A 121,896-nucleotide genomic window follows, 5' to 3' on the forward strand; every position below is an offset into this window, starting at 1 on the left:
TCTGGTGTCCCACCTCGCAGAAGAACACTTTAAAATCACACATGTAAGTATCCACGCACAAAGGCAGGCATTCCATCTTTCTCTCTCTCTCTCCATCCCTCTCCATCTCTCTCTCAAAACATTCGGAGTTTAGCTCCTTGTATCTTTTGCAGAAGATCTTCTGTACCTTTTGTTCATTGAACAAACCTTTACTGAACTGTCTCGGAGGGCCAGCCTTGCCACTAGGTAAAGAAATACACAGAGAAGTTTGACTGGTGAAGCAAAGAAACCCCAAATGGTGAAAATTACTAAAAATAAGAAGGGTCTTGAAAAAATATTGGAGCAAAATTGAATGTGGAGAAGGAGAACACTTGCTCCCCTCCTGGCATCCACTCGACCCAGATGTATTTGTTAATTCCTACTGTGTGCTTGCTGTGTGCCAGGCACCCTGGAGAATATGACAAAAGCAGAACAGAGCTTTCTCTTCTCACCAACCTTGAACTCATATTTTTAAGTCTTATGATACTCTTCTTTCCAGGCCCTCTTGAACCCAGTCTTCGCTTGCAGTCACCAAATCACACAGCTGGATGCTAGCAGCCATGTCTGCCCATTTCCAGCTGGCTTGACTATGTAACACAATTACAGATATCCTACTAATAATTTGAATCAGTTGTTTACCAGTACAGTTATTTTAAGGCCGGCATGTGACTGCTCCTGGCAGGTTGGTGAACAGAGGAAAACGGGAAATGAATGAAATCATTTATTAACATTGAAAATAACAATTTGAAAGGTGCTGCATCCTGGGGCAAATAGTACTTGGCTGCTGCAAATGAGGGAACGGGAATTTTCCAAGGAAAGGACTTACCTGAAAGAATTTTCCCAAATTCGGTTTTGGTGTCATGGAAAAACACTAAATTCAAAACAGTGTTACTGATTGCCAGACATGTCGTCAAGAATCACATGCTCGCTAAGAACTATAACATGAACATTGTTGTTCAAAATAACTGCAACCTTCATGCCTTGAGTATATCCTGAAGATAGAAAGAAAGAATAAAACAGGATGTGGAATTTTTATTGTGCACCCATGCATACCGGCCTAGTAATAACGATGTTTCCACAAACACCATGTTGTCTACATGTCACAACACTGGGACACCTGGGAGTTAGAATTGCCAGTTTACAAACGGAAAAAAAATGGAGGCTTGGAAAGAGTTAAATAACTTGACTTAGGTGACACAGCTTGTAGATAGAGTGTGACTCAAATTAGGATTCATGTCTTTCTATCAAACTGCAAGTCTGCCCTGACTCCAAGTACTCTCTCCAATAAGGGGACTTATGTGAGGGAGTGGGAGCTTTGGGGGGAAATTCAGAAATTTTCTTACTGAATGATCAGTTTAAGTCATGTTAAACTCCTAAGTCACAAATCGTACTTTATTTATTTACTTACTTTTATTTATTTATCAAAACACAGGCTACTTCGTGGATTTGTGTGTCATCCTAGCCCAGTGGCCATGCTAATCTCTCTACCACTCAAATTTTTAGCATGTCTGCTGCCCGAGTGAGCACCAAATCATGTTTTAATTCAGTCTGGCAAATTATGTATTAATCATATTTTCCTTGAAATGTCTGTAAGTCTAGAGTATTATTAAAAATTGAAAAACATTTTGATTGGACATTTAGTTGTCTTGTCCTTACCTTTATCCTGGGACTCTGCATTACTTGGGGGATGGGCAGTGACCCAGGAAGTCAGTGGGTAGGGAGAAAGATAGGTCTGGAAGTTGTCACTAAAAGGACCAAAGGATTTTATCATACGGAAATAATCAAATAAGTGACAACTTTTGAGTAAGGATGTTCATTGCAGTGTGATGCACAGTGGCAAACTCAGCAGTGCCCAAATGTCCAACATAAGAATTTGGATAAATAAGAAGCTGTTTTGTACACTGGGGACGCTTTCAGTGGTTAACAATAGTGGTGTGTTGATTGATGGTGGATATCTGGGGGTTTGTTATCCTATCCTGTTTTGTGTGTGTTTGAAATTTCCCATGATAGGGGCGCCTGGGTGGCTCAGTCGGTTGAGTGTCTGACTTCAGCTCAGGTCATGATCTCACACTCCGTGAGTTCGAGCCCCGCACCGAGCTCTGTGCTGATAGCTCAGAGCCTGGAGCCTGCTTCAGATTCAGTGTCTCCCTCTCTCTCTGCCCCTCCCCCGCTCATGCTCTGTCTCTCTCTGTCTCAAAAATAAATAAAAACATTTAAAAAACATATTCAAAAAAATTAAAAAAAAAGAAATTTCCCATGATGAAAGATTTTTGAATATTGACCATCTCATAAATAATTTTGTGATATGTATGCGGGAAAAGTACATTATTAAATATAGTAGAAATTTCCATTGTTCATCTACATTTTCCTCCCCTTTCAAGTATGTGGGAGGATTATATTTCCCTGTCCCCTAGCAGTTGAGCAAAATCATATAACTGGCCAATAAATGTAGGTAGAAGTGACATGTGTCACTTTCAGGCTGGAGCAATTAATTGCTAGTGTGTGACTTTACAGCCCTCTTTATTCCCTATCTCTGTGAGCCTTTGTCCCTGGATGAGACCAACACCGAACAGGTTCCTGACAAAGCAGAGTGGACATGTAGTGTGAGCAAGAGATAAACCTTTGATTCGAGAGCCACAGAGATGTTTGCTGCTTGGCACTGCTTAACGTATCTTGATTGGTAAACAAACAATGTAACTTGACAAGAATACTCAGCTTGCTCCTTCTGTTCTGTAAAGTCTTTATGCAAATTGCATTCTCTGGATAGCTTCTCCACTTAAGTTCATATTAAAGAAGTCAGAGCCCATAGGATTTGGCAGGTCATGGAGTCCAGTTATAAACACTGAGGCCCAGAGAGGTCAAGTGATTGCCTAAGACACAAAGATTCAGGACCAGTTCCTAGCAAATATATTCATTTTATTGTTTGTCTCTCCCACAGGGATTTTTGCCTGCCTGTCCAGCTGTAATTAATCTGTAACTCAAAAGGATGAATGAGTGATAATAACAATGTATACATATACAATGCTATCAGTAATACATATTATCACATTTTATTCTTTTCTAACTTGGAGAAAGGTAAAACTATAATTATTTAAAAATTGAGGCCTAGAAGAAGTAAGTGATCTTCTCTAGATCAAGATCACACAGCTGAATCATAATAGTTTACAATTTGCTGTGGTCTTTTCCTGTACTAAGCATCTTCCGTGTTTTATTTTATTTGACTCTCCCAACAATCTTGCAGGATCAACTGGATTGTCATTCCCCTTTTATAGGTGAGGAAAGAGACAAAGAAAAGTCTATGGAATTTAATTAATTCATTCAGCTAACATTTGCTAAATACCTGTGAAGTCCAAGCAGTGCTGTATGCACTAAGAATAGAGTACTGGGCAGACAAAATCCCTTTCTCATAAAGTTTACATATCTGGTGGGAGGGTGCGGGGGAGAAAGTGATGTCTATCAGGAGCCTCTGATGCCCCCTCATAGCCCCTAAGCCATATCTCTGAGTTAAGCAGCTCCCTGAAGGCTCCCATCACTTGGCATTGATAGTGTGTTACCTCAAAAGTGCACCTAACATCTTTGTTTTCCCTCCCTGGAGGTATTTTGGCCTATAAGCAGCTCAGATGTGGGCAAGGAATTAGCACCTGTGGATGCAAACTTCAACCAACAGAGAATGGGAGCTGATGGATAACACTCCCAATTCCCAATGTAGACAGGCAAATAATAAGAAGTTTAATGAGCAATTATATTAAGTGCTATCACAAATGTAAAGTAGGGTGCAGGGGTAGAGAGGGATCTTGGGACAGGGATGGCAAGGCTCCGTTTGTAGGTTGGATATCCAAGAAGAACCTCTCTGGGGTGGTGGATGGTGAACTGATGATAAGGAGGCAGTTCTATAAAGATCTGGGGCTGGGGAGGAGTGTTTCAGGCAGGTGGAACAGTGGGTGCCAAGCCCCTAATGAGGAAACAAACGTGGGTAAGAATAGTATATGAAGTGGAAAAGGGAGTTAGGGGCCAGAACAAATTGATCTGGTTTAATTTGTTGGTTGGCAAGGAAAATCAGAAAGTATTTTCATTATGATGACAGCCTTAGGAGGGTTGCAAGCAGGGGTGTGATAGGACTGAATGGAGTCTTCCAAGTCCAAAGCCCAAGTTCCTTATCTTTGTATAAGGACATGGAGTCAGTTGCTATAACCAAGACCCCAACCGACAAGAGCAGAAAGTTATTTATGTGTCATAGAACCATCCAGGGTCTAATAGCTGATATAGCAGCCCCATGGTGCTGGGGCCCCAGAATTCTTATGACTTTCATTCCTTCAATAAATATTTATTTAGTGCTTATTATGTACCAGGGCACAGGAGGTACAGAGGTGATATATGTATATATATAGTTGCCCACCTTCACCTTATATTCTTGTAGGAGGCATAGACAATAGACAAAAATATAAATTGTAAGGTATATTAGAAAATGGTAAGTTCTTCTAAGAAGAACAAAGTAGGTAATGAGTAGGATGGGGGTGGAGGTGGGGGTGCAATTTTAAATAGAATTTTCAGGGTAGACCTAGTTAAGAAGTTAACATTTGAGCAAACAATTCAGGTGTGCAAGTTAACCATGTGGCTATCTGGAGGAAGACCATTTCAGGAAGAAGGAACAACCAGTGCAAAGGCCATGAGACCAGGTACACCAAGTGTATGAGGGACAGCAATGAGCTGCTAAACAGTTGGAGCAGAGAAGTGCGTATAAAGTAGTAGGCAAATTCGGAAAGGTAAAAAGCCCAGACCATGAAGGTCCTTATAGGTTATTGCTAAGGACTTCCCATCTCTGATTGAGGTGGAAAGCATTGGGAGGGTTTGGAAGGGAGTGAATTAATGTGACTTGGTAAGAGTTAAAAGAATCCCTCTGGCTTCTCTATGGAAACAGACTGATGGTGGGGAAAGGGGGGGGGAGTAGGATAAATGCTGTGAGGTCATGAACAGCTACTGTAGTAATCCAGGTAAAAGGTAATGATGGCTGGTACCAGTAGAGGTGGGGAAAAGTCAGTGAATTCTGGATATATTTGAAAATAGAGCCAATGGGATTTCCTAATGGACTTGATCTCTTTCTTTGATAGAATAAAGAATCAAGATAACACTAAGATTTTTAGGCTGGGCCAGATGTCTTACGAAAGGATGAGGCTGCAATATAGCAGGGTAGGGAAGATTGCAGATGGAGTAGGTGGAACCATCACAACCTAGGGGGTTGCCCTCATCTTCATGGTCAAATATACATTGCTACTTCGCTCTGACTCCACATTCCTACACGTGGAAATAGAGGAAGAGAGGAAGTGAAGAGCATTCATTTTAAAGGCAAACATCTGATGTTGCTCATATGTCTTCCACTCAACATTCCTTTGGCCAAAATTTTGATATCTGGTTTTAAAGACAACTAAGCAAAGTCATCTTCAGCTGGACAGTCATGAGCTCAGCTAAAACTTGAATGTTCTTTTTTATTTTTTTTTATTTTTTTAACGTTTATTTATTTTTGAGACAGAGAGAGACAGAGCATGAACGGGGGAGGGGCAGAGAGAGAGGGAGACACAGAATCGGAAGCAGGCTCCAGGCTCTGAGCCATCAGCCCAGAGCCCGACGCGGGGCTCGAACTCACAGACCGTGAGATCGTGACCTAAGCTGAAGTCAGACGCTTAACCGACTGAGCCACCCAGGCACCCCAAAACTTGCATGTTCTATTCATAAGAGAAAAGGGGAGAATGGAGAGTGGGGAACCACTTGAAGTACCCCTGGGTACATTGCCTTCCCAACCAGCATCCAAACACAAGTGTTCTGAATCTTGCTACTTAAGGCCCTTTCTCTTACCAAGACGTTCTTCCAAACAGTCCCCTCTTGCTTAAGCAGTGAAGCACTTACCACAAATCCTATCCTACCAATGCCAGGTGAAGTGCTAGTTTAAGTTAAGACATAAGTCCGCTCCCCATTCCTTTATCCAACAAACATCAACTGACCATCTACAGTGATCAGGACCATATAATAGAATCTTTGAGAAAAACAAAAATTAATAAGACTTGGTCCATGTCCTCAAAAATAAAGTGGCAGAGGAGGGAGTAACATTTATACAATGTATTCTAATCAAAGGCAGAATTAAATTAAAGTAATAATAAGATGTAAGCAATTGGTTATAGGGACAGGGGTGCTTGGTGGACTGCTGTTTGAGTGGGTCATTGAAGAGTAAGAAAGATTTTGCTAGACCAGAAAGGCAAGGGAGGGCATTGTAGCCTAAAACACAGATGTGGGGCGGGGTGGGGGGCGGGGAATGCACATATTGTTCAAGGGATGATGAGTCGTCCAGTGGGCTGTGGTATTTCCTAGAGTGCATGGAGGGATGAAACATGATATGAGGTTGGAATGATGGCTTGGGGTCAGACGGTGACAGCCTGAAATCCCTCATCAAGGTGTTTATACTTCATTCTGCAGGTGCTGGGGAGTCGTTTAGGGTTTGTGAATTTGGGAGTGACTATATCTGACTTTGGTTTTAGGGCAATTACTCTAGCAGTAAGGTGGAGTGGGTGGGAAGAGAGATCTTAGAGGAAAATTATCCCCCCAGCCCACCTTTGGGAATGCCCGCCCTTGAGCCTGTCAACTTCTCACTTTTCAAACCGATGGTTTCTCTGCTGAGCTTCTTAGAGTGTCCCGGACTTTCTGGAATTTGATGGTCTTCAGTGCTGTAGAAATGAGCCACCCCACATGTTTACATTGTGCCTGGAGAACCTGGAGGGAGAAAAGCATCCTACGTAATGCTTGGGGAATTATAGGACTGAAAGGTATTTGTCACAACCCTTGGGCAAAGATGTGGCCCTGGGAAGCTTCTCCACTTAAGTTCATGTAAAAAGTCAGTGCCCATAGTATTTTGCAGGTCATCTCGTCCAGTTATGTTTACCATGGCCAAAGGAGCTCTAGTGAGTGCCTAGGGCACAAAGATTCTGGGCTAGCACCTAATATCACAGGCTCCCTCACCCTGTGTTTTATCTCACAGCAATAACCACAAACAATCCTTGTCACTCAGTAGAGTCTCATATTTATACTAGCTAATTTGGGCCCAGCATTTGAGCTGGCATGGACTGAGAAAAAAATGGGCAAGTGTTTTTTCTAGTAGCTACCCCAAAATTTAATTAAAGCACTTTTTAGGACTAATGATATTTGATACACATTAGCACATTTCCAGTCAACTTACAGAATCATAATCTCATAAAGACTTTGAAGTTCATCTGGTGCAATTATACAATCTTCAGAATTCTAATACTTGGTTTTGTGAAAGGCACAAGGGCTTAAACCAATTGTTGTCTTGTGTTACAGAATAATAAAATGTATTAGTTGTATCATTCATTCACTCAATGAAGGGAGTGACAAAACTGATTCAAGGTGCTTATAGCTCAGTCTTCAAGATGCTTACAGTCCAGTAAAATATTTGTATATGTTCTTCTTTTTATCCTCTACTGCCCTCAGTATCCTTGTTATTGATTTGGCCTGTTTAGCAATTTTAGCACTTTGTTCTTAGATTTATTCAACAACCTGAATTTGACTTTAGGGGAAAGTAAAAGAAACTCTATAAGTCATATAGAGACACCTCTCAACTCTCTTTCTTCTACCCCAGACTGCACATTGCCTAGTGCAAACATCTGCTGAAGCCTAAGTTCTTGCTCTGCTGTGTTTGCTGGAGAGATTTTCCCAGCCAAGACCAGTAATCATTGACAGGCAATATGGAGACCCTTGACGGGGCCTGGAAATAAATTGCCTTGGTGAAAAACATGCCAAACCTTAGCCATAAATTACCCTGACAGTAGCAGCTAGAGAAAATCTGGTTCAAATAAGGATCCATTTGCCCTGTGTTTGAATTTCACATCTTCCTGGGGTTAAACTCCTGGAACGAGCCCATCACCCTTGTCATAGGAAGACTTTTGCTCTTCAGGTACCTTTTTACTCTTGAAGCACATACTGGCAGGAACAGCGTGTATGCTCCAAAGATAGAGCCAGCAGTTGTAATCATAGTAATAAGCTTAAGCAAAACACTTTTCTGTTTACAAAGCCCTTTCTTACATGTATTTGTTCTCAGTGTGGAGAAAAGACAGATTGCAGTTGGGGACAGGATATGATTGAGATGCTTCTACCTTCTTTCTACCATATAAAACCAAATTCCAATTCCATGGTGAAAGTTCTACAGATCATTAGTACTTAATGCACCAAAGAGTTGAGTGCAGTGATAGTCAACAGGCATCTTGGGATCTGTAACTCTACAGTTGTGCTATCCAGTACAGTAGTTACCCGTGGTTATTGAGCTCTTGAAATAGACTAGTCTGAATTTAGACGCCCTAGAGGTGTAAAATACACACCAGATTCTGAAGACTTGCTATAAAAAAATGTCTTTAATATTTTTTATATTTTTGCATATTGAAATGATATTTTAGATATGAGTAATAAAATATATTATTATAATTAATTTCACCTGTTTCTTTTTACATTTTAAAATGTGGCTACTAGACTATTTAAAGTTACATGTGTGGTTTGCATTATATTTCTATTGGACTGTGTTGTTTTGAAGACCTGTCTGGGGATGAGCTAGTTTGAACCTCCTTAACCCCTCTTTAATTGTTAAGAAGACATGCCTCTCCCTAGCATGGCAGTGCTGGGAATCACTTCAATAGAATCTAGGAGACAGACTGGAGTTGTCCAGATAAACGCCTTATTGCTTCCTTTCTCCAGCCCCAGGACCAAAAAAAGGAGGCCACTAGGGGTGTCTCTGCCTTGAGAAAAAAGCCACAGAAGAGATTTGAGAGACTCCCATGTCTTGAAATAAAGTGAAAATATGGCAGCCACACATGACGACAGGACTAAGGCCTGGCTGGATACAAAAGACAACCAGCGCTTCAGTCACCAAGACACCCAGGAATTTCTCTGTCGTCGAACTGACCCACTGAAGAAAACATGCAACCAGGAAAATCAGGAAAGAGCCTTGCTCTCATCAGCTTCATGCTGTGACAATCTTCTCTGGTCAGCTGAGATGAGACTATCCACAAAGTGGTCCTTGGCACTTAAGCCTGTTTAAATCAATGGCTGGATGGGTCTTCTTTCATAAACTTGGCTTCCTACTTCTATCCTTGCCTCAGCCGGAGTATCTCTTTTAAAACCTAAGTTAGATCAAGTCAACTAACTACTCAGAACCTTCCTGTGGCTCCTGGTTAGCCTCAGAGTAAAAGCCAAAGCTCCTACAGTGGCTTGTGAGGCCCCATGTCACCTCCCTGACCTTATCTCCTACTCCTTTCCCCCAGCTCACTCAACTCCCAGCTCTGCCCTTTCCCTCTGAATGATGAGATCTTTCTCTCATATCGACATGGTTGATGGCCTCATCTCTTTAGGCTTTGCTCAGATTTCAATTTTGTAGCAAGGATTCCCTGATCATTCAGTTAAAATTGCTATATGCCCTCCTGTACCCTTCTTTATTTTTTTCTTTTTTCAAAGCACTTCCTGTCTTCTAAGAAAACACCATAAAACTTTTTTATTCATCTAATACTGTCTGTCTCTCTCCACTGGAATATAAATATAGTGAGGGTAGAACCTTTGTATGTGTGTGCATGTGTCTGTGTATGTGTGTTTTGTTTATTGATGCATCCCAAGAAACTAGAACTCAATATGCATTTTTTGGTAATAAATAAAGGGAGTTACATAATGTCGATCAACCTTTTTCTTCCTGCCATTACCTTTCCAGGGCAAACGTATATCATATGGTGCCAAGAAGGCCCCAGTAGCATCCCAAGTCCTCTATCTGGCATGCAGGTCTTTCCAGGTCCCATCCAACTGAGCCCCCTTCCATCCAATCCTTTTGCAAAGAAGACATCCAGATGGCTGACAGACCCATGAAAAAATGCTCAACATCATTAACCATCAAGGAAATAGAAATCAAAACTACAATGAGATATCACCTCATTGTCATGGCTAAAATTAACAACATAGGAAACAACAGATGTTAGTGAGGATGCAGAGAAAGAGAAACCCTCTTGCACTGTTGGTGGGAAATGCAAACTGGTGCAGCCACTGTGGAAAACAGTGTGGAGATTCTTCAAAAAGTTAAAAAATAGAACTACCCTATGATCCAGCAATTGCACTAGCAGGTATTTACCCAGAGGATACAAAAATACTGATTCAAAAGGATACATGCGCCCTGATGTTTACAGCAGCATTATCCACAAAAGCCAAATTATGGAAAGAGCCCAAATGTCCACTGACTGATGGATAGATAAGGAAGAGCTGGTATATATAATGGAATATTACTCAGCCAGCAAAAAGAATGACATCTTGCCATTTTCAAGGATGTGGATGGAGCTAGAGGGTATTATGTTAAGCGAAGTAAGTCAGAGAAAGACAAATATCATATGATTTCACTCATGTGTGGAATTCAAGAAACAAAACAAACATGCAAAGAGGGAAAAAAAGAAAGAGAGAGGCAAACAAAGAATCAGACTCTTAACTATAGAGAACACACTGATGGTTACCATAGTGGAGTTGGGTGGGGGAATGGGTTGAATAGGAAATGGGGATTAAGGAGTGCACTCATCGTGATGAGCACACGGTGATGTATGGAAGCGTTGAATCACTATATTGTACACCTGCAGCTAAAATTGCACTGTATGTTACTGAAATTAAAATTAAAAATTAAAAGCAAATCCACTAGATACTTGTGAATAGCCAAAGTCAGTAAAATACAAACGTTTGGCAAATGCTGGGGTATGGATAGTTAATGATGGACTCCTCTAGTAGGCCTCTGAGGCATAGCTCTTTTACTATAGAGTATTTAGTCTTAAACCTGTAGGCAATAGGGAATCATTGAAACGTTTTTAGTAAGAGAGGTGTGATAAAAGTGGTGCTTAACTATTCATTCTTTTCCATTTTTCAAGGCAATTTTCTCAGAATCAATTTAGATAGTCCTAAAACAAACTAGTGGGTTCACATAATCTCTGACCTTGCAGGAATAGCTTAATTGAGCTACAATTTGACTGTAGACATGAAATCCTTTTATAAAGAGCCATACGATCTGGACAGTCTCACTGTGTATTTTCCAAAGTTGAAAACTTTTTTGTTTAGTCACGAATAAGTTAATAAAAGACCTACATGATTGTTCTACATTAAAAGTGGTAACAGAAAATAATATTTTTTGCTTTTGCAAATCAATGATTTTTCTTTCATCTGAAAATGACAATAAAATCTAATATATATTATATATATTATATATACATATACATGTATTTTTTGCCTTAGTAGTCAGAAAAGCTTAATTCAGTGCCCTATCATGCTATTTACCTTACCACCTATATCTTGTAACTTTTGGGGAACAAGGAATTAAGCTCTACCACCTGAAGGAAGGAGTATCAAAAGAATTTGTGGACATAGTAATTTAATAAATATCTGGGAGGGGGTTTTTATGAAGCTACCAAGCATTATTTTAACTCTAAATCAAGTTCTTCTTCCTCCAAGTAGATTTTCTAAACAATAAGGATTCTCATCCTTGGAATGTCTCACACACAGTGTGTATATTAGCACATATCAATCTTTGTTCACTATGAGCTACCTGAAACACACATTCTCTTTTTTGCCATGGTCCAATGGCTGTGCTCAGACTTCTAGCTATAATACTATCGTTTTTCATTCCAATGGTCAAGACACACTGGATCTAGCCATTACCTCTCATTTCACAATCAATCATGCATGTCCTTGTGCATTTTTGTCTCTGTATGTACGTGTGTGTGTGTGTGTGTGTGTGTGTAGTTTTCAACTCTTGCATTCTTTTTAGGTATAAGAGTTTTCAAGGATGTTAGAGTCAGCTATACTTATGTTGGAATCTCAGGTCTGCCAAATATAACTATGAGATATTGGGTAAGTCATTTTATCTTTCCAAACCTTAGGTTTCTTTGGATCAAATAGAAATGCTTATACCTACATATCCAGATTGTTTTGATTAAATTAATTGATAGAGGCAAAGCCCCAGTAAGAGTGTCGAGCACAGAGGGGAGCATATTAACTGTGGTTTCCTCACCATGACCAACCATGGTCATAATCCCAAACCTTGACTGATCTATGCTTTTATACATCTTCTGGAGCTATTGGTTTTCACACTGTAGTTTGTGGAGTCCTTAGAGGCTACCTGGAAAAAACTTATCAATGGAACATTAAGCTTCTACTTCTGCGTCCTCCAGAACAGTCTGAATTGAAGTATTTTATACATTAATTTCAGCATAAGATTTTCGTTCAAGAAAAGTGAGTTCTAAAATTTATTACTAGTTTTTAATTTTTTTATGTTTACTTTTGAAAAAGAGAGAGCACGAACAGGGGAGGGGCAGAGACAGAGGGAGACACTGAATCTGAAGCAGGCTCCAGGCTTTGAGCTGTCAGCATAGAGCCCGACGCAGGGCTCTAACCCACGAACCACGAGATCATGACCTGAGCCAGACACTTAACCGACTGAGCCACCCAGGCACCCCTAAAATTTATTATTTTTTTAAAACCTACACTATAAGTTGCAGAGGGGAGAGGAAATCTAGTATACTTTTCTTTGGTCATAACTCAGTATAAACCATGAGATTGTACATGTCGTTGATGTTCAATAAATGTCCAACCAATAAAGGAACTAAAACTCATTTTGGCTCTTGGTCTTGTAGCAGAATGTGGAATATTTATCCACTGATTTTTAATATCCAAAACCACACATGACCTGCCTGAAGATGGTTATATGGTATCCTTAAAAAAGATCAACATAGGGCACCTGGGGTGGTTTAGTCAGTTAAACGTCCAACTTCAGCTCATGTCATGATCTCATGGCTAATGAGTTGGAGTCCTGCATTGAGCTCTGTGCTGAAAGCTGGGAGCCTGGAGCCTGCTTTGGATTCTGTATTTCCATCTCTCTCTGCCCTTCTCTCTCTTGTCTCTGTCTCTCTCTCTCTCAAAAATAAACAAACATTAAAAAAAAAAACTTAAAAAAAAAGATCAACACTATAAATTAATTTTCTCACAGACCCTATAAACATTGGGCTGTTGGCACTAAATTAAATATATTATTGGGGTGCTTGGGTGGCTCAGTAGGTTGAACATTCGACTCTTGATTTCATCTCAGGTCATGATCCCAGGGTTGTGGGATCAAGCCCTGTGTCGGTCTCCATGTTTAGCATGGATCCTGCTTAAGATTCTCTCTCTCTCTCTCTCTCTCTCTCTCTCTCTCTCTCTCTCTCATTCTGCCCTTCTCCCCTGCCCACACTCTCTCTGTCTCCCTCGAAAATAAAAAATAAATGTTTTATAAAAAATAAATAAGTAAATAAACAACCAAATAAGCAATTGATTGATTGATTTGCTGAGTAGTTTCTAACTGGAAAGAAGCTGTGCTCCTGAAACTTTCTGAGGGCTTATAAAAGTTTATAAAAATTCTTCTAGTCTCTGTAAATTCAGTTTGGAAGTTGTATTTCACACACTTACACTCGTGCAAGTGCACTGAGACATATCCCAAAGCAGATACCAAACTGTCAATAGTATTTATTACCAGTTTATAGATTATGCGTATTTCTTATTTTTCCTCTTTGCTTATCAGCCTTTTATAATTTTTCCATAAAACTTAATAAAATGTATTTTACCAAGATAGTATATGAGGAAAAGAAGAGAGGCAGAAACAAAGAGAGAAAATTGAAACATATTATTGAAATTGAAAGCACAATATTGAAATCTGCATTCACATTTCTTTCCCTAACAGATTTTCTCTGCAGTCCTCCTTGAAATGTTGTTCTCTGAAGCCCTCTGTGTCTCAGTTTACTGGTGGCAATGTCATTTGCAGCTTCTTTGCATCTCTGGTAGACAGGCATGGTAAGTCAATGCCCCTAGTGTGCCTCAAGAATTACAAAAGCCATCATCCAAAGGTAGTTATATACTTAACAAACAAGCCCCTGAAAAAGGGACAAACCTGATGATGCTTGAGGATTTTGCATATTATTTGGACATTGCAACTTTTTTTGAAAAGACAAGAGAGTCGCAGAACTCTACAGCAGATTCAGAAAAGAACATCTATTCCATCCTGAGACAACTGAAGTTCAGAAAAGGGGATGTGATTTTCCCAGGACGATTTATATCTTCCCACGAGAGCTTATTCTCCACCTTTTCTTGGCTGCTTTGCTCAATCATCACAGCTCTGTATGGTCAGTTTTCTCTTTAGTCGGTTTTTAGAAGCTGTACTTTTATTTCATTATCCAGGTAAATAAGACCAAAAGCAAAAATACCTTGGAAACAAAGCTGTACCTCATTTCTTCTGCCATGATTACTTTGCTTAATGACCTAAATGCACCATCACTTTGGTCAGGCTATTGATTTATCAAGTAAGAGGGTGTTATTGAAAAGGTGTGAGTCAGAACGTCCACACAGAGAAATGTTGCTCTCAACACACTATGAGCAAGATGTTGGGGGTGGGGAGAGGGAGAGTGGAGGTGGTACACAGGGAGTTAGGAAAAATAAAAGACTATGTTTAAGATATAGAAAAAAAAAATTACAGTCTCCAATCTGCTCAGTTCACCCAGATTATGGAACAAAGACCAAAGCCAAGTGATCCCTTGTCCTTTTGAAACAAATCCCAGCCACATTCTTTACCCGTCCAGGCCTGGGCTGCCAGACTTGCACTGCTTTTGATGAAGCCAAGTATCCTTGTTTGCTATGCTGTCATAACAAAGTATCACAAACTGTGTGCCTTAAAATAGCAGGAATGCATTCTTTCACTGTTTTGGAGGCTAGAAGTCCGAAATCAAGATATTGGTGGGGTTGGTTCCTTCTAGGGGTACGGAGGGAGAACCTGTTCCATGGCTTTCTCCTAGCCATTGGAGGCAACTCTTGGTATTCATTGGCGTGTAGATGCATCACTCCAGTCTCTGCCTCTCTCATCACATGGTATTCTCCCTGTGTCTCTTCTCCTTTTCTTATAAGAACCCCAGTCATGTTGGAGTAAGGGCCCATCCTACTCCAGGATGACTTCATATCAATGATTCCATTTGCAATTATCCTATTTCCAAATAAGGTCACATTCTAAAGTTCTGGAGCTAAAGACTTCCACATATCTTCCTGGAGAACACAATTCAACCCATAACAGGGTGCAATGGACTTTAACTGAGCAAAGAATGTGTTTCCTTCATTGCAAAAAGGTCAGTGTCCAGTTGGGATAATCAAATGTGGCAGCTTTGACATTGATGTGTGAGCCAGTGCTACATGAAGAATGAGGAGAGGGCAACAAGAAGGAACACTAGGGGGATTTATGAGAAGGTAAGAGTGAATCAAGAGTGGTTAAGGTGTGAGTTTGGGGCAAAGCAGATGAGGTGAACAGGGGAACCACCCCTGTCTCACAGGTACTTCAAGAAGTGTTGGAAGTCCTAGCAAGCCCATGGAATAGAAGAAGTTAAGTTCACCACTGGCAATTTTGAAACGTTGAGCACAACTGCTTCCATGCTTAATAATTCTAGTCTCTACCTCCCTGTTTGCCATTCTGTGTCCTATCCTTACAAATACATGTGACGGCCACCATACTACTCTTCCTCCATAATTCATTAGAGTGAGGGTTGCAAACAAAAAAAATTCTACAGGGGCCAGATGATAAGAGAAACAAGTGAAGTGGACTGGGTATAAAATACTGAGAGTCCATCGATTTTCAGTTGTTTAATTGGTACTGGGTCTCAAAGCTGGGGAGAATGAAGAGAATGTTAAAGAATGTGCCCCACCTTTAGAAGGAGCTGTGTGGCTACAGCTGCCAGATGGAAGTGTGCAAGAGGGTGCTGACAATGAGGGAGGTGGGGGAAATCCGACCTGGTCTTCTCTTACCGAGCTGTGAGCCCACCGGCCCCATCAGCCTGGGGCAGCCCCTTGTTCTAATTTATGCAAAGTACAGGAGTATAGACAGAGAGCTGGTTCCAGCTTGCTATTGCCAGACTACAAAGTGTACTCTGTTTCTAGGTCTTTGGATTTTTGAAGAGAAGCTGGAAATCTGCAACTATGTATGTAATCTCCTAATATTTCTACATTAAAAAAATTTTTATTTATTTTAGAAAGAGGGAGAGAGCACACATGCGAGGGTGGGGGAGAGGAGCGAAGGCGGTGGGAGGGGGAGAGAATCTTAAGCAGACTCCACGCTCAGGGCAGGGCCTGACATGGGGCTCGATCCCACAACTCTGGGATCATGAACTGAGATGAAATCAAGAGTCAGACACTCAACCAACTGAGCCACCCACATACCCCATAATCTAACTTTTACATGGTGTCTCCAATATTGTAAAAGCCTGCATAGGCCAGTGAATCCATGGCAGCAGGCTCTCTGCCCCAGTGTGTGAGTCTCCTCTGGTGGGCACAGAGGGGATGGCACCACACCAGTGTACTAGCGTGCTATCAGAGGGTCACAGGTGAGTATATGTATAACCCCTGCCTCCTAGAGGACTTCAGAATTAGCCACACCAGCCCAGTGTCTCAGTGGAGAGGTGCTGGCTCTCCTGGACCCTCCCATTAAGGTAACCCCTCCAGAAGGCCTCTGAGTGTGAATTATTGGTGAGTGGCTGCGAATTACCAGCTGTGTTACCTAAGGCAAGTCATTTAACTTGTCTGGGCATTTGTTTTTGCATCTGAGCCAGCTCTCTCACAGGTGCTTACAATGATTAAATGAGATAAAGTTTGTGAAGCCCCTGCATATGGCTGTCATTCAGTGCATGGCAGCAGCCATTACTTTCAAGACTTGACTGTGAGAACATGCTGATACCCTTTTCATCAGGAAGGGCTGCCGCTGCATTCTTATTCTTGTCACAATCAGACTACCCCTTTAAGTAACAATGCTTAATATCCTGCCCATAATTGTTACAGCATCCAACTGTGCAGATCAGAAACCTTCATCACCACCTATTATTTACAGGCATAACAAATTTAGTTATATTCAATCACGTGAAAGGAACATAGAAATGGTTTAAGATACTATTTCAGTTTCCTCATTTACCAGATGAGAAAACAAAGGCTGAGAGAGAGAGAGAGAGAGAGAGAGAGAGATATTCATCTGTGGCCACACAGTGAAATATTAACAGAACATGAAATGCACTTTATATCTGTGTTTTTTGTTTTAATATTGAGCTTGAAAGAATTTTATGTTTTAATTGAAATTTTGAACATTGTAGATGTTTCAAACACGAAGTAATAAATGTATTCTTGATGGATTTGGCAATGAAATACCAATTTTCTGATCTGAACTAAAATGTAAAAAATAAAAATACACTGTCCAAACCATACCCCCCATTATCCACTCCATCTTTGAAGGGAATGAATTGTATTAGAAACATCTTGCTTTCGGAGGCAATCGAAGCTGTATTTAGCTTTTTGAAGTGTAGGGTTGGCTTTGATCTCTTTTTGGGGGGAACCTGAGGAGCAATGTGCTGGTACCTTCCTTGTAGAGGTGTGAGGATTACACGATCAGTACTTGGAACCTTATTAGTCCTCAATAAATGGTAGCTTTGATCTCTTCCTTTTCATTCCCACATACTACACCCTATATACCCCTTTTCTGCCCAGAAAACACACATAGACTTCACACTTCTACACTGTACTAGAGGCATTTTGGGGCCACACCAGTGTCTTTTATTTTATATAGATCTGGAAATAGTACAAGACTGGCCACTGTGAACATACTCAGTAAAAGTTGGTTGAATTTAATTGACTTACTGTGCTGCATTCAATCATAAGAATTTAGATTATGCTCAGAGCACAAATTCATTCACACATTTGTTTGTGTGTTTATATCCCACCAAATGCTACAAAGGACTTAAGTCTACTTAATTGCTTTAGGTCAGATGTAAAATACTTGATCATATTTACCCCTGTGGCCACTTTTAAATGTCTCTGTTATGACACACATGTGCTTGATACTCTGTTTACATGTCAACCTCCTGAACTATACTGTGAGCTTCTAGAATCTAGAAGTCAAGACAATATCTTAGTGTTCTTTGCATCTGTCTCAGTTCCCGGCTTTGTGCCAGGCATATGTCAAGTATTTCATTAAAGTTTGTTAAACTAAAGAACCAGGTTATTTGAAAGAAGTTTGGAGAAGAGATAGAGGCAGTGTTTTGTTTTTTTTTTTTTAAGTTTTTAAATTTATTCGGTGGGGCGGGGAAGGCAGAGAGAGAGAGAGGAAGAGAGAGAGAATCCCAAGCAGGCTCTGTACTGTCAGTGCAGAGCCTGAACTCATGAACCATGAGATCATGACCTGAGCGGAAGTTGGACGCTTAACCAACTGAGCCACCCAGGCGTGAGGGGCAACTGTTAGAGGCAAGTGTTAGTATACCTGATAGAACAGGTTTCAAGAGTGGGCAGAAGGGGAGAGGACCAGAGCACAGGTGGAGGGATTAATCTTTGATAGGGAGAAGTCTAATAATAAGTGGGATTTGATTTCTCTCCAACATGACCATCATCATTTTCCTTTTAGGGCTATGCACACAGCCAGGCACTAAATATTTCCCAGTGATTATTACCAAAGCAAGGCCTGGGAAAAACATTTGTAACAGAAAGAAATATCACAGTGAACTATCCTCCAAGAGGGCTGGAACCAGTATCTGTGTTTATGTTATAGATTAAACTGAATATGACTTTTTAAAGAGAGAATTATAATTTTCTCACACAATATTAATCTTTACTACATAACATTTTGAGAATGGAACAGGTCCAACAGAGAAGAGAAATGAGTTGCTTAAGGTTCCAAGTCATATAAATGATAATAGTAATAAATATCTTGACACTATCGAGTAGCAGTTTTAGAAATATTTCATTTTTCTTCATCAAAAGTTCTGTGGGGGGTTAACAAAGCATGAGTTGTTACTTCCCTTCCAACATAGATTAGTCATGGATTAAGTCATTTGGAGTAGACCAAATTCAACAATACTATTGTTTATGCATTAAGCAGCAGCAGTAATGTTACAGGCACAGGGCTAGCTCTGGGGGACACATAGATAAATGAGGCATAAGCCCTATCCTTATAGAAATTACTTTTTAATTACCCCAAACCCAACTAATTGAAACTTGTCTGTAGTCAAGTTTGAGGAGAAAGTAGGCAAATAGGAGGATGAGCTCATCTTTGACGATTCTGCATTTTTTTTTACAGCAGCAGAGTATCTCCTAGGGCTATTCGGCCTTGAGACCAGTCTTCCACACAGCAGCTGATGTTTTCCATTTCTGTGATGACCCAGTGCTCCTGTATAATCCTCTCAGACTGCACTGATGGGCACACGCCCTCCTCTCCCCTTGGAGATCTGAAATGTGTGTATAAACAAGAAGCACAATAGAAACACCTGTGGAGCTCCCCTGGGGGTCAGGTGTGTGGAATAGCTCTGGAGTTAGCACCCTTGTTTCTGTGCACTGGAGAATCTGTTTCTGATTTGGACCCTGCACAGGAAGTGACTTGAATTGCCAGATGGAATTTATATGTTCTTTTTCAACTCCTCTCACAACTGCTCTCTTCCTTCTCTCTACCCTTTCAATTGCCAAGCCTCTTGCAGATAAGAATACAGATAAGAATGCAGATAAGAATTAGAGAGACAGGAAGCTGCAGCATGATGCATGGCCAGCATTTTGCAGAGCAGGATGGAAAGAAACAAGGCTTTCTAGGCTGTGCATCAGTGGATAAAGCCCTGGAACTTAGAGGTGTACTTCAAGCACAAACTTTTGGGCAAATGCACAACAAAGTTCAGGACTTAGTGGAAAGAACCTGAAAGAAACAGTGGACATCCCAGTATCAGGGCTGCCCATGTGGCTACAGTGTGGGATTCCTGAAGAAAGACACAGACTTCCCTAGGTAAAGGGTTGACTGTCATCAACTCCCTAATAATGAGACAATGCATTTATTCAATGTGAACTTCATGCCAGGTGCCATGTTAGTCTACAGACTCGATCCGTATTTACTGTAACCTGATCCCAGACAAGCTTTTTAGATCACTACTGTGATTATCTTAATTATATGAATAAACATAGACTCAGAGAAGTAAAGGAACCACCCAAAAGTTCATGGCCGGAACTCAAACACACATCTGTCCAACTGGCTTTGCTTGTAACCATTATTCTCTACCACCTTGTCAGAGAAGATCAGGAAACTGATAGCAGAATCCATCATTGATCCTTTACGATCTGTTCTGTCCATTTACAGTATACTGTATATAGTTGCAAGTCACACAATATACTTCTTTTTCTACAAAGTGTGTTCAGTCACTTATAAAAAGCCCTCTGTCCTTTCATAAAATGTAAGTGCAAAACAATACCTGAAAAACTCCTGGAGATAGAAGACAAAAATGACAGCAAGTAATTGTAAACTATAAAAATTGGGACAGCACTTATTTGTAACAGAATCAGCTAGAAATGCTCAAACTGAAAAATAATGAAAGGTTAGGGCCCAAAAGTTCAATTTGGCAGCAGTGAAAGGATGGAAAGTATGGGAGAGAGATACTTAAATGAATAGGTTTAGTATGCATTTAACTTGAGTCCTAGGAGAGGAGAGAGAGAAAATGCAGAGATGATCAATTATCAAATATTTCACTGTGATGCATTTTTCTAGTACATTTTATCTTTTCTGAGACCAGGATTTATCTGATAACTGATAGCCTCCTACTTTTACTGAAGCTAGACAACTGTTATCTATTATCATTGCCTGTGCATATGTGAATAGCAAAAGTGCAAACAAAAACTTGGAGGAAAATCCCTGAGACAGTAGTGGGACACTCTTTCCACTTGCTAGAAAACAAATGGTTATGGGAAGAGGATGAAGGAGATCACACAGGCATGTTTAATGACATTTTCCAAAGAGAAGTCACTGGTAGGCTAGTTCTATATAATTTCAAAACCAGATTAGGAGCCCATCACTAATGGCTTTTAGTTCCTTAATGGAATCTTTGAGGAAAAGCTATGGATGCAGAGTAGCCAAAAAGTGATTCAGAAGACTTAGATTCTTTATGGGAAAAAAATTTTAGGAATACCTGTGTAGGTAGTTTATTTTGCTTATGTTTTCCTTGTTGGGTATTGCAATGGTTAGTTTTGTGTGTCAACTTGGCTGGGCCACAGTGTCCAGATATCTGGTCAAACATTATTCTGGACGTTTCTCTGAGGGTGTTTTTTAGGTAAGATTTGAATAAAGGTTATACTTTGGAGTAAAGCAGATTGTCCTCCATAATGTTGGTGGGCCTCACACAAAACACTGAAAGTCTGAATAGAACAAAAGGCTGGCCTCCCCCACATAAGAAGGAATTCTCCAGGAGACTGCCTTAGGACTCGAACTATAACTCTTTTCAGATTCTTCAGTTTGCTAGCCTCTGTCATCAGATTTTAGACTCGCAAGCCTCCATAAACACATAGCCAATTCCCTAAAATAAATTTATCTGTCCATCTACTTATATATACACTCACCGATCCTATCCCTCCATTTCCCCACAAATGCATCCTACTTGTTCTGTTTCTCTGGAGAATCCTGATTAATACAGGTATGAGCAATGATATATAACACAATTCTGTCTATTAAAAGGAATTCTGTCTAATAAAAGAAGATACAAGAGGAATGAAAAGCAACAAAAATGGGAGCACCTGGGTGGCTCAGTCAATTGAGCATACAACTCTTGGTTTTGGCTCAGGTTATTATCTTATGGTTTGTGAGTCCAAGCCCTGTGTCAGGCACTGTATTGACAGTGCAGAGCTTGCTTGGGATTCCCTCTCTCTCTCTTTTTCTCTCTCTCTCTCTGTCCCTCCCCTTGTGTTTTCTCTCTCAAAATAATTAAATGAACTTTAAAAAAAGAGAGAAAAAAAACAACTAAAATGGAAAATGATGGGAATAAATCTAAATAAACATTGTATATTATAATAAGAATTTTGTCTGAGAGATAAGATACAGAACAAATTCACAAGGAAACGAAAACACATAAGTGAGAAGGGGGTAAAAGGAGCAAAAGTGTGTGATGATCTTTGTTTAGTCTGGGAAGAGGTAAAATACCAAGGACCATTAGACTTTGGTAAGTCAGTGATGCATGTTGTAATTTCTAGTGAAATCACTAATAGTAAAGGAATATATGCATCCAAACTGATGAAGAAAAATGTAATAAAAAATAATCCAAAGGAAGGAGACCAAAAGGGAAAGAGAAGCCTAATAGAACAAGCAGACAAACAGAAAGCAAATATTAGATTGAACCATATGAAATTATTGGTTTGTAGGAAAAATGGTCAAATATTGGCAATTTCATATAATTCAAACAATAGTGAGATATATTTACACAAATACATAAGGAATAATGATAATGTTGGTATCAGACATCACACTAGCAACACTGCATGAGTTCTGGGTGGAAAGGATACTGAATACAGAATTCTGAATACTCAGCCAAACCAGTAATCAGTAGTAAGAGCCAAATTGAGACATTTTGGGACTAGGAAGAAGTCTGAAAGTTTGCCTTCCACACACTCTTTACTTAAAAAAAAAAATTATTCAAGGAGGTACAATAGCAAAATAGAAACCACATCATGTAAATAAAAATACATGGATTATAGTAAATAGTTGGTTTACTAATAGTTGGTTTACTAGTGGTTGGATATAAACTAAGAAGTAAAGGAAGAGCTAGAAAAAAAATGAAGGGAAGCTGTTTGGAAGATTTTCTATCAAAGGGCAAGGTCTTCTTGCGGACTATTGTTTCTCAACAGGGGACAACTTTGCTCCCTAGGAAAATCTGGCAATGTCTGGGAACATTTTTGGTTTCCACAACTGGCGTGGGGATTGCTACTGGCATCTAGTGAGTAGAGGCCAGAAATGCTGCTCACCATCCTACAACGAACAGGACAGCCCTCTATATCAAAGAACAATCTGGCTCAAGGTGTCAAGTAATGCCCCAAATGGGAGTAGTGTCAACTCCAATGTAGAGTATTACATTTCCTTCACCTTGGATAAAGTCATACTACTTAGTTCTGTACACATGATTTCTATGTAACTATAGTAATAACATTGAGAGTCCTTAGTTGGTTTGTGTAAAAGAACATGTTATATAATATTATATAGTTTAATATAATAATAATAATAATGTAGTATAATCATATATATAATGAAGAAAAATTGATGGTGGAGGAAGAAAGGATGGAAAGAGTACATATTACAGATTGCCTGGGGATCTTATTAAAATACAGTTTTTGATTTAGGAGGGCTGGGGTGAGGCTTGAGATTTTCCATTTCTAACAAGTTCCCAGGTCTTTTTCCTCCCTGGTAATATTTATTTATTTATTTTCTTTATGTTTTGAGATTTCAACAGGAAAGTCTCCACAACAACAACGTATTGATCATTTATTTTACGTTTACTATTATTTGAAGACAAGTGTCATCAAATGTGTATCATGAGAGCCCCTTTTGTCAGACTGAAATTCCTAGCAAGCAAGAAATAGCATTTAAACAGGTTTCCCTTTAGTTTCTTCCTTCTGGTTGTTTTCTTTTCTCTTTCAGAGAGGAGTGAGAGCTTTTGGATTGCATTGTGTCTTGATTTTATATTTATCCCCCCTCTGGTCTGGATTCCTCTAAGGCCAGTGTTTTATACACATGATGATGCTGATGTAAGACATTCATTCATGTATTAATTTCATAACATTTAGTGATTGCTTTCTGGGTGCCACATTCTGTTAAGGGCTGGAAACAAAATGGTAAATAGACCATACAAGTCTGGTTGGAGTCTTTCTGGGAAAGCTTTTGTTGCTTTCTTGAGAAAAAGAGAGATGCATCTGGGGAAAACCTTGCACTTTCCTTTTCTTCGTGCCTTGAGCATAGGAAATGACAAGAAAGACCTAGAGGATTGCAGAGAGAACATTCCTGAGCATTGCTCAACTGCTGAACAAACATTAGCAATTAGTTATCTTTAGATTTCTAGCTAGGAGAGGAAGTACATCCTCATTCCTTAAGCTTTTGTACTTGGGTACTCTTCCTTGCAGCTGAAGGCATTTTTGACTGACACAGCATACACAAGTGATTAGGAACTGGATGTTTCACAGTGGTGTTATCAAGTACTTGCAATAATGGTTAATGATACTGCACAGCAGATTTTACATTATATATAAGTGGTAACATGGGAGGAAAGGGTATACCTTTATTGCTTCCAATAACAGGACTAGAACCAATGGACCAAAGTTTCAATGGGCCAAATTGAATTCAACATAAATTAGAACTTTCTAACAGGGGTACCTGGGTGGCTCAGTTGGTTGAGCATCCGACTTTGGATCAGCTCATGATCTTGAGGTCTGTGAGTTCCAGCCCCGTGTCAGGCTCTGTGCTGACAGCTCAGAGCCTGGAGCCTGCTTCCGATCCTGTGTCTCCCTTTCTCTCTGCCCCTCCCCCACTCATGCTCTGTCTCTCTCTCTCTCTCTGTCAAAAACAAATAAACATTAACAAAAAATTTAAAAAAAAAAGAACTTTCTAACAAAGTATTCCATTCATAGAGTATGCTCTCTTGCAAAGAGATTGATTTCTTAACCATTAAAATTTTCAGGAAGAGGCAGCAACACCATAGCTAAGGATTCTAGCATTGTGTGGAAGGTTAGAGGAGGAACTCCTAATATTCTTTCTTACTCTAAGGTTCTAATACCACTTTTCAACAATGAGTGTCAAAATCAAAAAAAAAGTTTTAAATCAGAAACTTCTTTTAAACCGTTAAATCTCAAATTCAAATAGCCAGAGCACCCCGGTTCCTTAATTCTGATTGGGATTTTGTCAGACAGAGATAATAGTAGTTTTATCCAATTCCTACTCAAAAATGAAACATTTCACTTACATATAAAATGTGATTTTTTTTTCTTTATGAGTCAGTAGGTAAAGAAAATGAAACTATAGTACAAAACCTAGATGTTCAAACATATTGAAGTGGTAAATTTACACAGGATTAATAAAAGCTGTGTACTAAATGTGTAGTATGAGTTCCAATACAGCAAAAGAAAATAATACTTTTAGCTAAAAATAGCCTGTAAACAATTACAGTTATAATTCCAGGCAATCACTTATCTTGGCATTATAGACGAGTCCAATATGTTAAAAGTAATTTTTAAAAATTTCAACAGAAGTTATTATTAAAAATTGCAGTATTTAGGGCTCAAATGAGAGCCTTGCCGAGAATGGCATAGCCATCTATCCCTCTGCCCACACAGAGGGAAAAATGGCATACACCTCTCAGGTTATATGACTCACTCACTACCTGAGAGATATAGAACATATGACCCAGGCCACTCCAGAGAAGTCAGAACATATTTTAAGAGATAATTGTAAGAAATAAATCACTTTTTAATTGCTGGTTAAAAAAAAAATTGTTGTGCCATTTGTACAGACAGTGTTGGAATTGTGTTCTCCTAAATTAAGCAGTTTGCATCCCTCTGGGAAATGCCAAACATGAACCATGATAGGGCCTCCCATTGGAGTTCTTGAGCACAGGAAAACACCAAACCAAGTACTGGGTTATGTACAAGGTGAACAAAAGTGACATGATCTTGAATTTCATACAGCTTCGAGTCTTATTGCTATGAGCATCACATAACTAAAGTGCAGTGGAATATGAAATACTGATTTATTCATTTTAAGTGAAATAATTTCTTTCTTGGTTTCCCTACTCTAAATAGAAACAGCTCATTACCAAGAAATGCAAGTTTACTCACAAATAAGTCACTGGGTTCTGCCCAATGTTTATGGCTATACAAACCTATTAGACTATGGCTCTGATTATAGTTAGGTGAAATAAACCTAAATGACATTTCTGAACCTTTTACAAATAAGTTAATTTTAAAATGGCAAATCTAAGGTTTCAAAGTTGGCCTCATGAATATTTACAGTGGATATTTTCTACTCAGCTTTTTGTTTTCATCTAAGGAACAGGTAGTTTCATGTTTGCATCAATGATTTCTTCTAATTGACATTTCAACCAGTTATGAATGCTTCTTAATGTACACCTGTGGATAGGCTAATTGGCCCCTTCACAAATAGACATGTTTGAATACAAAGGGCCCATTTTGCTACATGTGTGCTAATGTTACAACTGCCTTCATCAATATGATAGTCTGAAGAATTGGTTACTCAGGAACAGGTTTTCTCCCTTCCCCCAACCCCAGCATTTTTCTTTCTAATGATACTTCTAATTGAGAAATATTCTAAATCCAAGCCACTTGGATTGCTGAGTCATGCTAAGTTGTGCAATATTATGTTACATTCCATCTGGCATTAGATGATATGTTAGGATGTAGAATCTTGAATTTTAATTTAAAATACGTTTCAGATAGAGATAGATTTCAAGGTATCATGAAACTACCTATAGTTCAGGATTTATCTTGAATTCTATAGATAGCCTTTACAATGGCCACTATAAAAGGAAAACATTTTTACATTCATTGTACCAAATGTGCTTTCCATATCCAAATGTTAAAAATTATTGGCATTCATTTGAAGAACTTGTTAAGCATCTAAAATTTTGTACCAGCAAGTATCTGGAATATGCCTTGAAGCAACTTCTGTTTACAGACAAAGTCTGTAAGATATCCAAATACCACTGTGATGTGTTTACAGTTTATAAAAGAATTAAATATCAAGTCCTTTTGGGTGTGTATTTCTAAATGAGCATTAAATGAATTGGGGAAAAAAACTAGAAAATTTTCATGTCTGGTTCATGCCAAATGAACGATTGCACTCATCGCCCCTTTTCAGCTTACTTTTGGTTGATGAGGGACTCTCTAATGGTCATTAAGGTCATTGCTGGGAATTAGTTTACTTTTGTAAATGAGTTTCACCTGGAAATGTCATTTCAATGCAATCAACTGTATCATCTTGGGCCTATGAGCAATGATGCTGAACTACTGACAGATGGAGAATTTTGAAATGAGTTCCAACTAATTCTGACAGCCATCACTTCCCACCACTCTTAGTTAAAAATTAACTTCCAATAGTGGGAAAGAAAGATGATGAAATCTACCCAATACCTACAAAAGATGTTTCATATCACGAATTGTTACCCATCATTTCTTTTTTGGGAGGGAGCATGGGTTGATCTAGAGAGTCATGATGACTACCAAATACAACCAAAAGTTCATTACACTACACTGCCGACAAAATTAAACTTGTAGTCATAAGGAAGCAGTCTCTCAGGGAACATCACTGTTACAGGAATCAAAAAGTATTATGTTGGTGAAAAAGAAGCATTAAAATTCACCTGCATGGAGTTCATTTAGTTCAATTAGTTCTCAAAGCTTGCCCTGTATTTATTTTTTATTCTTTTTAGTGTTTATTCATTTTTGATAGAACACAAGCTGGAGAGGAGAAGAGAGAGTGGGTGACACAGAATCTGAAGCAGGCTCCAGGCTCTGAGCTGTCAGCACAGAGACTGACGCGGGGCTCGAACCCACAGATGAGATTGTGACCTGAGCTGAAGTCGGTCACCCAACTGACTGAGCCACCCAGACACCCCTCGAGGCTTGTCCTTTAAATCTTGCCAGGAAATGGAGAATAGTAACAGCACATTTCTTCAATTCAAGATCATTAAAATATTTAAGAGAGTCCCTGTGGCTGTCTGGGTACCACACAGAACTAAATTAGACTTGGTTACTTCTTAAAAATAGAAAACATTAAAAAAAAAAAAAAGAAAAAAACATAAGCAAGAGGGAATCCTCTTTCATTGGAGGCTTTGAAAGCAAGAACTAAGATCATGAACTTTGGGCTTTCAGTAGTGGAAGTGCCCAATTGCTTGAAAGATTTATACTCTGGTATACTCAGGGTAGCTTTATCGAACTAAGAACCAAATAGAGGACTTTGGTAGAAGCATCTGCTCAGAGTCAAATGCTAATTTTGAAAAAATTTGTGTGAAAGATGGCTTTTGTTACTCTAATAACCAATAGATGGTCTACCTTTTCCCATCATGCATATCTCTTTTTGATACCTTGTATCTCCTCTCAGCTTTGAGGCTCATGTGCCAGTGATGGTCAGGTACAGAAAGGCAAGCTTTGTTGCTATCAATCCTTGGCTTTAAAAAAGAAAAAAAAAGCATATGAGGACAAGATGGAAACATTGTAAATTTATTTCAGTAATGTAAAAAAATGTGAAGAGTGGCAGCCCTCATCACAACAATAAAGGTGAGTAAATGTGTTTGAACTGAGGATGAAAAGTTGAGAATAGGTACTCAAGAGATGGAGTCAAGTGGAGTTGAATAATACAGTTATGGGTCAGTTGTGCATAGGAGTGATTTAATTCAGGAATTGAGGACCATGTTTGAAGTGTGTGTGTGTATGTATATATATATACACACACACACATATATATGTTATATATGGGGGAGAGAAGGGGTAGAGTGAACATAAACAGATTAGAATTTAAGTGATCACCATGATGCAATAAAAAAATTTCAATTTAATTGTGGAAAGCACTTAAGTGTGGCAATATCTTTGAGAAGTCATATAATACTTCTTAAAATATATATAAGCATCTTATATTGGGAAATTTGGGAAAAACTAATCTCTCACATCTCTTCTCTAGGCTCAAAACCAATTAAGAGGTAGACATGAGATCTGGATGGGGCTACTAATAGAGTATAGAGCTTTCTATCACTTCCCCCCTAGTTTATATCTTGGAATTCTTTTTTTTTTTTTTTTTTTTTTAATTTTCAACGTTTATTTATTTTTGGGACAGAGAGAGACAGAGCATGAACGGGGGAGGGGCAGAGAGAGGGGGAGACACAGAATCAGAAACAGGCTCCAGGCTCTGAGCCATCAGCCCAGAGCCCGACGCGGGGCTCGAACTCACAGACCGCAAGATCGTGATCTGGCTGAAGTCGGACGCTTAACCGACTGTGCCACCCAGGCGCCCCTATCTTGGAATTCTTATACCCACCTAGCTCCTCAGGGACATAGGCTATGCAATGCTCCTGGAATGCGAATGAGCAAGAATAGAAATGCTGGAGGACAGCGAGGCTCCCGGCTTGTGTCCCAATCCTGGCTGTTTACTACATGGAAATAAAGTCTGGGAAAGCACAAGCCAAGAGAATGCAAGAAGAGATTCAAGAGAATATAGCAAGAGGCCAGGCTACACATGAAATAGAGTAATAACATTCTACAGTTTAACTCAACCCAGTAGAGCAATGTAGAACAATGGGCATTGGGATTTTACTATCCCAGGTTAGATAAATCTATTCTCTTTGAGAAAGTAAAAATAGGAAGGTGGAGGAAAGAAGCTTCTCTATTTCCATTCAGAGAGAAGAAAATGTTGGATAAAATTCCTAATTTATGGGCAATAAAGGAATATGTAAAGATGGAAAAAAATTTTCTTCCTATACTCTTCTGTCATTTTCTGCTTCTATTACTCAAAACTCTTTTAGATGCAAGTGATCGAAAATTAAAAGTGACTCAACACACAAAAACCTGTATGCAAATAGTTTATAGCAGTTCTAATTTTAACAGCCCCAAACTGGAACAACCAAAATATCCTTCAAGAAATGAATGGTTAAACACATTATGGTATATCCATATCCACATCATGGGATACTATTCAGCAATAAAAAAGAAATAAACTATTGATATATGCAACTTGAGTGACTCCGAAGGACATTAAAAGAGTGAAAAAAGCCAATCTGAAAAGATCACATACTGTTTGATTTTCATTTATATAATATTTTCAAAATGATCAAATTTTAGAGATGGAGAACAGATTAGTGATGGCCAAGGGTAAGGGATGAAGGGTGGGTTTGACTATAAAGGGGTAACATAAGGGAGGTCTTGGTGGTGATTGCAGTGGTGGTTAAATGAAAATACATGTGATAAAATGGCCTAGAACTATTCACACATACTGTACCAACATCTATTTCTTGGTTTTGATATTATGCTGTACTTAAACTGGATGAAGAGGACACAGGACGTCTCTGTACCATTTTTGCAACTTCATGTGAATCTAGATCTTAAAAAGTAAAAAAAAAAAAAAAAAAAAAAAAAAAAAAGAAAAAGTGGCTCAACTGACAAAGGGAATACACTGGTTTATGGAATAGGATAGTCCAGAAGTTGAATCTACTTTCAGGCAAACCTGGATTAAGGAGCTCAATCGGGGGGCCCAGGTGGCTCAGTTGGTTAAGGGCCGGACTTCCGTTCAGGTCATGATCTTGCGGTTTGTGAGTTGGAGCCTTGAGTCAGGCTCTGTGCTGACAGCTCAGAGCCTGGAGCTTGCTTTGGATTTTGTGTCTCCCTCTCTCTCTCTGCCCCTCCCCTGCTCATGCTCTCTCTCAAAATTAAATAAACATTAAAAAAAATAATCAAAAAAAATGGGAGCTCAAGCAATGTCACCAGGCGCTTGCTCTCTCTCTCTCTCTCCTTTTTTCAGTTCTGCTCACCTTTCTGTGTTGACTTCATTCTGCTGACAGCTTTCTCCATGAAGCTGGGGAAGATGTCAGAGATCTATGCTTACACGATCCAATAGTAACCCGGGAAGAAAACAAATTCTCCATTTTTAGGGAAGACTCCAAGATGTCTTCTTGGAACAGATCATTGTTGCCAAGAAGAGGGACTACATTGACTGGTCACGGTGGGCTGGGAGAGTGTGTGTGTGTGCTTGCGTGTGTGCACACACATGCACAGAAATAGCTACATTAGGACCTCACTGAGGAAGAGTGGTTTCCCAAAGAAAAACTGAGATGGTTTTATCAAACTCATGTTAGGCTGGGCCAGGCAAAATACAGATTTCTACTATCCTATTAAAATGTCACAGTGATAGCTCTGTGGATATATATAAATACTTGAAAATCTAATATTTGAATATTGATAAAGTATAATGAAGAGTGGCTACAGGTTTAAATTGCATGTATTTTTTTGGGGGTGGGGGAGAAGAGTTAAGGGTAAAAAGACTGAATAGAATTTAGTAACTAGCTAAAGATCTACCAGAAACATGATAAGATGTAGGGCAAAATGAATCTCAAATTGCAATGTAAGTGAAGTTAACAAAAAACTACAAATTCCCCATGGTCTCTAAATCATACAGAAAACTAAACTTTTATAGGTAAAATGATGGAATAGCTGAAATAGGTTAAATTGAAGTTTTGGGGAAAAAAAAAAGTAGAAGCCCTCTAACACTGATTCCAGGATTTAAAAATACCCACTTATGCTCTCAAACCTGGAAAATACCTTTTTTTATTGGCAAAACCCCACTGTGATTATCTATTAAGCTCAGTGGTAGCTGGAGACTTTTTTGAGTTGGGGCCATTTTAGGTAGTGCTCTGTAGCAAAAGACAGAAAGAGGGTTGCTGGTTGTCAGAGATGTACTCTGAGTGAGGAGATTCTCTTCAAACTGTGGGGGCAGAGCTAATCGGGGACTAACAACATAGTTCAGCTTGAAATTGAATGCGGAGGTAGAAAAAACTGGCAGACTTGTTTGGAGAAAGCAAAGGAATCAGGCAAAGAGGAAAACATAATGGCAGTCAGGTGGTGATCTTTCAGACTCAGCTTGAGTAGATTTGTTTTATTTGATATGAAGAATTCAGAGTGGCAATATACTTGGAAAAGGAACATTTTCAAATAGCATTTTGAACAGTGAGAATTAGGGTGGGGATTAAGAACCTACGTTATTAATTGCTACTGGGAAAAACAGGAGAGAGTAATATATATATATATATACATTTTAACATGTGATTCTGGAATAGTTGTATAAAGGGAGAATGGGAAAGGGATGTGTGCAGGGGATGGTAGAAAGGATTCCCAGCATTTCGTTTTTGAGAAGTGGTTTGCAGAAGGTAAGAACATTCTGCAGGGATGAGAAATGAGGCTGAGGACAAAGTCCTGATCATAGAACTGTTTTCCTCTCATGTCACTAATCTTCTTAATTATACCAAACAGACATCTTTCACCTTCCATCTGTTTGAAAGTATGAGAATAAATATTTTTTAAATTATAACTCCTGGCTTATTTTGTCTTATATCTGCTTTAGGTATACAGACACATACGTGATAGAAATATCTCAGAACTAACCTTTCCTGACAGCTCTTAACTTGACAGACTAATCCCTATAGTGTTATGCAGAATTTGCCATTTGCGGGGCTTGAGTGGTTTGTTAAATGATGTTCACTCTGAGAAGTATGGACTATCTGTCAACTACTGTCTTTTGAGGGAAGTTACAGGAGAGGGAGAACTTAGTACTCTACCTATACATTTAAAGAACTATTTTTCTGTGCTTATTCTTAAAACACATACTATATTTTGTATTAGTGTCCAAGTGGTGTCTTCAGACTTTGAATACAGAATCTTAACACAAAAAGATTCAGGATATAAACCAGTGATTTTGTAACATATCTTACCTTGAATAGTGGCCAAAACCTCAGGAGCAATTTGTGAATATGCAATTGACTGAATAATCAATCCATACGATTTGTGAATGTCTTCAGTGATACTATAGACTTTTGTTAATAATATTTTAATAATACTTTAAATTGTTTTTGTTTTCATGTAAACAATATGAGATAAATATAATTTACTTATAAATTATGATTTTATAATTATAAAATGCATTGAATAAACTTCCACCAAATCTGTAGTATAATCAATTTGCTGACCTTCATCCACAAATTAAATTACCTCATCACAGGTGACCATGGGAGTGGAACTGGTTTTCTGTAGTAGATACTTTTTGTACAGTTATCCATATGTAGAATATTAGCTCCACTGTAGATGAAGGTAATGTTTACTGTCTAGGGTTAACAGCAACCCTTTTATACCAATCTTAGTTCAAAATCCCAATTCTGCTACCATTTAGTTGTGGGATTTTTTTTTTGGCAAATTAATAAAATTTTCTAATTGTCTTCTCTCCTTTTTAAGCAGAAAAATAGATATACATCGTCTGAAATAGTTGGGGCTAGGAGTTCGGGAATTCAAAATTCTTTGTTTCGGAAAGGCAATATAGTACACATACTTGCTGATACAACACCCTCAATGGGATCTAGGACAACACTCCATAATCAGTAACATTCTGTAGTAAAACCTTTGAGTTTTTTAAAAATGTTTATTTTGAGAGAGAGAGAGCGCGCGCAGAGAGAGAAGGAGGGGGGAGGGGCAGAGAGAGAGGGAGAGAGAGAATCCCAAGCAGGCTCTGTGCTGTCCATGCGAGTTGGATGCAGGGCTCAATCTCAGGGATCGTGAGATCATGACCTGAGATGAAATCAAGAATTGGGCGCCTAAACTGACAGAGCCACCCATGCGCCCCTGAAAACTTTGAATGTTCACTCTAAGTGGGATAAATACTCTCATTAGTTTCACATTAGCGGAACTCAGGTTTTACTGCCCAAAATTACAGAAACAAAAAACTTCTAGTAATTTTCAAAACCTATGAAGTTTTAGAACTGTGTATGAGGGGCTGTGGATCTTATCATCTATTTTCTTTTACTATTATTATTTTTTAAATGTTTATTTTTGAGAGGGAGAGAGAGTGCGAGTGGGGGAAGGGCACAGAGAGAGGGAGGCACAGAATCTGAAGCAGGCTCCAGGCTCTGAGCTATCAGCATACAGCCGGATGTGGGGCTCAAACCCACAAACTGAGATTGTGACCTGAGCTGAAGTCCCATGCTTAACCGACTGAGCCACACAGGTGCCCCTGTTTCATCTATTTTAAGTTTGTTGTGAAGAATAAATGAAAATTGCATTTAAAGCACTTAGCACATGATAAGAGCCCCCCCCCCCCCCAATGTGACTATTATTAAAAGGTATTGATTGATGGCTCCTTCCCAAGGATGGGATACTTCAGAAGACTTGTGACTGGAATTCTCTCAAGTAAGGGTTAAAATGTCGATTCTAGAATCTGTATCTCTAACAACACCAAAGCTCTAATTGAGCAGTTATCTTAGATATTTCTAAGTTATTTAAATGTGAAAGAACCAAAGGATAATTTAAAATAAAATACATTTCTCATAAATACTAATTCTTCTGATTATTAATAATAAACTCAGTATTTATATGTATAGTTCTGCTTTAACTGTTTTGAAAACACATGAGTTTGCTCCAGCACCATTGAGAGATCAGGGGAAACAATTTGAGCATAATGTGCATTTCGTGTTTGTGTTATTTCATCCATATGAAACACTAGGTGAACACAAAACACTGCATCCGGCTGAACCAAGCCATGTAGGAGTACATAAAATGCACACACCTCACAAGAACGAGGAGCCATGGCTATCCACATCTGATCTTATAAATGTCCATCTAACTTTGGATCACCCTCCTTCCATTATTTTACATTAACTTGTACAAGCTACAACCCTTCGACACCCTCTTTTACAGGCAAACTTAACTTGTTTTTCAAAGCAAAGTGCCATATTTATTTATTCATTAATACATTTCTTAAACATTTAATGTGTGAAGCTGGGCTACTGTTGATATTAGCTTCCAGTCTTTGTTTTATTGTGTCAATGACAAAGCTTTTGAGTGTTGTGTCCCCTAACCCATTTTCCCTATAAGCTCTGTGGTTTTACTGCATAGTTCTGCACAGCAGTGGTGATTTTTAGGAATACATACCAGGTGTGTATTTAGCATGTACACAGTTAACACAATATCCAGGCACATAAGAACAAGTTCCCCAGCTAATTTTAAAAAGTAGGAAATCATAACATAAACTTACTTTTTAAAAAATGTTACTCTACAAAAACGAATGAATGAAAAAGATTGGTGGATTTAGCACTAACATGTCAAAAGAGGTTATTTGAAACTAGTAAATCCCTACCATAAAACTCTGTTTTCTAACCCTGTTAACTTTATAGAGATTTTTAATCTAAAACACTATTTTTTAAATATTTATTTTGAGAGAGAGAGAGCGAGCGAGCACACATGCAAGAATGGGAGAGGCAGAGTCAGAGAGGGAGAGAGAATCCCAAACAGGCTATGCTGTCAGCACAGAGCCCTACGCAAGGCTTGATCTCACAAACCATGAGATCATAACCTAAGCTGAAATCAAGAGTTGGGTGTTAAGGGGCGCCTGGGTGGCGCAGTCGGTTAAGCGTCTGACTTCAGCCAGGTCACGATCTCGCGGTCCGGGAGTTCGAGCCCCGCGTCAGGCTCTGGGCTGATGGCTCGGAGCCTGGAGCCTGTTTCCGATTCTGTGTCTCCCTCTCTCTGACCCTCCCCCGTTCATGCTCTGTCTCTCTCTGTCCCAAAAATAAATAAAAAACGTTGAAAAAAAAAAAATTAAAAAAAAAAAAAAAGAGTTGGGTGTTTAATGGATTGAGCCACCTAGATGCCCCTAGAACATTATTGTTTAAAGTACATTCTTAGAGATATTACTAGGAGTGCTTTAATAAAAAGATACATTTTTATATTTAAATAAAAAATGGCCATTTTTTTTTTAGAGATTCATGAACAGTATATAAAGGTGAAAGAAAATGTCTAGGGTGTACAAAGCGAAAAAAACCCCACAAAATCAAATGATAAAAGGGATACTACAGGCAAATGTGGAAAATTTTGATAAATGGATTCAGTGTTAGGATTATATAAGGGTTCACTGCCTTATCCTCACTTAAACATTTTTAATAAGTTTGAGGTTTGAAAGGAATTTAAGAATTACTGGATTAAATCAAATAAGATGCTGGATGGCAAGACTTCAGGGTTTACATTGTCAACGTGCATGATCAATGTCCCAAGAGACTCTGTTTCCCACTCTTCTTTTACACAACACCCTTCTCTTAGTAGAATATCCAAGGTGAGTCATGTGTGTGGACCATCCTTTGGACACTCATCTACAAATAATACTGAGTAATCCAACTTATTCTCAGAAACCATGTTCAGTGTTAGTCAAAAGAGACTGAGCATCATCGAGGTTCCTCTCTGATCTTTGATTTGTCACATATAAATTATTTGTTGTCAGCTGATACTAAGAGCAGTCTATTTGCGATAGCAGTACTTAAAAAATTCACACTTAAAAATTTGACATAGATGGCCATGCTGCTTTCAGATATGAATAAAAAAGCCAACTGCAAAACAATATACAGCATGATACAAGTTTTGTATAAAACCAAGCATACAGGTTTGGAAATGACCCGGTGGGGTACCTAAATTATTAGCAGTGGTTACAACTGGGATGATATTGGTAAGGGATGAGGAGGGAACACATTTTTACGGTCTATAGTTCATGTCACTTTTTCAAACAAGATATTATTTTTTAATAAAAATAAATTATTTTAGTTAAAATCTGTCTATAGTGTTAGAATAGTGGTTACCTTTATAGGAAGGTGGGATACAAGGGAGGCTTTTGGAGATATAGATAATTTTCACTTCCTTGATCTAAGTACTGGTTACATGGATGTGTTCATTTTGTGAAAATTCACTGAGCTATATACCAATGATTAGTCTCCTTTTTACATGAATAAAGTTCATTTAAAAATTGTTTTCCAGGGGCGCCTGGGTGGCGCAGTCGGTTAAGCGTCCGACTTCAGCCAGGTCACGATCTCGCGGTCTGTGAGTTCGAGCCCCGCGTCGGGCTCTGGGCTGATGGCTCGGAGCCTGGAGCCTGTTTCTGATTCTGTGTCTCCCTCTCTCTCTGCCCCTCCCCCATTCATGCTCTGTTTCTCTCTGTCCCAAAAATAAATAAAAAACGTTGAAAAAAAAATTAAAAAAAAAAAAATTGTTTTCCAGGCACGCCTGGGTGGCTTAGTCAGTTGAGCACCTGACTCTTGATTTCAGCTCAGGTCATGATCCCAGGGTCGTGGGCTCAGAGCCCTGTGTTGGGCTCCATGTGTGGACCCTGCTTAAGATTCTCTCTTTCTGCCCCTGCACTGCTTACTCTCTCTCTAAAATGATAATAAAAAAAATTATTTCACAGTGACTTACTGAATAGCATTCTTGTTCTAGTTTAAATGCATGTAGTTTCTCTGTATTCATATAGTCAACAGCTTTCTTTCCTCATAATCATTATGATTTCTTCCCACTACTTTCTCCTTAACATGGTTGTATCGCAAATACATTATTATTAATTTTTATAGAAGGCAAAACCTCTAGCTTATAAAAATGGCATATAAGAAAATAATTCACTCATATTCAGCCATACAAAAACGAGATCTTGTCATTTCAACATGGATGGACCTAGAGGGTATTGTGGTAAGTCACACAAAGAAACACGAATACCATATGATTTCGCTTATATGTGGAATCTATAAAAGAAAACAAACGAACAAACAAACAAAGCAGAAATAGACTCATAAATACAGAGAACAAACTAGTGGTTGCCAGAGTGGGGAGGAGGGGAGATGGGGGAAAAAATAATCACTCACATCTTATGGTATGAGGTGGACCATGAGGTGTGGTCACTGAATCCTGCTAGCTATTCATCATTACCTAGTAAAAGGATGTGTTTTTTTTTTTGAAACACATAATTTCCTAAGACAGATGGAAAGGAAAACAGGCGAAAGTGACTGGTAAATAGGCAACACAACTAAAGGCTTAATGTCAAAGGGACCCCAAAGAAATTGCATGGGTGGCTCTTGCTATGACAGATCCTGTGTGCACATTTATAAATATGGAATTGCAGACCCAGAGTTGGGAGGAACCTGAAAGATTATTATTCCATCTCATACTCTCCCACCAGATTTTAAGTTGAAAAACATGACTAAATTAAAGGTCCTAAGATGTTTCAACTGGTTGTTAAGTGGTTGTTTGTTCTGGTGGAACAGTTCCCAGGCCACATAAAATTAAAAATGTGCTTGATCAAATATTTGTTGCACTCAGAAGATGAACAGGTCAAACACGGCAAGTGAACAATATGATTAATTGCAGCTCCATATATTTCCTATAGGAGAAGGAATGATTAAAAACATTGTCTCACTATCATTAAGGAATCTATGGATTATTTTCAGACTTGCTGCTACTGCCATATACCTTGATCTAAATTGAAATACAAATCTACAAAATTCACATGTTACACAAAATGATAGTTTAAAGTGTGTAAGGGGTGGTAATAAGACAGAAAAGCCAACATTGTAAAATCTACATCTTTAATATACCGAGTAGCAAGGAACAATATTAGTATTTTATTCATGAAGACTACTTAAATAATCTTTACAACAACTTTATGGGCACACATATGTACATTTGTACATCAAAGTATTTCTGGAAAGTAAAGTCACATGTGATTAAAATAATGTAAGACCAAACATATCCTGTGCCATAATTTTATCACTTCTAAATTCTCATTTTAAAACAAACAGTAAGGATAATGTAACTCACTATTATTTTCTAAAATGTCCTAATCAACTTGTAGCATAGTAACACTGATCTGCCACCATGCTGACTTAGGGATCTCAAAGGGTAACAAATATGTTAGTAACTTTATTAAACCATAACTTTTTCTGTTGAAATTTCATATTTGCTTAGAATACAAAAGAATAAAACAGAAAGAACTTCATCTTCTGCTTGTTAAAGTAATTAGGGTAAACTGAGCTTTATTTAAGATGGTCTTCTTTCAAAGGTTTTAAATAAGTTCCTGAAAGGGCACTGGCAACAAATCTTTTTAAAAGGAGACGTGTCAATTTCGTTTTCCTTGATTTTGAAGTGACTTATCTTAGACTTCCTTTTGAAATACTTCTTCCAAATTTTCTAACCATGTTTGCCTTTACTTTATGGATGTTTCTTTTATAGTCTAGAAAGGAAAAAAAAAAAGACATATAAATATGGTAAAAGTATCATTCAAAAATAATTTTCACTTTTCATTCAACGTATAAAAATTTGTTAAAAATTATAACCAAATAAGAAAAATTTATTTTTAAAATTCATAGTTGTTAACTAACATGATTTAAAACATGACATGAAAGAAACATTAACAACATTCATTTAAAAATAGGAAATCAGTTGTCAACTGAGTTTGACAGGTATCAAGTAATATCACTGAATAAACCACTACATTTACTTTTGTTCTTTTTCAACTATTCTACAAGCATTGCTCTCTTTCTTTTTTGCATCATTTTTTCCCCTCGTTCTTTGGGATTACTTCCCTAAGACTTTTAAACTTTCATATTTTTCCTATTTAAGAGTATAATTTGCATCTAGTACTTCCCTAAGTGCTAATCCTGATCCCATAGCCCTTATTCCTTTTCCTGCCACCTCTCAAATGTCCATTCCTCTGGTTCTTCATAAGCCTTCACCATGACTGCTCAACCAAGCCGTTAAAAACAGTGCCACTGACTTCTTTACGGATCAGCCTAATCTCTTATCCATTTTCCTGGTCACATTAGGTTTTAGTTTCAGGGGCACGTAGTCTCTTGACACTCTTATTTCTCAGTAAATAGCAGTTACCTTCTTTCCCACTGATGTTCCTTTGTTTTTTTATTTGTACATTGTTAGTTGGAAAACTCAGATAAACATATTCTAGGAAAGGCAGCTCTAGTTCTCTCTTACTTTTCTAGTAATTTCTCATGTGTATTTGGGCATTTTCACTTGGCTATCCTAATACACATAAACTATTACTGCCCCTTAAACCAATACTTCTTTCTAAGTACTCCATTATCCTTAATAACACATAATCTTTTAACTTAGCTTTAGCTCCTCTTTGCTCTGGCAAGCACTGCAGTTTAGTATCAACTCCTACATTCTTCTCTGTAGAATTTTTTTTTTCTTTTCTTTTTTTTTTTTTAATATATGAAATTTATTGACAAATTGGTTTCCATACAACACCCAGTGCTCATCCCAAAAGGTGCCCTCCTCAATACCCATCACCCACCCTCTCCTCCCTCCCACCCCCCATCAACCCTCAGTTTGTTCTCAGTTTTTAAGAGTCTCTTATGCTTTGGCTCTCTCCCATTCTAACCTCTTTTTTTTTTTCCTTCCCCTCCCCCATGGGTTCCTGTTAAGTTTCTCAGGATCCACATAAGAGTGAAACCATATGGTATCTGTCTTTCTCTGTATGGCTTATTTCACTTAGCATCACACTCTCCAGTTCCATCCACGTTGCTACAAAAGGCCATATTTCATTTTTTCTCATTGCCACGTAGTACTCCATTGTGTATATAAACCACAATTTCTTTATCCATTCATCAGTTGATGGACATTTAGGCTCTTTCCATAATTTGGCTATTGTTGAGAGTGCTGCTATGAACATTGGGGTACAAGTGGCCCTATGCATCAGTGCTCCTGTATCCCTTGGATAAATTCCTAGCAGTGCTATTGCTGGGTCATAGGGTAGGTCTATTTTTAATTTTCTGAGGAACCTCCACACTGCTTTCCAGAGCGGCTGCACCAATTTGCATTCCCACCAACAGTGCAAGAGGGTTCCCGTTTCTCCACATCCTCTCCAGCATCTATAGTCTCCTGAGTTGTTCATTTTGGCCACTCTGACTGGCGTGAGGTGATACCTGAGTGTGGTTTTGATTTGTATTTCCCTGATAAGGAGCGACGCTGAACATCTTTTCATGTGCCTGTTGGCCATCCGGATGTCTTCTTTAGAGAAGTGTCTATTCATGTTTTCTGCCCATTTCTTCACTGGGTTATTTGTTTTTCGGGTGTGGAGTTTGGTGAGCTCTTTATAGATTTTGGATACTAGCCCTTTGTCCGATATGTCATTTGCGAATATCTTTTCCCATTCCGTTGGTTGCCTTTTAGTTTTGTTGGTTGTTTCCTTTGCTGTGCAGAAGCTTTTTATCTTCATAAGGTCCCAGTAATTCACTTTTGCTTTTAATTCCCTTGCCTTTGGGGATGTGTCGAGTAAGAGATTGCTACGGCTGAGGTCAGAGACGTCTTTTCCTGCTTTCTCCTCTAAGGTTTTGATGGTTTCCTGTCTCACATTTAGGTCCTTTATCCATTTTGAGTTTATTTTTGTGAATGGTGTGAGAAAGTGGTCTAGTTTCAACCTTCTGCATGTTGCTGTCCAGTTCTCCCAGCACCATTTGTTAAAGAGGCTGTCTTTTTTCCATTGAATGTTCTTTCCTGCTTTGTCAAAGATGAGTTGGCCATATGTTTGTGGGTCTAGTTCTGGGGTTTCTATTCTATTCCATTGGTCTATGTGTCTGTTTTTGTGCCATCTGTAGAATTTTTTAATTCACCTCTCTTTATACATGAGATATTTAATGCATTTTTATACCACTCTTAGGAAATAAGCATATTAGGAAAACCAAATCTCTATTTGAGAAATATCATAAATTATTTAGTTGTAAATTATGATTTCCTGGGGAAATTTTTCAGGAGACCAATGGGGCAATATATATCTATACTAATTGCACATACACATTTTTAAACATTATTAAGTTTGGCATGCTAACCAACTAATTGTAGTAAATTTTACATTTCAGGACTTTTTTGATTTTTAAAATTTTCATTAAAGACATTTCCACTGAACTTAAAGATGCCACTGGCTACCACAAAAAGTAAGGGTTTATCGATACAGTTCGGCAAAGCTATTGAGAGATTTTGTATTACTCTAATAAAGAGGATTGACAGGGGAAAAAAAAAAGTTTTCATGTTATTCTTAGAAACCCTCATTATCTCATGAAACCCCTTTAAATTCCAAGCACCATAATTACAAGTTACTTTAGGGAAGAAACCAAACTGGGTCTTAAAGATCTTGCTATCTGTCACAGAACCTAGCATATAGTCAGTGCATAGTAAAGAAATACTTCCTAAATGAAGTCTTATGAATTACAGTGTCAGAGAGACAAAGGTCTGGACACCAACGCCCAGATGCTGGTTTGTGCTACTACCTCTACTTTTACCAAAGATGTGGTTTTGTTATTACAGATTCATGTCACTGCCATATGCAATTGAGAAGATGTAGCTGTCTCCATCAGCATCTTTTGCAACTTGCTAATGTGGTTTACAATATGACTGTAACTAGATACAGATTGAAGCCTGGCAATAATTACACTAATGATTCAGAGGCCAAATTATTAAAAATAATAAGCTAATAAATTTCAAGTAAACTGTAAAATACAGTTAATCATTAACTTATTAAATAATACATTTAGCTAATTATTTCAATTATTACTTAAATTATTTATGAATTCTTCTGCAGTATGGGTGTAAAGAATACTGAGTTAGAAGTCTGGCTCCACCATGAAATATCTGTGTGATCTCAGGTAAGTGTTTTCTATTTTGTGTCTTAAATTTTCTTATCTGTAACATGGAAAGTCACACTTACCATGTAGTAAATGTAATGGGTAAGATAAAAGGAGATTCTTATGAGAACACTGTAAAAAAAAATGTACTATACATATGTTTGGCAATCATGTTATTAAATCTCAAATTAAGAGCTGAGACATACCTGCTGTTGGTCTGTTTTCTTGTAAGTGCTTATCACTTGCATTATCTTGTCGAACACGTTTGGCAAATCCAGAATTTACCTCCGCAGTTAATGAAGTATTTGATGCAGAACTTGAGGGAAAAAAAAATTTATTTTAGTAAAGCATTTTTTATATTTGAAGTTCTAATACATATTCTACATGCAATAAAGATTAAAGAGAAGGTGAAATAATAAAACAGTTAAATTGCAAAATTCCATAAAATTGGAGGTACTAAACACATTTTTGCCCATAGGGAAATGTAGTGATTTTAATGATGTTTACTCAAGTTGGAGATTATGTCTGTAGGTATATGTAACAAGTCTGTAACAAAATATTTTCAGAGTGCCCTGCTAGAATATAAGCAAACTCTATTATTCCAAGTGTATAGATAAAGAGCACCCTGCAAGAGGTTAAAAACCAAGTTCATATTATACATTTGGAGCATGAACCTTAATCTGGAGAATATAAACAAGTGAGATTTTTGGAAACCTTGTTTTTATATCGAAGTATGGTAATAGACTGAGAATCTCTCTCTGATTACTACAATTATAGAAACTGAAATGAAAAGAATGGCTTATTTTCATTTGTTTTATCTTAAAAAATTTTTAAAGGGTCAAATTTCTAACTCAATTTGAGGTGACATATTATGACTAAACACCTACTACTATGGCCTCATGTTACAGGATATACAAATAAGTTAGGCATTAATAACCCCTGTCCTGAAAACTTACATAATGAATTTATGGGGAGTGGGGGACAAATAAGACAAATACACAAAATAATACAAGGTAAAGCAAAAAACAGTGCTGTAGGTTTTTAAACTATAAGGAGCTGTAGGTTCCTGATTTTAAAAGTAGAAAAAACAAAACAACTGAAAGATTGTGGATAAGAGGAGTTTGATCTGGGTCCTGAAAAATAGCAATCCAATCCTTCTTAATCCAAAGAGGATCAAGTTTTAACAGGCAGGGTTGGGATCCAGTGAAGGATAAACATCCCCCCTTCATACTGATTCAAATAAGCTAATTTAGGGAGTTGCTGATTAAAAAAGATATCATATGCCATTTTACAAGTTGATACTAATTTGAATGTGGGTTGCATTAACACTTGGGGGCTTCCCTGTTATGGCAACAGCTTGCTCTAACCAAATAGTAAACTGATGTGGGTGTGTTTGTGGAATAGGGAGAAGATGGATCAGTTGTATGGTAACTGACAGTGGTCAGAAATGGCAACTTACCATGATAGGAAAGAAAAACAGGCATGAGCACACTGAGTGCTGGCAAAAATAAATCAACCCATGTACCTCAATTTTTCTAGAGCCTGTGAGAAAAGTAATTATGGTACTCCAAATGTAATTTTGCCTACTCTGTTCAAGAATATAAATTATATCTACTCAGAATGCTAACAAAAAAGTACTAGTATTATGAAAGCAAACAAATTTGGTTGTAGAAATTCTCCATTTCTAAATGGTGCTAAATAAACTAAGTTACTATAATTCTGTTTGGGGTACTAACTGCCCTTTTTGGATAATATATGTATCCGCTGTCTAAGGCAAAAATTCTTTTTTGGTCATTTGGTTATTTCAAGTATAGAGATCAATGTCATGGGTTACTTTTGATAAGAGTTAGTTTTCCTAACAATATCTTAAAATTACCTTTATTATTATGTGGTACAATTTTTCACTTTGGTTCTAGGACCTCTGTTTTTACTCATAAATTGTTTTTACTTGAAAATTAGGCTTTCGAATAAATCTATCTGAAAGAATCTTCATATTTCGAGGAATGAAATAAAAAATAAGTTATATATTTATATATAAGTAAAATACCTGCAAACAGTTTTTTAGGATTTAGATAAAACAGTCCACTAACAAAATGTTTAACATTCATGTTATAAATTTATTTTAGATTTATGTTGGATCACAAAATAAAAAGACTTAAAATTGGTATGAGTGAAAATTCAAATTATGTTAAAGACTATATTGAGAAGAAATTTAATAACTCTTCTGGTTATGTGTCAAATATACTGTTACAACTATTAATGAAAGTAAAGATTTAACCCCTGTCCCTTATAAAAGTAGTATGTTTCTGCATTATGTTAACATAATGCATCTCATATTCTTTCAGTTGAGATAGGTTCTAGTTGGATTCATTAGATGTCTTTCAGAATTTTATTATGGTTTATTTTTTTTTTTTTTGAGAAATAGAGAGCAGGGGAGGGAAAGAGAGAGAGAGTGAGAGAGGATTCCAAGCAGGCTTTGTGCTGTCCATGCAGAGTCTGATGCAGGCTCGAGCCCACAAACTGTGAGATCATGACCTGAGCCAAGATCTAGAGTTGGACGCTTAACCAACTGGGCCACCCAGGCACCCCTAGATGTCTTTCAAAACAAACCAAAAATGTATTATGAATGTGAGACTCATTTCTGGGTGCTAAGCTAGATTGTGAAACAAAGAAAAAACCAACTAACCAAATAAACACAAAGCAAACAAACCTCCAAAACTCTGATTAGTATAATTTATAAGTACAATTTTACATATGTATATATTACATTTGATAGGTTGATTTATAGTTAAATCAGTGTGCTACAGTGGTATTAAATAATCTGAAATGATTCAAAATTTCATATTCTCAATTTAAGCAGTAACTAAAAAGTTGAGTTTCATAAGTTTTTAGAATATCCAGTGCTTTTTGGACTGTAATTTTTTTTTTTTCAGAGAGAAAAACTGGTACAAAATAATTAAAATAACTATACATATGGAGCCTTCCCTTCTTCATTTTTAGAAACCACATTAGAATACACATACACACCTAAATATGTACATAAAATGGAAAATATGCTAAGTGGAAAATACCAGAGTTTATTACTCTCAAACTCATGTAGGCTTAATTGGGGAAAAGGAAGATTAAAAAAGAAAAAAAGTAATTATGTACATTTCTAGCATTAATCTCTTTTAACCTTAGTTAATGGCAGGATCTAATTATTGGTACCAGAGGGAATGTAATAGAGCAATTAATAGGCTATGAGAAATCTTACTTTCTTCATATGTCCTTTAATATTATTTCGCAATATTAGCTGCTCATGTGGAAGCTCTTTAATTCATCTAAAACCACTCTAAATATAATTTTCATACCTGGACATTTCTTGAAAACTCATTTGATTTTGATAATGATGCAAACATTTTGAAATGATAATTAGCTATAAACTTTTGCTACATCTTAGTTAACACAAAAGAGCATGCTATCAGTGAAGAACCACAAGAACCAAAAATTCCAACACTAAATAGCAGAAAGAATAACACAATTGACGCAATGAAAATTAGTGATAAGATGGATGAAACATGATGGTTAGCTAGGCTAACTCATTAAATGATTGATACTCATACAGGAGCCAGACAAATTGCATCATTCAAATTTGTGCCACAGCAAAATACAGAAATTTAAACGTTATGGATAAAGACATTCTAGAAAAATCAATCCATGAATCTTAAATCTATGTTCCAAGGTTCTGCTATACTTTGGAAGGGAAAGGACAGATCTTAAATATGCTAATGAGGTAATACTCTATGTGGCACAAACAGACTATTTGTAAATTTGTTTACACTAGCCCAGATGATAAGAGGTTCATGGTGGAAAACAGTAAACTTAAAAAGAGTTCTCCTATCTTAGGATCTTATACTCTTCCTCATAATCACATGTCAAAGAAAAAGAGATAAAGCAATTCAGTCATTTTATAATATAACCATTTACTACAATCTTGTCATTGCATTCAGTGTCGTGGGATATAAAGACTACAAAATGGACTTTGTGTCCTATAATTCAGTATATTTAAGATTTTTTCCTTGTCTTTGATTTTTAGTTGTTTTATTGCTATGTAACTAGATATGTTTCTTGTAGTATTAATGCTGTTTGTGGTTTGCAGTGCTTCTTGAATCTGTGATTAGTTATCTTTTGTCAGTTTGGGAGAATTATTAGCCAGTATCTCCTCAAACACTGTTTTCCCCATTCTTTTTCTCATTTCTTTCTGGGACTCAAAATACACACATGTTAGATCTAATTGTGTCCCATATGTCTTTTTCACTCTTTTCCATATTTTCTATCTTATCCTTTTGCACATTGGTTTAGATAGTTTTCTGTCAATCTGTCTTCCAGTTCACTAAACTCTCTTCTGCTGTGTCTAATCTATTAAAAAAAATTTTTTTATTACTTATTTATTCTTAAATTCAGTAGATTTTCATTCTTCAGTTCTAGAATATTCATTTGATTCATTTTAATACAATACAGTTCTTTTGGAAATTGTCACTGTTTTGTTGAACTTAATCACAGTTAAATTTTTAAAGTCCCTGATAATTTTAATATCTGTATCACTTATGGATCTTTAGTTTTCAGTCATTTGGTCCTGTCTCCTGGAATACTTGGTGATTTTTGCTTAAGTGCTAAACATGTAAAACAAACAAACCAAAAACCTGTATATGCTCTAGGTATACTTCTCCAGAAATTAATTTCTTCTGGCAAGCAGGCAGGACAGAATTAGATCACTCTGATCCAAAAAGAGACTGAGTTGTTGTAAGGTCTGTTTCAGGCTTTTAAGAACTGGTCTATCTCCAGTTTGCCCTACTCCTACAGCACAGGCCTTCAAGGGTCTCAAATAAAATCCTGAAGGTTTAACAGCACCTTTTCTTCTTGATGGATCCCGGTACAGTTTTTGTGTCCCAGCTGCATGAGAATGTCAAAACTCTACTCAATACTTCTGCTTCTTTCGGCTTTATTTCTTGGCCTCTTATGCCACAGAATTCAGAACTTGGCAAACATCTTGAGGGCAAAAGCTACATATAGAACTATTTTCTTTCCTTAGATCAGTGAGACTGCTGGTAGCTGGAGTCTTCCATTTTGTGCTTGGCCTCTACACTTGATGCTTGGCAAATGCTAAATGGAAAAAAGAGGCAGAGAAGGTTTGACTCTCTATAGCTTGTCTTCCTTTCCTCTGCATCTTAAACCTTCAAGTCTTGGCTACGTTGGTTGTTCTCCAGTGCCTTTAGAGCAGCCGTTGGTTGTGTTTTATCAGCTTTTATAACTTGTTGATGGCTGGGCTCGGTCTGATATAAGCTACATTGTCATAGCCAGAAATAGAAGTCTCTTTGCTCATTACATTTTAGTCATATATCAAAATACATATTTTAGGACTGAAGCAATTAATTAATGTATAAAAAGAAAAATACCAAATGAGTAAAAGTTGTCACCAGAAGAAAAGTTAAAATTAAATGACATTTTTGAAGGCCAGAAGACTTTTCAACTTATTTTTAATTATCTGAGATATAGAATACTTTATGTAAATAGCAAGTGAAATACTTGGGATTTATCAAGATCTGCTTTTGATAATATAAATCCAGTGCTGCATTCAGAGCAATTAATTATATATACGTTTAAATATGAATTCACGGGGGCGTTTGGGTGGCTCAGTTGGTTGAGCATCCAACTTTGGCTCAGGTTGGTCATGATCTCGGATTTGTGAGTTCAAGTCCCTCATATCAACTTTGTGTGGAAAATGTGGAGCCTGCTTCAGATTCTGTCTCCCTCTCTCTCTCTCTCTGACCCTCCCCTGCTCACACACATTCTCTTTCTCCAAAGTAAAGAAACATTAAATAAATATGTAATAATTCACAGTTTAATCACATGAAATAAAAAGCAGCTATAGGAAACAAAGTATAAAGATGATCTTATGTAAATACTGAGTCAGTTTATGTTTAATTGTACCTTGTTAACTTCCGTTTCCTTTTGGCAGCCGCAGTCATTGCCATGTAGGATGGTACTATGCTTGGTACAGGCAGAGAATGTTTAGTTGAAAATGAAGAAGAGGCAAGCCTGTATATTAAATAAAAAATAAAATGAGTAATTTTGATTTGTACTATGGAGAAAAATGAACATACACTTTCATAATTAGAATATTATTTTGTATGAATATACAAAGAAAAATATTATTGTAGACTATAAAGCCTCTCTTGCTTGCCCTAGGGTTTTCTTCTCTCTTTTTTATCTCATAGAAAGAGTTGCTCTCAAGAGATTTCTGCATCCCAACAGCATAGAAAGGTGAAGGTATCATTCTTCCCATATTTGGATTACTTGTGATTAAACAGATGAAGTGTACAGGACATGAACTGAGAAGAAGTGAGAAGGCTGTTTGCTTGGATGACATGTAGTCAGCCATACCTTAGATATATGATGATTCAGGGTAAGCTGAGGTTCGCTGAACGTGAATAAAAAATGTGAGATTTTCTTTAGTGAACATATTAATAAATAAAAGTAAACACAGTAATCCTCTGATGATGGCTTGTATCATCTAACTTTGGAGTAGGTAGGACAAACTAAATATACCTTAAGGTTTCTTCTAGTCTACTGAGGGTCAATCAACTAAGATATCAAATTAAAGACTTTAAAATATTGTGTTAGTGGATTAATATTTATAAAAACAAGATTTAATGAAGGTAAAACACTGACTTTTGTAATCAAGATAGCATACTTGACTCATGAAATAGACCTTAAATATAACTTAAGAAGAAAAAAAAGCTACGGTTTAAAGACTATGTAAACAAAACAAAATGAAATAAAAACACAAACAAAAGAAGAACTGGTAAATACTCTTTTTTGTACCTTTGTAAAATGTTATTGTTTGATAGTGATTCTTGTTCAGGTAATTTACTCTTTAAGCTCCTGGTGTCTTCACATATAGTAAATGTAGAGTCCAAATCTTCCTGCCCATATTCTTTCCTCCTGCTGACAGGAATACCTGCTTCACATAACATTTTCAGAGAATTATCACTGTTTACATTTGAGCTGATGGTCTGAAAACTTGTAGAATGTGATGATGGTTGTAGTAAGGTCACTATAGATGAATTTTGAGTTTTTCTACAGTCTTCCGGCGTATACACAATAGGTTGAAGTTCTTTGCTGAGAGAATCATTGAGCTGCAAACTTTCAGACAGTGTAGACTTTTGGGGATGTTTTGTGTTCAAGGGAGAAGGCATTAATTTTCTTCGGGTTCTTTTTTGTGGAAGGATTTTAAACAGATTAGATTCACTTGAAGATGTACCTATTCAATAAAATTAAAAAGAAGCTCAATAATGTCACCTAAATAGTTTTCCAATAACCATACCAGTTAAACAACATCACCACCAATAATAAAGTACATTTTCTGCCAACTGATTAAAATTTAAAAGAAAGTTGGAAAGAAAAAACATAGTTTATTGCTAATAACTTTAAATAATGTTAATGAACTCATTATAAAGAGATTCTGGAACAGAAAATTAATAAATGGCTAATACCAACCCTAATTCTTAGAGATAGCAGAATTTAGATTTTATGTTTGATTTATGTTTAAGATAACAAAAAAGTACTCAATAATCGTACACACAGAGATTAATAACTTAATAACTTAGAGATTATAAAATATCACCAGTTATTTTTTAATTGGGTGGCAGTCTAGTCTAAATTAACAAGAATGGCAATAACCGATAAAATCCCAAGTGAATGAAAGAATTAAATCTGTTACTATCTCAGATATGGTGGTTAATAAAGCGTTCTGATCATTTGTTTCCTATACCATACATCATTCATCAGTTTTTGAAAATTAGATTAGTACCTTAAGATAAATGAACATAATTTGAAGAGGTCAGAATACTCTTACATGCCCTTCCTTATCACTCTGTACAAGTAAGTCTCCTAAATGTCAAGAGGTCATCAAGTTTAATGAACTTTTCTTAGCTCTATCCTACAACTTCTGTAGCTTTTCAAAATGATTTCCCTCTCCAACATCTATCACCTTTTTTTACTTCATCCAGTAAACGTATATATTTCCCTAAAGATCTGTACTTGACCTCTAGTCTTATTCTACACTCTTGTAATTATCCTCTCGCCACTACTTTCTCAGTCACCTGGGTCCCAAATAACTAACTCTTACTGTTTCCTTGCATTTTCAAACCTCCACCAATCCTTTCTCTCTTACACTTAAACTTGAAACATAATGTTGATGTCATTCTTCTGACTAAAGGCTTTTAGTGATCTTTAAACAGAAACATGATATCCAGAGATTATTACTAAGGAAATTCCTGTTTCTTGTTCCAAAATTAAGAGACAAATTGTTTTGTTTGAACTTAAGTTTGAATTCCCACAATCTAGACAGGCTTAATATTTACCTCTCAAATACCTTTTTAAAATATATAGAATAATGAATTGATTGAATACATAACAATACACTTCATCAGCTCCAGTGTGCTAATCTTGTCTTTCTTAATTAACTTTCCGCTGCTTTGCCAGTTTCATTCACGGTGAACTTCAGGTGCCTGACATGAAGCAACTTTGCTGGAGGTATATTGTCAGGAAACTACAATGTGTATTTCTGCCCATGTTTTCAAATCATGCAGTAAGATTCCCAACTAATGCTACATTTGCTTTATGATATAATACTAACTTAAATAACACTGAAAGCTGCATAAGTGTTACATATTTCAATAAAGCAATTCAAGCTTTCAACCCAGTTAGAAAATACACTTATAATAATCACTTATAATAATCAGTACATGCATTATTCTTACTATGTTAGTTGACAATAGGCTCTGCTATGGCTAGGTTGACAATTACCCTCTAGGAAAGACAATTTAAAAACAGGAAGAAAAATATGATCCCTGTTCTACTAAGGAATTTTACTTTTCTGAGAACTAGATAAATGAGATCCAGATCTTAAAATAATTTTCCACTCCCTTTAACATGACATTTGTCAAATTTTCCATTACCAGATATTTTTATACTAATGCTGCAGTGTAAAGACAGTTACTTTTCTCCACTGTGCTGCTACCACCAATTTGGTGGCTATTAATAGCTGGAAGATTAACTTCTTTTCCCATGAGAGGCAGCAGGGGTATATAGAGGATAGAAAACTATATCGAGGATAGAGAGCTGAATTGGGAGTCAGGAGACTTGGATTCTATTTCTGGCTTCAGCAACAACTCACTGAGTGACCTTGGGCAACTCACTTAAGCAGTGTGGGCATTAATACCCCCTAAAAAAGGCCGGTAGTGGGGGAGAATACTACCTTCATGTACAGGGAGTTTTCTAGGATTAGGTAAGATCTATAAAATACTTAATGTTCAAAGAAAGGCTCTAGATATGTAAATATGATTCAACTGTTAGCACTACTACTTTTACAGAGAAAGTTATAATTTACTTTCCATTAATACCTTATACACAGTTATCACAAAAAGAACACATTTCAAACAATGTCTCATTTTTAGTTTATCAGATATCCAGTTTACCAAAGCTGATAGTAAACTGTAATATAAACCAAAAGTGTTGGTAAAGCATACACAACTAAGTGTTCTTTAAAAATGCAGGCTTCATAACAATATTGTAAAACTTAAAACACAATGGAACATGAAATCTCAAGAGATAAGGGTTATCCAGAGTCACTATTTTTCTTGTACATAGTATCTAGAAAGGGATAATCTCTGGAGTGGCACTGGGCAAATTCCCATGATGGTGGACCACTTTTACCCTACTGCTTGTAAAGAACATGAAAACAGGGGTCTTCCATAAGACACTGAAGAAATATCCACCTGTTCTCTGGGATAATTTAAACATACACCCAACATCAAATTTTGATACCATCAGACTAACAGTTTGTCAGTGAAATCAACAGCAATGTCATTATGACACATCTTTAGCCATAATTCTGCTCTCTTGGAAAGAAAGATATGATAACTTCAAGGAGAAACATGGAGATGTGGTAGTTAATGTAGATTCACATACCATGGTTTTCCTGTGCCTGGAAGAAGAGATGCTACAAACCTACAACATACATGCAAAACACAAATCCAGAGGGTTCTTTTATATTTATCCTTTCAATTATTAAATACATACAATAATAAAAAGGGAGCAGAAAATAGATGGTCATTTCAGGACTACTTAGGCTGACTAGTAGCTCAGAAAGGCACAGGAGATAACCAGACTAAAAACAAGATTTAGAGGCTTACATAGAAATTCAACAGTCAATCTACTGTTACTTGATAAAGAGATTATGTCTCCATTTAATCCATGAAAACTAAAAGAACACAGTAAACTGACATTTGACTTTGAATATGATTTCCAAAATATATAAATACAATTATATGATAAACAATTATTCTCCTTTAGGCGATAAAGTGAAGTATATTAAGTGGGCATGGCAAACTGGAGACTTGTTAGGTTAGGGACACTGTACATTTTAATAGGCTTTAAGAACCATTGGGTATGCTAGGTCTATGTCTATAAAAGAGATTTGCTGTACTTTTCCATTAGAGGATGTACAGTAACTTTCCAGAAGACAAGGCTTGGGGCAGTTGTAGTTTCCCCTGATTCAGACTGGGAAAATACTATCTAACAAGATTCTGTAATTCTTGGGCCTACAGAGTGGAAATGATAAAGAAGGAACCTGGAGGCAGATTATAATTCCTTTAAAAAAAGCTTCATAAAATGAGAAAAGGAATCATGCAGTTACAGACTTGCAGAACAAGGGACTCTAACAGATGATAATAGTCAATAAAATACCTCAGGAACATGGTGTCACACAGGAGAGGATAGCAAATTAAAAATGCATTGTTATAGGCTCTTAAAAAGTGGGATAAAAATGATTGGTAGCGCCTTGGAAGGACAGCATGTCTTCTCTCCTGGGCATTTCCATCCCCCAAACCAACTGGCATCATCATATATTTGAGTATAGGAGGCAGTAGGTAGCAATGTATCTTATGGTCTAGAAATAGCAGTTTTGGGACTCTAGCTCTTCAACACATTGTAAGTATACTGCATTTCTACTGCTCTGAAACAATTATGATCCATGGGATATAAATGAATATGTTGAAATTCATTTCCAGATAACAGTAACCATGTCAAGACACCTAAAAGAAGTCACTACTATTATTTCCAATCTAGTATCAATGTTTATTTTAATTACAAAAGGAAAAAAAAGTTTTCGTCAGCTTTGGTACAAGAGAAACAATTAAGAGGACTGTATCCGCATAAAGAGAAGTCACTATTTGTTCATCCACCCAGTATTAAGCACCCACCATGTTCCAGACCTTTTTTAGGTTTTGAGAATCTAGCAGTAAACAAGATATTTAATAACTTACGTTTCTGGGGAGAAAAGTAAATTATCTTAATTAAGATAATCATGACAAATTCATTTAAATTCAATAAAACATAGAAATGTAATAGAGAGCGATGGGAGATAGGAAGGGTGTTAATTAGATGGCCAGGGAAGGTGATTCTAAAGATGGGAGATGGGATGCGACGTGAACGGCTGTGAAGGAGCCAGCCCTACGAAGATCTGGGAAAGAAGCAGAGGAAATAGCAAGTGCAAAGACCCGATGGCAACAATAAATTTGTTGAGCTCAAGGAAAAGAAAGAAGACTAATGTGATTGAAGTGTAGTGAGTCAGAGGGAAAACAGAAATAAGAAGAGGCCAGAGAGTTCAAAAGGGGCGCCAGCCAATGTTAGGGCTTATGAATGAGATAAAATGAGATATTCTAAGTGCAAAGGGCTATCTGTGGAGGATTATTTTAAACATGGATATGAGGTGATATGATTTATGTTTTAAAAAAAGATTGCCTTGTTTAATGTGTAGGTAACAATATGAATGGGTGAGAGAGGAAACAGAGAAATCAGTAACATAGCTATTGCTACAGCTCAGGCAAAAAATGAGAGCCTGGACTAGACTGGTAGCAGTATGATTGGATGTGGGAAGGGTGTTGTAATCAAATGACCAGATTAAAATTATATAACGTAAATTCAGAACATTTTCAATGACATACATACATGTGACTAGCTGCCCAATAATCAGGACCAAAGATAAGGACTTCACACAAAGGAGCAGTATTTCATATAATTTAATCAACAAAATTGACAACTTTCAGTGAAACCATGAGCCATTTCTATGTGAGCAATTACAGAAAAGTTCAAAAGGTCCTAAATGTCATTCCTTCAAATTTGGCATCCTCATTGTTACTGACAGCTTCCTCCCCCCACTCCCACTTATCACATTTGAGGTCCTGTCCTCTACTGAGGAACTCTGATTCAAGTAAATGCAGGTGTCTGGGAATCTGCTTCCTTCCCTGTCTAGTTTGGATGCTCATGGACCTGAGGCAGCAGATACTTTTTGGGGTTTGAGGATATACCTTCTTATTCAGAGATGATGGCTGTTATTATCATGCTTGGGTAAGGAAAAGGAAAGAACAGGAGAGAGGAGAGAGGTTCAGTAGGAAATGGTTCTAGAAAAGGGTGGCAGAAAGACAATTACTGAAAATGGACTTTGGCTCCTAGGAATTTATACAAAGGGAGGGAAAGATTTAAGTGAACAGAATGATACAGAAAGAGTATCCTTTTTTAGGTCAGGCACTCTACTTTCTCTGCAAATTCATCTCTAGACACCCTCTAACAATTGAAACAGATTTATCTTCAGTTCTAGGCATAGACCTACTATGATTTCAGATACAAGGACTGACTGCTCTACCCTCAATACCTTGTTGATTGATTGTTGCATTCAATTCCTTGAAAAGGAGCCACTGCATTTTAATGCGTATTTAGTGAAGCTTCAAAATGCAAATGTGGTCCCATAATGAATGCATTTTGATCAAATAATATATGATATACATGATATCAGAACCTTTTGTTTTTGATAGGGAGGGAAGACAGAAAGGCATCAAATACTTGGAAGAATTTCTCGCTGGAAGAACCAGAACTTGGTTGGCTTCACCTTGTACGTGTTGTTTTAGAAGCATCCATGGTACAAGAAGGGACATGAAGGTTAACCTGGCAAAAGACAATCAATTTTAACCAAGATGGTAATCTGAGTAGAGGCATCTAGCTTTCCTTCCACATTTCCTTTAAAATGACCATATAATAAAAATAGGAGAAAACTTGTCTTAATGTTGGTGATAAGGGAAGAATGTTATCTGCACACTAGGACATTAGAGGACTTTAGGGATGATACTGTGTACCTAGAACTAGAATAAAGAAAGACATGGAGGAGAATATGATAAAATATTCCCCCACCTCATCCTTCAGTGCTATCCCTGGGAGTTGAGTAAAAGACACTGGCAGAATGTTACTGGAGTCCCTTACATTAGGAATAGGAATGAGGGAGTAGATGAAGTAGAAGTAGAAAGGATGAGACAAAGCTATGGGATACAGTAAAATGGTAATATATGAATACTAGCAGTAGCACTGAGAGGCCCTCAAACCCAGTCCTGGCCCAGCTGTCTCAATATTGAGAGGAGTATGGAACAGAAAGTACTCAAACCTGTGGGCCTTGCTCCTAGCATTGGTACCACACTACACATGGATCAGAAGATCTTGGGCAAATGGCAAAGTTTCTAGCTGATACTACCTAGAGCTCTGGTTCCTTTTCTATACTCCTGGGGCTGTTAGATCCATGAAAAGGAATGCATTTGTCCCCCATTTGTGGACCCTAATTTCTACTTGAGTATTAGCAAGTTATGGGCAAAGCATACTGATAACACGTATTGAGGGAACTCACTGGATCAGTAAAAAGATATGGCAGAACAAAGGAATGGCAGAACTGGCATACAAACTCAGGCCTGCTGATAATCAAGATGCATGTTCTTCACTCCCACACAAGATGGAGTCCCTACCACATGGAGAATGAAACCGATTAGAATAATGGCTAAATAAAACACGGGACATTCATAACTACAAAATTATTTGAAGCCATGTTTCATAGATTATCTGAAAATATGGAAAAATGAAGTAGTGTACAAATTGTACACACAGCATGATCTCAATTTTGAAAACAAAAAACATACACATACAAACTCTGCAAGCAAAAAAGGTGGGGGAAAGTTAAAGAAAACAGCAGAAGGAAATATGCATAATCTATTAAAATATTAGTGATTACGGATGGAAAAATTCTGAATGTTATTTTCTTCTTAAAGCATTTGACCACTTTTGTAATAAATGTATAATTGCTCCTCCAAAATTGTAAATAGCAAAAACAATTTTTAAAATAAGAGTAATGTAAGGAATGAGACAAAAACAAATAAAAACCTAGCTCTCTGAAGCCTCAGAAAATCTCAGGAATTGGAGGCATGAGGATGACTCTGAAGGCACAGGGTGGAGCTAAAAACAGAACTGATTGAAAGTCTGTATAAGGAAGTTGGACCCCCTAAATTCTTACCCCATCAATATCACCTGTCCTGCCAGGTGATTATTCCTTCATCACCCTGTTAAAAGACATGAGGTTTTATTCTCTGGACAGGTGGAGACTTGGGGCCATCATGCACAGCTTACATTAGGGTTTTTTTTAGTAATTTCTCAATAATGAATGCACAGATTTTTCTCCTACTGCTCTAATACACTGGTGCCAGACTTACACACCTCGTAAATGGGAAATCAGAATTCTTCATAGACAAACCATAACAATAAAGGCATAGGTACTCACATTTTCAGGCTCCCCAAAACTATTTTTTTGGAGATCACCATAAAGTAAAGCTGAAAGACCTAACTATATACACAGAATATAACTAGGGTCACCAGATGTTTGAGTATATATCTTTCAACACGATAATCAGGATAGAGAGCTACATGCAGGAAAAAAAAAAAAAAAGAGAGGAAATAGACAATGTAGAAATAGAAGACTGTATCAGAATAACCACAATTAATATCTTCAGAGGGATGAGAAATTACTACATTCATGAAATAGAAACAAAATGTTATGGAAAGAAACACTGAATTACTAAAAAGAGTTCTTAGAAATCTAAAATATGAGAGGGACGAAAAATCAAAATAAAGTCTGTAAGATCAAGTGGAGGACATCTCTTAGGAAGAACAAGCAAACCAAAAGAGTTAAATACAAGAGGCAAATAAAAGAATTAGAGGCTCAACCCAGGAAATCCAACACCAGATTAGTTAAGAGTCCAAAGACAGAGCAGGAAGTAGGAAAAAATATTATTATATGGAGGTACACGTATGTATATGTGCACACATACATATATGAACATTTCTCAGAGTGAAAAGATAAAGATTTTCAGAGAGAGAGAAGCCCAGACTATTTAGTTTAATGAAGTAAAAAAGACTAATACCCAGCGTACATCATTGTGACATTTCAGAAAACTAAGGATAAAGGGAAAATCCCAAAATCTTCCTTAGAGGAAAAAGTCACACACAAAGTATGGGGAATAAAAATGGCATGTCACTTAACAGCAACACTGGGATTTAGAAATCAGTGGAGCCAATATCTACATGGTTCTTAGAAAAATTATTTCCAACCTAGAATTCTATACCTAGTCAAATAACCAGATAATATAATGCCAAACATGCACTATCTGAAAAAATTTACTTCCTGCACACCCACTGGAAGACTCTATTGGAGGATGTATTTCTGTAAAATAAGGGAGAGTAACAAAAAAGAGGATGGGAAAAAAAGCAAGTACTACATACAGAAACAATAAAGCTATACAAGAAAGAAAACTTACATATTTTTTTGGCTCAAGAGGAAACAATATTTACTTGAACACACCCTAGAGATTTATTTTTACAAAGCTGAAAAACTTTTGGAAAGATGGAGTAGGGGAGAAAACATATATAGCATGCAAAGGTATTAAATACTTAGGGTCCAAAGTAAAAAAAATTAGTAGATGATATTTAAAATTGGAAAAATGTAAGCAAATAGGAATTAGCAGTATAAATTTGAAATTTGGAAATTAAAAGGAAAAACCAGAAGTTACCACTAAAAGGGGAATAAGAATTGGGAATGGGCAACAAAATGGCAGAGATATTTCCACAAATAAGAGTACCTGTTAACTTTCTAACCTATGCACTATGTACACTATGTACATATTAAAAAGTATGTATTATTTTATAAAAATGTAAGCTGGGTTTTAAAAGCAGATGAAGGTGGAGAGGGGAGAGAAAGCAGAGGGGGAGGCAGACAAACACACATACGCACCCACATGTAAGAGTTTTGATGAAAATAAAATAATCAGACTTTGGAGCTGTAAAGGGAAAAGCAGGCCAAAATATGTATCTTGCTTGTTCTGGGAAGGCTTTACTCAAAATCTGTGGACCCCAAGTGGGGTCAAGCTAGCCAAAGCTGTGAAGTTTTACATTCAAAAGTCTAACTGAAACATGTAAACAAATAATATGAAAGGAATGGGCAAAAAGAAGAGCATATGAATGTTCTAGGCCTAGGGAAGGTGGGAAAGATCTTTACTTAGCCCTACTCTCTAGAGGCTTACCACCAACCTCCCTCCCCACGTCATGTTTTCTCTGGCATATAACAAAAAGCAAGGGAGAACAACTTCCTACCTGGAAAAATTTAAAAAGGGCTAATAAAAATGTGACTCAATTATCAGAAATAAATCATTCAATATGGTGAGAAATGGATAAAATAGATTTAAAGTCATGAGTTCCAGAATGAAGGAAAATTCCTTTTCTTCAGGGAACTGCCTGTGTAATCTGAATGCCAGCAGATGTAATGTTGATATACCAAAAATATATAGAGAACAATAGCAGAAATAAAAATAACATTTAGGATAGCAAAATCTCTAAGAAAGAAGACATACTTTGTGTAAGAACAAGGATTTAATCAGTTTGTCTTCAGATATTCTAAGTGTCTTAAAGATCTCCAGCTTTAGTTATTGGATTTCTTATACCTATCTTTACCTTCACATTTAGATTCCATATGATGACATGACATACTTTAATTTCTTTATATGTTTGTTGAGAAATATTCAGATGATTAAACAGAGAGAGGTCACTTTAAGGATCTGCAAATTTTCTATTACTATTTTCTACTTAACCGGATTATATAAAATTGTAAAAACACTTTGGGAACTACTCAGAGAATTGTTCACTGAAAAATAACTTTGGTATTTCGTTAGTTATAAAGGCCTAATACAATTATTCTTAAGTTCAAGAGGATCTTTTTAGGCTTATTAACACTTCACATTGTTGAAGGCACATATTAACGAGGTAACAATATAATGCACCTGATTGCTATTTCTAGAATCATGAGGCTTTTCTTAAAAATAACAATTTAACAGGGGCGCCTGGGTGGCGCAGTCGGTTAAGCGTCCGGCTTCAGCCAGGTCACGATCTCGCGGACCGTGAGTTCGAGCCCCACGTCAGGCTCTGGGCTGATGGCTCGGAGCCTGGAGCCTGTTTCCGATTCTGTGTCTCCCTCTCTCTGCCCCTCCCCCATTCATGTTCTGTCTCTCTCTGTCCCAAAAATAAATAAAAAAACGTTGAAAAAAAAATAACAATTTAACAAAAATATATATGACATGCTAAAAACTTACTGATAAACTCCTAGTTTAGGAAAGAGGGTAGGCGGTGGAAGTTATACGATTAAATAATAGAACTTTTTGAAATAATTATGTGCTATAATTCAAAACAGGATTTTAAAAGTAATCAGAGATAGGACTACTGAAAGATATAGAAGAGCTCCTCTTCTAAACCCTATAATAAGTTGTGTTTAATGAATCCAATCCTAGTCTTTGTAATACTTATCCATTAATAGTTTACGAAACATCTTAAAATATTTATATGATGCTTTAAGGCATCTTATGTACAACTGAAAATGTGCATTTCAGGATAAAGTGGTTAGTGTTCTATTCATCTGTTCCTGCATTATGGCTAGAGATTTCCCGCTTTAAAAAGTTTGTTTACTGTAAGTCCATAGAGAGGCTTAAAAAGGAAGTCAGACAAAAACATTTTGTTGAGACTGCCAAGTTTTAGAAGCCTTTCAAAAGACTTTTAAGTATTAAAACCACTTTTAAAATGAACTGTAAATGCAAGCACTAAAGTTGTGGATTAGATGGAAAAAAAAAATACAATTTTCATCTGTGATTGTCCAGATTGTAACACAATATTACCTAGGTTACAACTTATGTACATTAACATTTGTGTAGTTTGTATAGTATTATACAGAATAAAATATGCTAATATAAGCCACAGCTTAAAATCAAAATAAAAACAGTGACAATCATAATGAAATTACAATAATTTGCTTCTCCATTAAATTACATTTGTTAGTGATGAAAAGAAATTATGAATAAATATTTGATCCCTGGGTAAGGAGTTAATGAAGAAGTAAATGAAATTGATATACTAATTAATCTGCCACTTGCCATCTCTTTCTCAAACTTCTGGAATCTTAAGCAATATGATCAATTATGGTAGTATAATAAAAACAGTAAGTTGTATATTTTGACTCTGTTAATGAAATATAGGACAGTCTCATGAAAAAGTATATGCAAAAGACCTGAAGAGAAACATCTAAAAATGTATTTATTGGCTGTATTGTTCTTTAAGCCATTTAAATCCACCTCCAAGCACAATCTAGTCTTCTTCATTATTTCTATCAATATTTCATTTCTCCAAGAACCCTATCCCACAGATTTGGTTGAGGAATCTGAAACATTTCTAGTAGAAAGCAGAAACAGATTGCTTTCATATCTACCTTTCTGAAAGTAGTTTTAAGGAATGTCTTAAAAAAAATCTTGCTAATATTTATTAACTTAAAAATTATGCCTAAAACTTAAAAAATGTTTTAATAATATTTATATTTTATTATAAAAATTTCCTTAAATAGGCCCTAGTATTGTTATATTATTAACATATGTGTAAGTATAATATTATATATAATATATGCCACTTATTACCTGATCCTGCTAATATGCCAGGATATTACAGATTTAAGTTAATTATGTATTATATAATATTATACATGTTTATAATGTTTTAATAATTATCACATAGTAATTATATAATAATATATAATAATAAACTATGTATATTGTATAATACCTGGCTACATTAGCAGATCAGGGAAGAAGAAATAGTGGTGGTATAAATGAACTAAATCTTCATCAATCAGAATCAGAAGATGATAAAAATCTAAACATAGATAAATCAATAAACAGCAGTGTAAGCATACTGTTTAGAAATACTAGATAAATTCTAGCAGTTTGTTATGTCATCCATCATGAGTTTCAAGTGAACAACAGAAGAAAAACTGATATGCTGATTTTCCTAAAGGTAGTTATAAGAATGTTGGTATATTTTTACTTTTAAATAATTCTTTGATTATTATTTTTTATTATAAGAAATGCCCTTAAATTAATAAATTATTAAGAAAGTCAGGTCTAAATAATTTTAAACCAAATGTCACTTGTGACCTATGTCACAGAAATCATGACATTTAGCTATCTATCTATATTTAAATGTTTATTTATTTGAAAGAGACAGCGTGAGCAGGGTAAGGGCAGAGAGAGGGGGAAAGAGAGAATCCTAAGCAGAAGGATTAGGATTAGGATCCTAAGTACACTCGGAGCAGAGCCTGACACGGGGCTTGATCTCATGAGTGCAAAATCATGACCTGAGCCGAAATCAAGACACTTAACCGACTGAGCCACTCAGGTGGCTAGCAATCTATATTTTTTAAATGAATTTCCACTTAGAAATTCCCACTTTAAAGCAGGTCCTACTTCTTTCCTAACTACAGATCACAGAAAAGTCACAGTGGGTACCATCTCACACAAAGAACCAGAATTTAGTATTAGAATATCTTATAATTTGTTGTTCACAGCAAGAAAGTGACATGCTCAAAATCATATCAATCATCTTTGTTTTTGACAGAACTCAAGTCTCTTGCTGAAGTCAGGTAAAGAAACCAAAGTAATAGCATATATAATTATAACGAAGACTTAAAAAAATAAAATTTCACAGATTCAAAAATATGAATAGAGATAATATATAATTTCATCTCCCCAAAACAGATTCTATCTCCTGACTACTACTGTCAGAAAAAGAACATTAAGAGTGAATGAAATATGTGTATTTTTATAATTTAAAGTTGGGTTACATAAAAATTAAAAATCACCATGAATAAAAGAAAAAAAAGTACCATACATGGCAAAGGGTTTAAAGCTCTTGTATGTGTACATGTCTCTGTCTGGGTATTTATATATATATATATATATGTATCTGTGTGGTTGGTTATCTTTGGTCTACCAAGAAAGAATTCTTAAAAGATGAATAAGAAACATGAAAGAGAAAAAGAAAGCAAAGGAAGTGAACAGGTAATTTAGAATGAATCACAACTGGACAAAAGCACATAAAAAAATGCCCACGTTCATTACCCATGTAAAGTGGTAGATTCTACAGTTATAATAGTTCTGGGGAATAATTTGACAATGCATATCAAATACTGTGAAAATGTACATACCCCTTGATCTAGCTATTCTATTTTTTAGGGGCTTAGCCTAAGGAAATAATTAGACAAGCTGTGAAACATAAACACACAGAGAGATGTTTAGTGGAATGTTACTTGTTAACAGCAATAAAATGAAAACAAACTAAACATTCATTGGTAGGGGATTAGGTAAGCATGCAATTGTTAAAAGTAATTTAATTTCATATTTGATAGGAAAATGTGTGTAACAAGTGGTTCGGTGAGAAAAAGCTGGTGATCAATTCTATGTATAATAGATCTCAATATTTATTGTTTAAAAAATACCAACTGTATATGAATGCTTAGAAAAAATGCCCAACTATTAAAACAAAATATTAATAGACGTTAATGAAAGACATCTTATTTCTTTTGGCTGGACTTCTTTTTCCAAATTCAAATAAATGAACATTTATTGCTAAGATAATAAAAAGGCTAAAATATTAGTGAAAGGAGCAATAAAGTTAAAAATGAATTACAGAAAACAGTTTCTGACTGCCAATGAAGATACAGTTGTTGGGGAGAGAGAAGGTAAGGAGTGGTAATCACTGTAACAGAAATACAAAAAATATAGTGGAAATGCAAGGCTATGTACAGGCCAAGGAGCGAGGACTCAGTAAAGGGAAGGTTCATAAAGAAAGCAGAATCTGAACTGGACTCTCAGCAGGGATAAGGATTTTAATAAGTTAGGATGTGGGATGAAGCAAGAGGAAACAGCATTCAAGATTGAGAGAAAAGCTTGGAAACTAGAGAGGCAAGAAACAGAGTATGTTTAAGAAAAGCCCGGGACACCAAGTGCTGTAGAAAAGTAAGTCTGCAGCTTGAAAACAGACTGGCAAAAGCCTTAAGAAGGCTCTCCTAAATAAGGGGTCTGCACTTTATTAGGAAGATAATTGTAGTGTGAAGGGTAGACTGGAGAGAGGAGAGACAAGAGAAATGGAAACTAGTTTAGATATTGCTATTATTATTCATTTCTTACATCACATTTTCTCAAAGTGTTTTAAAATAAGTTGAATGAAGAACCATCATTCTATTTCCTGTCCTTCTCTCTTGGTTTTAAATAAATCTCTAAAACACAAGTATGAATTGGCAATTTCATGTGATGTCTTAGGTACGAGGGGGTCTATATTTTTTAGCTTTCTGAAATATTCCACAGATGGTTCCTTTAAATAAAGAGACTAGATAATTTATCACTAATGAGTGAAAAATCCCTCTCTTAAAAAATGGGCAGGCCTTCTGGGGTCATCTTTTGATGTGCCATATCAGGTGTCCTGAGTGATTTTACCCAGAGGAACTAATTTATCAAGAGCTTAAGACTGCAAACGTTAAAAGATTTACAGAGCTGTACGTTAGTGTAAAAAGCAGAATGCAGTATTTAGCAAACATGAGTCACAGGCTGCAAAGCAGGGTTCACGACAGGGAGACATTGATGAATGGGATTAGATCTAATTGAGGCTTGGTACAAAATGATGGCAAGGATTTTTCTTTTGCTAGTACTCCTGTTAATATGTACGTGAGGAGGTATTTTGGGAAACTATGCTAAATTAAAATTAGTTGGCAAAGGTCTAAAGTGAAATCAAATATTAATATATGCATTTCAATAAACACTTCTAGGCTACAAATGCTTGATACAATTACTGTACTAATCATAAATCTGGATTCCTTTAACAGCCTTATGACTCATGGAATTCAGTTGCAAATGATACAGGTGAGTGAATTTTAACTATTTAAAAGATATGTAACTTTAAGGTACTACTGATTAACCATACATACAATAAACATTTTATAATGCATTCATATGACACTATTGTGGTTACTGCAGTATTAATGCTTATATAGATAGTTTACAGCTATTTACAAATATTGCAAAGAGAGAATACATTTTCCTACGTATTAAAAAATTGGCATAGTGTTTTAAATTAATCCAACACTCTGAGTAATAAATCAACCATAACCTTTTGATACTTGCCTTTGTGGGAAATAGCAGATACCATGTTTTCCACTCAGTCTCATTTTCCTACTATTCATGCTTTTTTTAAGGGGGGGGGAACAATGCAAGAACCTTATAATTTATAGTAACATTTACAGTTATGGATGAGCAACTGAACACTGTTTTGTCTATGAGGAGAATAAGGGCCAAATGAAATGTATTTAGGGATATAAACATGACTTCCATTGTCTATTGGCAATGATTAAATTTTATTGCCAAATGGGAAAATACATGGAAAATCTGGGTTATAAATATTTTTGCTATTTCATATTTATTATATGAGGAATTCATCTAGAGACTTATTTTTTTAAATGACATATTCAAGTAATTTTAGGGTAAACCTAAACTTACATTGGAACTATATTCAATCATAATAAATCTACTATATAGAAGACACTGATTCTACTGGTATCTTTTCTTTTATTGTACTTTAAGATAAAAACCACTAACATGAGGTACAAAATTTAAGAAAAGGAAAGGTTAGAGACAGAAATATTACTAAATGTGAGTTTCCAGATGGATAATGAGGAAATCTTGACTTTTCATTTAATGTCAGGAATTTTATCCGTTCCATAAATAAACCTTGCTGCCAGCACCCCCATCCTGCATGGCACTCAGTGAGTGCACTTTCTGTTTTCCAGACCTAAAATAGGTGCAAGTTTTACTCCAAGTAAACAGACATTTAGTTTGGAGGCAAAGATTTCAAGTCAAATAACTATTCCAAAATCAAGCACTGACATTGGTAAGATATTAAAATGAACAAAATTTTAAAAGTTAGTTTCTTAAGAGATAATACAGGCTTATTAATAAGAAAAATTTAATAATCCATGTAACAAAAATATAAAATATTGCATTTAGGAATTTAATAACAAACATACAAAATATATACAAAGAAAGTTCTGTTCTAAAATTTTGCTGAGAAACATCTAAGAAAATATGAATATGGAGAGACACACTATTGCAGAATGAGAAGATTTGATGGCGAAAAAATGTGAAGACAAAATTAACTTATAAATTTTTACAAATATTTTATTTCTTTGGAATTGAAAAAATTATACTAAAATTTATTTCTTAGGGGCAGCTAATAGCATTTTAAAAACAAAGAATAATGAAGGGGGACTAGCACTGCTATATATCAAAGATACTATCAAGTATCAGTTATGAAAATAATAGCTACTAGTTCTAGGACAGACAAATAAGCTAAAGAATAGGACAGAATAGGATAAATAATTCCAAAAATAGAATTATAGGACTACCTATTGCATTTAAAACAAAGGTACCATGAGGATGGACTATCAACTTATTACACAAGAATGTCAGGTTCTTTGCAAAAAATTAATCTAGATTCTTGCCTGTTACCTTACATCAAAATAAATTAGAGAAAACGAAAGTAAAAATTAAAAGAAAAAAAAAACCCTTATGGATAAAAAGACCTTTTGAGGAATTATTCCAAAAGCAAGAGAGAAAAAAAATGAAGTTGTTTTATGACATAAAAATTTTAAAAATTCAGTATTAAAAGGGGTATCTCAATGTTAAGAGTTAATGATAAACTTAACATATTCACAACATGTATCTTAGAGGAAAGAGTTAATATCCCTTGATGATTTCATCCAGTCCTATGGCTTTAAATATCATCTAAATGTTAACAGCTCTCAAATTTATATTTCAGTTTAGACTTTTCTTCTGAACTCCAGATTCTTATCTCCAACTGCTTCCACGGCCTCCACTTGGATGTATGGTAGACAAATTTAAAATGCCCCAATTGTGCTTTAATCTTCTGCCACACCCACCCTACAAACCTGCTCTACCTGAAGTCTTCCCAATCTCTTGTAACGTGACTTGATTCTTTCTGTTGTTAAATTCAAAAACCTTAGGGTCATCCTTGACTTTTTGTTTCCCTCATATCCCAAATCCAATTTGTGATGAAATCCTGCTAGTTCTACCTTCAAAATATATTGAAATCTGACTACTTCTCACCAATTCCATTGCTACCAATCTGGTCTGAGCCACCATCTTTCACCTGCGTTATTGTAGTAGTCTCCTGTTTCCACTCTTGCCATACTACAATCTACTCTCAACTCACCAGTCAGAAGGATCTTTTGAAAACATGATGGAAATATGTGACTTCTCTGCTCAGATCATGCCATGGTTCCCTGATTTGTTCGGCGTTAAAGTCTAAGTCCTTATAATGACCTATAAGACTTTACTTGATCTGCTTTCCTCCGCTTGATCTTTGTGATCTCATCACTGTCTACTTTAATTCCTTTTTCTTTTGTACCAATTATATGTCCTAGCCATTCCTTGAATATGTCAGACTGTGTTAGAGATCTGCGTGAGTTGTTCTACCTAAAAATGAGTCTTCTCTCAGATATCTACATGGGCAACTGTGAACTTCTTCACATTTATCAGTGAAGCCTACTGTGACAATGCTATTTAAAGTAGCAACCTCTCCCCCTCCCCCTTCTGAACTCCCTGTATTTCTTTGCTCATAGCATGTACCACCTTCTAAGATTTGGTTACTTTACTTACTATATTTATTGTCTTTCTTCTTGCCCTAGAATGTAAACTCCGGAAGGGTTAAAAAATTTGTTTTGTACTTTGATGCATCCTTAGCATAAGTATCTGGCACATAGAAGTTCAATAAATATTGCTGAATGAATAAACATTCATATCCTAAGCTCTTGTAAATATGTAACAATTTTTACAAAAGATGACTATGCAAGAAAAATGATCAATTGATGGCTAAGTAATTCACAGAAAAGAAAATAGATCCTTGAATAGATGAGAAAAAATATATTCAACTATACTAGTAAACAAAGGAAAAATGGAAAGAATATTTATGGTTGAAATTGGCAAAGAATCAATAAATTAGCTAGCAAAGACAAAAGAGGGAGAGAGAGCCCCACATTCAAAATGATTTAATAGATATATCAATCAACGACAAGGTATGGGCCTCGTTTGTATGCTGATGAAAGGACTTAAAAAGAAATCATTTCTAAGACAAAGGGGGAAATTTAAACACTAATTGGATAGATATTTAATGACATTAGGTATGAAAAGGATATTGTGTTTTCTTTTAGAGACACTAAGATGTAAATGGAAGAAATGATACGCTGAGATTTCCTTCAAAATAATCCAGTACAGGGGCGCCTGGGTGGCGCAGTCGGTTAAGCGTCCGACTTCAGCCAGGTCACGATCTCGCGGTCCGTGAGTTCGAGCCCCGCGTCGGGCTCTGGGCTGATGGCTCAGAGTCTGGAGCCTGTTTCCGATTCTATGTCTCCCTCTCTCTCTGCCCCTCGCCCATTCATGCTCTGTCTCTCTCTGTCCCCAAAATAAATAAACGTTGAAAAAAAAAAAAATAATCCAGTACAGATTTGATGGGGTGGAGAAAAGCAGATGGAGTTCTCAAGACGAGCCATGAGATAAACCTTAAAGTTAGGTGATGGGTTCATGGAGTTCATTACTGTATACTTTGCAATTCTACGTATGTTTGAAAATAATTTTCTATAAATTAAAAATTAAAGATACTTTAACACCAAGAGTTGGTGAGAATAAAGGGAGAAAGGAACACATTTTCTTATACTGATGATGGGAATTAAAATTGGTATAATCACATGGGGGTGGGAGAAGTTACGAAGCAATATATACTTTAAACTTTAAAAAAATGTGCTTATTTCTTGAGTTAGAAATTTTACTTCTAAGAATTTGTCATAAGGGTAATCAGACATGAGCATCAAGATAAATATACATATTTGCTTACTGCAATATTATTTATAATAAAAAGTTATTACACAATCCAGATGCCTAACAACAGAGCACAGATTAAATTATTATGGTTAATCTCATCAGACTTTTAAAAGCAATGTAGGCATTTTAAATATAAAGATTGCTGCTGATCTAATAAATACTATTAAAAGGTCTCTAATGCACCAGAAAAACAAAACAAAAACAAAACAAAACAAAAAAAACCCAAATTCAAGTCTCAAATACCAGAGTGTTTAGCATTTTTGAAATTTAACAACAACAACAACAAGAAATCTGACAACAAAACTACTTATTACCTATTAATGAGAATGTAGGAAAAAAGTCAGTAACACATGTATAAGCTTAGATGAATGAGACACATTTTTAACTCAGGTTTTGCTTAAGTTGAATCTCTTCAATTTTACTTCTTAAATGTGTTAAGGCTACCATTAATAGTATAATTTTCATAATATGTTATCTAGGTATTGCTTCATATCTTTAGAAACGCAAACATAAATTTCACTATGTTTTTTTAATGAACAATTTTATTTTAGTATTCTAAGACTAAGAAAAATAAATATTTATAAGTGGACTCGCTTTGTACTCCATGCCCCTTCCCTGTTACTCATCTTTGACTCCCTACTCATAGTGAATACAACATATAAAATTCATGGAATGAATAAGACACAACAAATAGTTAATCTATGAAATCATGTGAACAAAATATTAAACAACAAACCAAGAACAAAACATAATAAAAACAAAACTCATCTTCTGATACACTTTCAAAAGGAAATACATGTTTATAAAATGTAACATGACTTCAACAGTTTTTCCTTTTAAAAATGTTATGAAAAGCAATTATGAGCCAAATAAATGTTGTGTTTTACTGCTGACAAGTATAGTCTATGCAATTACACTGTAAGTGAAATATGGATTTTTAAATAAGTAATAATGACCATCAGGTGGTCAGTATTTCTCAATCTTGGTGTTAAAACACTATTTCCTCTCCAACATCTTGAGTACATTATATAAGAAAAAAAAAAAAAAAAAAAAAAAAAAAAAAAAACAAAAAACCCCAAAAAACCCCAAGGCCCAAAAGGTACAAGAGAATCTGAAAAAAATCTTAAGTTTTCTTTCCTAAGATCTCAACTAGGTTAGTTCTAATGACGACAGTACTTTATTAAAAGAAAAAGAGGATATAAATATGTATCTCCAAATTCCCACTCATTTTAATGTAAAAATATTAACATAGGGAACTTAATAATAGAGAGCTAGGTAATCCAGACCAATCTCTCTACTGAAGGCAGTAAAAAATTCTGGACAAAATATAAAAAACATATGGTTGAATGCACAGAAGAGCTAACAAGATTGTGAAGAATTATAGGTAAGTATCAAGAGAAAGTTGGGAACCTCTGGAAGGTAATCTCTGCATTTACAGCTATTTTCCCCTTGAGATTTTTTGCTGATCCTGAAGGAGGTAGCAGAAAAACTTAGTAATGTTGTTGAGAACTTGTTAGAACTGGGGTGCTGGCGCTTGAAGTTAGGGCAAAGTTCTTCCTAAACCCTCCTTGCTTTGAGTTAGAACTCTAAACAGCTTATGCTCTTGAGGGTAAATCAGGGGGTAGGCAGACCCTAGCAGAAGTTTCTGTGTAGTTTCAAATTATCCCAGTCCTTAAAACTGGACTACAGTGATTTTGGATTGTTAATGCCATCAGGGGCCTAGAAGAAACAAATGTAAATCCTCTCTGAAGGAAGACATTACTATGAGAAGTCTTAACGTATTTCTGTAAACAATTCTGCAAATACATGCCCAATGCACAAAACTCAGCATGTCTTCAAGGAAATGAGACCACGTGAAAGAGAACCAGAAGAAAGAGATAACAGAAACAGACCCAGAGGGTTCCAGACCTGAAATTCTCAGACACAGACTTTAAAATAATTACACCCATTGTGTTCAGTGAGAATTTTAGTCAACAAATGGAGTTTATAAAAAAGAATCAAATAGAAATTCTAGAGCTGAAATACAACTGAAATTAAGAACTTGATGGATTTAGGAACCATTTGACACAGTTGCAAAGAGAAGTAAACTATAGAATATGTGAAAAGAAATTTCCAGAGACAAAAAAAAAAAAAAAAAAAGGCACATATAAGGCAAGGAGAACTAATGTAAGATAATCCAGACACAAAATTTGAAAGTTCTATGAAACTACATAGAGAAGTAAAAATAAAATCATATAGGAATAATAGAGCAAAACTACTAAGACCCAAAAACAAAGAGAAAATATTTTAGGAGATCAGAATTCTGATTATATTCAAGGAAGAAATGACAGCTGACTTTAACAACAACAAGAAAAAAAAAAAACACAACAAAACCAGAAGATAATGAAATGATATCTTTAAACTGCTAAGAAAAGAAAGAATACCAAACTGGAATTCTATACCCAGCAAAATAGTCTTTAAGAAAGAAAGTAAAATAAATACAGCTTCAGACATATAAAAACTAAGAAAATTCATCATTAGCACATCCACTGTAAAGGAAATACAAAAGATTCTTTGGATGAAAGAAAAAATTTATTGGATGGACATGCAGAGATGCTGAGAAAATATAGAAGAATAAAAAGAGTAAATGTGAATACTGATTACACAGACAATAAAAAAAAAACACATTTTATGGGTATATTATATATAGAAAAATAAAATGCATCATAACAATGGTATGTCAGGAGAGGAGTTTACCCAGGTAAGGAATTTTTTAGGTTTCTAGCACTGTTTGAGGGTGAATGTAACATAATTACTTTGATAAACAGATTTTGATAAAGCAAGGATACATAATGTTACTCAAGGGTAACTACTAAAAGAATATAAAAAGAGTATATAGTTTCCAAGCTGAGAGGTAAAAAAATGGAATATTAAATATCGCTCTATCATTTTAAAGCAAAGTTCAAAAGAAAAAGAATTTGGAATAAGCAGGACAACTAGAAACGTGCACAAGATGGCAGGTTTATCAATACATTCATCAAGTAGAAAAGGAATGAATAGTTTAAAAGATAAAGACTAATAAACAGAACAACAAAGCAAAACCCAGAGATGCCTGGGTGGCTCAATGGGATAAGTGTCCGACTCTTAATCTTGGCTTAGGTCATACTTTCAGAGATTGTGAGTTTGAGCACTGCATCGGGCTCTGCGCTTACAGTGTGAAGGCTGCTTGGGATTCTCTGCCTCCCCCTCTCTCTGCCCCTCCCCTGCTCACAGTTTCTCTCTTTCTCTCAAAATAAACTTAAAAAAAAAAAAAAAGAATTATATATAAAAAGAGCAAAACCCAATTACATGCTGTTTATAAGACACATGTTTGATTTAAAGTGAAAGAATCAGCAAAAAGATGAACCATGAAGACATGAAGCAAAAGAAAAGTCGGACAGCTATATTAATAGTAAACTTAGGGTTAAGAATAGAACTTTCTCCCTGAGATCAGGAACACGACAGGGATGTCCACTCTCACCGCTGTTGTTTAACACAGTGTTGGAAGTTCTAGCATCAGCAATCAGACAACAAAAGGAAATTAAAGGCATCAAAATTGGCAAAGGTGAAGTTAAGCTGTCACTTTTTGCAGATGACATGATATTATACATGGAAAATCCGACAGACTCCACCAAAAGTCTGCCAAAACTGATACACGAATTCAGCAAAGTCGTAGGATACAAAATCAATGTACAGAAATCAGTGGCATTCTTATACACTAATAATGAAGCAACAGAAAGACAAATAAAGAAACTGATCCCATTCACAACTGCACCAAGAAGCATAAAATACCTAGGAATAAAACTAACCAAGATGTAAAACATCTGTATGCTGAAAACTATAGAAAGCTTATGAAGGAAAATGAAGAAGATATAAAGAAATGGAAAAACATTCTGTGCTCATGGATTGGAAGAATGAAAATTGTCAAAATGTCAATACTACCCAAAGCTATCTACACATTCAATGCAATCCCAATAAAAATTGCACCAGCATTCTTCTTGAAGCTAGAACAAGCCATCCTAAAATTTGTATGTAACCACAAAAGGCCCTGAATAGCCAAAATAATTTTGAAGAAGACCAAAGCGGGAGGCATCACAATCCTAGACTTTAGCTTCTACTAAAAAGCTGTAATCATCAAGACAGCATGGTATTGGCACAAAAACAGACACACAGACCAATGGAATAGAATAGAAATCCCAGAACTAGACCCACAAAAGTATGGCCAACTAATCTTTGAAAAAGCAGGAAAGAACATCCAATGGAAAAAAGACAGTCTCTTTAACAAATGGTGCTGGGAGAACTGGACAGCAATATGCAGAAGGTTGAAACTAGATGACTTTCTCACACCATTCACAAAAATAAACTCAAAATGGATAAAGGGCCTGAATGTGAGACAGGAAACCATCAAAACCCTAGAGGAGAGAGAAGGAAAAGACCTCTCTGACCTCAGCCACTGCAATTTCTTACTTGACACATCCCCAAAGGCAAGGGAATTAAAAGCAAAAATGAACTATTGGGACCTCATGAAGATGAAAAGCTTCTGCACAGCGAAGGAAACAATCAACAAAACTAAAAGGCAACCAACGGAATGGGAAAAGATATTTGCAAATGACATATCAGACAAAGGGCTAGTATCCAAAATCTATAAAGAGCTCACCACACTACACACACGAAAAACAAATAATCCAGTGAAGAAATGGGCAGAAGACATGAATAGATACTTCTCTAAAGAAGACATCCACATGGGCAACAGACACATGAAAAGATGCTCAACGTCGCTCCTCATCAGGGAAATACAGATCAAAACCACACTCAGATATCACCTCACGCCAGTCAGAGTGGCTGAAATGAACAAATCAGGAGACTATAGATGCTGGAGAGGATGTGGAGAAACGGGAACCCTCTTGCACTGTTGGTGGGAATGCAAAGTGGTGCAGCTGCTCTGGAAAACAGTGTGGAGGTTCCTCAGAAAATTAAAAATAAATCTACCCTATGACCCAGCAATAGCACTGCTAGGAATTTACCCAAGGGATACAGGAGTGCTGATGCCTAGGGGCACTTGTACCCCAACATTTATAGCAACACTTTCAACAATAGCCAAATTGTGGAAGGAGCCTAAATGTCCATCAACTGATGAATGGATAAAGAAATTGTGGTTTGTATACACAATGGAATACTACTTGGCAATGAGAAAGAATGAAATATGGCCTTTTGTAGCAACGTGGATGGAACTGGAGAGTGTGATGCTAAGTGAAATAAGCCATACAGAGAAAGACAGATACCATATGGTTTCACTCTTATGTGGATCCCGAGAAACTTAACAGAAGTCCATGGGGGAGGGGAAGAAAAAAAAAAAGAGATTAGAGAGGGAGAGAGCCAGAGCATAAGAGACTCTTTTTTTTTTTTAATTTTTTTTTCAACGTTTATTTATTTTTGGGACAGAGAGAGACAGAGCATGAACGGGGGAGGGGCAGAGAGAGAGAGAGACACAGAATCGGAAGCAGGCTCCAGGCTCTGAGCCAACAGCCCAGAGCCCGACGCGGGGCTCGAACTCCTGGACCGCGAGATCGTGACCTGGCTGAAGTCGGACGCTTAACCGACTGCGCCACCCAGGCGCCCCTATAAGAGACTCTTAAAAACTGAGAACAAACTGAGGGTTGATGGGGGGTGGGAGGGTGGGGAGAGTGGGTGATGGGTATTGAGGAGGGCACCTTTTGGGATGAGCACTGGGTGTTGTATGGAAACCAATTTGACAATAAATTTCATATTAAAAAAAAAAAGAATAAGCACATGGAGTAAGTACATTTTGTAAAAAAGGAAGATGTAAGAATTCTGAAATATATAGATTTAATAATATAATCTCAATGTATAAAAACCAAAAATTGACAGAACTACAAGGAGAAATATCTCCTAAAAGATGTCCATCCCTAGCTCCTGGAACCTGTGAATATGTTACATTACATGGTAAAAGGGATTTTACAGATGTAATTGAAGTTATGGAATTTAAACCAGGGAGATTATCCTAGATTACCTAGCAGGCCCAATAGAACCATATGAACCCTTAAAAGCAGAGGCTTCCCTTTAACTGTAGGCAGGAGAGATGAAGCAGAAGGGAAGGTGCGAGATTCGAAGCATGAGAATGAAGTGTCCTGCCTTTCTTGGCTAGGAAATGAAATGATGAAGAGGGCAACGTGCCAGGGAATGTGGGTGACCTCTAAAATTGGAGAATGACCCCTGGCCAACAGCACCAAGAGAACAGGGACCTCAGTCCTACAGTTGCATAGAATTGAATTCTGCTAACAACCAGAATGAGCCTAGAAGCACATTCTCTCCTCAGAACATCCAGGAAAGAGATCCAGCTGGCTTACACCTTGATTTGGCCTTCTCAAACTCTAAGTGGAGTCACCAGTTGAGCCTGCCATAACTCTGATCTACAGAACTTGGAAATAATAAATCAGTGTTATTTTAGGTTGACATATTTGTGTTGATTTGTTAGTGTGGTGAAAAAAAACTGATGCAAAATAGAAAAATCCAGTGTAATAAAGGGAATTTTTAATAGGTCTCCTCAGTATATGATAGAATGTGAATTAAAAAAAAAGTCTATAAGAGTAAAATTTGAAGAACACAGCAAATTTGACCTAACAGACTGGCAATAAATGACTACAAAATACACATTCTTTATAAGCATACTTGAAACACTTATACCAGCTAACTATTTGTTGGGCATAAGGCAAGTCTCTATAATCTTCAAAGGATTAAAATCATATTAAGTATTTTCTCTGAATACAATTCAATTAAGCTAAAAATAAAAAATTGGATGGAATATGCTATAGCTTTTTAGAGAATAAAAACTAAAAAATATTAAAACTAATCTACCAGTTTTGTGAAATATATATCGGATGCCTATACGGCACTTAAAAAAGTATGATTCTCGGGGTGCCCAGCTGGCTCGGTTGGTTAAGTGTCCAACTTCGGCTCAGGTCATGGTCTCACAGTTCCTGAGTTCAAGCCCCACGTCGGGCTCTGTGCTCACAGCGCAGAGACTGGAGCCTGCTTCAGATTCTGTGTCTCCCCCTCTCTCTTTCCCATCCCCACTCATGCTCTCTCTCTGCCTTAAAAGTAAATAAAACATTAAAAAAAAAAAAAAAAAAGTATGATCCTCATTTTAATTGCTTCTCCAAGCCTGAACACAAATGGAAATTTGCTCAATCTGAAAGTGCAATTTTAAATAAAAAGTGAGGGTAAAAGAAGAAATTACAACAGAAATCAGAAAATATTTTGAACGAATAATAATCTAGAATATTATGTATCAAAACTTGTGAAATGAAGTTAAAGCTGTGTTTAGAGGGAAACCTATGGACATTAATGCATAAATTAGAAAAGTCAGGTGAAAGTTAATGAACAAATATCCATCTTTATCAGTCAGAAATAAAAACAGCAGTATAAACCAAGTAAAACTAGATGGAAAGAAATAATAAAAGTAAAGATAAAAACAATTAAATAGAAAATAAAACCCACAGCAAAAAAGTAAACAAACACCTAAAAGGAAAAAGCTACAAAATAAATATTTGACCGTTTTGACAAGAAGAGATCATACTAAAAGAAATAAAATCAAATACACAAATCTACAGAGATTTGCCTCATCTTCCTCTTAAAATCCATTGACACAGCATCAGCGATAGAAAAAAGAAACAGCTGCCAACATCAGAAACTGGGTAATTTTTGGAAGTTGGAAATCACGTGGATCAGATCAAAAGAAAAGCTACAAGGAAAATTGGGACCCCACTATTGTATATATGAGAAACGCTTTTCCCAAATCTGTAAACTCAGAAAAAAAGAATGGGGAGAGACTACAAGGTAATTACCAATGATAATCAGATTAACTGATCAATGGATTGACTGCGATGTTGTACGGTAAATTAAAACTCTCTAAACAAAATGGAGACCTCTTAGTACCAGCATTGGAAACAAAGAAAAGTAGAATAGGGCCTTGGGAAGATCCAAACTTCCAGAAAGACAGAAAAGTTTGGAGGTAAAGTCTGAGAGCTGCAAATTTAAAAAGAATACAGACCAGTTTAGGGTTGCTATTATTTTGGGATAAGAATGAGAGAGGTATCTCATATACATTTGGCATAGAGAAAATTTTGGAGTTTGACAGATTAATTTTTTAAAAAATTACTTGTCCTATATTCTAACAAATCAGTCTCTAGGAATCTGGTACATATGCACAAATGTGAATATACAAGCATGTTTTCTGATGCACTGTTCACCAATAGATCAACGGTTAAATAAATTATAGTACATCTATTCTCTGAATTCTCACAATTGTTAAAAAAAAAAAAAGGTAAATTCTTTAAGCATATACCCTAAATATGTTCATAATAAACTAGACAAAAAAAAGTTGTAGATCAATATATATTATGTGCTAGGATTCATATGAAACTTAACAAAAAGCTAGAGTTAGACTATGTACTACAAATATTACACATTCACATACACACACGGATGCACACATTCACACACACTATAAAGACAATCAAACTGTTAAATGTATTTATTTCTGAGACAGGATACAAGATTGGGTTCTGGGGAAAGTTGAAGAGGCCATTCTACTTGTACGTGTAATTCTGTATTGCCTGAATTTATTTTAAACATTATATGTTTGTTTTGCAATTAAAATGTCCTAAACACACTTTGATAACAAGTGATATATGGCAATAAAATATAGTTTATTCTATGCTGTTAGTTGATCTTAAGAACAGATTATTATGTATTACAGAATGTAATATTCTTAATTATCATCTTCATCTTTAAATGAGGTTAACTTTTAAAGAAGGGTGGAAGTACAATTATTCCATCAAAAATAGGTAAAATAACTTAAAGGTTTTATTGCTAGAGTTATTTAGAACATCAAGCATACTTGGCTCTTAAACCTTTGAAAGGTACTGGTTAATGAAATGATTGTGAAGCTAATTTTCCCATTAATTCTCACAAAATAGCCAAACCTATTAAAAAATTAACTGTTCTGGAGATCAATATATAAAGGAGGCTACTCTTTAGAAATAACTTTTATAATTTACCTAATAAAAGAAAAGCTGTACTTACAACAAGGAGATTGATCTGGTGGTCCAAGTTGTGGAAAGGTCATAAGAACAGAAACCCCTGTTAGGTCATTTTGCTTTAAAGTATGCTCATTAGTTTGGTCAGCCCAAACCACCACTTTCTTTCTCTCTACCAAATGTTCAATTTCTTTGAAGTCAGACTCAAAAGCAGCATTTGAAAGGCCAGCTTCTTTTAATGCACAATACTGTTTTCTTAGGACTGGAAGCAAAGCATTCAATACTCTATATAAAAAAGGTGACAAGAGAGATAAATATTAAATTTTAAATACACTATTACAGTTCTACATAATATCCTAAATATTAGCACATCATTAAATAATATCTTGTGTATGTTTTCATTTAGATATTTCAATAAAATACCTCAACATATTCTCACTACATTAAGTAAAGAGTGGAAAGAATCCTGGATGGGAATTACAAGCACCAGGCTGTAGACTTGGCTAGTTTTCAATTCCAAGGTGATCTTGGGTAATACACGAACTGAGGTTTCTTCTCGATAACTTGGGGTACAACTAGACAGTCGTTACAACAGGAGACTACTGTCAAAACTAAGTGAGTTAAATACATGTAAAAGGTTTCTACAAAGCATTATGTGATTTATAAAACAAAGATACTATTATTACTCATACTAAGTACCATGGAATTAAAATGAAAAAATGCACTGTTAAATGATGAGATCCGTTTCAGGTATATAGTATTCTGAAGGAACCACAGAGTCAAATTTCCTCCAAGATAGCTCTCTATGAGTTAAAGCAATGGCTTTCAAAGCCATTCAGAGGGGTTCCAAGTAGAAGAGTTGTGGACAAGGATGGTAGCTAAAGGGAATCAAAGGGGCACTGGATTCTTGGCTCTGATTCAAAATCTTGCCTAATGCTATCAATCAGAGCAGTACTGAATGTATCTTTTTATGTATTAGACCTCCATGTAAGTGCTCACTGAAGAAATACCACAGCTAAACAGTTTTAAATTTATACACTCAATTAATGGTTCCTAATTTTTATATCAAGGAAGATGTCAAACAACTTGAATGACCTTGAAATGCTTCGGACCTGGTTGATTCAGTTGACTCCTAACATCCGGCAGAATAGGATTATTTGAAGTATGGTAGGGCAGTGGAAAAAGGATAGGCATTGATTTTAACAATCAAGGAAATAACTGCGCTTTTACCTCAGAGACTTAAATATTTAGATAGTAGTACACATAAATTGTGACACTGCCCCTTTTGGGCAGGGTAGAGAGTACTCCATTTAAATCACGTAGGCAACAACTATAGGGAAAAGTCATTAAGTATAAAGTCACTAAAAGAAACAGTATTTATTGAGCACCTATACTAATGAGGTGCTGTGCAGAGAACACATAACACAGCCAGCCAGAGGTTGCTATTCTTTTTTTAAAATTTTTTTTTCAAAGTTTATTTATTTTTTGGGGGACAGAGAGAGACAGAGCATGAACGGGGGAGGGGCAGAGAGAGAGGGAGACACAGAATCGGAAACAGGCTCCAGGCTCCGAGCCGTCAGCCCGGAGCCTGATGCAGGGCTCGAACTCACGGACCGCGAGATCGTGACCTGGCTGAAGTCGGACGCTTAACCGACTGCGCCACCCAGGCGCCCCAGAGGTTGCTATTCTTAAAAAGTCTTGCTAGTTGGGGCACCTGGGTGGCTCAGTTGGTTAAGCGTCCAGCTTCAGCTCAGGTCATGATCTTGTGGTTCATGGGTTCAAGCCCTGCATCAGGCTCTGTGCTGAGAGCTTGGAGCCTGGAGCCTACTTTGGATTCTGTGTCTCCATCTCTCTCTGCCCCTCCCCTGCTCCCACTCTGTCTCTCTCTCAAAAATAAACACTAAAAAAAGAAAAGAAAAAAAAAAGGCTTGCTGGCAAGGTTGGCATCTTAATACTTGAATTTTGAGAGTGTTCTCATTTTCAGAACTGATAAGAGTGGCTCACTGTACTTAAACTATTTGTATAAGCAATATGGTTTATGCTGAACAACTACTTTCCTCCTGGAAAGTCTGGAATTTTGGTACAGGCTAGGTAGAAGGTGCCTTTGTAACCAACTCCCAGTAAAAACCCAAGTGCACTAATTGTCTAATGAGATCCCAAAGTTTAGACAACATTTAAAATGTATTCACAACTTTTTGCTGGAGGACTTAAGCACATCCTGTGTGGGTCCAAGTGGAAGAAGACACTTGAAAACTTGCATATGGTTTCCTTTGGACTTTGCCCCATTTGCTTTTTCCTCTTGCTGATTTTGTTTTGCATGCTCTTGCTATAATAAATCATAACTATGAGTACAACTATATGATGGGTTCTGTGAGCCATCGTAGTAAATCATCAAACAAGGAGGTGGTCTTAGGGACCCATGACATACATATGTACTTATATTTGTTTGTTTGAATGTATTTATGCATTCATTTATATTTTTTGATTTAATATTTATTTATATTGCAAATGATCACCACAATAAATCTAGTTAATTTTCATTACCACATGTAAGTTTTTTTTCTTGCAATGAGAACTTTTTTAAGATTACTCTCTGAGAAACTTTTGGATGTGCAATACAGCTTTACTAACTATGGTCGCCATGTTGTACATTTTGTCTCATGATTTATTTATGATGGTAAATTTGTATCTTTTGACTCACTTCACCTATTTTGCTTACTCCCCAACCCTGGCCTCTGGCAACCACCAATCTGTTCTCTGTATTGATGAATTTTTTTTTTTTTTTTTTTTTTAAGATTCCACATAGGAGTGAGATCATTTGTTATTTCTCTTTCACTGATTTATTTCATTTAGTATAATGCCTTCAAGGTACATCCATGCTGTCACCAATGGCAAGATTTCATTATTTTCTTATGATTGAATAATATTCCATTGTGTGTGTATAGATATATTATACACATAAACATATACCACTTTTTCTTTAACCTTTCATCCACTGATAGTCACTTAGGTTGTTTACATATCTTAGCTATTATAAACAATGCTGCAATGAACATGGGGTGCATATATCTTTCTGTGTTAGTGTTTCATTTTCTTTGTATAAATACTAAGAAGTGGAATTGGTTGATCATATGGTAGTTCTATTGTTTTTTTTTTTAAAGAAAGACTGAGAGAGAGCAGAGAGTGCGCAAGCATGAGCAGGACTGTGCAGAGAGACAGAGATTCTTAAGCAGACTTCATGCCCATGGGACTCAATCTCACGACTGTGAGATCATGACCTAAGCCCATATTCAAGAGTTGGACACTTAACCAACTTAGCCATCCAGGTGCCCCAGTAGTTCCATTTTTAACTTTTGAAGAACCTCCATACTGTTTTCTATTGTGGCTACACCAATTCCCATCAATAATACACAAGGATTCCTTATTGTCTTCATACTTGGAAACACTTGTTATTTCTTGTCTTTCTGGTAAGAGCCATTCTAACAGGTATAAGGTGATATCTCATTATGGTTTTGATTTGCATTATCCTGGTTAGTGATACTGAGCACCTTCTTATGTACCTGTTCACTATCTATATGTCTTCTTTGGAAAAATGTCTATTTAGATCTTCTGCCCATTTTAAAATCAGATTGTCTCTCTGTTATTGAATTGTATAAGTTCTGCATGTATTTTGGGCATTAACCTTTTATCAGATATATGATTTGCAAATATTTTTTCTCATTCGGAAGGCTGCCTTTTCACTTTGTTGTTGGTTTCCTTTGGTATGTAGAAGTTTTTAAGTCTGATGTAATTTCACTTATTTTTGCTTTTGTTTCTTCTGCTTTTGGTGTCAAATCCAAAATATCATCTCTTACCACCTATGTGGTGGTAAGGAGCTTACTACCTACATTTTCTTCTAGGAGTTTTATGTTTTCAGGTCTTATGTTCAGGTCTTTAAACCATTTTGAGTTAATTTTTATGTATAGTGTAAGACAGTGGTCCAGTTTTATTCTTTTGCATATCGCCCTACTGTATACTCTTGGCTCCTCTGTCATAAATTAATTGACCTTATATCTGTGGGTTTATTTTCTGGGCTCTCTACTCAGTTCTATTAATCTACATTTTTTTTTTTTTTTTAATACACAGAGCAGTTTCTTTTTTTTTTAAATTTAAATTCTAGTTAGTCAACATACAGTATACTACATGCTTGTTTTGAAACCAATACCATACTGTTTTGATTGCTACAGCTTTGTAATATAGTTTGAAGGAAATAAATCAGACAGGAAGTGTGATACTTGGTTCTTCTTTCTTGAGATTGCTTTGGCTATTTGGTATCTTCTGTAACACTATACAAATTATAGAATTTTTGTTCTATTTCTGTCAAAAATGCCATTGGAATTTTGATTGAGATTGTATTCAATCCATAGATGGCTTTGGATGGTATGGACATTTGAACAACATTAATTCTTCCAATCCATAATCACAGAATATCTTAAATTTATTTTTGTCTTCTTCAATTTCTTTCATCAGTATCTTAACAGTTTTCAGTGTACAGGTCTTTCACCTCCTTGGCTAAATTTATTCCTAGGTATTTTATTCTTTTTATGCAATTGTCAATTGGATTGTTTCCTTAATTTCTCTGATAGTTTGTTATTAGTATGCAGAAACCCAACAGATTTCTGTATATTGGTTTTGTATCACGCAACTTTACTAAATTCATTTATTAGTTGTAGCAGTTTTTGGTGGTCATTAGAGTCTTCTATATATAGTATCATGTCATCTGCAAATAGTGACAATTTCGGTTCTTGCTTTCCAATCTGGACTCCTATTCTTTCTTTTTAATGTCTAATTGCTCTGGCTAGGACTTTTTTTGTTTTGTTTTTTAGATTCTACATAGAACCTATAATAATATATATAATATATAATTAATAATCCAAGTTTTATGTTTTTGATGACACATTTTATATCTTTTCATCTTATATATCCATCAATTATTACAGTTAGAGTTTTTCTTTTAACTCTCATACCAGCTTTTTAAGTAATTAACTCCCTACCTTTACTATATATTTCCTTTTACCAGTGAGATTTATACCTTCATGTATTCTTATTACTAATTAGCATTCTTTCTTTTCAGCCTAAAGAAGTCTCTTTAATGTTTTTCGTAACACCAGTTTTATGGTAATGGACTCCTTTAGCTTTTGCTTCTCTGGAAAATTCTTTTTCTTTCCCCTTTAGTTCTGAATGATAATTTGTTGGTGGTTAGGGTTTTCCTGGTTGGAAATTGTTTTCTTTCAGCACTTTGAATGTGTATTAAATCAGTTTTTTTGCCTCCACTACATAAGGTCAGAATAAGACAGTTCACCTCCTTTTTATTTTAATGTCATTTAAATCCTTTCAAAATCTTTTAAGGAAAGTATTATGATCTATTAACATAAAAGAAAACTAAGGCTTAGTGAGGTTAAATAATTTATGCAAGTTTATACTGCTAATATAAAATAGAATTCAAGACTAACTCTAAAACTCATACTCTTTCTACTATGCTGTGTTACTTCTGCTTGTAATGTTTTGGCTCACCAATTTACTAAATTGGAGAGTTAGTCAGAATCTTTTTGCCCATTTTGAAACAAAAATTTACCTTAAAATGTATATATGTCTTATATAATAAATACAGTATGGGTAAAATAAATTAATGGGTTTCTTTGATAATTTTAACTCTTGCAGGTGGTTTGACTGCTAGTAAAAGAATTTTCATTGTCTGTTCTAGACAGAGATATAGAAAGTATGAGGACATTAGGTTGAACTTTTATCCACAGAAGAATATCTCCCTAAAGTTCTTCCTTTCCTTTTTCTTCTTTTTTTAAAATTTTTTTTAAATGTTTATTTATTTCTGAGACACAGAGAGACAGAGCATGAGTGGGGGAGGGGCAGAGAAAGAGAGAGAGGGAGACACAGAATCTGAAGCAGGCTCCAGGCTCTGAGCTGTCAGCACAGAGCCTGACACGGGGCTTGAACTCAAACTGTGAGATCATGACCTGAGCCAAAGTCGGTCGCTCAACTGACTGAGCCACCCAGGCACCCCTCCTTTTTCTTCTTTTTAAAGTAACTATCCTAATATGATTTCCCTTACATGAGACGTATGGAAAATTAATTGCTAGATATGCAAGAATACTAGAACTGCAGAATTGTAGACTGGTGGAAAGCCCTTAGAGAAATAAATTTCTTTTCTACAGAGCATGAAAGTGACACCTAAAGAGGTGACTGACATATAACAAAAATAAAGACTTATACTTTTTAAATATTATGTTTCAAAAGATGTTACTACTAAGCTAGTAGAGCATGAAAGAGCTACTATAGCATCACATAAAAACTGGGACAACTGATGTTAAAAAATATACATTTTTAGTAATTTCATTTTAATGACAGAAAAATCATTCTGGAATTATGAATACTTAAAAACTGCCTCCTTAAAAATTGATTTGGTATTAATAGTAATTGCTTCTAATAATTAAGTTTTATAGAAAAATGCCTTCAAAACTTTATTATAAAGTACTAACAGTATTAGTTGGAGAAGAACTACCTATTTTATACTTTATCAATGTTTTCTAACTCTGCATACTTTCTGATGCTGGCAGACACTAAAAAATAATGTATCCTATACCTAATAAAACTCAATTTTCTGGAAAACAACTTCTGTTTCAGGTTCCTTAGGGCCACAATGTTAAAATTTGTAGAATAGGTAAATCCATGCACTTACGCCTCCGTTTGCCTGTGTTGCTGTTCTTGAAGGCAAGCTAGATCCATCATATGTTTAATTTGTGCTTTCAAGTCTTTGTTCTGAAGGTGCAAATGGTGACAATGAAGATCTTTACTGAGCTCCTGGGGAAAACAATGCAAACTACACTTCAGATTCCTTTAAGAATGTTGAAATTAAATAAATTTTAATAAAACTTATTTTATATTGGTGTTAATAATTTTAATTTTTTATATATAAAATGATAATGTTTAGAAACAATTTGACAAATAAACATATTGGTATAGGAGTTCTATAACTTACAAGCAAGATAAGTTTCAAGTTTCTCAGAAACTAAGTGTTAGGAACTCAGAACAAATTTTATTCTGGTGGCAGTTTCTTGGTCTATCCAATTTGTTGATAATGCTGTGAAAATACATGAATATGACCAGTTTTTACTTAAATGTCACTTCTTCAGGGAAGCTTTCTCTGAGCATTATATTTAAAGATGGACACTCTACTACCAATAGTCTCTGCCAGAGCACTGATCAGTAATTATTTCATTTACCTATTTGTTTGTTTATAGTTTCACTATCTATACTAGAATGTTAGGTTCAGAACCAGGAGGGGGGTGTGTCAAACTATTTTAGTGTTACAGACCTAGTATCCAGTGTCTGAAGTTGCATGTAATAAAAATTTCTTGCCTTCACTCACTCAATCTGGTGTAAGCTTCATCCTAGAGCAAAAGTATGAAAAGTCTTTTGTAGCTGCCCATTTTCCTAAACTTCATGTGCTTAGGTACAAGTCTTCTCCAACCTATCACCTAATGTCATTCTTCTTTCCTTAAGCCTATTATATACCCTCAGTAGGAAAATGTCAGCTAAGTGGTCATACGAAAGAGTGAATGGGATAGTCCAATAGCATTCTCAGAATCCTTAACTGGGAAAATTTTACTCAATATGATGAAAGGAAATGAAATTTTTTGGACATTTGAGGGGCTAAGACAGCAATCCGATAAGCAGGGAAGCTAAGCTTGGAAACTTCCTCCTGGAGACAATTCCCATAATCCATTTTAACTTTTCAATATTCCTTCCTAACCTGCATTTGACCAGATTATCTAAAAGCTTAAAACTGTTTTTTCTTTTTCTTTTTTTCAAAACTTCCTATGCCAGTGGTAGGCACTATGACTGGAAATAATGTCATTTAATATATCTGAGACAGAGTAAACTTGGGGGTTGTTTCTTTACATGATTTATATTTTAAGAATATAGCATGCATTTTAGAGAAAATCCTCCCTAGGGAAACAGGACAATATGGTTAGAGCACTGGCCTATGAGTCAAGTTGTCTTAGAGATGGTTTCAGCCAGGACAAAAGTGCTACCTTAAGCCAAAAATATAGTGTTTATGGAGATCACTTTACTTGACTACAATTTAAGAGCTTGACTAGATGATCTCTATAGTCTTTTCCAGTTAGAAAATTCAATGATCCTGATGGTCTGAACATATTTGCCAAATATTCCATCCTTTCTCTTAAAAAAACAAAACAAAACCCTTCTTTAAATATTTCCTCCAATAATTTTATTCTTTTATCTTCTTGAATTACTTATCTCTTAAAAAGACAAGCCTTGAATGTATAATTATATTAGTCAACAATGGGCCTTGGCTAGCTTGTTGTCTTTGGAAAGCCAAGTTTACAATGTGAGTCTTTTCTCAAAATTAGCTATTTTAAAACAAGTAAACAAATAAATAGATAAACAAGTGCAAAAATTTTAACTCTAACCTAAAGTCATTTTGACAATGATCATTTTGAAAACAAGACCATATTAGAGATACATGGTATCTAATGAATAAGTAAAACTTATAAATAAGTGAAACAAAACCAAAAACTACTCTAAACATTCAACACCTGCTGCCTTTCCAAGAGAAGAGGCTCTTGTGCTGTGAATGAGAAACACTTATGTGCCCAGGACTCTCAGCTGTTTTCTCAGAAAACCTGTCACTCAGCACCTGGCTTGGGTGCTCTGGTAGGTGCTCTGACGGAGGCTGCTGCATTCTATGATGAGCCCTTACAGCTTTAGATGCCTTAGACCTACGTGGAATTTTAGAAGCTACCTTTTCTAAACCTAAATAATCTCTAGTACAGTTTATTGATTAATCACTGTCTCTTTTTGCTTACTCCTCTTGTTATGTAAATGTCTATTCTCTCATCTTAATATGAATACAGCATTAAAAAAAGTGTCCCTTAGTTTGCTTCTAAAGTAGATACTCTTAATTCTGATAAATAGAAAAATGACTTTAAAAAAAAGTGAAATTATATGAATGTGACCTCCCTAATCTCTGGGAGAAGATCTATATAGCTTTTTTTTTTTTTTTTTTAATTTTTTTTTCAACATTTTATTTTTTATTTTTGGGACAGAGAGAGACAGAGCATGAACAGGAGAGGGGCAGAGAGAGAGGGAGACACAGAATCGGAAACAGGCTCCAGGCTCCGAGCCATCAGCCCAGAGCCTGACGCGGGGCTCGAACTCACGGACCGCGAGATCGTGACCTGGCTGAAGTCGGACGCTTAACCGACTGCGCCACCCAGGCGCCCCTCTATATAGCTTTTTGATCAGATTCTCAAAGGCATCTATTACCCAAAAAGGTCAGAATCACTGTTCTGGAGGAAGAATAGAAAATGTATTTTGTAATGCAGCTGACACTTTTCTTTGGCTACTGACATGTACGTTATAGATGCTGAGAATACTATATATTTGTCAACCATCTACTATGTGTTAGGTGGTGCTAGGCCTCTGCATATAGCATCTCATTTAAATGTATTTTGAAGACAGGAAATTAAGACAACAAAATTAAACAACTTATCCAAAATCATACAACAGTGTTAGAGGGGGTATTCAACACAACTACTGAATAACAGAATGACTAACCACTCCAACTCTGAAGTCTAACCTTTCCCCAGTATTTACATTCTTTCTCTGTAGGGAATATTCCAAAGTGCTTTATCAATTAAATTATATTATAAAATATTATTAAATTATGCTTTGTATTACACTTAATACCTAATCTACTGAATTAATCCAGTGGCATGCTTTCGGCAAGATACTTTGAAGACTTCTAGAATAACTGAAGTGTAGATCAAGTTGTTGGCTGACCCTCCACAAATCTCCACACTAAACAATTACTCAGTCTCTACTTGTCTTTGGTTTTCTTTTTAGGAAACAGGGTATCTGCTGTTTGTTGCTCACTGCTCCTTTCACTACCTTGACTGTCATCACTGACTGCTCCCTCTAATCTTCTCCCTCTCCAGTCTGAGCTGTAATGCTAAAACGATGGCCCCTGATAGCTATTGCTAGACAACCAGAGAATTCATTTCCCTAATCATGGTGTACTGGGTAATATCTTTTAAAATTACCTTTGAATATTAACCATTACAACTTGGATTCGTTTGTTACTGAATATACTGAGCTTTATTTTATCTGTATTGATAATCAGTCTAGTGTTTTTTAGAAATTTCAAAGTTCTAGGACTAGATACCTATTTGCTAATACATAGTAGTGAATTTCAGAAAAGCACCACCAAAGTAAAGGCTGTAGATACTCCTCCTTAAAAAAAAAAAAAAAAAAAAAAAAAAAAGAGTGTAAAGAAGTTGTTCTTTTAAAGTATTAGGTACTTGGATCAAAATTAGTTTCTTTGTAGTAGGCATCTACTTGTCGCTTATTATATATTCATTTCCCTCTTCTTTCTTATTAAGAAAACTCTAATTTTGTTCAGGGTGATAATGTGTCCAGCAAGAACAGTCACCTTTCCATATCCCCTTATATCTAGGGACAGTCATGTGACAATTCTAGCCAATAAGATGTCTGTTAAGAGTTTCTGGAAAAGCTTCTGCTCTCCCCCGTTTCTTTCTCTCTTCTTCTTCTTGGCCTAAGTGTGAACTTGAGGCTAAAGATGAAATGATGACATGGCAACTATGAAATGAAAAGTAGAATGATGACATTTTGGAGGTGCTATATTGGGAATGAACTGCATATTCCCAAGACTTATTGGGAAAGGAACAAAATACAGCCCTAACTGGTAAAGGCAGTAAAGTCACATTTCTGTAACCATGCGGATGAACAGAATTCTTATCTGATTCAGCCATTAACCATTACCCATCACTACTTTTTGTAATCCTTTGCCATTCTAGGTGAAATATCTTTACTTTCGTACACATACATACAGCTTTCAAATCAGCTTTCATTAGCCATAATGCAAGTAAGGGTGACTACATTTAAAACTATTTTTCCACAAAACATCAAGCATTAAAACAAATTACCTATATGATGAATCCTCAAGTAGTTTGATTACTTCATTCTAACTTAAGAGCTACCTCATAAAAGGAAGCAATCGCTTAAGAGTAACGTCACTTAAAAGTAACCTTACTCTTCTCAAAGTACAGAAAAGGCAAATTTAACGGGTAATTAGCAAGGCAGATGGTATATTCAAATATAAATGGTAAAAAGAATCAAATCTCAGAGAGATGGAGCAATAGTTGTCTTATGAAAGATATTTACTCCATGACAAAGACAATGGGTTTAAAGAACTCAGTTTTTACAAAGTGAATCTGAACACATAAACACATCTTACCTTTGGAATATGGCCATTTTGACCTAAGAGCTCCATTTCGGATTTTACACGATGGAGCCAATTAGTATTCTCATCAAATTGCTTCAATTCCTCTTCCCTTTTCTTCTCTAGGTAGCAGCGACGAGTTTTCAACATTGCAAGTCTATGATCTCGTCGGCAAGTGGCCTGAAAAATAATGTATTTAATAGCCAGACTAATTTTTATGATATTTGATGTATGTGATATTAGCAAAGTAGTAAATTTTCTTGTAAGTTTGCCATTGTAATCTATTTAGACTATACTTTTATATTTAAAGCTACTTCCCCTTTGAAATCTTCACAATACTACTGCTTGCAGGAAAATAGGAAATTGAGTTGTGACTCATTTTTATAAAATTACATGTTGAGAGTTTATGGCTTTAAGAATTTCACTGGCCAAATTGAAGACTATAACTTTTTTTGTGTGTGCTAAAATACATTCCATTAAGTGTTGCATATGAAAGGTTCGTACAAGGTCTGATAATTCCCACGATTTTACTCAAAATCAAAGCAGACACAAGTCCCACCTTGCCTTTCCTCCAACATGAAAGATGTGAAGAAATAACTCTGCTCTGATTTTGCCCACAACGCTTTTAGATAGGCTGGTGCAAGTAATAGAAAATAAAGCTTATATCAGAGTGCTTATAAATATCTGATCTTACCTGATGATTGGTTCAGGACTCATAATGGATATTCTGAATAGTTTTGATGTTTTATGTAGGCACAAATCTGGCCTTTTGGCTCTCTTTAAAAGCTAACTTCTTATTTTTTGCTATCTTTCATAAAAGATGTATTGAAACTTTTGGGGAAAACCAGGCATTAAAGAAATTTGCAAAAATGTGAAACAGTGTCATTCTTTTCACTATCTCTTTTGGTTTGTTTTAGAAAATATAACTCACTAGTTTTCATTAAAGTGTTAGTTATGTTGTCATGCAATGAGCTAATGGTTTTAAAATTAACTGATACTAAATAGATTTTTATAAGTCTCAATTTGAATTTTTAATATAGGAATACTGGTAGATGGAGTTCATATGAACAAAAGCTCTTTTAGGTCCTAAATAATTTTTTTTTTTAAATAGGAAGGGGTCCTGAGACCTGAAAAGTTTAGAGCCACTACCTTAACAGAAGGTAGGATATGTAGCTTCTTGACTTTCTTCTGCTGTATTCAGCAGGTATGAAAACTTAGGCAAGTTAATCTCAGTGGTTCTTTATCACCTCATCTGAAAATGAACATAAAAGTATTGTACCTGCCTGGAGGAAGGCAGTTAAATCAGATTATCTTTACTTGGCTTTAACATTTATAAATGTTGTAGGAACTCTTAGAAACCAGGGCAGGAAATGCTCTGAGGCTCTCATGGCAGCCAATAATTTAATACCAAAAAGTTCCTAACTCAAAACCCCAAAAAGTATGCTTTTGAGTTTTTACTTCTAATGTCCATCAAATGTATCCTCTATGATTGTTCCCTATGGGGACATTTTCCATCAGGGTACTCATAATGACCTACTGTTCTGAAATAAATAGCAAATAACTGAGAATAAATTCTAAATATGCATGTTAAACCCTGACATTAAAGTAAATGCTTCTTGTTAAGGTTTAAAAAGAACTTTATACACTTTATTAACAAACCCCCAGAATACCACAAAACTTTTTGAGTGAGAACAAACATATAATTCTAAAATTTAGGTGCTACTACTGCTTTGTGCAAAAGGACTGCTAATGTGGTAAATAACCTCGTTATTTTGCTAAAAATAATTTGCAGATTATCTTTATATGGTCATAAAATTACCCAAGAGCTTCACTTTAATTCTAATCTCAGAGTCTATACTCTGGAACCATTTCTGCCTGAATCAATGTTATGAGATTCTTTTAGCACTTCTGATAATAAGCCACTTTTGGAGAGGGTCCAACACAGATATAAAATTTCTTGCGTTAGCAAGCAGTTTAGTAAAACTATAGTTTGACACTTTAGTGTGTAAAAATCAAAACAAAAACAACTCAATCTCTATAGATGCCTTCCTATGTTTTTCAATAATTTAACCCAAACCGATACACTTAAGAGGTTTTATCTCCATTGTTTACCTAGTCTCATGAAAATACCTATAAGAACTGGAACATGTAGATTGAAATGACCAAAAGTAAGAAATCATAAAAGGTAAGTGGGTTGAAAAAAAGGCAATTAAGCAGAAGAATACAGATGAAAACAGAAAAAAAAATTAAAAAAACCCAGCCAAACCCATTCCCCTACTCCATCTTACTAAGTACTCACATTTTTGGTGTCAATCATATCTAACAGTGATTTTTTAAATAGACATTTTTTTGATAAGATAAGGCACAATAAATGCATACTCATAAGTAAAAATACTAATGTTGATAGTGTAACAGCTACTGATAAGCTGGCATCAGTGATATACTAATGAATCCTTTAAGATTAGTTTCTTAGCATATCACATTTTACAATTTCATAGGCTGGAAAAAAACCTGAAATACTAGTGTTTTAAAGCACTGTTTAAAATTTGATGGCTTTTAACATTAAAACATGTGAAATTTTTATATAGAGTTGATACTTCTGGGACAGGAAAAACACATCTGGGGTAGAGGTCTAAGAGGACTGAAAAGTTATTTATAAGAGTTTTGTTGTTGTTTTTTTTTTTTTTTTAGTATTTTAATGTTTATTTATTTTTGAAAGAGAGAGACAGAGCACAAGCAGGGGAGGGGCAGAGAGAGAGGTGACACAGACTCTGAAGCAGGCTCCAGGCTCTGAGATGTCAGCACAGAGCCCGTTGCAGGCTTGAACCCACGAACCGCAAGATCATGACCTGAGCCGAAATTGGACTCTTAACCAACTCAGCCACCCAGGAGCCCCTATAAGAGACAGCTTTTGAATAAGTAATTTACAAATCATCTCATGTATTATCTATGTAACTAATTTCATAAAATAAAAATAAATTAAGCTTATCATCAGTGAACACCAGAACTGGGGGGGAATAATTATCAAAATGTTTATTTTTCTGCTCTTTGGTGATTTGGAGTGGCATACACCTAGGAATACATTATTTTTTATCCTGTTTAGAACTCATTCTTCTTGAACATACATCTTATTGACATCTTATTAGTCCTAGAAAATTCTAAGCCTGAAATGGCACATTATCCTTTCCCCTTTTTGCACTAATATACCTCCTTCATAACAATTATTAGAAGAATGCATGACTTTTCAGTCTGTCCTTCATGCAACAACATTTTATTTACATTTGCTATTTTTTATCCTCTATTTGACATAGTCTCCTCAGATCTCCCAGTTCAGTAATTCATCTTTAGCTGTATCTAACACACAGAAAAGGACAGAGGCAACAGGTTCTGGAATCAACTTGCTTGAGTTCAGACCATATAGGTCTGATACCAATGAGAGGTGTGACTTTGCCCAAAATGACTTCTCTGTCCTCTGGTTTCCTCATCTTAATTATGAGGATAATAACATGTCCCATAGGGTTTTCTGAGAATTGAGTTAATGCATGCAAAGTATTTAAAGCAGTGTGCCTATAAAATGAACTTATAAATTTCAGTGAATAAATCTTTAATTTCTGGACATTTCATTTGTTTTCTTTTTGTATTATGTATGTTCTTTCGACCTTTAATTCCTTTATCATTAATTCCTACTTTGACGACTTTAGTCATTTTTATAGTTTTTTTTTTTTAACGTTTTATTTATTTTTGAGACAGGGAGAGACAGAGCATGAACAGGGGAGGGTCAGAGAGAGGGAGACACAGAATCTGAAACAGGCTCCAGACTCTGAGCTGTCAGCACAGAGCCCAATGCAGGGCTCGAACTCACGGACCGGACCGAGAGATCATGACCTGAGCCGAAGTCGGCTGCCCAACCAACTGAGCCACCCAGGAGCCCCAGTCATTTTTATAGATTAAAAAACTTTTTTTTAATGTTTATTTTTGAGAGAGCGACACAGAACACGAGTGGGGTAAGAACAGAAAGAGGGAGACACAGAATCTGAAGCAGGCTTCAGGCTCTGAGCTGTCAACACAGAGCCCGATGTGGGGCTTGAACCCACAAACCATGAGATCATGACCTGAGCCAAAATCAGACCCTTAACCGACTGAGCCATCCAGGTACCCCAGTAGTTTTTTTAGTTTTTAAATCAGATTGCTCTAGTGTCTGAATTTTTGGGAATCCTGTCATTTGCTAAGTCTGCTGACTTGTTTATGGTGGATTGTTTCACCATGTGTTTTGTAATTTGGACAGTGAGTTCTCATTAGTAATTTGAGTTGAGGGTCTGTTTCAATAGGCTATTTCTGTACGCTTCTGCACGGTTACCCATAGATTATTGCTGCTCTGATACCATTTTCTATGTTAATTTTTCACTTTAAGGCTTTACTAAATAAAACACATGGATTGTAAAAATTCAAACCTCAACTCTTTGAAAAGTATATTTATAATGACAATCTTTACATGAGACTTTTTCTTACTCTAGGCGTGGTTGTCTTGCTGATTAAGATGTTTCTTCAAGGTGTACCACCAATATGAACGGTGAAGGCTTCTGAGGTTCCCAGCTTTACGTGGGGTCTGCCATTTCTATCTCCCTGGTTTCCCTTCGGTCCCTTATGTAAATAGCAGTGTACATCAAAGCTAGGGTATCGGGAGTGGGCTGTGTATATGGAGGTTGTAGGGCAGTGTACAATTGCATAAAATAATAAAGCCAAGTAAAAGATGGTCTGCCTTTTCAAGTACCACGCAATGGAAATTCTAACAATGTTAGTGATAAAATATTCTTTCCTGGAAAAAAAAGATCTGAGTTTGGTCTAAGTTGTACATTATCATCTACATCTGGGATATACTGCTCCCACTGCCTCACCTTTGATACCCAACATTTCCTGAGTGTGGTAGGTTTATGGTAAGCATTCCAACAACCCTCACAGAAGCAACAGTTCCAACTGAGATTTTGTTCTTTTGGTTTCCGTTTTCTCTCTGACACCTAGGAATTTAATTTTCTGTCTTGCATACATAACTATGCATTTGAAACAATCTTTGATACATTTCCCCCAGCATTTCCAGGTATTTGTAGTGAATGGGTGATTAAATAACATTACCTATCACATTTCTAGAATTAGAAGTCCCCATGTCTTTACAGTGCCTAAAATTTAATTATAAATAAATACCTTTTCTACTTTGTCTTCAGAACACATCATTTCAATTTGCTTATGGCACTGTTGTTGATAGAATGATTTAAGTTCATTTTCTTTTAGTAACATTTCCAACTTCAGATATTCTTGTCTAATTTCGTCTCGATTCTGGAACAAGCAGTTCAGAATTTCTTGAAATCTACCAAAATTAAAAATTAAAACACATTATAGAATCTCACTAATTTTGTGACAGATGTTACAATGTTTACCTAAAGAAATAAATGAGCAAAAGAATATATATCACTCACAGAATTAGACTAAACGACAAACAGCAAATAGGTTAGAGTGACTGTTTCCTATGAAATTACAAAATGTTTGGAAAAGAATATTAAATTATTTTTACTGTATTCTTCCTCTTTCAAGGAAGATCATGTTATTAAAAGATATGGGTATTATAAGGCCTCTATATATAAGTCATAGGTATATAAGTCATGTACTCTATGTAATCCAGCTGCTTATTAGCAAAAATAAAATATTTTGTTTGTAGGAAGAGGATGATAATTTGGACCTGTACTATCCCAATTAACAAGGCCCCAGAAGCAACACATTACTGTGTGTTGTTTTGATGTTGGCTCACTGCAAAGAAATAAGCAGTGGGTGGCATGATCATATGGTGCCTCCATGGCCCCCTAGGGAAAGTGAGATAGCCAGTTTTTAGTTTCAGAATTTGTTACAGCAAAAACACACCATAAGGTTAGGTACCCCCTACAGCCTGGCTAAGAGTCAGCTGACACTGCCAGGACCCAAAACAACCAAGTTTGCAATGTGGCAAATCTAGAAAAGCCACTCCAGTGTCTTTCCTCCAAAGGCAATGGAGATTTAGAGAATCAGAGTTGGGGAATTTGATTTACAGCATCTCCAAACACATAAAAGGCCTCAAGCTGAGAAACTACTATAAAAGGCCTAAAAGGAACCTGCAAATCTGCATCCTCCAGGGTCACCAGAACATTGGTCACAGCAATATTCTAGTTTTTTAAGTATATATTTATGTTTTAAAATCTCAGATCAGGTAGGTCTGAGCTACAGTAACAGTATAAATAGTCACATACAGGTAAAACTCTCAAAGAAAAATTAACTGTGAAGCCTTTAAAATACAACTGTAACAAAGTATATGCATTTAAAAATAAATGTTCCTCAGCTAGAATTTTAAATGTATTTGTGAGGACCTGTGGTAAAAACATTGCCAATTTACGTCAGTAGTTCTTAATGAAACTCTATTGGGAATGGCTATAAACCACAATACATCGACTTTACTGCAGTTTTGTCAAACTGATAAATATTTCATAGGAAGTATGTACGGACATTGCAATTCCATTGTATTATATTACAACACGCTAATGCCAGTAAATGAATTGATAAGTTATCTTTAGGTTATACTCAAAGATAATTTCTCAGGTTTTTTAATAACATTTTATTCAAGGACATAGTTAAATATTGGTCAATTTTGTAATTTTGTGGTTCAGACTTATTTTCGTTGGTGGGGGTCTATTGTTTAGGATGGAAGAAAAGGTAATAGTATCAAAGGTTTCTAGAGATCTCCTTTAAAAAAAATTTTACCATTTTAAAACAGAAAGAACCCTAAGGGATTGACTCACAACTATTTTCTAGTCATTTAAAACATTCAAGTAACTAGTAACAAAAATCTTTGCCAATAATTTTAGGTGATACATGATGAATATTAAATTCTACACAATTTTCATGATACATTCATAGTGAAGTTTTATAATTATTCTGTATATAAAGAACTGTACTTTCTCTTTATGACTTCTCCTAGAATAGCTTTGATAGGCAGTAAATACTGTACATTCTTCCTTTTATCTCATTCAACCATATAAAAATGTTAAGTTTATTTTTAAAAAGACACTTTGCAAATTCATGGCATTAAAAAAGCTCTATGTAACAGTATGATGGATATGATAAAAGTTATTTCATATATTTCTTTCAGGAGACCGCTAATTTTGAGGGAAAATGACAAAGGCTATGGGGTATATAACCCAATTATTAAAGCTTCTTTGTAATACAAGTAAATTATTTAACATGTTGTACAAATTAAAACTCTAAAGGCTTTTACTCTTGGTTAAATCAGGTTGAAATGTGAAAAATACTCCCCTGAAATGCTTATTTCATAGTTCAGGCCATCTCCCTCCAGAATCATCTTACCAGAAGGAAAGGTTCAAAACTTAAAGCCATCAATTGCAGAAAAGTTTAATAAGGTTTCAACTGATAACTAAATCTGGTTAGATAGTGTTGAACAATTCCATGCACGAAAGGAGTCCAATATATAGGTCAACTTTATGCTATATTAAAAGCTGATTGTCACTCAGAGAAATAGTTGTTTAATTACCTCTTATGATATTTGTAAAACAGCATGGTATGGAAGAAAAAGATTAAGATTAAAAGTTCTTGGCTTATCTTTGAAAAAACAATATCCCACTTCAAATTTCAAAGGATTGTTCTAGTGATCAGATTAAATTGATATGGGGCTAAAAATCATCAAAACCTATAAAGTCATCTACAAAGATAAAGTACTATTACTAGAAGTAGCAATCTTAGCATCTGGGGTCAACTGAGTCAGAAAACATTATTTTTTTCAAATCAAGGATATTTTCCATAAACTTCAAAATACAAATCCAATTTTAAAAATGGTGTCGTACCTGAAACTAGGTTGAAAGTCACTGTCAACTAGTCTTCCTTACATATAGCAAGATATCTTCTATAACCTCTAGAGTTCCAAAACAGTGTGAATAATCATTGGTTTCCAAATTGTGGTTAGTTTCTCATACTAATGATAACAGAACACTGGCTCTGGAGAATGTCAAGTAACTTTAACTTCAGTCAACTTCAATCAAGATTGAACAGATTCCTTTATTATAAGACCTCTCAGAGCCTTTAATAAACTGATATACTTTGGAAATCACCTAGAATCCTCAAGTAAGGTGTAATTTCCAAATTTGTTTGATCCAAGAATTTCTTACTGCCTTCTTAGAGCTACTCAAGATTCACAGCTTTTTTTTTTTTTTTATGAAATTTATTGACAAATTGGTTTCCATACAACACCCAGTGTTCATCCCAAAAGGTGCCCTCCTCAATACCTATCACCCACCCTCTCCTCCCTCCCACCCCCCATCAACCCTCAGCTTGTTCTCAGTTTTTAACAGTCTCTTATGCTTTGGCTCTCTCCCATTCTAACCTCTTTTTTTTTTTTTTCCTTTTGAACTAGCATCCCCTTTGGGACAATTTGGAAAATTATCTTAACTGCTTAGGGGAGAAGTATTCGTGAATATTGTATTATCAACACCTTTTTTTTTTTTTTCCAATTACCTGCTAGGAAGCTTAGTGGGAACCTATCAAAATTCAGTATTAATTTATATCATTGAGAGATGTCCCTTCAAATAATTAACCAAACTAAGTGAATTATTAGAGTTATACATAGTCAAGAAAGAGTAGATAAGATTCATGTGAACTATACAAATAATGATATCATGCCAGATGAGATTGCCTGAATGTTTGTTACCCAAAATTCTTATGTTGAAACCTAACACCTAAGGTGATGTATTAGGAAGTGGGGCTGTTGGGAGGTAATCAGATGAGGGCAGAGACCCTCATGTGTGGGACTAGTGCCCTTATAAGATAGGCTGTGGAAAGAGAGATCTCCCTTCAGAGTTCATGTGAGGATTCAAGAATTGAAATCTTCAGCTGGAAAGAATGCCCTCACCCAACTATACTAGCCCCCTAATCTTGGGACTTCCAGTCTCCAGAACTGTGAGAAAGAATTTTTGTTTATTTATTTTGTTTATAAGATGCCACTCTGTGGTATTTTGTTACAGCAGCCTGAGTGGAATAAGACACCTGAGAAGAACAATATGAAAACAGCTAAAAACTAATTTCATAAGTGATGGAACTGGCTTTACTTTCTGCATCTTATACCCAAGTCCTGGTATAATCACAACTGTGTATAATCATAACTAAAATGATCTGATCTCCGAAGTGTGCAAATAAAGAGCAATCAGTGACTTCCTGAATTCAGTTGAGAATATATATAAAGACATACTTACACAAAAAATGATAACATAAAATATCTGACTAACTTTCAAAACCATAAAATCCTCAAAATGAGATCTTAATGTCATTTTTACCTTTCAATTTCTTTTTCCTGAGGGTTTGAAATCATTAACTTTGCTTTGTTATTTTCATCAGTAAAGGCTTTCTGTTCTTCATAGGCTTTTAGTTTTTCTTTTAACATTAAAATCTAGTAGAGAGAAACACTAGTTAAAATACAAATTATTTGTCTCCATAATACATGGCTACAGAAAAATGTTAGCTGTGAAAAATAACTGAACATGCTAGATTTTCAACTATAATAGAAAAAAAAATGTCAAATTTTTAAGCAATTAAGTTTGCAGAATCCCATAAATGAAGAACTAAAGGAGAGTAACATAAAGAGAAGACATACCTCTTCCTTCTGCTCATTACAGATCTTTACATACCGAGTTATATGATTGTCAAGGTTAAGAACATTGCTCTTCAACTGTTAAAAGACAGAAATTATGATTGTATGTAGGTAGATAATAATCACAGATATATATATATATATGTATATATATGAGAAAAATGGCATTATATCCTCATTAATTCTGATCCATGAATTCAAAATTTGAGACAATTACAGTCATGTGATAATCATGATCATTTACGCTAATGTTCAAAATCTATGATAAGAGGACATGCTGAGCACATCTACAAAATAAATGAAATTATAAAGAAATTATCTTACTACCTGAGAAAATATACTTTTAAGAACTTACAAAACATTCATTCACATTATAATTAAAATTGCCCATTTTCTTTTTCCTCTGACTTCTAAGAAATTTAGAGATAATTTTAAGTTTCAATCATTTTTAATTTCAACTAGTTTTTAATGAGTTCTTATTACATTTTATCCTTTTTATAATTGTATGGGCTCCTTGGCAGCTATGGAATAGTGGGAAAACATCAAAGATATAAGTCCAAATACTTGATTTCAAGGCCCTGTCCACTTCTTACTTAACTGATTTAGAATTTGGTACTTAAAATTCTGAGTATCAATAGGTTGGTGTAAGGAATATATGAAAAACGTGTGCAAAGCTTTGTGTACCCATTTAATATAATCTTTCCCAATTAATTATATAAAAAGTATATAGACATTTCTCTAAGGAAGACAATAACTGGCTCATCTTCATACAGTGGGAGTAGCAGAAGGGTAAGTAGGAGGAGAAATCATCATACTACCTGAACTCTAGGTTTCTTCCAACCCTGAGATCCTGTGATTTTTTTTTTTTTTTTTAATTTTTTTTTTTTCAACGTTTATTTATTTATTTTTTGGGACAGAGAGAGACAGAGCATGAACGGGGGAGGGGCAGAGAGAGAGGGAGACACAGAATCGGAAACAGGCTCCAGGCTCTGAGCCATCAGCCCAGAGCCTGACGCGGGGCTCGAACTCACGGACCGCGAGATCGTGACCTGGCTGAAGTCGGACGCTTAACCGACTGCGCCACCCAGGCGCCCCGAGATCCTGTGATTTTTAAACATATATCACGTTTGACCTAAATTTCTTTAAATTGCCCCAAATTACTGGTGAGAATACTGACCTGATCAATAATTATTATATTGTTAGAGCTATATTGGTTGCATCAATATCATGAATTATTTTAAAGGGGCTATTTACTTCATAAACTGAGGCAAATATATCTATTGTACAGATGAAGTGACCGTGGCTTGGAGAAATTACCTAACATGTCCAAGGTTTTCAGGAAGAAAGGGCTAGATCTGAGCTATAGCAGATGGCATCATCCTTGGCTATAACAAATGTGTTAAAGCCTTGACCAATTACCCCAGGGTGCCATCAAAATATAATGTGCCATGATGTGAAAAAGTTTAGGAAGAAAGGCACTAAAGCATTCTAGCTTCCAAAAGACTAAATAATGGTATCTATTATATATGTAATCAAGATGCTTAATGATTTAGTTGTCCAAGTAAATGCTCGATCAACCAAGCCAATAAAGACATTTCTAACCCTGTTTGCTAATTCATTAGTAAAAACACAATATTTTTGAGTTATAAAAATAGTATACATCTAATGCCCTTACAACAAAGGCAGAGTAAACACACTTACAGAAGATTTAATGTCCTTTGCACGATTAGCATACTTAAGAGTGTTATATGTGTCATCGTAGAACACAGAGGAAGGACTAACAGCAGCTATCATTATAGTTTGACAGTTTCCTCCAAGAGAATCCTTTAACAAGCGAGTGAGCTTACTATTTCTGTAAGGAATATGCTGATTCTTTCTCTGAAAGAACAAAAAAAGAATTCTTATGTCATTTTCCACATTTAAATGCAAACCTGCTATCACTTCACTCTAAGAATTTAAGCACTGCCCAACTTTGCAGAGACTTATGATATAATTGGTGATTGAAATGATGATGATGAATCTTATGGAACTATTGAGTGAATATATAAAACAAATATCCTACCTAAGGATTATATCCCCATCTCAATAAACATTAGCTAATTAAAAAAAAATCAATATTGGTTTATGAGTTGTGATAAGTACACCAGATAAATGTGAGATGTTAACAACTGGGAAAACTGAGTGTGGAGTATATTTAAGAAGATCTTTCCATATTATTTTAGCAACTTTCCTCTCTTAAAAAAATAAATGTCCATTAAAAAAAAATCACCATTAAAAAAAAATTAAAATACAAAAGTATTACATGCCCTATACAAATATAGTAAGAATTTTGTATGGCATACAGCTATTTCTCTCATTAAATAATTAGCTAACATGGACATAAAGTAAATTAAAATTATAATTTTATACAGACTTCATCTGAAAGGACAACAGAGTTCTAAGAGAACTTAATACTTCTAGGTTCCCCTTTACTTAAAAGATACAGTTCTGATTTTAAAGTAAAAATCAAAATTTCCAAAAAGCACACTTTCTATATAAAAACAAAACATTATAATGTTGAGCTAAAAGCAATCTTATGCTATCTAGTGTAGGTCTTTCATATTATACAAAAGACTAATGGAAGCTAAACCAAAAGTGAAATGGCTTGCTTCGGGTCATGTGCCTGATAATTCAGAGCTAGAAATGCACCCAAGGTGCCCCAGTTTCCAGTAGTACTGTGCTTTACACTATAGCAGTGTTTCCCAAATAGTGTGGAATGTATATTACTGGTGTTAACTTGAAATGATTTTACATGTACAAGTCCAAACGTTAAACATGGACTCATAAATGACTCAATAGGAGTCAATAATTAAAAATTTAGACAGTATGGAAAAAATGCTATAAATGGCTTAAGTTCAGAAAATCAGTCTCTTTATCATGCTATTTACACGTTTGAGATTTTAACTTAGAATATAAAAGACATATTGCCTTTGTAATCTTTATATGATTTCAGGAACTTGCCTTTTTTAAAAACACTTCCCAAATCATTTTAATTTTATTAAATCAAAATACAACATTTTCCTAGCATTCATTGACCTGTATTTTCCTAAATACAATTTCTTAAATCTTGAACCTGGCTTGAACTTGATTAAAAAAAAAAAAAAAGTCATTTTTACCAATACAGAAATTGTTAAATATGCTGTATTCTAGTAAGCACTCCAGCATATAGTAGACGTAAAATATTTTTAAATGCCTCAAAGACATCTAATAAACATGACCTTATTAGGTGATTTGATTATACTTTATATCTTAAGCCCTTCTTCCTAAGAAAAATTAAAACTCTAACATTTAACCCAATCTTACAGTATATAAAATACAAACCAGAACAAAATTAAGCTTTTCTAAATATGTTTTTCATATTCATCCCAATTCAATTATCATGCTTGCTGTGTAGTGATCATTTTATTTTTTTAAATGTTTATTTGAGAGAGAGTGAAAGGGTGCATGAGCAGGGGAGGGACAGACAGGGAGAGAGAGAATACCAAGCAGGCTCCATGCCATCAGCACAGAGCCTGACACGTGGCTTGATCTCACGACCCATGAGATTATAACCTGACCCGAAATCAAGAATAAGAAACTCAACCAAATGAGCCACCCAGGTACCCCTAAATGGTGATTTTAATAATCAGGTAGAAAATAAGTGATGAGAAAGTACGATAAAATACTATGAATATGATAGTCAATCGTTTTCTTTCAACAAATTCTGATTCTAAAACTAGAAATTAAAACGAAACAAAATATAGCTTTATTTGATATATTAGGCTTTGTGTGATCTTTGCCCTATATACAAATGACATTTGATTTATAATAGACCATTAAAACAAAATTATTTTGGGGCGTCTGGGTGGCTCAGTCGGTTAAGCGGCCGACTTTGGCTCAGGTCATGATCTCGCGGTCCGTGAGTTCAAGCCCCGCGTTGGGCTCTGTGCTGACAGCTCAGAGCCTGGAGCCTGTTTCAGATTCTGTGTCTCCCTCTCTCTGACCCTCCCCTGTTCATGCTCTGTCTCTCCCTGTCTCAAAAATAAATAAAACATTAAAAAAAAAATTAAAAAAAATTATTTTAAGTAGTATCTTTCTAGGAATTTCAGCATTTCAATATACTTAAATAAGTAAACATATGGCACCTACCTTTGCATCTGCTAAGGCATTGATAACATTCCCAAGAGCTAAGAGTGACCGATTAATATTTGTGCCTTCTATAAATCGGGTCCCTTTAGCACTGGTAGTACTGGCTCGCTCAGACCCTGCCAGATCAATGAGTGACATCTTGGCAATTCGTACATTTTGACTGATACTTGCTGTTCTGTCTTGTTGTCGCAAATAAATCTTTTTGAAATTACAGGAGAATAGGAAAAATGAGGATAAGGTTTAACAAAATTAAAAGAGAAATGTGCACTTTATTTTTAAAAGAGCATGAAATCAAAATTATTTTCATTTCAAAAACATACTGAAGAAAGTATAATATTCTGACTGGCTGATATGTAAGAATACCAGAATTATGGAAGTTGAAAGAAACCTCAAAAGTGAGATTTCCCGTATGTGTACCAGAGGGCAAATGACTGTTGGCATGACAGAAGCTCAAAACAACTACCATTTGTGTTCTGGTAACCCTTGAACCAGAACATAGACTTACCAGTGGTGGTGGTAGGGAACAGGTACTCTAGAAATAATACTCTTTTTTTTTTTTTCTTTTTTAAATTTTACTTTATTTTTTATTTTTTAAAATTTACATCCAAATTAGTATATAGTGAAGCAATGATTTCAGGAGTAGATTCCTTAATGCCCCTTAGCCATTGAGCCCGTCCCCCCTCCCACAACCCCTCCAGCAACCCTCAGGTTGTTCTCCATATTTATGAGTCTCTTTTGTTTTGTCCCCCTCCCTGTTTTTATATTATTTTTGTTTCCCTTCCCTTATGTTCATCTGTTTTGTCTTTTAAAGTCCTCATATGAATGAAGTCATATGATTTTTGTATTTCTCTGACTGACTAATTTCACTTAGCTTAATACCCTCCAGTTCCATCCGTGTAGTTGCAAATGGCAGGATTTCATTCTTTTTGATTGCCGAGTAATACTCCATTGTATATATATACCACATCTTCTTTATCCATTCATCCATCTATGGACATTTGGGCTCTTTCCATACTTTGGCTATTGTTGATAGTGCTGCTATAAACATGGGGGTGCACGTGTCCCTTCGAAAGAGCAATCTTGTATCCCTTGGATAAATGCCTAGGAGTGCAATTGCTGGGTGGTAGGGTAGTTCTATTTTTAGTTTTTTGAGAAACCTCCATAATGCTTTCCAGAGTGGCTGCACCAGCTTGCATTCCCATAGAAATAATATTCTTAACAGAAAACCAAAGGCAGTGGTCAGAATGCTTTGCCTTTGTCCGGGGACTTTTCCTAAAGGAAAGGTGAATTTGATGTCGGCCTAAATTGGAGAGTAAATGTATTCTAATTCCCAAAATTGTTGTGTGTTGTTATATTTAAGAAAATATCCCATATAAAAAAAAATAGTAAAATGTACTTGTCATGTTCAGCTCGTTGGCATACAGCATCGTTTATTGAGCCAATTTAGGCTACTTTATAGTTTAATTGAAATAAGCTAAGTGGCAAACTTAAAAGAGATGGAGAAGATCAGCTATTCCATTATAAAACTCTTTGCTAATATTCTTATAAAGCAGGGTCTAAGACATTTTGGGGAAATTTCAGTGTCACAGATAAACATTTCTCTCATGACCACTGATAAATGAAGAGTCATTGGAAAGAACAGAAAAGATTAATAAAATTTTATGGACTAGAGACTTTCTGAATGACTTGACTGCCTCCGATATGAATTCTTTCAACTATGTCAATTTCTTTTATAAGATGTGCTCCAATAATATAATCCGGAATGAAGCTATAAAATAATTTGTATTTTAACAGGACCAGAAGCTACAAAAAATAATATCTATTAACCTATGCTTTAACTCTTTCTAGAATTGTATTCCTAAAAAGAACTGTAACAATGCAATCAATGTCCTTCAGGAATGCAACTACTCACACAGTCCCTATGGTGAAATCTTCAGAAAGTGAATCAGTATCTCCCCAATTTATTGGTTCTGTAAATCTAGATCTATAAAGAGAAAGTTTGCTCTGAATATAAGGTTATCTTTAGAAAAGACTAAGTATTTTTGCTAACTTAAAAAAAGAAAAACAACTAACTCAAGGAAAAAACCCTCTAACACTACTACCTTACTATCCTGTATCTTCACACATGTAAAACTTTATACTTCCGATTTACATCATCTCAATTCTGAATATTCTTGATAAAATCTTTTCAAAGCTGTAGAGTTAAGGAAATACTGAGTAAGGAGTCCACAGATGAAGGGATTTTCTTTGTATATGTGAAAACTACCACACATGAATTTGGCTTTGTTCATTTTAAATTGAATTTTAAGAGCAATAGTCTAATGGCCTGTTACCTGGAAAACAGCATGAGAACGAGAAGATGTGGCATTCATATCAGTGGGATGCTGTGTCCTGTTTCTGTTTCCATTATCCAACAACTGTAAAATTTCCTCTGAGGACTTGGGCTAGAAAAGTTTAAGTAAAAGAAAAATATACAAATTAGCCATCTATCTTTAAAATTTTTAATAAACTTTCAACAAGAAAAAAGACTTTTAAAGATAAAAGGTAGAAAACGTTTTCTATAAATTGAATCCCATTAAATATTCCCCACCCCTCCCCTCCGGGAAATTGAAAATCTATGTGTAACTTATGATCTCCCCAAAGCTTTACTAGTAATGTACTGTTGACCTGAAGTCTTTCCGATAGTAGGAACAGGTGATTAATACATATTTTGCATGTTACATGTATTATACACTGTATTTTTACCATAAATGAAAAAATGGAATGTTATTAAGAGAATCATAAGGAAGAAAAAATACATTTGCAGTACTGTACTGTGTTTATAAGAAAAAAATCTGCATATAAGAGTACGCGTTCAGCTCAAACCCATGTTGTTCAAGGGTCAACTATACTTTGGTGTTCTATGAGAAATAAAAGATAAAATCTTTTCTTTCTGTGGAGATAAAATATAAATGTATTATGGAGAACACATGGTATTAAATTTTCAAGTAGATTTTTAAAAGAAAAGGTCATTCAATTATTTCAAAGGGAAACAAAATAATACTAAAGATACACTCTGATTATTTTAACTCTGCACTTCATTATTTTTCTTCTATCTTGAACACAATGGAAAAAAAGTAAATGGCTAAATAATCACACTTGCTCTTAGCATAAGGAAAAAGACATTTATAAACATACCTGATGTAAAGTCAACCCCTGAACAACTACCCCTTTTTGGGCGTCTTCCCGAACGGCAAGTGGTCCTGAATTTACTAAGAGGTCACGAATCTGTTCATTATATACCTTAAGGGGAAAAAAAAACCCAAAAACAACTGCTTTAGCACTGATGTTGAAATAATAGTGATTAACATCACATATGCTACTGATTTAAGGTTGTATTAGAATTACATCTTAAAGGTAAGCGTCAACTCATTTTCATTCATCTCACCCATTCTACCTCTTGTTGCCATTAATTTTCTATCGTCTGAGAAAACAGAAGTTTTATTACCTAGGTGTGCAACTGAAATTTAGAGGTGAGTCATTATATTTTTACTCCATAATTCCTAGTTTGATAACTACAGTGAAACAAATAAGATAGCTGGATGTGTCTTTTCCTATTTTCTGGAAATATATGGGACATAAGGTCTTGGGAGATTCTAGTAAGTTATATGGAGATGCCATGGTTCTTACTGAAGATATTTGTTATTTTATTATGCCCCAACAGTCAAAACTTTTTAAATTTTAGAGTTTAAAAGTTAAAGAAAACCCATACTCAGGGATATATTTCATTTATCTTTTAATTGCATTAAGTTTAATATGCAATTCTTAATAATAAGTTCCATAATAGGACCCCCCCCCCCCCCCACACCCTTCAGGCCCTAGAAGGTTAAGTGATTTGTCCATGGTCACAAAAGTAATAGCAGAATGGTGCCAAATAGCCTTACCCTACTGCATGGCATTGAATACACATCTGTATTTTATGTCTCTGGCAATATATATATATTTTAGTAATTTTGTAAGCAAGGCATAAAAATGGTACTATTGATTTTATGAATTTATCAAAGTTACTGAATTTTCTACTTGCCAAACAAATGACAACTACAACTAGTGATAAAACTTAAACACATACGCGTGCGCGCGCACACACACACACACACACACAGAATTAAGGCTTTAAGAAATATTTTAAGTTATTTCCATGTTCTAATAAATAGCCAATAGTGATACTTCATTTCTGGTAAGATTTTCTACAATGAATGATAATTTTTAAATGTAATAAAAAAATTTTTTTTTAACGTTTATTTATTTTTGAGACAGAGAGAGACAGAGCATAAACAGGGAGGGTCAGAGAGAGAGGGAGACACAGAATCCGAAGCAGGCTCCAGGCTCTGAGCTGTGAGCACAGAGCCCGACGTGGGGCTCGAACCCACGAGCCGTGAGATCATGACCTGAGCCGAAGTCGGATGCTTAACCGACTGAGCCACCCAGGTGCCCCAAAATGTAATAAATTCTTAAAAGTAGTAAAACTGAAAGAGATAATTTTTGTTGGTTGTTATTTTTCTGATAAGCAGCAGTTACTTTTCAAACGCTTCCCCTTACCCATTTCAGTCACACAAAATACACAATTAGAACAATCATTCTCAAGCCAGTCTACACATCAGAATCACCTGGGAACTTTTAAAAAACCTAAGATGCCTCAACCACAATCCAGACCTATTAAATTAAAATGTCCAGGGGGTGATACCTAGGTATGTCTATTTTTAAAAAGCTCCATAGCCAACTCGGGTGCAGAGCCTGAGTGAAAAACCCTAGATTAGACATTGCCTTCCTTACCATTAATAACATGAAGGCAGATTAAAAGAAAAAACAATTAAAAACATTATAAAAATAACCAAACTTTAGAATTCCCCCAGTTATAAAAGGATCTAAGGAAGAAATAATGAATACTGCTATGCTCTTTCCCCAATTAAGTTCAAAGCAATTTTTTCAACACTTACTTATAGACAATGAGTTTTTTTAGCAACCTACATATCTTAATCAATTTTTGAAATGTGAAGAAACTTTCTCAGTAGGAACCAAACTACAAGATGTCAATAAGAGAGCTGTAACCAGTAGAAATGTTCTCTCTGATACCACAAACGAATAGGCAGTAAAATCACAGATTTGTTTCTGCACTGGTATCTGAAACACTATCTGAACACAAAGTTAAGAGTGCCTACCACCTAGTTATGATTTGTTGAATGTCAGCTATTACTAAGAAAGCAGAAGTCCTCAAAGAATGATGGCGTATGTCAAAAGGACACAAGAGAAACATGAAGGAGACCTGACTAGTCAAATCTAGCATAATTTGAGCTTTAATTATGGAAAAGGTTTATAAACTCTTAAATAATATTAAGAAACCATGAGTCCACACTGATATAATAAAGAAAAGGAAAAGCTCTTTCCGTATAGGAGAAAGTGAGGAATGACTATAGATGAAATTATGGAATTTAAGTATCACTATCATCTACCATCATAATAACTGATTCAGGCATGAATCATCAGTGGATGCCAATAGTAATAGATGAAAGTTTGAGGAGTAAGAGGATAAAGGGTAAAGTAATATCTTTATAGGGCAGAAATTCTGCCTACATCAACATAATGAAATGGATCAAAGTTAACCAAACCAGTAATTGGACTAACTAACCACGTAAGTTATGATACCATAAGAACTCAACATTACTTCTACGGTGTTCTTGGTAGTTTACAACCTGAATCCAATTGCTGACTAACACAAATTAGAGGTTTTATGACAGTGACATAAAACAGAGAAAAAAAATCCAAATTAAAACTAAAGAGATATGACAATTGCATGCAACTTATGATCTTAGATTTCCTTTTTCAAAAAGGGCAACATTGGAATAATTGGCAAAATCTCATTAAGATTTATAGATTAGGTAATGGTGTTCTATCACTGTTAATTTCCTGATTTTGATAACTATTCAGTGGTTATTCTTGTTTTTACAAGTTTGTAACTTAAACAGATTAGAAAAAAGAGGAAGACACACACATACCAAGGGAAAAAACAAAGGTAGTAAAGGTAGTAAAATATGGGGGATCTGGGTGAAGGGTATCTGGAAGGTCTTTGTGCTAATCATGCTACTCAGAAATTAGGCCAAAATAACATACTCAGCAGAAAGAGATAAAGATGCATGACAAATACGTAAGAGCAGGAATTTCAATGATTTTATACATTCATAAGAAAATTCCTATATGATAGAATAGTTTGAATAGGCCATGGAACGTCTTAAAGATTTTGTAATACTATTGACTCATCTAAAGAATGATATTGTCAACTCACCTCCAGATAAGAAACTGCGGTACTACATACTTTCTCTTCTTTAATCTCCTCCATAGATTTGTAAAGGTCTAACATCGTTAGATACATCACTCCAGGTTCAGCAGCTGATCCTAGCATCGTGTGGGTCTTCCCAGCTCCAGTGGCACCATATGCAAGTACTAAGTTTTTATAAAAGGGGATCAAAGCTCTTTATTACGACACACAACATTACTATATCCACTGTCCAGTGGAGAGTTCTATCTGTATATCCTGAACATAACCTTAAACTCATTAGATCCAAAATTAACTTCTAGGCTTATCCTAAAACCTGGGAATTTTAGCACAAATCTACTCTTAACTCCTGTATTCTTTATTCTGGTTAATGGTACCACTACTCTCCCCCCCCCCCCCCCCCCCCCGCCCCAGCTCATCTGCTCCCTTTCCTCTACAGCACTCTTAAAACCTTTAATCAGTTATCAGTATCCCTACCTAGTCTCAATCTTCTTTAATTCATCTCTTAGAATTTTGTACAGTTATTTTTATGAAAACAAAACCGAACATGTTAAATCTCCTTAATTGTTCCACAGTCCTATATGAGAAAGTAGAAATTCCTCCACTTGGAATATTAATATTATTAAGCCCTCTCTCTATCCTATTCCTTCCTTGCTGTGGTCTAGGCATATTAGATTGTGTGACGTTCTCTGCATGTGCTGCTCCTTATCTACTCCACTGCTTTTCCATTGAAGAGTTCCTCCAGTTAATCCAGCTGGAACACTTACACCTGTTCTAAATATTCAGCACACATGTCACTTTTCCATGTCACAGGCAGATATGTGTACTCCCTCATTTGAGTTCTCAGTGTATGCTGCACATCCTTCTATTCTAGCCTGTATCACCCTGTATTTCCAACTGTGAGCTCTAAGTCTGAAACTGTGTATCCTTCACAAATAGCGAATCAGCTGAAACAAAGCAGATATCCACTGCAAGTTTGCTGAATAAATGAATTCCAATAGAAGCCATTTATAAAATTCCTTTTTAAAATTTGCTTTAGGGGCGCCTGGGTGGCTCAGTCAGTTGAGTGACTGACTTCGGCTCAGGTCATGATCTCACGGTTTGTGAGTTCAAGCCCTGCGTTGGGCTCTGTGCTGATGGCTTGGAGCCTGGAGCCTGCTTTGGATTCTGTGTCTCCCTCTCTCTCTGCCCCTCCCCCACTCATGCTCTGTCTCTCTCTGTCTCAGAAATAAATAAACATTAAAAAAAATATTAAAAAAAATAAAATTTGTTTTAGGCAAATTACTTTGTTTTCACAATTCTCTCTAGCATAACATAAAAGTGATGTTTGAAGAACAAAAAACAAAAAGCTACTCTGAATTACATATGGCAATTCCTGACATAATAATCAATTAAGACAATTAAGTCCTCATATTATTACTGGTAAGAATATTTTTATAATTTAAATTTCCCTGCTAAACCAAATATTAACAAACTACTAAAATACTTTTCAACAGAATTAATTGAACTGACACGTTTCATTTTGTTCTATATTATGTAAGCTAGTGGTAAACTGAGAAGTCTTAAGACAGTTGGATCATAGTGTAAAACAAAGTCAAGAAGAAAACAGAGATTCACTATTTGCTTGGTGGAGACTTTTTCATTTGGAGTCAAGAAAAATTTTAAAAATCTCTAGAGACAATATGGAGTTTCATGAATGAGGAAAATATACACTTAAAAATGAGAATCACAGCAGTTCTAATCAATAAACCACATTCTATTCTTATTTGACCAAGACGGTAAGTCTTCTGTAATAAAACTGAATGAGTCAGAGATAGTGAAACATGTTACAGTTTTGGGGTATCTTAAAGAAAATGTCAAAGATGGTGGTAATTACAAAAATAAGATATAAATAATAGTGTTAAGGGCCTTAGAAACACTGAATTAACTGGCCTTTTGGATCTCTCTCTAGGAAATGAACATGGCTGTTTTGAAAGGCAAATTAGAGATCTAGACAGAACACTAGAGATGCTTTCTGGGCTGAAGATATGCTGAAATAGCACATGGTACTCAATTAACATGGCCTTTTAACATTTTTATTTCAAGGTACTATAAATGAAATGTCCAACTATTCCCCTGGGATAGATCGTTGTATAGGTAAGTGGAGAGAATACTAATGAATTAAATTGTGAGAAATCTGGCATCAACTACAAGACATGTGTGGTTTAATAGCATAGGAAACTGAGAAGATGACTGCCTAAAGGGACCATAGCAAAGCTCTAGAAGAGAGAGTTTCAAGATACGTTATATGTGATAATTGAATTTCAGTATATGTGCTGCCGAAGTGAGCACGTGATAACTGAATTTCAAAGAAAGTCTACATTTACAGCGAAATACTTCTGAACTTAATAATTTTTAGCAAAAAGCACCTTAAAATTGATTATATTTAGAAGAATGGGCCAAGCTGATGTACATTCTAATGTAAAACTGAAATCAGGTGGAAAAATTAAACTCTAACTGAAATAATTACCTGTGCAATTATATCCATTCAAAAAACTACGAAGAATTGGCTTAGTAGTGTGTTCAAAAACTTCCAATTGAGTTGAAGTTTCATCAAAAACAGCATCAAAGACAAATTTGAGATCCTTATTTTGTCTCTTTGTAATATCTCGATTTGCAGTTTTCTTTCCATGGAAAAAACTGATTTCTTCTTGTTTGGGATCAAAAACTAGTATATGCTTATCCACAACATGGACCACTTTATGGAATCCAGCTGCCTTTTCTTTTGTATTTTCAGGACGCACACGAACAACTACTTTCATGTGGTGACACAGGTCTTCCTCGGTGACAGACATTATTGACTATCTTGCTTCTGTTTATGTGAAAGCCTGAATATTTCTCTGTAATTAAAAAGGAAAATAAAGTATTAATATTAATTCTATTATAATATGACTGGAATGTAGCAGTCACTAAAAAAACTATGAATAATTCTATTCTACTCACCTGGTAAATGTTACTGGAAATATGTACATTTAAAAAATACAATGTATATTTCACTCTTTGGTTCAAAACCTTCCAGTCGTTATTTTATTCAGAGTACATGTTTAAGTTCTCTAAATGGTCTCAATTTCCCATTTTATTGATCTTCCTTTTGTTCCCTCCATTCCAGCTAACACACCAGGCACCCCAATAAGGTCTTTCCACTAGCCATTCTATTACAAAATGCTTCCCTCAATATCTGCATGACTAAGTCCCTCGCTTCTTTCAAGTCCTTGCTCAAATGTTGCCCTCCTCACGACTTATTAAAACTACCAAACCAATGCCTAATTACTCTTATACAGCTTTTTCCCCCCAAACACTTACCAACTCCAAATAGTATATATTTTTTACCTATTTATTGTATTTGTTGTTTATTTTCTCTCTTCCAGGTAAACTATGCACTCTTTAAAGGCATGCATTTTTTTAAATCTGTTTTGATTACTGATAATGTTCCAAGAGCCTAAAACGGTGCCTGACACATGGTAGACTGTATAACTATTTGATGAATAAACACGTTAGAAAATCTAAAATGTTTTTAATTTTTTTTCTTAGTTTTAACTTTTAGATTCTAGGTTATTTTCTGGATAATTGAGGTTTCCAAATTATTGATCTTTGTTAGTTTATCTTCACTTTTACTATTTAATTTTATGTGAGACAGTCTAGCCAAAATTTTTTTGAAGTTTATCTATTTTGAGAGAGAGAGAGCACGCACATGCAAGCACGTAAGCAGGGGAGGAGCAGAAAGAGAGGGAGAGAGAGAATCCTAAGCAGGCGCCATGCTCAGCGCAGAGCTCAACATGGGGCTCAACCTCATGAACCATGAGATTGGGACCTGAACCGAGATCGAGAGTCGGATGCTTTTTTTTTTTTTTTTTTTTTTTTTTTTTTTTAAATTTTTTTTTTTCAACGTTTATTTATTTTTGGGACAGAGAGAGACAGAGCATGAACGGGGGAGGGGCAGAGAGAGAGGGAGACACAGAATCGGAAACAGGCTCCAGGCTCTGAGCCATCAGCCCAGAGCCCGACACGGGGCTCGAACTCACGGACCGCGAGATCGTGACCTGGCTGAAGTCGGACGCTTAACCGACTGCGCCACCCAGGCGCCCCAAGAGTCGGATGCTTAACTGACTGAGCCACCCAGGCGCTCCAATCAGACAATTTTTAAACCTACCATCACTGACGTACAGTAGACTTATAGAATTACAGAGCAGATTAGGATCTCTGAACACATCATCGTGTATATGCCATCTTTATCACCTTCATGCCTGGGCTAACTAATTGAGGCATCCTTGTAACTATTTTTAAACACAGGGGTTTGTGAAGATACAGGTAGAGAAGAGTCTGGATGTATCAATTTCCACTGCCAACAGGCTTGCAGCCAAGATCACTTTTATTAAAAATAGTTCAAAAGCCAAGACTTTCCCTTCATTACCATGATGATTCTGAGAGATCTTTTCCTGTCCATTCCCATAACCCAAACTAAAATAGTGCTGAAGTTCTTGTGAAAGCCAAAGCTTGGTTTTTGGGCAGCCTAGCTGTGGTTATATGTGGTTTAACAATAGTGTTTCAGTCTAAGTGGAAGCCCAGGGTCTGACTTATACTTCAGGCAGAGAGATTTATCAGGGTTTTGTGTGTGTGTCATTTAATTTTTTGTTTTGTGATATAATCTGCTCACTCTGACTACTGCGTAGATAACACACTATAAGGAATAGAGACTAGTTAGAACATTTTAGTAATATAAACAGGAGATGATGCTGTCAACTCAGAAGCAGGTAGCGGTCATATTCTGGATGTATTCTGAAGGTAAAGACAATAGATTTTCCTGATAGATGTGCAATATGAGAGAAAGACAGGATTCAAGAATAACTCCAAAATTCTTGGCCTGAGTGTTGGAAGATCTAGAAATCTAGAAATGTCAAGGCGGATAGAACCCAAGTTAAAAAAGTACATTTTGTCCTCAAAGTCCTAATGCTCTTTGAAGCTTTTAATAGTTTTTAGAGTTTCAAATGACACTAAGATTTTGGGGAATCTTTAAATGAAGGACAGGATCATCAACTGTGTTAGATACTGCTAATACATAAAGTACACACTAAGAAGTAACCATGAGATTTAGTAACATGGAAGTTGACTAGAAGAAAAGTTCTAGGGGAAGACGGGACAAAAACCTGATGAGATAAGACTCAGTGAACACAGGTAATAATAATACAAAAGTGAGCCAAGAAATGGTGTGGGGGAGGGGGAAGGTTAGAAGAAAATATTTTGTTACTTAAAAATTTTTTTCTTTAACATTTATTTATTATTGACAGAGAGACACAAAGCGTGAGCAAGGGAGGGGTAGAGAGAGAGGGAGACACAGAATCCAAAGTAGGCTCCAGACTCTGAGCTGCCAACACAGAGCCCGACGCAGGGCTCAAACTCACAAACTGTGAGATCATGACCTGAGCTGAAGTTGGCTGCCCAACCGAGCCAGCCAGATGCCCCAATATTGTTATTTTAAAATGGGATGAATATCAACAATGATAAAACCATACACTTTTGGGAAGAATTCGAAGAAGGTCGAAGTAATCTAAAAGCAGGAGACACTGGACACAGCACTCCCTTTTTAGGACTCTGTCTTTCCCCAAAAATAGAATGCTGAAGAGGGAAGGATGGTCATTTTGATTCCAACAGTCAGGTTCCATCCAGAAGAATTACCTTCTGACTAGCCAAGTTCCACAAAGCACCTATGCCTCACCTCTGTGACCTTGGACAAGTTACTTAACCTCATTGAGTCTCAGGTTTCTCATTTGTATTAAAGAAATAATACCTCATAGTTGTGAAGGCTAAAAGATAAAACAAGTATTAAGTGTATTAAGGCATTCAATAAATGTCAATTCGCTTCCCTATCCACCCCCATTCTTGTTTCTTCTTGCCAGAGATATGGTTCATCTTTTTAGTGTTTCCCAATGGGCTTATGATGGCCCTTTGGATAGGACAATTCTTCCTTGTTTGGAACTGTTCCATGTATTAGAGAATGTTTAACATTTCTGACCTCTATTATAGGCCAGTAGCATCCCACATTCCGGGTGATACCAAAAACTGACCTCCATACACATTTCTAAAAGCTCTTAGGAATATTGAATGCTTTGATTTTGACAGATACAATTCCCCTCCCCCCCCAATGATAGGTAAAATACACACAAATGAAATGGTTAAATAAGCACAAAACATTAGGTAATTATTTCAAAATAGACCTTAGAATCTCAAGGTTGGATGGGATCTCTTGCTAATGAATTAATTAACGAATCAACTCAATACATTCACTGTTAGATGTTGGAGCCAGATACCTTAGGTTAAAATTCCAGCTCTACTATTTATTGGCTGTGACAGCAAGTTACGTAACCTCCCTGTGGCTCAGTTTCCTCATCTGTAAAGTGGGACTAATTATAATGCCTACCTCACAGAGCTGTTGTGAGGAACTTAGAACAATGCCTGGCACACGGTAGGTACTACAAGTGTTTGCCACCATTGCTATTATTATTATTATTATATACAGTGCAGTGAGAGAAAGTGGTATTAGTAAAATAGTGACACAAATATGTAAAGGTGTAACTATGACAAGTACTGTAAGGTAAATAAATGTTAATAGTGCTACGTAAGACTATCATGGGGGGCTCAAATAGTTAGAAAGCTTCCTAGAGGAAGTGACAGGAGCGGAGAGTTGAAGGATGCATAGCTATTAACCAGGTAAAAAAAGAAAAAAAAAGCATTTCATGAAGGAAAACTAGTTACACATTAAATAAATATGAGCTAGGCATTTTCCTGGGTCTCAAGACAGACGGCAGGAGTGTATGTGTGGGCTCCTATTTTAGATGGGGCAGTTGAGAAAAGCTTGTCTAGTGGAGTGTCTTTTTACAGAAACTGAAGAGGAGTGGCTCTCTGGAACAAGAGTATCTTAGGCAGCAAGTCTGAAGGCCTGTGGTAAGAAAGAGCTTGTGGTGAAGACATAACTGATTTAAGCATGGTCAATCTGCTTAAATCTCATTTCTTTTAGCTGTTTCGTTTTAGCTAATTGCAACTTTACAGTATATAAAGAAATACTCAACTTAGCTTTACCCAGTCCTAAGGCAGCTGGAGAGAACGAAAGGAAACAGAGTGGGTTGCATTAAGAAGCTATAACTAGATAAGAGTGGGGCCAGATTTGGAAAATCTTGAGTACAGGCTATCAAGTTTAGATTTAATTTTGCGGTTTACTGGAAACTGCTGAAGGTATTTTAGAAGGCAAATGATCTTACTCAAGGAATACATCAAGTAGAAATACTGACAAATATCTAAAGGGGTTTAAGAAGCATAAACTCAAATACAACTTTGTTTTACAACTTGTTATAGATTTTAAGAAAGACATTGATCTTAACTTCTAAAGTATCACACATTTCTCCAATTTTTCAAAACAAAGGAGTGACTATAATTTTCTTAATAAAAACACCCAAGGTCAACCGAATCACCAAAATGTAAACAATTAGTCTATGTTCAAATACACTGATGTCTTGGGGAAGCCTGGGTAGCTCAGTTGGTTAAGCATCCAACTCTTGGTTTCAGCTCAGGTCATGATCTCACAGTTCAAGAGACTGACCCCTACGTTGCGCTCTGTGGATGGCTCGGAGCCTGCTTGGGATTCTCTTTCCTTCTCTCTCTGCCCCTCCCCCACTCAAGGACACACACGTGTGCACTTGCTCTCTTTCTCTCTCAAAATAAATACATAAACTTAAAAAATGAATTTTTTGCTACATTAATGCATGATGTCAGTTTTCTTTCCTGACATGGCCAACTAAAAGAGATGGGCATCTAGTTGATTCTGAATAAAGGCACACAGAAAGCAAATTCTTTGACCATGTTGACCAAGAAGCAACAAAAGAAAAGCCTAGATATTGCTATCTGTGTAATAATGTGTTGATTCAAACATTCTTTTCAGATGACTGTTCAGAAGATAGAATCACAATTTCTGATTAATTCTGTCATATCTACTCCTAATTATATTTGTTTAATAGAACCAAGAGTAAGCTGCTAGAATTTCATTGATGGGACTAAAACATTAAAGATAAATACTTCCAACACCACTGTTCATTATAATAAAAAGGTATTTGTTTAGTCTTGAGAAAGTAGAATACAAATGAGAATAATGAAGAGGCTTCAGTTGCTAATCTATAAAGTGATACGATTGGTGAAAGGATACAGTCCTTTTCTAGCTCTAATATTTTATTATTACATGTGATTGGAAAAGGGTATAAGAAAGTGACAAGAAATAATAGCTAATGGGACTGTATGTTTTTACCATTATATCCCTAATCTCTTGTAGTGAGCCTAGTCAATAGCATGTTCTCAAATATTTGATTAATGAGTAAATTAATAAATTATAAAAAGCAGACACAGAATCCAAGAGAGTAACTCACTCATTTAGAATAGAGGCAAACATACAATATATTTCTCTGAAAGAATCAACATATTATAGTAAGTATGACTGGCAGTAATAGGCAGTTACAATGAGGATTCTGAGGCATCAAAAAAAAAAATTACATACTGTACCCAGTTTCTTGTTTATAAAATTAGGAAAATGGGAAGATCATCTTTTATATGAATTATTGAGGGTGGTTAAGACACCATGCCATGTTATACTTAACAAGGGTAACATTCAATTTTCTGGGACATTCACTTATATAAAAAAAGCTCATTCCTCTGCTACATTTAATGAAAAGGTGTTAAAATCTAATTCTCTACACCAGCTGCAAGATAATATAAACCAAGTTGAAGAGGCAAATTCTTAACTTACAAGCCACTACTGTTCATCCAAGAAAAAAATATAAACCAAATAAGTTAGACTCACCCCCAGTTATATGCAAGTAAATAATAAATTTTATTTAATTCATTGATTGCATGCACTGATGTCTTCTTCAAGAGCAATCAGATCATGTTATGTATCTCATGTCATTCCCCAGCTCCAAACTCTCCAATGACTTCCCAGCATCAGAATAAAATGTAAACTCCTTAGCATGTCTTGTAGGTTCTATATCTGGCCCTGTCTACCTCTTCAACCCCTTCTTTAAATGTTATCCTCCTCCTTGATTACTCTGCTCCAGTCACACTGTCCTAAATGTTCCTAAAATACTCAGTCTTATTCTAACCTCATAACCTTGCACTTTCTCTTCTTTTCCTGGAAACCTCTACCTTCAGACACTTGCAAATCTTAATCTCTCAGTTCATTATTCTGGTCTCTGTTCAAATAGCACTACACAGAGGCTTTCCCTAAAGATTCCATTCAAAATAGTGTCACCTTGCTTTTTCCTCTTTAATCTCTTAAGGGCTTTATTTTTCTTCTTAGCATCTAGATTAACTGGAAAATATTATTTGGTTACATATTTACTGCTTGTTTCCTCTTTAGAATATAAGCACTATGAGACTATGGGCTTCATCTGTACCCTAGAAACTTGAACAGGGCTTGTTCAATATTTACGACTCAAAACACACTTGTTCAATAGATGAATGAATGAACTAATGCAGATTTTCAAAATATATGTGCAAAAAAATAAGTGCAGAATAGCAGACTTGGCATGTAACCATTTGAATTTTTAAAAACATACATATTTGTATATGCATGGGCTGTCTCAGGAAGACAACACAAGGAATTAGTAACACCAGTTGCCCCACGGTGGGGAAATATGAAGGTCTGGGTGACACGCAGGCTTACTTTCTACTGTATATTCTTTTGTAGAATTTGGATTTTAAACAAGACTAGTTATTTTTATTTCAAAAAACAAACCAAAGGAGAAACTATTAAAATTTACCTTAAGCACAATCTTCCATTTAATAACATTGTATTTATGGAATATTTTCTATTGAGCTCTTAGTATACACATAGAAATTGCTAAGCAACTTACATACTTCTCATTTAATCCCCATAATCTTATAATATAGGGATTATTATCATAGGAAAAATATAATATAGAGAGATTAAGTTAACTGGCTAAAGTTAACTTGGAAGCACAAGACATGAGATTTGAACTCAGACTAACTGGATATGAAGTCAAAGTATTTAAATCACTACTCTTTCAGATGTAAATATTTAATCTCTAGAAATTTTCTTAGAGAGAATAAAAATATATATTTGCCTATTTTTGATAGAAACCTCAGGGCCTAGCGTAGGAGCTCTTGAATGGATACTGAAATAAAACCAAAAGTGTATGATTTCTTTCTGCTTGTGGGATATCCAACAGCATCTATTCTCAGCAAATATACTATTGAGAACTCTTAAATTAGAACAGTAAAGTGATAACTACTATTAATGAACAATGATTATCATTTGAGCATGTTATGTATGTCAGACATACATATGGTATGGTAAACATTTAATATTCATCATCTTATTCAATCCTTAAAATAATCATATAAGGCATACTCTACAAGAGTCTCCATTTTACAAAAACAGAGACTTAATTTAGGACAAGTAATTTTTCCAAGATGACATAGCTAGTAAATGAGAAGCCAGAATGTAGACTCATGTCTAAATCCAAAGCCCATGTCCCTAATGATTACACTCTACTGGAATAACAACAGAACATTTTCAAACAAAGGAACAGAAATGTTGCTCAAATTATCTTGAGTGTGGAGTTATACAGTTATAAATGATTTCTTATATTCAAACTCAAATCTGAATTAGATTCAGGTTCAACAAACATTTTTTAGGAGCAGGAACTATCCTCCACAATATCATTTATAGTCTCTATGCAGCTTACACCTCTCTGGAAATAACTTTAGTGTTAGAGCCAGTGCTTCTACTAACTTAAAAACATCAGGGAGGAACAAAAATTTCAAATGGAGTTTAAGGGTGGCACTAATATCTGGGCTATTTTTTCCTCCTAGATTTCATGGAGTTACCATAAAAGTGACTTTATTGTGTATTTTAATTGATTCAGGCTATCAATGGATATTGACAAGATGCACTTTTAAAGTGAAAATTTTATGTACTTCTATATACTTGCTCAGTAACAGAAGAGATTAATTACTACCGTTAAAGGCAGATAATCTTTGTTTACTGAAAAAGTCAATTCTTACAATGTAACAGAAACTTATTAACAAGCACTATCTAGTCTTTGGATGTGATATTCTCTAGCACCAAAGTTCATAAATACTTCCCAGAGGGCCTGAATGTAGTGGAATAACACTACCAACTAAACCCTGTAGAATGCTTAACACAATCTACTCCATAGTTCATAGTAAATAACCTAAAGTATATATTATACAAAATTATTCAATTCTGGACAAATAAACTCTTTTCATAAACAGCAGTTAGCCTTGATCTCTCTGTAACTGAATGCCTAGTAAGCTGCTAAAAGTCTTGCATAAACTAAGAACAGAGGGTAAAAGGAGTTCTTATTCATTTGCAAAGCACTTTGCCAAGTGGTATCGCTTCCATACCTCATCTGATTCTTGGCAATCCCGTTACACAGTGCTGGCAGGTCTTATCTTGACACTACAACTGAGACTCAGAGGAGGTTCCCGACTGGCCTTTGCCAAGTTAACACCAGGACCTTGCAGGACAAAAAGTTTGTAAGTTGGAAAACCAAAAATCCTTATTACATAGTTAAGCTCAGAGTTACATTTACAACTGTGTCTTAAACAAAACATTCTGAATTTGGAGTCCGGAACGAACTTTACACTGTAAGGTGCAAGGCAATTAAAGTGCTCTGCCAGTCTAGGGAAAGAGCCAGGATGCCCTTTAAAACTTCCGACTTTCTCAGAATTTAAGGCAGGAGATTTCTGCCCTTCCTGTGGAGCAGTGAAGGGCTCCCGATCAGGTAGAGCCCTGCTCTAGCTGGGACTCGAGTTCCTCTTCCTTTCACTTTCTCCCCGGGGACGCTAACTACCCGCCCCCTACCCCCACCTCCCCTACCCCCCCACCCCCCACTCAATCCTTCGGCGTTTGTCAACAAGCTCATCCCATCTTCTCCTCAGGCGGCCGCAGGAGCCTTCCGTTTCCAGCGAGATAGGCCATCAAAAGAAGCGTTCCCGAGACGAGAAGTTTCTCCTCACGTGCCTCTCACTCACCTCTGGTCCACCAAAAGTTACCGCGACACTTCACTTCGATGTCCGCCTCCCCGCGATTCAAACTCCGCAACAAGATTCAAACCCAATCCAGCTTTTCCAGCACCTCGTTTCATTGGCTGCCGACTTCGTGACGCAATCACGTCGGACGTTGCCGTGGCGCGTGGTAGCTTGGCGCCAGTAGTCTCAGCCGCGCGGCTCTGTGGAACCGGCCTTGCTGCGCGTCGCCAGGGCAACGCGCACGGCTGTTTCCGGAGGCGTTGGCCGAGGTGGGCGGGGCTAGACCGCAGCTGCAGGTGGGAGGTGGCCACCTGGGATCCTCAGACCACTTCAAGAGCCGCGGGCGCAGGGCCCGGTCCTTGGGTTCAGGGTGTGAGTGAGACGGGAGCGGGCAGGGGTTGGCTTGTGCCGTCTGCTGGGGGAGAGGCGGAGCCTGTTGGGTGTGGGTTAATGGATTGTGAACGTTTATCTTCTTTTCTCTATTGAGTAGTGAGGCCTCCAAGGCACAGGTCCCATGCTCTGGAAGGTGTAGGGACCTGTTCCTTTCAGCCACTTTCACTTAAACCGAACTGGGGTCAATTCGTCTCAATTAATTGAAAGTCCAGAGCTTTAGGTTTGAGGCCCTAGGCTTTATTTCTCAGGACTCCCAGGCCTACTCCCTTTATTGCTGACTGAAACTATTTGGTGTTTTTGACATTCCTTTCGGATGAGGACTTTATAAAATAAATTCATTTAAATTTATTGGCTTAGTTCATTTTTGGATGCAGTGTTTTTTAAAGTCCTAGATTGTAGATATTATTTCAAAATGTACGGTTTAAAAAGAAAAAAAAATACCAGAAAAAAAGGGAAATATGTTTGCTAAGATAAGTCCATTTTATTTGTCAGGATGTTTTTAATAGTATGATCTGAATGTCATTGTTATTCTTTATATTA

General features: G+C 35.9%; 1 protein-coding gene and 1 non-coding gene across 3 annotated transcripts; both read right to left on the reverse strand.

The window, feature by feature from the left end:
* Positions 1–38,040: 38,040 nt before the first annotated feature.
* Positions 38,041–121,088, reverse strand: KIF18A (kinesin family member 18A). Of its 2 annotated transcripts, XM_043580849.1 has the most exons (18): positions 120,967–121,088; positions 120,337–120,449; positions 111,380–111,749; positions 108,880–109,037; positions 105,738–105,842; positions 104,894–105,004; positions 102,561–102,758; positions 100,095–100,271; positions 98,397–98,471; positions 98,080–98,192; positions 93,920–94,082; positions 88,736–88,900; positions 84,134–84,255; positions 77,447–77,685; positions 48,966–49,404; positions 48,072–48,179; positions 42,308–42,417; positions 38,041–38,698 (listed from the first exon to the last, which is right to left on the reverse strand). In XM_043580849.1, exons 3-18 carry the CDS (start codon positions 111,702–111,704, stop codon positions 38,616–38,618), a joined length of 2,691 nt encoding a protein of 896 aa, XP_043436784.1. In that variant the 5' UTR covers positions 111,705–111,749; positions 120,337–120,449; positions 120,967–121,088; the 3' UTR covers positions 38,041–38,615. The 2 variants fall into 2 exon arrangements, with proteins under 2 accessions (XP_043436784.1, XP_043436785.1); XM_043580850.1 differs by lacking the exon at positions 120,337–120,449 and having other exon boundaries at positions 120,967–121,081.
* Positions 82,681–82,746, reverse strand: LOC122484577. The gene has a single exon (XR_006297634.1). It is a non-coding gene; the product is annotated as a small nucleolar RNA SNORD57 (small nucleolar RNA).
* Positions 121,089–121,896: the final 808 nt, after the last annotated feature.

The sequence above is a fragment of the Prionailurus bengalensis genome, chromosome D1, assembly GCF_016509475.1.
Source record: "Prionailurus bengalensis isolate Pbe53 chromosome D1, Fcat_Pben_1.1_paternal_pri, whole genome shotgun sequence".
Lineage (NCBI taxonomy): Eukaryota > Metazoa > Chordata > Mammalia > Carnivora > Felidae > Prionailurus > Prionailurus bengalensis.

Excerpts from the sequence above, each read along its gene's own strand:
- KIF18A (XM_043580849.1), bottom strand. The coding sequence starts at position 111,704 with ATGTCTGTCACCGAGGAAGACCTGTGTCACCACATGAAAGTAGTTGTT. Across the intron at positions 98,193-98,396 it reads GTAATGAGCAGAAGGAAGAG|ATTTTAATGTTAAAAGAAAA; the intron begins GTATGTCTTCTC and ends TCTCTCTACTAG. Across the intron at positions 48,180-48,965 it reads AACAATAACATTTTACAAAG|GCTTGCCTCTTCTTCATTTT; the intron begins GTACAAAAAAGA and ends TTTAATATACAG.